Genomic DNA, 144,179 nt, shown 5'->3' with positions numbered 1-144,179 from the left:
ACCTCCTTCCGATGGATTTCTCTCACTGGTAAGGGCAAAATATTTTTTTTTGGGAAAAAAGACCCTAATTGTCTTATTAACAACTATTGTTATAATAACACACAAAACAGAAAATAAAGTCCTCCAAAATGGACCACAGTCTTACTCACTTGCTTACTTACTCACTCAATTAATTACTTACAACAGAAAGAGTTTTGTATAGAAGCCAAGTTCTTGACAAGTTCTTGCAAAGGTGCTAGGTGACCAAATAGTGTCATTTTTGTCATTACCAACACAAAGCTCCATCTTTAATGCCCCAGAGGGCTTGATTGCTGCACTTAAGCCACTCCAGCCTCGGGCTTTCCCCTTGCACCTGTCTCCAGATCCCTCTGGACTAATAGGTCATCATTGTTTGCAGAGAGCATTGACTCACTCTGGAAGGTCCCTGCAGAGTGCACTTGCCTGTTTGGAACACTCCATCTCTTATCTCATCGTTTCCAAAGTCATGAGTCTGCACACAAACAAGAGCATACATGAGCCAACTTTCAGACTCTTTGGCTCATCTCTTGCGAGCCCTGTCACCTTACCTCTGTGTATGCGAGCTTATAAAAGCGCCTCGTAACTGAGATGGATTAGCAAAAATCATAAATTATATTCCTTTTGTTTCAACAACAAATGAATTGGGAAAACATTGTCTGGCAAGCAGAATTGTATTCACTGTGTGTTTGGATCATGTGGAGCAAATTAAAAACAATCATAGAATGTTTCAAATGTCCAATTTCTGGAGAAGAAACAAAAAAAAAAATCAGAATTGCTCTCCTGGCAACTTTGTAAGAACCAGTGCATCTGGTTCTCACCCCCTTCTGAGATTGCTCCTTCTAAGTTGTCAATACGCCCTTGCTATTGATCAACTGTCTGAGAAAACACAGCGCAAATTGTCCAGTTGTCTTTCTTTAAACAGAAGAAAAGCAGGTAGTATGCAGCGAGGAGAGCATGTGAAATGTGAATTTAGCAGTTGACCTTGATCACAGCCTTCACATTACTTCTCTCCTTCAAATTGCTTCCCCCTGGTTCCCAATCTATGCTTCCTCTTGATCCTTCATCTCCTACCACATCCCTTACTGCAAGATTTCAATTCCCTTAGATACAGAACTAGAACCACTCACTGTCCATTTCTAAATTTCATTGTTTCTTACTTAAACTAAACAACTTAAACATGACTACCCAAGGCAATTGTCAAACTACACTTGCACTCACTTAGTGCAAGAAAATCTACTTCCCCCTTCAACACTGGAGATCCACACACACACACACACACACACACACACACACACACACACACACACACATATATATATATATATATATATATATATATGGAGAGAAGAGAGACAGCAGACACAACCCAATGAATAGAAAGTTTGGGCTCTGTGGTTTGCAGTAAACATGACCTCTACACTGGACATGTCTACTTTTACCTTCTACACATAGAAAAAAGAATCTGCCCAGAAAGGAGAAAAAGAATCTTGGTGCTGTGTCTGACATGACCCCCAGAGCATGAAGGTCCCCAGCAATCTAGGCATCTCCACATTAATAAATAGAACATGTCTAAGGGAAGGGCCATCCATTACATCATGGAATTATGGGGTTTGTGTGCGTGTGTGTGTGTGTGTGCATGTGTTTAAACCAAGGAGCTGTGGTTTGCAAGTCAGCATAATGCATTTCTTCTGTATCTATATGGGTACTTCTTGGAAAACAGAGGTCTCCCCTACCATGCACAGAGTGTATGTAGCATGTGGTTCCACACTGGACTGAGTATACTTTTTATGTGCTCCCCGATTTTCAGATTAATTTAATTAACAGTTTAGAATAGATGCTTTGGCTGGAATAAGCCCTGTTCTTCATCAATGGCCCCCAACCCTCTTATTTTGAAAATGTTTCCATCTGTTTGGCCTCGTAACTCCTTCCATTCCATGGGGCTATGAATATATGAGCTCAGATCCAATATTATCTGAGAAGATCTTGCATGAAATTTAAGAGCCAAAAGTTTCATCTTCTAAATGGTGATTATAATGATAAGGATAACTAGAATATTTGTTTTACAGAAATAAGGGGTCCCACACATCAAACCACACATCACATGGTTTTATATCAAAAACCATGATACACATGTAACACATACAGATACACACACACACACACACACACACACACACACTCACACAAAACACACCATAAAGTATGAAAAAGTGTAGCCTTTTGAGAGCACAGAGTCTCCAAGCTGGTCTGAATTGAAGGTCAAGAGCATGGAACAGAATGAGAATGGACCAGAAAATTTCACTGTGGCTTTATGGTTCACATTTCCTTCTATCTCCAAAAGAAGGATGACCTGATGTTTCTCCTCAGCCTACACAGATGAGAAGCAAACAGTAAAAAAGACAAAGCTTCAAGTGTCGGCAGTCAAATATTGGAAATGATTCAGTCGACAGCACCACAGCATATCCTACATTCATGACTCCCAAGGCTCTCATGTTGGAATCCCCCTTCAACCCTTTAAAGCAACACTTCTCATTCTGTGGGGCATGACCCCTTTTGAGATAGAAAAACCCTTTCACGGGGGTCATCTAAGACCATTGGAAAACACAGATATTTACATTATGATCCAAAACAGTAACAAAATTGCCATTATGAAGTAGCAACAAAAATTATTTTATGGTGGGGGTCACTGCACCATGAGGAACTGTATTAAACGGTCACAGCATTGGGAAGGTGGAGAACCACTGTTTTAAGGCAATTGAGTAGCCTTGGTCCACAGATGAACACGTTAATATCCAAACAGGAGTGCAGACAAACAGTGATTAGTACTAAACCAAAAATGTGGCCTAACATCTGTCTAGTATCAAAGCCCATCATTTGATTTGACCTTGACCGAGAAGCCAAGGCAATCTGATAATGCCACCAGACAGCCATCAGGGTGATAAAATTCCCAGTAAGTCAGTCTTATTTTGGATCGTCAAACTATGTTCTTATTAGTATACCTACAGAGTGTCACAATTATGTTTCCAGTCATGAATTTTGTGCAGTAAGATACAGAGCTCAGAGAGTGAACATATGGGGCAAAGAAAACAAGGCCACAGGATACCCGCTCACAAATAAGTTTCTTTCCTAATGAGGTTTTCATGTGTTTCCTGAACACTTCAGACACCAACTTGGGGGTGAGTAAAACAGCTGAGAGCACTTTGAGCTCTGTGCCCACAGGGCAGGGGGACATACAACCCCATAGACATGTGTTGCTTGGTAGCCCCGCATTTTCTAAGTAGATGCTTATAGTTTCTTCAAAGATCTGGGAGTACTGTTTTCTTTTCCTCAATGTTTGCAGAGCTGGTCACGTGCTACAGTCCTGGCTTGCAGTTTTATGGAAATGCACAAAATGGTTCTCATCCTCTCAAGAGCTGTTTCCTTCCTGACAGACTTAAGTGAATGAGCAACTGCCTCCCTGCTGTCCTCTCGAGGGGCTGAGTAAGTGCTGCAGCCAGCACTGGGATTTTGGGATGCTGTCTTCAGGAGATTCAATCTCAGAGGCAAAGCTTTACCCAGAACTCTGAAGTCAGTCACCACGCTATCCAGACCGGGGCTGAAAGCGTAATTGGATCTGGATGGATAAAGATGTTACCAAATTTATGGTGCCTAGATTTCAAGAAGTTATATATAGCCTATTAGGGAAGTGATGAGATTCCCTCAGGCATCTTCCCTCGGGAAATGGCAAGTTATGATGCTAACAGGGGCGGGGGCAGGAGGGACAAGTGGTGTTCTAGGGAACTCTCTTTAGTACTGAACCTTCTGCAGCAGGTCTGAGATGAGGCAGGTTATACCACACAGTGGCCCCTTTGAGCCAGTGGAGCACTGTTATCAATGAGCATGCTCACAACTGTGCTATATTGAGTTTGAGGAGGGACAGTGTCAGTAGGAGAGGTCCCCAGTAATAGCATGCATGTGTGCAGATGAAGTTCTGAGACCAGTTTCTCAGAAAAAAAAAAATCAGGACAGGGAGGAGGGACTGTGTGTGTGTGTGTGTGTGTGTGTGTGTGTGTGTGTGTGTGTGTGTGTCTGGCGTGTGCACTGAGAAAAAAGGGGAGGAAGGAAGGGAGAGAGAGGGAGGGGAGGAGGAGGAGAGAGAGAGAGAGAGAGAGAGAGAGAGAGAGAGAGAGAGAGATGGGTTGTAGCTTTGTCATTGGTGACAAGATTAACTTTCTCATGAGGCCTTTTATGGCAGCAATCTGGTATGAGCCCAACTTCATTGAAATGGAAACCTGAGGTTGAGGGAGCCAGTGCAGGCTGTCATGTATGACTGATGGCTTAGAAGGGATTTTCTATTATCCAGGTTAGCCTTGTAATTAAATAAGAGTAAAGGATGGAGATGACGTCATTCAGAGCCTTGAATTCCCATCAGCAAGTGAGTACCAAACAGAAGATTGAACTAGACATGTTTAGAGATTTCATAATGATTTAAACGCATAAAATATCATTGTGGTAATGATTCAGTGCCTAGACTAAGATCTTGTATCTGGCAGGTATGGTGTATTCATTATTTAAACAAAGACTTAGCAATATATTTTTTAAAATATTTTGGTCTCCCCAAACTACAGAATGTTTCCAATCTTAAACTAATTGATCTTTAGGAACATCCTGCAGGTGCTTGAGAGAATTGATGAAATACTCTCTCTTTAACAGCATAGGAAGCAAAGATAGGAAGAAGACCTTAAGTGATTTGGAAAGATAGCATTTAACCAATAAATCATGGGTGATGTGGAGAAGAAACTTATCTCCAGTTCTCTGCTTCCTTTCCAGGGAGTGCTCTTTTCTCAGTGATTCATCAGCCCCCTAAATGGAGACATGACCCAGCCTACCAACACCAGGGTGAACCCCAACTAATCTTTTGGGTTGCAGGTTAAAGATAGGATCCAGGATAACTTGCTTCTCACATGGCTAAATGTACCTTCTCTTCAGACTGTTGCTCTCTTGAGAAAATGCTCTCTTAAATAGGAATTTACAGTGAATTCTTGGCTTCGCAAATTCTTTTCATTCTGGGTAAATGCCAGAGCCCATCAGTCCATTCTAGAAATATGCATTTCTCTTTTTCTCTACAAGGAGAGTCCTAAACAATCACAGGGAAAGAGTCCTGGGCTCTGCAAAGAAAGTTACTGCGTGCTAGCATCCAACTGTCACCATCTTTGCCAGACAACTGAAGGGGGCCTCCAAGGAGGAAATGCGGCTGAAATCACACCCTCAAAGTGCTGCTGGATCCCCAAGGACCCTGAGCAACTTCAGACTCAGAAAGAGATTCTTCGGAGAGAGAGAGAGAGTGAGCATTACATCACGGGATGAGCTCTCCTGAACTATGTGCTGTTGTCCATTAGGAAGGAAATCACTTCCTCCCACCAGGATTTGAGATGAAATCAGTATCCAGATTAAGTGAAAAGTGGTAATTCATGATTTTTAAGAGTATTTAGCTCATGATGTATTTAGTTCCTCATAGTAATACCAAGACAGAAAAAGACACCAGAAGCACTGACTTGGTCATACTGTGAGGTGTCCCTAATTATAGCAAACACGATCTTAAGCCATTTGTCTCAAACCAAATAATTATTCCACGCTGGAAATTTAAGAGCCAGCCTCCTGATAACGCAGAGATTCTCAAAAATCTTTGCTTCAGATCTGTATTGACTGCTCAAGCCCAGGCAAATGAATCTAAGTCGACGCTGCTTTATCTGAAATGAGATCTTTAGCTCTTCTAGGCTTGAGAATGAAGGGAAACAGATATGCACAGGCCTCTGCAATGTTTGGCACATACAAAGGGCCCAAGAAAAGCTGCCTCTTTTTTTTCACTGCTGCTATGACTTGGATATGAAATGTCTCCCTAAAACCAAAGGGTCTGCACTAGCTGACTTGGTTCCTAGATAGTGGATCCTTTGAGCAGTTAGGAGATGAGGAAGCCATTGGTAGACTCATGAACAAATGGCATTATTGTAGAAAGGAAGTGGTGGGGTCGGAAGGAGTAGCTCATTTGGGGGGTGTGTCTTTGAAGGCATGTCGTGTCTCCTGTCCTTTCTATCTATTTCTGCAAAAAATAGCTCTCCTGCACCCTGCCCTTCCACCATGTTGCTTCTGCCTTGCCATCGCCTTAAGAACAATTCGGTTAACAGAGCCTGGACCACAGCCTCTGAAAGTACAAACTGAATTGAACTGTGTCCTCCTTTGAGTTCATTTTCTCAGCTGTCTTGTCCTGATGATGAGAGAGATGAATGATGGCTATGTACCAAAGCCATTTTCTCACACTGCTCTGAAGACTATGCCTCTTGTGAGGTATCTCAGTGGTCTGTGTGATGTCTAGAAGTCAGTTCTCTCCTCCATTAGCAGGTTGTAGAGAAGGATAACTTCTGCAGCCTCTATGAACCAAGCTGGTCTAACGCATTGGAAAGCACAAAAGCCACACTGAGGTCCTATAGAAACCACAGCTGGCAGAATGAAAAAGGGTCCCTGGTGCCACTGTCCACACCAGTCAGTCTTTAGTGCTGGCTGAATGGGAAAGGACCCCAGACGCTACATCACATGTCAGCTGGTTTTTAGCACTAGGGTCCTTCCTACAGAGGAAGGTATGCTGGTAGTGAGCCAAATATCCGAAGCCACACATTGGTTATTTCATTCACCATGACTGTCATGATACACATTTACTGTTTCCAGACTAGGTAGGATCACAAATCTGATCTATACTTTCTTGCATGTGGACTCGCACAAGTTTCCTAACAAAAATGTGTCTCAGTGTCTTACCATGTGAAATAGATGAACAAGAAATTGTCTCATGGCGTTTGTAATGACTATCATCAGCTTTGATGCTTATAACATGCATCTAAGGAAGCCTGGCACGTGGTGAGCATCCTCACTGCTGTGGTCGTTCTTTCAACTGTCTGTGAATTGCACTTTTCTAAGGCAGTTACATAAAATCATGGACTCTACTCTTGCACAAAGTTTAGCCTCACAAGAGATGGCCTGCATGCAGATTACATTGTTGGTAGATCTACTAGGCTGCTCTGGACTACACAACACATGGGTGATTATGAGTACTCAAGGAACAAAGAAAGGCATAGAATAGGCCCTAACTACATGGGGTCACAGCATCACTCGGAGATCCACCTGGCTGAAAGCACCTTCCTTTGACTCTAAATTGCCATCTGCTATATAACCTTGAGTACAAACTTGACACTGACCTTGGACAAATAGCACCCACCTTTCTGGGTTGGTGTGGGCCTTGGGTGAAAGACTATGCACAAAAGTTCTGGAAAAGGATACAACACAAATTGATATGCTGATGGCTCCATCTACATCCTTATACTGACTTGTAACAAATGGCTCAAGAGCAAGAGACCCAAGGTGATATAGACGTTGCGTGTACAGGTACCTAGCACACATACTTGAGGGTATCTAGGGTGCTTTCTGGACAAGGGTAAACAACTGTTGAAGGCTGGCTAGCTACAATTCTCAAGAACATTGTAAGGAGAAAAACCATGCTAGCCAAGAAATGTGCTATAGTGAGGTTTTCTAGAAAGTTTCTCCCCCAGGGGTACCTGCAGGCTAAAACTACTCTACACCCCAGGTCAGGTTAAAGGAAGTTCAATCACCTTGAAGTTCAAAAGTTGACTCGAGTTAATTGCCCACAAGAGAGCAGTCTAACTGCACACATGGAGTTAAAGGCACTGGAACTTCAGGGTAAGGGGGGAAGTTGTCCCTTGAGCATCATTCTCCCTTCCACCTGTATTTGATTTGCAATTTGACATGAAATAGTCCCCTACTTGGCAGAGCTGATCCTGAATGGTCCCAATTTGAATTATCCCATACAGCTCTATGCTGCCTCTCAAAACCAAACTAGCTTAGCTAGGACACACAGCAGAAAGGTCAGCAGAGACTCCGCCTAAGGAATTAACAACACACGTAAAAAATTCTGGCAGCCTTGCCCCAAGACCAAGAAAAGCCACAGTGCCAAAACCAGTTCCATTTCTCAGTCACCCACTACAGTGGATAGGCCAGTTCTTCTGCAATGTTTATGTCGCCACTAAAAACAACACAAAGTGTTCTGTAACTAATGACCCAGGAAACAACGTCAGTCCTCAGACTTCGGCCTCCACAGATTCAACCAAGTAGTCATATATCTCTGTAAACATTTCCTATCTCTCTGCTGAACACGGAGAGCGGCCCAAGACAAGCCCAAGTCTCTCAGGGGCAGATGTAAGAAAACATGGGGAGGAAGAGGAAAAGGCCAGATGACAGTTTTAATTATGTAATACAATAAGTTTCATTATAATATTCTCATACATCTATATAACGTATTTTAATCATATTTGCCTCCCCATTCCCCTCTCTGGTTCTCTCATTTCCTCTTCACTAGTGGTCCCAATTGAACTCTTTGTTCTTTTTCACTAGCTAAGTTTCATTTAGGTTGCTTACAGAAGCTTGATGAGAAGTTAGTTGCAGGAGGAAATTGTTTTCCTCTCCCAGCAACCATAAGATTAACTGTTTCAAGGCAGTGTACACTCGCCGGAGCCCAACCCCTCCCCACCACATTCCCATGGCTGTGGATGGGCCCAATCTTGTATAAGCAATCATACGCACTGTGGGTTTAAGAGTGCCTTGACTACAACACGATCAGCCATGGCTCTTGGTGATCTCCTTCTTTAAGCAGTTACCCTTCTCCAAGGATGTAGAGCCCTAAGTATTTTTACTTGTATGTGTATCTGTGGGAGCTCAGAAATGCTGCAATAACAATATCCACCCACCACCACCAAAACTCAACAGCTTGAAACAACAATGATTTCTTATCTCTCATACCAGCTGCACTGGGATCTGGATGACTGTCTGGGTTGACAACCCTCCATGTGATAACTCAATATTTCCCATTTGTGTCAAAGATGGACTTCCAACACGATTGAAGTAGTAGACAGAGAATCAGATGGAAGGATTTTATAGGGATGATTGCTCGGTTTGCCTCCCATCACCTTTAGCTGTCCAAAGTACATGGTTCTACACGCATCTGCCTTCCTAGCCTCACCTCAGACCCACTCCCTAATCTCTAAAGCTCCACTCAATTTCTCTTTCTGAAAAGGTTTCCAGGCTGTCTTTGGGTAAGAGTCTCCTGCTTTCTGACTATCTTTCCTTCTCTATCAGTCTGCCCCACCCCAGCTCCCACAGGTACACCTTGCTATAGAGATGGAGTCTCCTGGCCAGCAGTAGCTTCTCCATTAGTTTGTTTTTTTTTTTATCTTTTCTCCTTGTTAGAGGCCACAGCACTAGAAGAGAACAACTCGTAGAAGATCCTTTAGAAGACTGGATACAATGGAAGGTGAGAACCACCCAACTGAAAGGCAAGAAGCAGGTTTGAGCCAGAAATGACCCCATCAGGAATATGTTCATTGGACTAATGTCAAAAGTTCACGCTGGGGAATTATGAGTAGGAAAGCAAAGGTAGAGTCAAACAGAAACAACATCGAGTGATAGGCTGACAAGATCGGTCCTCGAGGAAGTGGGAAAACTCCATAGACTTTTCAAGTGATTCTGTGGGATATAGCGTGGTAGAGAGAATAGTCCTAAAGAGCATCAGATAAATTTCCCTAGCTTAAGGGAGCCTGCTACCAGGGTCTTGTAACCAGAACTAATGCAAGATGGAGAGATGTGGAAGAAATGAGAGTCTGGTCACAACACACAAGAACAAAGGGCCACGGTGTGACGACCATCAATTGACTTGTGCTCCATCGAGAGCCAAAAACGCGCCAACCTCTTTAATTGTGTTCTCACACTTAACTTCGTTAATCCTCACAGATGAAGGGTTTGTGAGTCAGAAATAACTGAAATCCTAGGCTCTGAAAGATTGCATGACTTGAGAGGGGTCACACAGCTGGTGATGAACAAAAATGAAGTTCAAGTCAGTACTCACTCTGTGGCACTTGGCTGCACAGGTTGTCTCGTGGCACAACAGCCACATGGTAACCACAATAGCAACAAGAGGACACCAGCAAGGGGCTCGGTTCTTTAGAGGGCCCCAGGCAGCCCCAACTTAGAGCTATTCTTCCTCCTCTGTCAGCTCAAAGGGAGGTCTGGCTTGGTTAGCCTCCCATCTGTAGTTGCATGTCAAATGAATTTTGTTTCCACATACTCTGTTTTTCTGTTTGTTTGGCTTTTGTTTTCCAATTTCACCCTCAATATTTGTCATTAGTTTTCCAATTTAAAGTTCCCCTTGCCAATGAGACTCCTCTTTTATTTGCATTTTGATTGATATGATTTACTAGCTGGGGGCTCCCTGCACTTGGTGAAAGGGTAGAGTTCCCTCTTTCTTTTTCTTTTCGGAGCTGAGGACCGAACCCAAGGCCTTGTGCTTGCTAGGCAAGCGTCTGCCACTGAGCTAAATCCCCAACCCCACAAGTTCCCCCGTTCTTGAACATATCTATTGAAACACAGTATTAAACTAAATAAGTGTGTCCCTCACGAGGTGTTTTCTCTCCTCTCACAACAATTTCCTTATCTTCTTCTGTGTAGTTTGTCATTCTGGTGCTCTACACCCCCATTTCTTCCATCCTGGGAAACCCAGCATCCTGACCCCTAGCTTAGCTTTTCTCACCATTCTGGACAGCTCCAAAAGACAGATGTTTGTGGTTGGTCTGATGTAATCAGGGGGTCCTAGAGAAGTATGTGGGAGAACCACTGGGGGTGAAGGAAGAGAGGGGTCACAGGCAGATGAGCTCTAGAAACCAGGAAAAGACAAAGGAGCCAGCTCACCAAGTGCCTGCAGAATAGACAATGCTCTGGGGACATCCTGATTTTCGTCCCACAGAGGCCAGTGTAAATGCTGACTACAGATATATAGAGCAGCTTTATGTTGTCTAAGCCACTGTGCTTAAGACAGCCCATTCACAGCAGCTATTTTTAGGCACATAGAGAGCTTATCAAATTTTTGGCATGTAACTCAGCACACACAGGTGACAGACTGTGACCTTTTCCTTACATTCTGGGACCACTCATTTCTTCTGACTCTAGAAAACCACTAAGGTCCCTCAGTACATATTCATAAAGATTTTAAAATTCAGCCTCGGTAAAATGGAATTCCTCAAAACCCAAACAAACAAAATAGACAAAAATAATGCAAGAGCTTCCTCGGTCTAGCTTCCTGAGGTAAGTATCTGTTTCTCTAACTCTGTGTTCCTGTAAGGTACAGTGTCTGCCCCCCATGGCTTTTCCAGCATCCAGGATCTCATTAGAAAAAGGAAGGAGAAGCCTGTTCACTTGCAATCTGCATGTTATTAAGTTCCACAGATGATTCCACTGCACACTTCAGTCTGATGTGCCATTCTCCACATCTAAAAGTGAGCCTAAAAATACTTGCATTGATTTGATTGCTTTCTGTCAGTCAGTCAACATCACATGGCTCTGGGAACAGAATTCCTTAAGCCAAGACTAGACAGCAACTTAAAATAATTTCACCTGGTAGCTTTCAAATTAGTTCACAGAGCGGAAGCTCGGAATATGGAAAGATGGAAATGGAGAAGGGAAGGTCCATACACTCCCCTCTCCCACCTCCTATTAGCCCTTTAAGGGTCTACCTTACCATTTGGAAGCAGATTTTTGACTAAATTCTTCTTGGTGTATGGAAAAGAAACTATAAGAAAAGAAATTTGTTCATATTTCTGGCACAATTATTCAGCAAAGGTGAGTCTAGAAGCCCAGACATTTCTCTTTGAGATTGTGTTCATAATTCACCAGGTTCATGCCAACCACATGTCTTTCCTCCTAAGAAGCAGCTTCTCCAGGAGGTTAGGACTCTCCTCCAGAGATCCTGCTGGTTCTGCAGAGTCCACTGAGAATGCCTCTGTAGCTACCAGTGCCCAGGATCTGCTGTTTGGTTCTTCCAAATTCATTTTTCTAGCTAACTGTTCCTAACAACCACAGAGACCAGTGGACTCCACAACCTGCTGGGTCTGAACATTCACAGGAGAGCTTACACATGGCAAGCAGAGGGGACAGACATTCACAGAAAAGCTTGGATTTGACAAGGGCAGAAAAGGCTTTGGAAGAAATGAAAACCATTCATTTACTGCTAAATACGGAGAACTTGGGTTGTTAACAGAATCTAATCCTCCAGTCTACTAAATATCAGGGGTAACCATTATCTCCAGAGATGAGCTGCTTTCTGGTGGGCTCGCTAACAAGATGGAGGTAGCCTTCACTGACAATGAGGTAATGAGTTTCTACTCTTGAGCTTTATCCACTCACAGTTCGTTTTGCTCCAAGAATGTTTTATGTATGTATGTGTGTGTGCAGTTCCCACAGAGGCAAGGAGAGGGAGTCAGATACCTAGGAGCTGAAGTTACAGGCAGTTGCGAACCCCATAAGCATACAGTATGAGCACTGCACACACATGCACATCCTATGCAGAAAACATACGTATAATTTAAAATAAAAGTACATTTTTGAAGAACTTAATTTTGGAATAAATATTTGATCCTACAGGATACAAACTATCTTCAGCATCTTCAGACTTAATCTATGTCTTTGTTCCAGATACTTAGTACAAAGTGGTAGGTATGTATTTGAGGCCCTTTCAGAAATAACCAGAAATTCTGTTCTAATCCCATGCCAAAATTCATTTAATGATGTTTATGAAGTTCAAGTCAAACAGGAATCTTTAAACCAAACATTCTAATGCAATGGGATCGGAGGAAATGGTAATTTGATACTTTATTCTGAAGAATGATGGCAGAAAAATATTATCTTTGTTCTAATTAAACCATTATGTTTCTATTAGAGCAGAAACTTGGTGTGTACAGTAAAAACACTGCAATCCAATAGACTTGAGTCTAAGATGAGGAAAGCCAGGCACGGTTCAACAGCATTCAGTGACACAAGAGCACGCATGGGTCAAAGTGCACAGAACTAAGGTTTCAGAGACACTATACTATGGCATTACAGGTACATAAGTCAGAAACATCTCAGATCTCTTATGCATTTGATTGTGAATTAATTTTTCATCATAGTATATTCAGAAACTCTTTCTGTTGCCAAATGTTTCACAATCCCAGCCATTCAGTTATGTGGGTGAATTTGAGGTCACGGTTCACAGTTTGAGATGTTTTGTGCAAGGCCGTGTTTATAACCTTTGTGTACTTGACCTTGACAGTAACCTAATGGAGAGTCCAGTTCCATTCATGTTCAGATATCATCTCTATTCCAGAGAATAAACAGAAGCCAAAGATCACGCAGGCAATAAATGTTAGCACAATCACACAATCTTCCTGGTCCCAAACCCTACTAAATCCTTTCCATTAAAACTTTTTCCTTTAATCTGATTATTAAAAACAAACAAGTGTGCTATCTCTTAGGAGCAGCCAGACCTTGGTTCTAAAGGCTCTTCAGTGAGGTATAAAGAGTTTCCGGTCACATTTATTACTGTGTTAGCAATAAACTGTCCAGTTGTCCTCTCAGGCCTGAGGGCCATTCTGCACCACCAAGGCTTAACACAGTTACCAGCACTGCATGAAAAGTGGACAGGATACTGTGTTCTGAGGGCTGCAGTCAGCCCAAAATTTATATCAATAAATTGAGTGAGGTTTCCAGGAAGTGATTTAGTCATAAGGGCTCTGCTTTGGAAGACGCATTCAGTGTCCTCGTGAAGGAGTTTGAGGGAGCATAGTCTGTGCTTCTGCTCTGGGAAGAAATGCTGCTTTCTAGCAGGACCAGAGGCTGCAGCAAGTTGCCATGACCAAAACGTGAGCTTTCCCCGCACGTTGGATTTGCTGCTGGCACTTTGAGCCTGCGCTTCTCTATCTCTCAGTCCACGGGAGATTTGTGTCATGTGTAAGCTACCTGGTCTCCATACTGATCGCAGTCTGAGTTCACCAAGACTTCAAATAAATGAAACAAAATGAGATCAAATGCTGATTATAGGTCTGGCTCTGCCATTTCACCCTCTGCTGTCCTCTAATCTCCTGCATTATAAAATACCAGATAAATGAATGGACAGGACCATGGTGGAAGGGCATGTGCCCATGAGTGAGGAGACGGGTGGGCAAAGTTTGCATGGGTGCTTTTGATAGAAGGGAGAGAATATATCTTAATGTCTACAATGTTTCTCACAAAAAAGAGGAAGACTCTGGTTACAATTTGCCCTCTTGTTGTATTGCAGATACAGTCAGCATAGTGAGCGTAAAAAAGCTTCCATGGGTGATTTGGACACCACCATTCTGGGAACGAATGGGCTCTTGCTCAGAACATGCTTTAAAACTACAGTCCTAAAATGAAGGTTATGAATTAGCAACTGAATTCCAGTGTGTGAAATCTACTGTGGTGTGTGAAGGTCACTCTGCTGAGGCTTTTGAGCATTTTTTTTTTATTAAAGGTTCAGCTTTTTTACAAGTAGATTTTTAAAAGTCTGTTACTGAGCTGTTTCCCACAGTAGCTCTAAACACACAGACTGCAAAGATAATATTTTAGCCTTCTCTTTATTGTACTGTGTGGCACAGAATCTACATCACAGACTGTTTGAGTTACTGTGGAGGAGGCGAATGAACTTGATTGCTACCAGAATACATGAATACTGAGAGCTTAGGAGTTTGCTGTCTCTCAGTAAAAGCTAGCAAAGACCCTAGTGTCCCTATGCCTTAACTTTATCACCGTGAAGGAAGCAAGAGGTGTGAGATAGTCACAATTTCACTTTGGCCATTTGGGGGGAACTGGGAGATCAGAAGTCTATTCACTCAGAGTAGCTAACGGCCAGTGACAAGGGGTTAGTGAGTTGTGGCTCCTGTGTGAAGATCTTTGAATAACTGTATATGACAGTTAGCATTCACTGTCAACTTCACTGAACTTAGAATCGCCAAGGAACCATGCCCCTGGGCATGCCTATGTGGGCATATGAGAGAAGTTTAACTGAAGAAGGAAGCCCCACCCAGAGTGGGAGGGGTACCATTCCTTGGGCTGGGCATCGAATGAAAAAGGACTCTAGCTAGGCACCAGAGTCCTCCACTCTCCAGCTTCCTGGCTATAGACACAGTGTGACAAGGTGCCTCACGCTCTTGCCAACATGCCTTCCTCATAATGATGGATTGTGCCTGATGACTGTGAGTCCAAATAAACCCTGCCCTCCTTAAGTCGCTTTTGTCACAGCAGTGAGAAAAACATGATGCTAAGAACTTCAGCCATTATTCTAGAGGTGAAGTCAGAGCTCAGTTCACAAAAACTCAGTTGCTGGGAGAGAGGGGGGAAGGGAGGGAGGGAGGGAGGGAGGGAGGGAGAGAGGGAGAGAGGGAGAGAGAGAGAGAGAGAGAGAGAGAGAGAGAGAGATTGCTATTAAATTGAAAAGTATCTACATAGTCTTTTTCTACAAATGCTTGGCTATGCTTGAGTTTGTTGAGTTCTGTTTGGGTTGAAATCTCAAATATAGGCGTGTTCATTAGTACAAGACAAGGAACATGAATGTTGACAATGCGCAGATACAATTTTGAGTGCTAGATGCACTCTGATTAGACAAGAAAAAATCTCTCTGGGTCTCTGCGTCCATATATGCAAAGCCAGATTCCCTATGTGTCCCTAGGGTTTCTATTGCTTTGACAAAACAGTAGGACCAAAAAGCAAGTTGGGAAGGAAAGGGTTTATTTGACTTATACTTTCAGATAATAGAAATCATTGGAGGAAATCAGGACAGGAACTCAAGCAGGGCAGGAACCTGGAGGCAGGAGCCAGTGCAGAGGCCATGGAGGGGTGCTGCTTACTGGCCTGTTTCCCATAACTTGTTTAGCTTTCTTACAGAGCCCAAGACTAACAGTCAGGGACAGCCTTGCATCTAGATCTCATGGAGACATTTTCTCAAGTTGACACACAAAACCAACCAGTACACCATGGTACTACTTGCACAGAACTGTAGTAAAGACTAAATGAATTAATAAATGTATAACATTCAGTTCTGTGCTTAGCATGATGTTACTTCAGTTGATTGCTCAGTGAGATGAACTTAGCATGGGATACATTGATGGGGCTAGCCAATGGTTTTCCATCTCATTTGAAGCAGGTGCTTTACTGGATACTGAAGCATGTATTTGCCCAATGATCTACACACTACTGTGTGGACTGACATTTATTCTTATCACTGAGAAGAACAAAAGTTATATTTAAAACCAAGCATTGAAGAAAACAGAATATGAACAAAAACTTGTGCTTTCGAGGATCTTCCATTTTAATGAATTTATTTAACTCTCATAATGTGCCTTGGTTTCCCTACCTGTAATAAAGTGATAAGAACTGTACAGGGATATAATAATAATAATAATAATAATAATAATAATAATAATAATAATGTCATCTATGAATCTTGGCAAAGGCTACCTGGCACAGAGAATGGAATACATAAGAACTTATTAAAAATAGATGTGTCATCACTCTATCATTATTATTAATGTTGTTACTATTAGTGTCATTTTAGGGTACAAACAACCTTCTGTTCTTATGGACATAGCTACAGAGCACACTATAAAGAACCTCAGACTTTTATAAAGAGGCTTGGGAGTTCTATTAAAATCACCTAGGAGAGTGCTTTTACACTTAATAAAGGCAGAGCAGAATTTAAACAAAATCTGTGCCCAAATTTGACACTCTAACTCTCTCCACATGTTCCCCAGTTCCCTCACTACATACCCTAGAGAAAAATTTATTTTCCGGGCACTGACTAGCATCAACAGTTATATGATAGGCTTGTTCTCTCAGACTCATCTAAGCTCTTAATAAATGGTTTTCCTGCATTTGCAGTGATGAATGGGTGAACTAGCAGTATCTCTGGAATTTTTACTCCCAGGATGACCTCATGAGCCCTGCATAGAGCCCAGAACAACGCTGAATAAAACAAAGGAAGACCTTCTATGGTAGGCAGTGTACTTTGATTACCCTACCAGGATTCAAGTCCTTAGCACTGACATTCACTGTATATTTTAATGCCAAACAATGAGACATTCGTTGTTCTGAAATGCACGTAGACATAGTTTTGTCTTGTTTTCTTAAAATGACTTTTGAAAGTCTACAAGTTTGCTTTGCATACTTCCTGCCAGTAATGAATTTCTAAACCATCTCCCTAAAGACTATTTGAAATCCCCTTTAATCTACAGATTAACACCTAGTGGGAAATTACATTCTTTACCCCAATAAAAGGGACAAGTAAGACGACGATCAATATTGTGTGTGGCGGAATTTCTCAAAGAGCTAAGTTCAAAGTAAAGGCTGAAAACTTCAGGGAGAAAATATGCAAAGTACACAAGAAGAAAGCTAAAAGATTACAAAGAGAAAAAAAATGGATTAATAAAGTCTATGCCAGGGCAGGAAATCAACCTCGACATATTTTATTTAAGCCTCTTGACTCTCTTGTTTGAGCTGAATTTCAATGGCTTCGGATTTTTTGTCTTTAGGACTTCTGAAGCTTTCTTACAGAAGGAGGGAGCAGGGAAAAACAGTGAGGTTGCAAGAGATTCATTAATTATTTCAGTTGTAGCCTGGTGGAAGTTTCTATGTTCTTCTCATGAATCTTTGCTGCACTTGGAAATCCACTCAGGAAGTTAATTAAAGCTGGAGGCACCTCACCATCTCATGCTCCTACTGAATTAGAAGTGGAGGTACAGATATGTATGGGGGAAAGCGTAGGTTTGCAAATAGACCGCAGGCACTCTGTAGCTGGCCAGAAGCCATAATTCCACCTTGCCTTGCTGATCTGCCAGTTCAGAGAAGGCCCCTGCTCTCACTTGGATGTGAAAGTGAAACATAGGGAAAGTGTCAAATTCAAGCCAGGAATTAGAATTTTTATTGTGAATATGCAACATAGAATGTCACTGTTTTCAACTATTCACGGACTAAGAGGTCAGTGTCCTTAGATGGATCAGGTAACTGTGTCACCATTCACTACCATCCGTCTCCAGAACTACTTGTCGTCCCTCCAGACTCCAGGTCTTCTCAACCATAACCTCATATTCCTGCCCCAGCTTCTGAAAGCCACTGTTCCACTTTCTGTCTCTGTAAAGGTGACTATCTTGAGTAACAAATAAAAAGGAACTCCATTCAGTATTCATTCTTTTGACTCAAGCTTTTTCATTTATCTTATCTTCAAGGTTCATGCATGCTGTAGCATGCAAAATGTCACTGGGTGTACATGACCATGCATGTCCATATTTTATAGAAATGGCAAACACACACACATACACACACGAAAAATACCATTTCCATATAAACATGCTATATACAGAATTTTAGATGTACTCAGACTAAAAATGATGGCTATCTGCTGGTCTGCTGGCCTTTAACTGGTGTCTTGTATTTTATTGGACTGCCCTAATGTTCACAGTCAGCAAATCACAAGTGAGAATATTCCTGTTTGGAACTCTGAGTTTCAGGGGTTTTGCCTTTGCACCATACCTTATTGAAGATGAACTTACAGCAGGCAAAGAACAGTATATCACAGACCCCACCCCCACCCCAGTTCAGGAACTTTGTTGCATCACATCCTCTCCTAACCCTACAACCACAGTGTTGTCTCCTCTCACAGAGCTCAGAGTTCCCAGTGTCATACCAGTGGGCTTAGGCAATAACTGGGCAGGTCAAAATGCAGAGCTTTGAAGAGAAATGTCTAAGAATTTTTGGGATGTGGTCTTGGTTCACGTCTTTCTGGCTTGTCTGCTCTATCTTCTGGAACATTCTCTGTAGGGAGGGGAGGAAGAGCAGGACTTTCTTATTTCTTGTCTCACTGAATCTACTGACTAGAATAGAGTCTTCTATAAAGTGCCGGGGTGATAACTTGCCAAATAACAGCAATGACAACAAAAGAAATAAACGACTAACCGACTAACCGTCCTGGTTGGACTGTTCAAAGGGTTCCTTATTTAGCAATGGTGCTAGGATGAGGCAAGCAAAGGATCCTAACTTCCGGTCAAACCTGAATTTAACGGACTGCTCTCTCCAATGTGTAAACAGAACTCTGTGTGAGGTCATTCAACATACAGGCTGCCTTCTCCCAACTCCCCTCTCAACCACCCTAGGCAGGCAAATCCAGGGAGTTTATGAACCCTGCCAAATCTCCAGTTCCTAGAGCAGTGGCTGGCATACAGTGGCCTCTTGATTAATGAAGGTGGGATTTCTCCTGGCAGATATAGAAATGGAGCCTACCTCCCTCTTGCATCAGCGCCCCACTCCACTAATCAACACTTTACACATAGTCATCCTCTCTTAATCACCACCCACATGACTTCAGGCAAATGGAAGAATGCTATTTTCGGAGGGGAAAGAAACAAGTGAAGAACTCAGTCACGAAAATCCAGTCAAAAATACTATTAAGAGCAAAACTTTCCAGTTCTCTCTTTGGAACAAAAGCTCAGTCCACTTCAGTCCCGCCACCCCACCATGCATTGGGCAAACTTTTATAACAATGAGCATCCGTAGAGTATTGCTGGCTTAGCTTCTTTCAACCAGACTCTACCTTACAACTTCCCTATATATGGGGGACATCAATCCCTGTCTTCTGACAGAGGAAGACATCACTACTTTGTCCGAAAATTAAGCGAATGAACTACTATCTTACAGAACTTGACTTACTGGTGCTTTGTTTGGCCACCAGCTGTCTAGCCTGTCATTGACTCTCCACCAATCTGTACACAGCAAGTGGGTTCGTCTATCTTATTGTTCGTTCTCCTGCCCCAAACACAATAATTTGATCTTTTCCTGGGTATGTTAATATATTTCACCATCAAGAGAATCGTTTCAAAAAACTCCTCTGATTTATATTAAAAAATGCATAATCTTCTTAACACAGTTGACTTCATTTTCAAAACACTAAGAACATCTCTTTTACAATGTGCTTACCAGTCTCTATCTTCCTCATCAAACCCACCCCTCTTTCTTGTTCTGATCAGATGCATCTGAAGACACTCCCACCATCCTACAAGTTTCTGTCCAATCGTTGCATCTCTCCCCACCTCAGAAAAGAAGATCAAAGAAAAGTCTCTGATACCTGCAGGTGCTAGTGATTTGGGCAACTCGATAGAGCTCACTGATAACCTGGCCATATGGCTGTGGCAAAGGAAAAGAGGCCATTCTCGAAGCCAGACAAAGTCAGGTTCTCTGTCTGTCATGCTGAGTAAACTTGCACAAAGAAGCCCAAAGCATTTCCACGTACTCGCGCACCAATGAAGACAGCCACGTTTTATTCATAGACGTTAGATGGAATGATGGGAATGAAATTATTCTGCAGAAACTATACAAATGCATGGATTGCTGCTGCTCTTCCACTGGACACTTGCACAGTGAAATGATTGTTCCTTCTTCATCCAGACTTCCACACAGTCCTTGGCCTCTTTGGTCTGGAAGCTGTTGACAGCACACTGGAAGGCAGGTGTGGACAGTGAGCAATAGTGACTTCAAAGGCAGAGCAGCAGCATCGCTATCATACTGCATGGTGGTATTTCAGGAAGAGCACATCCTTCCTGCCTACCCCCTCCAGCAATCGCCTTCAGGTTCAAGTCCAAAATGATCCCTTACTTGGCTGCTTGTATCAAAGATAATTCCCTCGGCCATCTGTAATTATTGAAACCTGATCAAACCCTACCACCACCACTCCTCTGATGGAAGGGGCTTGAGAATTGTGCAGCAGTTAAGAGTTCTTGCTGTTTTTCCAGTACACTCGCATGCTGGCTCACAACTAACTGGAACTACAGTTCCAAGGGATCTGACACCCCTTTCTGAGCTCCTCGGCTGCTCATATATCCAGGCAGGCACATTATACACATCAGAACTAAATCTTCAAAGTAAGAAAAGGAATAAAAGACACCAGGGCTTGGTAGATGGTTCAGTGGGTAGTGTTTACTGACTGTGAAAGCATGCGGACCTGAGCTCAGGCCTGCAGACCCCAAGGAAAAGCTGGACAAGGGGTTCTCCTGGAACTCCAGCATGGTAGTGCTCGAGGAAACACATGGCTACTCAGACTTTACTGGTCAGTTATTCTAGCTAAGTGTTCATGCCAATTTCAATGTTAGACCTTGTCCAGATAAATAAGCCAGAGACTAATAAAGGAAGATACCCAGTGTCCATCTCTAGATTCCACATATATCTGCAAGCAAGTCCTTGTACTACCACACACATTCATACACCCACATGAATATATACATACAAAACACATGGAAGAATGAAACACTTTGCTAGCTCATATTATCACACAGGGGGATAAAGGGCTAGGCTGCAAAAGGAATGCTTGCTTAATATATCTATTAATCCATTCTACTATGACAGAGGGCAACACTAAAATACAAAATGAGCATTTATTAACGCAAGATGAACATTCAAAACCCAAATATCCAAAAGCAAAAATGCTTAAAAGCTGGACACTTTTTGACACAGTCGTGATGTTTCAAGTGGAAAATTCCACACCTGGTCTGACCTCATGTGACAGACCACATTCCAAACAAAGGTCAACATGTGGGATGGGAGCTGGAGAGGTGGCTGCATGGGTAAGAAAGGCTTGCTGTGCAAGCATGAAACCTAGTGTGGATCCCAGCCACCCATGTGCAAGGGCCAGAAGGACCAAAGGCAGAACTTCAACTCGTATCCTGGAGATTGGTGCAGCTAGATTTAGAATAGTTGGGCCTTGCTGGCTAGCCAGTCTAGCCAAAATAGTCAGCTCTGGGGTCAGTAAGGGACCCTGTTTTGAGAAAATAAAATAGAAAATAATAAGGCAGGATACCTGACATCCTCCTCCTCTGGCTTCTACATGTAGCAGGTACATGAGCGCGTGCGTGTGTGCCCACGTGAGCACACACGCGTGCGCAGGCACACACACACACACACACACACACACACACACACACACACGGTGTTGTATAAAATTGCTTTCATAAGGTAAATAACAAATTATGTCTAGATATGGAGTTCATTCCAGGTTATTTCATTATATACACAAATATTCCATAATCAATATACTTCTGGTCATTCCAGGCCACTCAGTCTACACTTCCTTTTCACTGTTGTGTTCCAGTCAGAGTTCTCCAGAGAAACAGAACCAAATAAATGGAGGGAGGTGAGAAGAAAGAGACCATCAAATACTTATTTTAAGAGATTGGTTAATATAATTTGGACAAATGAGCTCAAATTTTGTTTGGCAGGCCTGTGGACTATCAGCTTGAGCAAGATTTCCTTCTTTTCCTGAGACAGACTTCCTTTTTTCCTGGGGAGATCTGTTTCTCCAGTCAAGGCCTTTAACTGATGGAGTAAAGGCTACTCATAAGGTTCACTGATATAGTGAACTTATATAAATGCTGATTCTGTCTATAAAGTACCTTACCAGAATTGAGATGGGGACTTAGTCAAATGAGAGGTACTGCAGCTCAGCCAGATTGATGTAGGAAGATTACCACGTCCTGTGGGTAAAGTCTTCATAGACCTACCAGTGTGTAAACTGAGTCTTTTGCCCCAAGGAGGGACACTGAAGGTGTTTTTAGCATTCTTGCTCACTATGCTATGGATAGACAGAATCTTTTGTTAAAGTAATAAAAGTAGACACACACACACACACACACACACACACACACACACACACACACAGAGTTCAGGGCAAGCCTGGTTAAAGAGAGTTCCCTTGTTTCTTAAATGCCGTATCATTGGTGGGTGTGATGAGAACTTGATGTATTAATTGGCTTTCATCACGCTAAAAAAATACTTGAGATGACTAATTTATAAAATACAGTGTTTCTTTTGGCTCTTGGCCTTGAAGCTTCTATTGCAGGATCCCATGGTTCCATTCTTTTGGAACTGTGGCGAGATAGGACACCATTGGGAGAAAGCTATGACGCCAAAACAAGACAACTCACCTTATGACTCAGGAAGCAAGAGAGAAATAAAAGGAAGGAGACCGGGGACCTAGTTCCTGTTAAGGATTTGCCTCCAATGATCTCAAGACCCTCCCCACCCTCATACTAAATTCCACCTCCTAAAGGTTCCATCACATCCCCAAATTCCCATCCTCTGGACCAAGATTTAAATCATAGCAACCGATTTCCTTGCAATGGACATGATTGGTCTTATTACAGAAAATGTAATCCTTAGCCATTAGTGCTGCCATTATTTGGGGTTTTATTAGAAAGGTAGGGCCCCAGATTCCACCTACAGTTGCTAAGTGGGAGTCATTCTAGTGGGAATCTCCAGTGAACTCCTTTTCTAAATCTGTGGAACAAGTTATCATAAACACACAAATCAAACCAAGTCCTGAGCTCACACCTCTGTAGGTAAGATCTGGAGGAAGGATAGAGTGGGGGACAGCTGGATTCTACACTCTAACAACTCTGACATGGTATGAAACCAGTGAGGCTCTTGTTTGAAGACCTGGTAGAAGAAGGCATTTCAAGCTCACCAGCGTGGCTGTCCGTTCAGCTTCTTTTCATTGACGTTGTTGAAATGAGATCTTTCTTTCTTCATCTATCGAAAGCTGACTTGCTCTTGGAGGCTGCCCATACTCCCTCTTAGGATGTTGTCTCCAGTCACAAATAGCAATTCAAATTTAGCACACTGCTGTAAACTTTCATCTGTTTCCGGTCTCTGCCACTACCTGGAGGAAGCGCTCTATTTTGAAGGACTTACATGATGAGATCATCCCCACCCCAGATCAGTTACCTTTGGAAACTGACTGTGTCAAACTGTAAGACACACACCATCTTCACAGGCTCCTATGATTAAAGCTGTGCATATTTGGGATTCCAGAAGATTATTGTATAAACACTTTACTAGTTGCTATGACAAAATACATTTAAGGGGAGGGAGAGGGGTTGGGGGATGTTGGCCCGGAAACCGGGAAAGGGAATAATAATTGAAATGTAAATAAGAAATACCCAAATTGATAAAGATGGAGGAAAAAAATACATTTAAAAGGTAACTTAAGGAAGGAAGGGTTTACTTTCCTATCTGGAAGTACTGTCCCAGGAGAGTCAAGATGTTAGGAGCTTGAGGTGGCTCCTCACCCAGGACTTTAGTCCATGGAAAGGTGTTGCCTACATTTAAGGTGGCTCTTTCCACCTCAGATAACCGAATCTCAAAGAATGTGCCCAGAGGCTTGTTTGTGTGGTGATTCTAAATCCTGTCAAGCTATCATTCAAGATCAGCCATCACTACCAATGGCAAATTCTCTGCACCTTACCAGTGGTTCCATTAAGCACATTTTACAGTATAATTGTGGGTTGGCACACAGTCAATGTAACACAAGTCATGTGACACAAGACGCTCTTCAAAGTTGGTTAATATAGTATATTTAGAACACAGTTTTATTTATTTGTTAGTTTGTTTTTCTCTCATCATAGCATCCTACCACAGTTTTCCCTCCCTCCTGTCCACCTATCCTCCCACTCCCCCAGATCCACTCCTCCTCTCTCTCACTTCAGAAAAGAGCAGCCCTCCAGGGGATATCAACCAAACGTGGCATAAGAAGTTACAATAAGATTAGGCATATACTCACATATCAAGGATGGATGAGACAAGTAGCAGGAAAGAGTCCCAAAAGCCAGCCAGAGTCAGAGAAAGTCTCAGCTCCCACTGTTAGGAGTCCCACAAGAAGCTACACAATCATAGCATATATGAGAGGACCTAGGTCAGACCATACAGGCCCCCTGATTGTTGGTTCAGTCTCTGTGAGCCCCTATGAGTCCTGATTAGTTGATTCTGTAGGCTGTGTTCTTGTGGTGTCCTTGACCTTTCAGGCTCCCACAATCCTCCCTCTCTCTCTTCCGTGGAGTTCCATGAGTTCCACCTTTTGCTTAGCTGTGGGTCTCTGAATTTGCTCCTTTCACTTGCTAGATGAAGCCTCTCTGATGACATTTTTTCTAGGCTCAGTCTAGAAGTATAGCAGAATGTCATCAGGAATAATTTCATTTGACTTTTTTTCCACTTCTGTGTACTTTGTCTCATTAAATTCTCCAAATTAGTGTTCGTAAAGGATGCAGCTGTCAGATAGAAAATGTACAAGCACCAAAACCAAAACAAACAAACAAAAACAAATTTAATATTCAATCCCAAACCTCTAATTAAAAGCAAACACACTTTCTCCTTCTCTTTCTGCTAAATGATCTGTCTAAGTATTTCTGAGAGACCAATCTTGGGTAGATTATTAGAAAAGCAACTCTGTCACTAAGTACATTTTTGCTGAAGTACAGGAGTCTAATAGAATGATTCATTAATTTATTCAGTAATTATTCAAGGGGGAACTCGCTGCTGCTCAGTGACAGGCTTGCTCTTCAGCGGCTGAGACCAAAGAAACTGCTCTCCCTGCTTGAGAGGCACGTCAGTAGTCAGATGCAGCTCAGTACCCAAACTCTGCCAGCACAGGGTGACAGTGTATGGTCTGAAGATTTAGGAAATCTCTGTAGAACTCTCTGCAATTTGCAGCCCAAATACAGCCAAGTAACTCTTAAATCACTTTTATGGAGAAAGTCGTAGATCAAGGGCCTTTTCTCTGAAATGTCTCAATCTAACCCTGGGAGTTCAACAGCAGGAAACACAGATTCTAGACCTAGCCACCACCGTCACAGGAAACATCACACACCAACCCTGAGCTTGGTTTTGGGAAGCCTCAACTGGAATACGGGACTTTCTAGATGCTTCTACTCAAGGATCAAGTAACATCAAGAAACCAGAAGGATGACCTCAGGAAAGGAGAAACCAGATACCTGCAAGCCATTGTGCAGAAATAATCTTAAATTCTCTCTCATGACCCCAGGTTCTGTTGTCAGCTCACTGAGAAAAATCTAGGAAAGCAGGTGACCTCAGAATGGGCCAAGAAGAGCTAGCCTGGAGGAATTCCATGCTGCCAACTTTTTGCTGAGTCCCACCTCATGCCTGGAGGCCAGTTGGGTTTGGTAATGGTGTGACCCATCCAAGCCACAGGACTTAGACCCTGAGCCAGATCTGAGTCTCTGGTGAGCCACTTTCTCTTGGACATTTTAACAGTTCAAATGGAAAATTCTTGGGGACCCAACTCCTAAAGCCTAGCAAGACAAGTCATCAAGCTAAGTGATGCCACCTGCATACTTCATTTCATCTGGAGCGCTTTTCAAGTCTTTTTTCTTTTTCTATTTTTTTTCTTTTTTTTGGAGTGTGAGCATCTGGCCACCAGATGCCAGTCTCCACTCTCTGAATCACATTGGCAGTTTAGCCTGGGGGTAATTTAATGACCAATCCTCACTGAAGTTGGCTCTTTGCAACTTCTAGGCTGAACTTGAACTGTTATGTGACATTTAAATGTAGGACAATGGAAGCCTTAAGGTAAAGGTGAGGCCAGAAACTTTCCTGAGGATCAAGTGATTGCCGTCAACAAAACTTTATAATTTTTTATTTAAAACACTGTTCCTAGAGTAAATAAATTAAAATAAGTATATAAAATAAGACCATCTTACAAGTAATAATTTATAACAACTACCAAATTGCAGCCCATTTTAAGACTTTTAGAATTTATCAGAAACATATTTGCATGCAATTGAGTTGAACTCATCCCAATTGATGCTTCTAAATCAATTGAGTTTGATATTTGCCAACTATTGCAGCATGCATTGTTTTGAACAGCACATATAAGCTGAATAAAAGAATCCAAATCCTAAAGCTAATTGCATAAATTGTTTTTGAGAGCATAACCATTTTAAATTAACTTTGTTTCACATTATATCTTCGTTAGGCTTTCCATTGTTGTGAAGAGATACCATGACCAAGGCAACTCTTATAAAGGATATTTAATTGGGGCAGGCTTACAGGTTCAGAGGTTCAGTCCATTATCATCATGGAAGAAAGCATGGCAGCCTCCAGGCAGTCATGGTGCTGGAGAAGCTGAGAGTTCTACATCTTGTTTCAAAGACAAATGAGAAGACTGGCTCCCACATGGCTAGGAGGAGGGTCAAAGCCCATTCTCACAGTGACACACTTCCTGCAACAAGGCCATGCCTATTCCAAAAAGGCCACACCTCCTAATAGTGCCAATCCCAGGGACAAGCATTCCTAACAGTGCCACTCCTTGGGCCGCCAAAAGCCATCAAGGAGAAGCTAAAATTTAGCACATGATCTTCCTGGGATCTTTCTGTCATGAACTAAAATCTACAATGAATTTGCTTCTCTAGGCAAGGCTGAAAAGATTAAATCTGAGGAAAGATTTCTGTTATTAATATGATTTTCCTGTTATTATTAAATGTATACAATTACTAAGTATTGACCCACCCTTTTGAGCAGATTTCTACAGTCCTGAGAAGATGTATTATCTTGTAGTGATGCTATATAGACAAAGTGATTTTATAGAATTCCTGACTTGATTCAAATAACTTTAGAAAGAAAGTTTTTAGCGATGGTCTTAGTTGCTAGAAAGGTGTAATAAAATTAGAATCAAGACTGGTATGTGTCCACTCCTCAGAATAGTAAATAAAGGCTGCATAATAAGAAATACAATGAGCTTTTATTTTTTTTTTGTTTTTTTTTTTTTTTTTTTATTAACTTGAGTATTTCTTATATACATTTCGAGTGTTATTCCCTTTCCCGGTTTCCGGACAAACATCCCCCCTCTCTCCCCCCTTTTTGGTTTTCTCTTATGTTCCTCCCATCCTCCCCCTTGCCCCCTCCCCCCAACAATCTAGTTCACTGGGGGTTCAGTCTTAGCAGGACCCAGGGCTTCCCCTTCCACTGGTGCTCTTACTAGGCTATTCATTGCTACCTATGAGGTTGGAGCCCAGGGTCAGTCCATGTATAGTCTTTGGGTAGTGGCTTAGTCCCTGGAAGCTCTGGTTGGTTGGCATTGTTGTTCAATTGGGGTCTCAAGCTCCTTCAGCTCTTTCAGTCCTTTCTCTGATTCTTTCAACGGGGGTCCCATTCTCAATTCAGTGGTTTGCTGCTGGCATTCGCCTCTGTGTTTGCTGTATTCTGGCTGTGTCTCTCGGGAGAGAGCTACATCCGGCTCCTGTCCGCACTTCTTTGCTTCATCCATCTTTTTTTTTTCTTTTTTTCGGAGCTGGGGACCGAACCCAGGGCCTTGCGGTTGCTAGGCAAGCGCTCTACCACTGAGCTAAATCCCCAACCCCTGCTTCATCCATCTTGTCTAATTGGATGGCTGAATATGCATGGGCCACATGTGGGGCAGGCTCTGAATGGGTGTTCCTTCTGTGTCTGTTTTAATCTTTGCCTCTCTATTCCCTGCCAAGGGTATTCTTGTTCCCCTTTTAAAGAAGGAGTGAAGCATTCACATTTTGATCATCCGTCTTGAGTTTCATTTGTTCTATGCATCTAGGGTAATTCAAGCATTTGGGCTAATAGCCACTTATCAATGAGTGCATACCATGTGTGTTTTTCTGTGATCGGGTTACCTCACTCAGGATGATATTTTCCAGTTCCAACCATTTGCCTATGAATTTCATAAAGTCATTGTTTTTTTTTTCTTTTTTCTTTTTTCTTTTTTTCGGAGCTGGGGAGCGAACCCAGGGCCTTGCACTTGCTAGGTAAGCGCTCTACCACTGAGCTAAATCCCCAACCCAAAAGTCATTGTTTTTGATAGCTGAGTAATATTCCATTGTGTAGATGTACCACATTTTCTGTATCTATTCCTCTGTTGAAGGGCATCTGGGTTCTTTCCAGCTTCTGGCTATTATAAATAAGGCTGCGATGAACATAGTGGAGCACGTGTCTTTTTTATATGTTGGAGCATCTTTTGGGTATATGCCCAAGAGAGGTATAGCTGGATCCTCAGGCAGTTTAATGTCCAATTTTCTGAGGAACCTCCAGACTGATTTCCAGAATGGTTGTACCAGTCTGCAATCCCACCAACAATGGAGGAGTGTTCCTCTTTCTCCACATCCTCGCCAGCATTTGCTGTCACCTGAGTTTTTGATCTTAGCCATTCTCACTGGTGTGAGGTGAAATCTCAGGGTTGTTTTGATTTGCATTTCCCTTATGACTAAAGATGTTGAACATTTCTTTAGGTGTTTCTCAGCCATTCGGCATTCCTCAGCTGTGAATTCTTTTGTTTAGCTCTGAACCCCATTTTTTAATAGGGTTATTTGTCTCCCAAGTCTAACATCTTGAGTTCTTTGTATATTTTGGATATAAGGCCTCTATCTGTTGTAGGATTGGTAAAGATCTTTTCCCAATCTGTTGGTTGCCGTTTTGTCCTAACCACAGTGTCCTTTGCCTTACAGAAGCTTTGCAGTTTTATGAGATCCCATTTGTCGATTCTTGATCTTAGAGCATAAGCCATACAATGAGCTTTTATAATTACACTAAAAAGATAAATGGATTTGTGACAATTTTGTGTTCAAGGAAAAACGTTTAGGTCCAAGGATAAAGTCTCAGGTGTGCCCTATGAGAAGGCAAAGCCATGTAAAAACTGTTGCTTTGATCTCACAATGAGAATGTCATAATGAAGCACTGCTTTGAACTTAATATCACCATCCTTCTGTAACTCCCATTCTATGTAACATTTTGTCTCTGAGGTAGTTTTCTAAAGAACTTTTTGTCTAAGAAGGTATACAAGACCACAGAAAAGAAATAACATTGTTGGTTGAATGGTTTGGCTTGGGGAGCTTTGCCCATCTATCCATCAATCCATCCATCCAAATGTGTATGTATGTTTGTGCATAGGTATAATATACATATATATGCATGCATGAATACTTGTGGAGTTGATTGTGACAGACAGGACAGTCAGGTCCAGCCAGAGTATGGGTGTATGAATGTTTGAATGTATATGTGCCTGTGAATATTTAACTATATAAAGCATCTTAATTCTTTTCCTTTCCTTCCTCTTTGGTTCACAAAGAGTTAACAAGCTTAGACAGGTCTTCTGCCTGATTTACCAGAGAAAGAAGCACTAGCAATAAATTCTTTCACTTAATTCCCTACTGTTAAACAGTATGTATTAATTACCAGATATTAGTGCTTATTAAAGCACAAATAAGAAAGAGTTAAGAAAGAGTTAAGTTTTTAGTGCATTATGAAGCACAGAACAGTAAGTTCTTAGCCCAGAACAATAAGAGTTAAGTTTCCTTAGTGCTTATTTAAGCATAAAGGGTTAAATAAAGCACAGAGAATTATAATGCTTAATAAAGTACAGAGTTTAAGAGACAAGAAGCCAGCATTTTTTACCCATAGAATAAGCAAGAAAGTTTTTAGAATCTTTTAGAAGTTATCAGCAAGCTTTCAGTATAGTTAGAGAACTAGCTGGCCAGAGACCATCAGTCTTCAATGCTGTGCCCCACTTCAAGCCCATTCCAGGCCAGGCAGGCTCCCAGCACTGGACCAATCATATTCAAACCAGCACACATTATAACAAAAGACACAATCCTGTCACATGGATGGATCAGGGTTGTGACAAGTCTCTATCATTGTAACCCTAACGACAATCAAAACATAGAATGTCCCAGGAGTTCCACACTTTCCCTGGAGGCTCTCAGCTTCTCCCCTACCCTAAGTCCAGTCAATCACTGATCCATTATGTAAGATTGACCAATCTTGCCTTTCCTAGGATTTCATGTCATTGGATCATTCCAGCAAAGTCTCCTTTGTATCTGTCTTCTTAGTGTTTTCATTTATCTGTGTAACATATGGCAGTTATCTGATTTCTTTCTGGAGTATTAATTGCAGAGACTTGACACAATTTCTTTATTCATTCATCCATTACTGAATTTGGGCTTTTGACAGTGTTCTAGCTGAATAGTTAACATAGATAGATATAATATAGTCTGTTGTGGATGGATATTATTTCAAGATTTTCCATTATTAATTGGGCTGTTAATTACATCTTTAGTTACTTTCTTAAATTCATATTCTTTCATGCATGTTTGGGGTAATGTTATGGTTTGGATATGAAGAACTTCTTCCTATGAGGGCACTAACCCTACCCGAAGGCCTATTCTCATGGCCCCATCTAAACCTAATTATCTTACAGAGAACCAATCTCTAAATTCTCTCCCATTGAGAATTAAGGCTTCAACATTAGAGTTTGAGATAAAATATAATTCAAAATATAATAGTTTCATCATAGCAAATCATATTGCTAATTAGTATATGTATGTATGTATGTATGTATGTATGTATGTATGTATGTATGTGTATACATAGTGTATGTATGTATAGCAATTCTCCTCTTTTGAGAAACACCAAGGTGTTACATAAAACTCCTTTAATCCACTTTCTGTTGAGTCAAAGCAGCCCATACTGCTGGAGCAATCTTTGTTGAGTGAAGGAGCTCTGAGAGAATCAGTCTCTTACATTTCTATCCCCTCCAAATGCTATCATCAGCCTGAGGAGAAAGCTTCCCATACATAGACACATAACTGAGACACAATCCATGTCCTTCCCAGAGCTCTCCGTGGTGTTCATCACCTCCATCTCCTCACAAAACCTTCTAGAAAGCTACCCCTCTCATCAGTGTTGGAGGCTGAATTTATGTTGACAAGTCCCAAGAGCAAAAGTTACCAGAGAAGGCTTCACAATACTCATGCTATTGTAAGTTTTGATGACATTCAAAATTATACATTATTGTATCCCTCATGTTTTGGGGCTGCTAACTTTTCTTCCAAATGCAGTTTAGTGCTTTGGATTAAAGAATCAAGCTTACCTCACAAAATATGATGTAAACTTAAAGAGCCACTGTTACCAATGAAAATGTATTATGTCAAGTTTTGGCTTATTCCAAAACAAATTTGGACATTTATCCTCTCACAGGTTTACATAACCTTATGTCTTGGCCCCTTATGAACTCAAGGATTCACACTTCATAATCAGGAATAATTTTGTTCGTGAGTGCAAAATAAGAGTTGAGCCAAAGATTCTGTCCATCCCTAAAACTAAATCCAAGGGAAAAAAATGTTTTCTTGGCTTTCTTCCCATTTCTGCCTTCACTCTGGCAGCAGGCTGCCATCAGAACACAAGCATCTCATTTTCTCATCATCTATCTCTTGCCTTGTCAGTATTCATAACCCACCAACTTCCTGTCCCAAACATCTTATCTGGTAGCACTTGGAAAGCGTCTGAAAAACATATAAAAACACGCCCTCATACATAAACTCTGTTTCCTAAGTTTGACCACATTTTTTGGAGCATAACCTTCCAAACACTCTCCTTTTGGGGGATACATGTAATCAGTAAATTCTAGATATTATGTGAGGCATCATAGATATCAGAAGTTATAAGAAAGTTTAAAACATGAGCCTAGTCCCTGAAAAACACATGCTTTAGCACTGCAAAAAAAAAAAAAAAGCACACATATGGAGAGCTATGACCTGAAGCAGGAAGTGGTAAGTTCCCTCTGTACGAGACAAATGACCGCAGCTTGAAAGAATGGAGTGTCCTTGTAAGCAATTGCTTATTCTGCCAAGAGAGCTATGCAAGCAAGAGTTAGTATCAAAGTAAGAAGGAAAGTCAGGTTTCTATTACTAACTGAGATGGTGCCCATTAATACCACCTTTGGGCTGGCGAGCAGAGCTGCTCTAGAGACAGAGTTGAAACACAGGACCTGTGCTTTGACTTAGAAATAAGCATTGTCTGTCCCTGGTACACATTCCAAAGTGTGTAAAGATGCCAAGCCTAGTTTCGTAATAAGCTAGGAACACCAGAGATATAAAACTGAATGAAAGGATGATGGGGTCCTCCTCTGCGGAGATGACTTTCTTGTACTAATAAGAAAATATAAAGTTAAAACCCACCAATTCTGGAATAAACATGACAAGAACAAATACACTGCTGCCTGGCATGCCCATACAGAAAGAGAGTTCCTCCAAAGGAACTATGGATTCCCCATTGTGATCACTCACAATGCTCCTCTGTTAGAGGACAACTGGACAAGAGCAAGAAGATAATGCAAAGAGAAGACAGTAGGACAGTAGGTAGCCTAGCTTCCTCTCAATGAGCTGAAGATGAGCTGTGAGAAGAGACACAAAACCGCCCTCCCTCTTCCTATAGCACAGCCTCTTTCTGAGTGTGCTTTTCACGGTCTTTCCGTAAAGAAGAGCTTCTCAGAACTGCCTTCTGTCAATCAAGGGTTTGTTGAAATACTTGGAGCATTTTACCCTGTAAGTAGATTGAACACATCCCTCCTGCATCTGAGTCATTTGAATGGAACCCCAGCAAAGGACGATGTGCTAGAACCTTGTTCCTGGTGTGATAATTCTGCAGGTACTGGAAGCTTTGTGAGGCCTAGTGGAAGAAGTGATAAATGACTCACTATTTCACTGACAATAGCACTATCTGGGAAGAGGATCTCCCATAAGATCCCAGTTATGTCTCATGATAATAATTTATTGGAAGTCAAGCCCACCCCACATAATTGATCGCTTTTGCATTTACCTGCCCGCTGTTGATTATCTACCATACTGTGGCAAGGAAAGATTATTAATATGTCATATGAGCCCTCTAGTCACCGGAATCACAAACCAGATAAATCTATTTATAAAGTACCCAACCTTCTTCACTGTGTTATTGCAACAACGACAATAAAAAAAAAAAAAAAAAAAAAAAAAAAAACAGACTCCTAGACCATGTCTTTAGTATCCTTTTTACATTGACTCTGAGCAGAAGAGTGATCTGAACCAGTCATCAACAATCTTACATAAGCAGTCTCACAGAGACATTTGTTTACTTCTACCTAGGAATCTTCTCAGACTTGTACATTTGCCCGGGGGCAAGGTACATGTAAGTGTCTGATGGCGGCAACAGATGAGGCAGAGTCAGTTGCCACAAAATTGTAAATTCAGTTACAGCAGAACAGCTATAAGTGGGACTCATCAAATTCCAGAGGAATCGCCTAAGCTGTGATAGACAAAATCACCAGACTAGCCCAGGTAATCTGCAGATTTATGAAGAATAATCCATAGGTAACCCCAAGTTACCTATGAGGCATTGTGACATAAGTTTTTGAAGAAGTTACTGTTAGGAATAGTTAATTGATGTACCCTCCTTGGAAATTCCTGTATTTATTTTACTATATATCCCTTATCATGGAACATTTCAAAGTTTGGTTTCACAGACAATAACCTGAGGAAACACTGGGATAATAAAAATTATGATAATGCAAGTCCCACAAGGACACGGGCTTTAGAAATACAACAAAGAAAGTACAACCAAGATTTGGTAGTGGGGTGTTTTGATAAAAAGGAAACAAAACCAGAAATGGATGTTAAAGACTTAAGCATTTGGGAGGATGTTATTAATGACATATCAGTGACATTCTGGAAGAGTCCCTTTTGGGGTGATAGTTCAGCCTTGAATATTAAACCCGAGGGATTGAACTATTTTCAGGAAGTGAGTGCCAATAGACAACAGAAAGGAGTCATGCCACACAGAGGGTAGGGTGGTCCTATCTATTCTAAATCACAGATAATTGACTGGAAAATGATTCGGCATATGGATGCCTCAGAGCGATGAATCTACATGACCACATACCCAGAGGGCAAGGATGAGAAGGTGCCTTCTCAGGGATGAGAACAGACTTGAACTGTAGCTCCAATGTTGACTCTTTGATCACTTTTCCATACTCCTCAAGAGACATTTAGCCATTAATTGGATATCGACTCACTGGAGTGCAGCCAACCAAACTGGCAGCCTAATTGAAATCATGTTTCTTGAAGAACAGATGCCAAAGCCAGACTCATTGGACTTGAGGAAAGATGTAGTTGGTCAGGAGAGACAGCAAAGAGTTACTTGTGAGTGTTTGAAAGTCATGTATATGTGGGGAAAGGGGCAGGCATATTTGATGTTGCTCAGAGATGTTTTGAGGCATTGTGACATTGTGTGCTCCCTCCACCGACTTCCCCTGAGAAACGTTAAGCAGAAATAGTATGGACACCTGCCAAGACTTTGCTAATGACCGTGAGATTAGTGAAGGGATAAATTAGAATATCCTCAAGATTTCTTCCAAATACGTAGTCTTGTAGGCTATAGTCAATTTTTTTTTAATCTTGCTCTATAGTTTTGATTCTACAATAAGTTAATCAGTTACCCTTGATCACCATGGTAGTGAAAAAGTTACCTTCATTAGTTCTCTGCCAGTCAGTTTTCCATTACTATAATAAAATACCCGAGTTAATAAACTTACAAAAAGAATAGGTTATTTTGAGTTATAGTTTAGAAAGTTTCATGCTATGCCTGATTGACAGAATGTAGGGGAGGCACATATAGTAGAGCAGAACTGTCCACTTCATAGCTAAGAAGTGGCATGAGAGAAGAATTTCTGGATTCCACAGTTCTCTTGGGGTAGCATGCATAAAGCTCTCACTTGAGTCTCCACTCCTTAAAGGCCCAGCCACCACCCTGTAATACTATTGTGAGGACAAAATTAGCTAATGAGATTTTGGAGGGATCATTCCAGATCCTAACTACAACACCCATCAAGATTAAAATCCATGATGGGAAAAGGAGAGTCCACAGACCTAGAAATGACTTTGGTCCCTCCGTGTCCTCGGTGGTCAAGCCTTACATCATCATCTGTGTCTAGACAGACATGAAGAAGAGGCTGCATCTCCTGAGTGCCCTCCCTTGACACTAGGACAAGTCTTTCTCTACCACAGATCATGTAGTTCATCTCTGATCTCCAAACTTAACAATGTCTTCCAAAGGGAAGTTGGGGTTTCTTGACAAGATATGTACCTCCTCCTAGCCTCTTTCTTCATGTCTGTGGGTAATTGATAGGACTTGGCAGAGATTTATTAGAAAATCCAGGTGAAGCCACCTGGGTTTCAAGACATAATTGGAAACTTGGCTGGCTGCAGCATGTGAGCCAAGGGTAATCAAAGTTAACCATGAGAGCTCAAAACTTAAGACATGAAAAATGTCTGAATGCTATAATCACATTCAGGGAAGGGCAGACGTGCTTTCTGAGTAAAAACAACCTTCAGTGTTTTATTAAAGCTTTCAAAAGGAACCAGAACTTATCTCAAATATCTTCCCAGCAACCAGGCTAAGGGAAACGAAGGCCCCACAAAGGTTCTCTTCACTTGCCCTGGAGAAACTTTTAGACAGCATTCAAGAGTTTGGATGGATTGGGGGAACCAGACAGTCTAGACACAAGTTGAAGCTCAACTTCTTACTAGCTCTGTGACCATGAACTAATTTCTTAACCTCTCTGGCTTCAAGTTGTCCATCCATACAAAGATTATGTTAGCATTTGCCTCACAAGACTGTCAAGAGAATAAACAAGTTAATGAAATTAAAGATGGGTAGATTATGGACATAATAAATAAGTAGACATCAATAAAGAGGCATAATAGAAAGCTAATAGATTGCTAGATAATAGATGGTAGATTAGACAAGAGAAAACTTTTGGAAAAGATGCTTAGTTATTATTGTTGTTGATGTTGCATAAATTGTGGTGATGGCTTCATGGTTCTATATTTTCTTCCAAACTTACTAAGGTGCATATCTTAAATATGCCTAGAATTCCTTCTGATCACTACATTTAGATCAAAGGCTTTACTTCCCGCACATACAGGTCCTAATCTAGTGATCTAGAAACTTAAACAGAAGTCTATAGGCAAAACTGTCTCTGTCTCTGCCTATCTCTGCCTCTCTGTCTCTTTGTCTCTGTCTCTTACACACACACACACACACACACACACACACACACACACACACACACACACACACACAAAACACAAAAGGTACAGGAGTAACTGTATAACCACTAGAAAAATTCTCACTCACAAAAGGGTGAGATCGAAGGCAACAGTGATACCCAGCTGACCAGTCAGCTAGTAAAGGCCCAGACTCTTCATGGACAAAAGACAGTTGTTTACCTGGCACTGGGACATTCAGAAGTCTATTGCTGCCTACATTGCTTTCTGCTGCTGACGTCACTTCCTTTTGTTAACACCCTCAATTGCCCCTTTTCTCTATAAGCCTGAATTTCATATCCAGCTTGTAGAAGTTGTTTTCTGACATGAAAGATATTGTGAATATAGAATTACGGAACTGACAGCAATGTAATTTGTAACATAGGCATGTTAGACCATCAAGATATTGGTAGGCTCCTTTAAACCATAAAATGGTGTTCCCTCCCTAGATTCCCTTTCCCCTTTCATTTGGGTTTATATCTTGAACATTTCTTCCCTGGCATGGTCTCATTCTCAAAACACTTTGCCCACTGCACCTAGCAGTGGCCAGTCACACAATATGTGTCTTCTCCCATCCCTTTCCTCTAGAGCTAAAAGGTTATTTACCACACGTTGCCTTCCAAGTTACTGTTCTTCAAGGTCACCAAAGGCTTTCCACTTTAAGTCATGGACTGTTGACTTTTCACCCCTGAATTCAGTCTGCCACATTCATCTATTGCCACCTAATGGCCCTGAGTTAAGAGTTTTGATAGAGCAGCCTCCGTGTCTATCGCCTATCTTGGCATTGGTCAGGATGCTCATGCTAGTTTCTGTGGTAAACACCATAAGATTACTTACTAAAGCCCTAATACATTTAAGGGCATCTAATTAGCATTTATTAAATAATTACTTGATGTACACATATATACAAAAAACCCACTGTTTGACACATTGGTACTTATACTTTCCTAATTTCATTTTTTTAACTAAAGCAACACATTTAGGATTACAAGAAACGTGGATCCAGCATGTGAGCTCAGTTCCCCACACTGTGCTCTGTGCCTGCAGATCACTCCCCAGCAGAAACACAAGCAAAGGAGGCCCTATCATTCCTCTGATTCTCAGTATAGAAAACTTAAAGCCTGTTCATTTCTCTGTAGGCTTAGATCATTTCTGTTTGTACTTATTATTTATATACTATGAAATACTTTAAATGCTAACTATTGTGTAATAGTTACTTGACAGGACTCTAAAACACAAGGGAGGAATCAATAGCTTTCGAATTAATGAGGTTCTATCCATGAACTAGTTTCCGTAATGCTGGGCAGTGAGCATACGTAATGGAATGTGTCTGCGTCAATGTTTCAGTTCATTCTTGAATGGTCTATTGGTCTAACAGATGCTTTCTCTTCATTGAGGGAGTTTTATCGCACAGATCGTCATTAAGTTTGTCAAAGTCACACATTGCCCTGTGTTGATTCCTACACGAATTATGAAATATCGATCATTTTGAAGGGGGGTGATTATGCAAATCAAAATGGAAAATTTGTTTATTGATATAAAGATAAACATCACTCCATTAGTATTTACCAAGCACAGGTTAGTTGGCAGACATTAAGCAGGACCTGTTTTGATATATACCATAAAATACTTTTAAATCAATATTTAAAAGTTTGTTATAGTTTTAATTCAGGTGTGTGTGTGTGCGTGTGTGTGTTTAGACAGTGGGAAGAACTGGATAGTAAAATGTAAAATATAGTCACCAAGCAAAATGCCAGAAGATTTATTCTGGTTACAGGCTAAAATATCAGAAGATTTATTCAATTATATACACATAATTTCCAAAGTATGTGTCCTTCCTAGATGTATAATACACATGTGGACTGACGCTTAAGTACAACTAATGCAAATTACATCACCTTAAGTATTTTTCTGTTTCGTGAAAACAGTGGTGATAGATGAAGGTGAAATGACATAAAAACAATCCTGCTGACACCACGGGTTTAGCCCCTTTCTTAACTTGCTGAATAAACTTTCCTAAGTGCTTCAGGAAATGATGCCCGTCAATCTCTATATACTACTTTAAAAGGCCACGGGGACTCAAATCCACACAGTGCACACAGCGATGGCTGCGGAGAGACGGAAAATCCTCCAGATACCTGAGGCTCTTGCTTTGCGTCTGCCTCTGTCTGGGGTTTGCAGAAGAACCTTGCCCACTCCTCCTCATTCGTAACGAGTGTATATAGTAAACTCTTTGAAATGTGAGTATTATGGGAAGGATCGCAGTTGCTTTAAATTATAGAAGTTGGCAAGTGCCTGGGAGAAGGAGTGGGAGGTTGTTTAAACTGAGAAAGACGGTTGCAGAACTTCGTACGACAGCATGAGCTCGCGCTCCACACACATCCTTCACTTCTCTTCAAGACACTTCTCTGCATTGTTGTGGAGCAGCTTGGGTAATAAACATATTTCTGCTCTGAATAATTTTTAATGGTTTCTAAATTCATGGGAGAACCAAAGCAAGGAAGTCTGATGTTTGGGGAGGACGTCTGAACCCAGCAATGCCCAGGAAAGGTAAGATATTGTTTTCACTACAGCCTTCCTGATTTCCCCCGCCTGTTTGAACTTTATCAAAATATTTGCAGGAAGAACTACAGACAGCTACTTGTAAGGAGATGGAGGGACGTGTGGATAGAATGTCAACAAATGATAAATCAGAGGGTGGACTCAGCAGCTGTCTCTCCTGCTTTCTGTTCCGCTTGATGTAGTAAATGTCTATGTATGGAAATGCTGTTTCTCTTAGGAAAGGTCGGAGGGCTCTCTAAAAAAAAACCCCAGTCTTTGAGCATAAACTGTCCAGTGGGCAGCGGGATGATGTATGGTCTACTTTCAGTATTTATTTTTTCCTACAAAACTTGACTTCCAAAGCTGAGAGTCTTAGAACTCTGAAAACTTTCTCATAGATTATATTAACATCCTAAAATGTCTCTCAGTTGTGGCTCCTGTGACTTACCGTTTTGTGGAATATGTTCTGTTATAGTTAAGTAAACGATTTGACTCTTTCTTGTAAGAGCCTATGAAAATGTTACTTATATTATTTTTATCTCCCTGGAGGGTAAAACAAAACAAAACAGTCGAACAGGACATTTTTAGCTGAAGTCAAAGTCGGCCGAGGGTGTCTTTATCTGAGTAGGGTGACTGCCTTGTCAGTTATGCCTTCAGATAGCTCTTGTGTTTTTTCTATGCATCGGTCATCTACATCTTGGGGTGGAGGGACATGTGAACATTCTGTGTTGCTTTCTATTTCCGGGAGAAACTCCGTTATCAGCGAGCTCCTATTTTTTCAAGGCAGAATTCCAGGTGCAAAAAAAGAAAAATCGCCAGATATTCACTGCGATCAGAAGATGGATCTTGCAGGCTAAAATTTTTAGCCGAGCCCTGCACCCATTGCTTTATGTGCACACATATGTGCTTGCAGGCAGAGGTTAAAGAAGTGTAGGTTCGATTGAGCTGGAGTGGTTGGGACATGGGGGTGACCTCAGTCTGCAAGGCCCATTGGTGTGGAAATATTAGCAATTAAGGCAGTTAGGTCTGGGAGGGAATGGGAGGTATTGCTACAGTCGCCGTCTCCAGCTAAGAAAGCACTTTACCGTCTTGTTATGTTTTTCTTTCTGCACCAAAGTCTAGTTACATAATGACGATGGCTGTAGCTTCCCTTGTGTTGAGATCTTGGTGATTAAGGTCAGAGTAAAGGTGAAACTGTATAAAAAGCAAGGAGGTGACTATTAGTTCCTGGTGAAGTAGTAAAGAGACAACATTTGTTAGCTCCCTCCCTCCACCCGTAACTAGTGGGATAAGTAGCCCACAATGGCTAATTCATAAACAACTCCCTTCCAGCTATTCCCTGCTTTCTTTTTCTGCCTCTATTCTACCCGCACCAGCCTACAGACCACTACGAGGGAGCAGGGGGTTGGACCGGGAAAACTATCACCATATCCTCTCTCCAAGTCCTTCTGGTCCACCCCTGGACTGTAGAGGAAGCCCCCACCCTATCTGGAGGGGGTCTCCAGTACCCCACCCATGACCTCATCGCAGGCAGCTTAGAGAGCTGGATGGCTAGGGCTTGCATGGCGCCTGAGTGGGCCCTGGGGATGGGTGTGGCCTAAAAATGCGCAGTATGGCATGACGTGGCTTCCCATCACGGGCTCCCATGGAGGCTGGCAGCGTTTCTAGAAGCCAAACTTGCCAGACCCCACCCCAGAGCCCAAGAAGCACACCCCCACCCTAGCGCACACCCCATGAAGATGAAAACAAAGGCAATCAGGGTTGCTAACAAAAGTCCCCCAAGCCAACTGACTCATCTGAGACTAGGCCACAGGGGCTTTGGAAGCAACCAGTCAGGGTTGTCTCCGAAAGGGTCTTGATGAGAGAAACCCAAGGTGACCTAACTGTGTCCTTGTTACAGAATCTGGGAGAGAGAAACAGCCTCTTCCAGGAACCGGGGTAGGGATGGGGATAAAGTTAACTACTGAACTGCCAGGAGAAGACCAGCTACCTGTCTGACCTGCTTTGGTGGGAAGCAGGCTTAGCAAGTTTGTGGGGATATAGAATTGGCCTCAAGTTAGTAGTCCAAACTTGACAAAACAGGCTTAGGTATCAGAGGCCGCCAAAGGGCTAGAAAAGTAACTCCATGTTCTTCGACAAGCCTTGTAGAGGCCCCACTGTGTGCCAGGCACTTTACCAATGCGCTTTTAAAGCAATCTTAACATCAGCAGCAGTGCAGATAATATGAGATAATATGTACAAGAAATGTCTTGTACAACAGTCCACTTGGGTCAAAGAGAGAATCGTTCAGCACGGCCTTTAGAACCTCCGGATGAGACTTCGGAGGCTGAGCCCTTTACCACGATAAAGCCAAAGGGTGCTGCACCCTGGCCCAGAGGTATAAAGGTCACCCCGGTTCTCCAATGGGGAAATATGTGGGTGGTGAATCTGTTCCAAGGCAACAGATTTTAGGGCCACTAGCGAGAGGACAGTCCAGAGTATTGCTTGGCCGAGCAACTTCCGGAATGCCGAAAGCTATGGACCACAGTGAAGCAGGGCATTTGGTTTAAACTTCCCAGATGTTGGATATCAAATCCCAGCATGCACCTGTGTATCAACGTGGATCCATTCAAATATGGGGGTCTTCACTTGTTAGATGAGAATAGCAAATATATTCATCTTCTCAGGGCATTCTGAGGATGGCCTTAGAGAGTTCACATGAGGGCCTAGGCGTGACAGCTTGCTAATATTAGCTATGATCAGCAATTCCGAGTTGGGTTTCCTGCAGGACCTCTCTATTTCAGCTGATTAGGATGTTATCTGGCTCTCCAGGAGTGGGATCATTAGAATCTAGTGTTGTCTGAACTTAAAAGATGCAACTGGAAACCTAATGAGCTGGGAACGCGTATGCATGAGTATGAGATTTCCCAAGGCTTACTAGAAATGTACTGATTTTCAATGGCCACTTCACAGGTTGCCCTCTTCAGAAGCCCACCTGAGATCCAACTCATGTCCTAGAGGACTGACTTAGAATATCCCTTTTTCAATTTTTAGATAGAAGGGGGGCAGAAAAGTAAAAATGCTGTCAGTGAGTGAAAACTGGGAGCTTCCGTCTCTACCTCCTGGCCAAGGACCCCACTGTGCAGCATGTCCACGCTAAGTTAGTGGAAACCTCTATCTAACATCCAGGGACTTCCCAACTAAAGGGAGAGAAGACAATGTGCTCTACAGATCTGAAATGCAAATTTCAATCGCTGTAATAGAGAATGTAGCAGAGATTCCAAGTAAATGAAACTTCAAAAGAGAAGATCCCAATAATCAGATGGGCCAGTCATGTTCCTTAATCCCGCTTGATCCTACACAACATGCATAACTTACACCCCTCGGATGGCAGAAGGAATTCATTCCACACATGAGAAAATTGAGAGAGACCCAGAGGAACTTAGAAAACTTCCTAATCTTTCAGAGTCTAAGTGCTAAAGGAGTGGGGGATGGGGTGTCTGCAAATGGAGTCCACAAGTCAGGTAACATGTAATATGATCCCTAAAGAACTTGTACAGACCGGTGGATGGGACACTGGACACCAACAGAGTGCAGGAGAGAACTGGGGAGTGTCAGAGAGCAGTCCTGACAGAATAGGAGTGCAGCCACAGAGAGTGGAGTACCAGGGAAGATAAACTGCGGACATCCATTGCAATCACAGCAAACCTTGAAGGCCAGAACACAAGGTTTGGGTATTGTTGTTTTGTTTTGTTTCATGAAATAACCATCAAATGTTTGCAAATAAGAAAATAATGTGATGGTAACAAAGGGATAACCTTGCTAGAAGCTAGACAGTGAGACACCAGTGGCTGAAGGAGGCTCTTGCAGACATTATGTGGAGAAGGGTACACTAGGCTCAGTCTACAGAGTCCAAATCATCACCGTGGCCTTTGAAATAGCAACCCTCAGGCCTCACTGATCCACATCCCCTGCGGTCCTTCTCAGATCCAGTGCAGTGAACTGGGGTAAAGAATGAGGAGTTGACCCAGGAGAGCCCCCCCCCCCAGTCCACATTCATGAAGATGACATTCTCAGCACTCATGGAAATCGTGAACTATATAGTTCCCTATTTCATCACTGGGTTCCAGACATTTACCTCATATCAAGCAGGCACAATTCCAAAACAACTTTTGACTCTACAAAAGTTTTAGGAGTTTACAGCTATAGCCATTACATAATAATAGTATTGGCATGCAGTGGTGGGGGTGCTTGTTTTAATATATCCCTTCAGGAAGGACTAAAGTCCCTCCTCCTGGCTGTCTGCCTTTTGCAAAAATAAACTCTCCCATGTCTGAGGATTTTGACAGCAGTTTGTGCCACACTCTCTGAGTTTTGAATGATATGCACTGGGCTGCTTTATGAGTGTCTACAATGTCCAATACCCAGGTGATGGCATTCAGAGATAAGGATTCAACTCCCCTTGATTTCCCAATGCCTTACAAATGGCACAGACCAGAATCTTAATTTACAAGTGGAGGTCTGCAAGAAATGTCACATTCCTGTACTGTCTTAATCAACTGAAATCTGATTCCAAAAATCCACACGAGCAGGGCCTGAACTCGGAGTATGACTGGTGCTGCCAGCTGCACGGTCTGCAGCACCAGGATCAGGCAATGACCTTGGGCAAACCTTGTTCACACCAGTTAAGACAGCTCTCATTGACCACATGTCCCTTGGGCCTTTGAATCGCACTTCCAAACCCTGGCTGGAGACTAGAATTCATTGAAAAGATGGGGAAGCCTAGTATCTGAGCATTACCAATCGGCCCTGTCCACTGAGCTATGACAAACGTGATGGATGACACATTGATTCCTCATAGACTCTTCAGCCCAAGTCTGGCACATCTGGGAAAACCTTTCATCTAAACCTATTCGCTTCCCCCTCCCCCATGCATACATTTTTTTAAAAAAATTTTGAGATTGTGGTTTAATTTCCTCCCTTCAAGCCCTCCCATATGCCCCTCCCTACTCTCCTTCAATGGCCTCTTTCTTTCATTAACTGTTACTGTATGCAACATCATGCATTTGTATATGCACACATATATATTCCTAAATAAAACCGGTTGACTTTTATATAATACTATTACTTGCATGTGTGTTTTCAAGGCTGACCACTTGACACTGGACAACTAATTGGTGTGCTCTTCCCTGGGGAGGCCCACCTCTCCTGCTCCCATCTTTCTCAGTTGCCTGGAGTTCTCTGTATAGGGTTAGAGCCCCACAGGGGCCCCTTTCCCTTAGTAGTTTAGAATGTTGCTTGGTGTTATCCTTGTGAAGCCGGAACTCTCTGAAAAGAAAGGCAAGTTTTTTCTCTTTCCTTGAAATAAGGAAGCGCAAATGGTCTGTCAGCACCCTTGACGTGTGGAGAACAGCACATAAGTGAACACTTTAGGATGTGATTCTGTCGTGCGACTTTTAGATATTAAATAACCACCAGGAAATGGGCACCTCACTAGTTAATAAAACAAATTCTTCAAAGTTACAAGCTTTCACCAAGGAAGTGTTTACTGTGTTCACATTAATAGTACTCTTTTCTTAAGTGCCTGCTACATAGCCAGCACTGCACCCATACTGTGTCAACACTAGCCTTGTTTTTAGGTAAGGGAAGGTGAGAGACTTGCCTAAGGACCTCTAGGTATGTATGTGTGTGCATGTGTTTGCATGCACATGTGCATATGCCTATGGAAGCCAGAGGACAACTTGGATATTGTTCCTCAGGAGACATCCACTTTTATTTTCTTTGAGAAAGGGTCTCTCATTGGCCTAAGTAGGCTAGAGAGACTGCCCACTGCGCTCCAAGGATCTGTGTCTGCCTCCCCAACACTGGGACTTCACGAGCACACTACCATGTTCACCGAGTGCTATTTCCAGATTTTTAAACATGAGCGGGCACTAGAGTTAGAACCCAGGTCCTCATGTCTGTATGGCAGACACATTATCAACTAAGCCATCTCTCCAGCCCATGAAGTAGGTATTTCCACTCAGGTCTATCTCAAAAAGCCAGCCACATACTTTCTACTCTGTCCCACAGAATTCCAGAAGAAATGCCTTGTTTTTTGTTCAGCAACGCAGAACTCTGATCTTGGCTAATCCCTCAGTAACTACCTCCAATTAAAATGAAATGTTTTATTATTTTGCTTTATGTATATAGATGTTTTGCCCATATGTATATCTGTGTACCAGGGGCATGCCTGGTGCCTCAGGAACCACTGAGTGCCCTGGTATTGGACTTTCAGATAGGTATAAGCAGCTATAAATGGAACACTGGTCCTCTAGAAGAGCAGTCAGTGTTCTTTACCACTGAGCCATCTCCATAGTTTCTGAAACACAATTTAAATGGAGGTCTTCTGTCGATATATAGTTTCTACTTGTTGTGGTAAGAAGCATCCAAAATGGCTTATTACCTTGCCTCCTAACTCACAGGAATGAAGGCAGATGGATGATGCATTCCTGTTGAAGAGAGTGTGATAAAATAAATGATATTGTTCCATGCAGAGTTGAAAAAGAGACCAAATTCTCATCCATTTTTCTGTCTTCTGCCTGCATACTCATGAGAAGAAAATACCTCCTAATTAATGAATGGCTAACTTACAGAAAAGCATCAGACTGGTTCAGCTTTGAGCCTCTGCATTCTATCAATAATGTAAAGCCAAGGCTGATACTGTCGCCCTGAAACACATTGCTACCAGATGGTCTCAGACAAAATTCGAGAGCAATCATTAAAACACTATTTGCTAGCTAATGGCCAACATCCTCCAAACAGCTTATCCCCTTAAATTTGAGATTTTTTTTTAGAGCATTGTGGCTTTTTTTTCTACATTAACCTATTTACATAAGACTTTATGAAGTAATTTCTATTTTGTACCATTCTAAACTCTAGTTTGGCATTAACCTGGTATTGACTTGTTTACCAAGGCATTCCATCAGTTTCCGGGATCACTGCCATTTCCTTGTACACTCTACAATAAAGATCATGTTTCTGTGTGTGAATTTAGGGGATGTTATGTTTTCAATGTGTTCCCCAAATGTGGGTATTGAAAGCAGAAGTCCCATTCAACAGTGCTGGGAGGCAGAGTTTAGTGGGAGGCATTTAGGTCATGTGGACTCCACTGTCTTGAGCATATCGATGCCCTCTGCACAGGGATTCCTTGTGATGAGTTCCATTGTACACTTGTGCTTGTGTCCTGTTGCTTTCTAACAAGATAAAACATCAAGGCCCTCCCTTATGAGATAAGAACTCTTTGATTCAGCCTCCAGAACTTTACCCCTAATTTTGAGTTAGAAGAAAGAGCATGACAATCAATTAATGGTCTCAAATGGAAAATCAGATGTTTCTCAGGGTATCCCTAACTACCACTCAGGATATTGTCTGGCACTCCCAGAACAGGGGAGCTGTTAATGTGACTCAAAGATCCAATTTCTATTAATTCTAAATTTGTACCCAAAATCCTATTACAAAAAAAAAAAAACAAAAAACCCAACTAAGATAGTCTGCATCTTAAAATGTTTCTAACAAAGCTTGTTTTCATGGATTTATTAGAGTTCTGGTTTTTCCTTTTCCTAGTTAACTAAAATTAATCATAAATTAAGAGCTTGTAATTAGGATCTTTTTATATGCCAGTCTCAGCCCTGACTTTTCCCTGCTTTGTGACAATGCATAACTCTATTTGACCTGTCGGAGTTTCTGTTCCTCCTTGAAAATGGGACAAACATCTACCTGTATTGCCCTGGCTCACTGGATGCATTGATACATTACATAAGGAAAAGTGTGGAGGCTGGGAGGTAAACCACAAACGAGTTCTTTCCTGGAGCCTCATCCTTAAGGCCAACTTGATAACCTCCCCCTTTTACTCCTTTACTATGTTGGATTTCTTCCCGCTGAACAAATGAACACCTAATTTAATGAATGCAAACAAAATACAAGTGAGAAACCCAAGCATGTCATGAAAGAGAAAGTTCCATAAGTAAATAACTCATGTTTTAAGTTATACATCATTCAGAGAACTATAGTAAACCTCACAGCATGCTGCACTCTTCTCCCAGGAACATGGATCTGTCCTCTGTCCCTTCTGTGTGTACCACCTATGTCCTAGTCACTTGGTAGCTTTTCCAGTGATCAAACTGAGTCTTCTCGGATGTATCAATTAAACACTATCGTATATATGTATTACAGATTTTAAAATCCATGGTAAACGGAAGTCAGTTCTATGTGAGGTTTTGGATATCCACTGGATTTTCGAATGTTATCTCTGTAGAGAAAAGAGCATATGAATGTCTGGTTTGGGATGACTTGTGCTTGCTACTTGCATACATAAATCAACTCCTTCCTGGTTTCTATCAATGAAAGAAAATATAACTGCTTCTCAAAAATACATATCAGTGGGACACCAGCAATACTCTGAGTTAGAGGCCACAGTTACATACCTACAGGCATAAGCAGGGGCTACACACAAATGCATATGTACAGGGAAGACCCCCCCAGGGCATCTTTAGCTGAAGCAGATGCTCTGGGGATGGTATCCAAGGAAAATGTGGCCTATCAGTACCAGATCTTCAGAATGTTTTAATGAAACCTTCATGTTTAGGTTTCTTAATGAAATTTTCCTGAGCAGGGAAAATGGCTCTTTCAGCAAAATGTTTGATAAAGAAGCATGAGTACCTCAATCCAACGCCACAACTCACAAAAACAAACAAAAGGAGATCCCTGGGGCTCCACTGGCCAGCCTGCCTAGTCTAATACATGTCTGAGTTTCAGGCCAGAGGGACACAGCTTCAAAAACAAGGTGAGTAGCTCCTGAGGACTAACAGTCATACTTCTGACCACACATACACACACACACACACACACACACACACACACACACACACACACACACACAAATACTTGTGATGTGTTTGACCTACAGAAACGGCACTTTCATATGGTTCAACTCATTATCATATAGAAATATTTTAAAGTCCTATTTTATTGTCATGTGAGAAATCTCAGGAGCACATGCCACTCAGCAAGTTTTTAGGGCTGGATTTACAAACACATGCTATGTGTCTGTTTCTGTTTTTGTTTGTTTGTTTGTTTTTGTGAGTTGTGGCGTTGGACTGAGTTTCTCATGCTTCTTTATCAAGCATTTTGCTGGAAGAGCCATTTTCCCTGCTCAGGAAAATTTCATTAAGAAATCTAAATATATGCAGATGTTCCCAGTAGCAGCGTATGTTGCAGCGAACACTCACCCTACAGAAGTTGCGACAGCCCATGAAGCCCCTTCATGTTCCACACCACTACAGCTCACACTGTACATCCGCCCCTGTAGGACCTAAAGCCTTATGACTATCAGAAGCAATATAAGTGATACATAATGTGTTGTCCAAGGGAGCTAGTATCTTCACATCTCAGTCAGAAGTCTCAGAGGGTTACATGTAAAATATGTTCTACTGCCCGTTCCCAAAAGGGTAGACAGTGGAGCCAACGATCAGATAATGCTGTCATCTGCTCTTGGCAGCGTCAGTCTCTATACTCCTTCGCTCCTCTGCATCGACTCAGCTTCCCCTTCATCCCCCTCTTTTCTGATCCTTAACCAGGTCCCTGTCTGACGGCTGCCTCCTCCATTGCTTTCTTCCTGCTCTCTTCTTTGAACCATGCCTGTCTTTCATTTTCTGCTTTCTGTTTATCCATTTTGTCATCCCTCAGTCTCTGCCCTTCCCATTCCTTTCTCTCCAAGTCCACTCCTCTTGCATTTCCTCACACCAGCTCTTGTCTGAAGTCTTTCTCTTCGTTTTTGTTTGTGCATCTGTCTCCTTCAGTTTCTATGTCCCTAGGTAACTGAGGTTTCTAGCACAGTACCCAGATTTTTAGCAAACATTCCATAAATGCCAGTCGGTCCTTTTGCGTGTGATTTTAAGTGAAGGGAAAGAAATATGCAAAATAAACAACTGAAGTGGAAACATAAAATCAGAGCCATGAAAAGGAGGAGAAATAAAATATGTGACCCGAAAGGCTCAGCCTGGTTAGAATGATTGACCATGAAATCCTGCTTCCTGGCAGCCCACCAGCGAATTTTTAGACCCATGAAATCTTTGGCGTATGGAGGTGAAGGGCCAAAGGAGAGGAAATGAATTCTCCTTTTGCCTTGACCCAGCCCTGCTTTTGGAGCACATATTATTCCCCATAACTCCATTTTGTTTTCAGCAATCCATTAATCTTTCACTGTACACCCAGAGCTCCGTCGTGTTAAAGCCTCATTCACATCCTGTTTGGAAGGATGTTCTATACGGTAAAATACAAGGCTTCTGATGAGGGCCATTTTTATAGATGCTGTCGCTATGGTCTTCTGAAAGGAGACCTGTAAGTCTTGCTTAATGAACTTCCTGGATGCAGGTTCCAGGTGCAGGGTGTTGGTTTAAGGGGTAAAGAAAAATATAAATGAAGGGACGACAGCATTTCAGATTCTTCCATTTTTCTTCAAAGGCACCCAGTGCTTCCCCCTTCCTTGCCTCTTGCCTATCACCCTCTCTCTGAGACCCATTTCAGGTTAAATATCTTATTCCAGTGAGAATCTCAAACTTTACTGCCAATGCCTTGTTATTTAATCCAAAAAGTCATCAAGGTGATGACTGGCTCCAGAGGTGAACTCAGTTCTTGCATTTTCTAGCTGGTATCATTGGTCACTTGGTTTTTCATCAGCATCTCTTTGTTTAAAAAAGCTAGGGGCATCCATTAGACTCACTATATGGTTGAAGCAAACAAACAACCCAGACCCCTGCTTGGTTCGAGCCATATGCACATCACTCTCCCAGCAATATTCTAGCCACATGGGACGGCACCCGCATTGAGTCTCATGCCTCCCTTCTCCAAAGCAATCTAGTCGTTTTATATTCCACCCCCAATGACTCTTAGTAAAACTAACTCCTTTAGAGGCCAAAACATATCCTGATACTAAGCCCAGATCGGTTTAGGCTGCATCTACAGGAAGGAAGACTCTATCCTCAACATAAACATTTGGAGAGGAAAAAAACCCTATTACCATCTCAAGCCTATGCATAATCAGCATGTGATTACATATGCATAATTACACAATATTAAAATCATATGCATCATAAGCAAAACATATCCCATGGCTTACATAACTCAAACCTATCAATTAAAATAGAAATCACCCATACTCTGCCCCTACCACTAACTCTTCCTCCCAAAGCCACACAAAGAAACTCCTGGCAGTAACCATGGGCATTGAGGAAGGACTTGTGCTTGAAGCTCTCTTGTTCTCTGTCTGTCTGTACTTCCACCTCACTTTGGAATAAACCACCCCCCCATCCTGTGCTACTTGTGTATGCTTCTTTGGTTCTTTAACAAGATGCCAAGGACCTGCTAACACCCAGTCCAGACAGAAACCATTGGTAACAGGGTTTCAATGAAATAGTAAGGTGCTATTTAAATAAACCACAGCTACTGTTAAAATCCTGTCCTCACTCTTGGGAATGGACTAGAATAGAAACTATTAGCAAGCAGGGTATGGACTGAATCTTGGTACATCGCGTTCTCTTCCTTCCCTTCCTTTGTCCTTCTCTTTTTTCCCTTTCCTTCTTTCCTCTCCTTTTAATGCCCCCAGTGTGAACACACAGTTAATGAGCATCCTAATTTAACACAATCTGTAGATTTCACGGCAACGGTTCCAACTGTAAACTGACTTCATTGTAAAACCTGCACTCTCTCCTAGATGAGGCAATATTCTGAGCCTGACTTAGGTTTGTTGACGTGCCTGGTGAGAGAAGAAAGCATGCGTGACGGTGTCATGTACCTTAAGAATGTGGGCATTACAGCCATAGCCTCAATCCTGGCTGCACCTTAACTATTAGTAAGGGAGCCTCAAAAAGTCCCTAAAGTGCAGGCTTTACCCACAGCCATTTACATCAGAGCTCTGGGGGGTGGAAGTGAGGCATGCATAATTTTTAGAGCTCCCCCAGTGACTGTAAAGTGCAATCCTTATGAAGAATCGCCAATTTAAGGACTGTGTTAACCAATGGTGTGGAAATCTGCTGAGTTCCCATGGCTTTGTGTCTCTCCCTTGATTTGAAGGCACTGATCATTCTTTAGCGCCTGCAAAACCCTTCTAGGAACTTTGAAGAAAGGGAAGCCAGGCTGTGGAAAGATGGCTACGAAATGTCTACAGCAAGTATACTGGTTTTTCAATAACAACAACAACAACAACAACAACAACAACAACAAAATGGTGGGCGGGAGGGAATGGGGCTAGAGGAATTAGCAAAAATAACACAATTCAGTTTCAGAATACAACTGATTTTTAGAATATGCAAGGCCTAAGCATTTTTTGGGCCAGGCTAAGTCTCACCAAATCACATTAAGTTTATCAGTTAAACTTTTTTTAAATAGTGAGACATCATTTGCCTTCATCTAACAGATTTATCAGAGAGTCTTGACCAAGTGGCTTCCCTCCACCACACCTCGTTGTATTTTCCTTCTAAATTGCTGCTTGTGGAACTGGCCAGATGTGTGTCACTTCATTACCTCTCTTATCTTCTCAATTACCTCACAAAGTGTCTACCCTCCATTTTACCCACAAGGAACAATCTTCACATGAGTAAACAGAACTCACGGAGCACAAGAGTTTGCCTAAAGGCAGTAAGGAGCCAAGCTAAGACTCAAGCCTGGGTCGTTATGACCCTCTAAAGCCCAATGACCCTGATAGTCTGGATGTAAAACACAGCCTCAACTCCTGCAAAACTGGGTGTCCATTTTATTACCTGAAGAAAAAAAAAGACAAGGGGCAAAGAGTCTCAGAATAAAAGGAAAAAAATATGCCCAAGGCTGTAACTCTCTTTTCAGGTCCAAATCATTTCAAAGAAAAGTGGAAGGGTGTGAGGTCTCCGCTTTCATTGACACAGATGCCCAGAATGTTGGTAGAGGAAAAGCCAGAATAGAAATTGCCCATAACTGCCACTAATCAGGAAACGTCGCTCCCTCAGCTCTAGACAGTCAGGGTTCGATAGGAATGATTGCTCCAAACACCATTCATCTCTACCATCTGCTCCTTCCTCCTCCCTGGACAAGGACTCCCTGCTGACTTCTGTCTGCCAAAGCATCATGTGTGCCAACTCATTTGGCCATCTCCTCTTGAGGAGACGGAGTCTCCACAGCCTTTGATTGCTCCAAAAACTGATTAGTGCCCATTTGTAAGCCACAGTCTCCTGCTCATGCCTCCAGGTGTCTGTGATCCACAGAGCTTTGATTTCTGGTCTATTAACTTAGAAGAGAATTAAACCTAATAAAAATATAGCATTAGCTCTAAATAGCCACGTAATGCAGGGCAGCGAGATGCTCTCCTTTGGTCTGCAGAATGCGGACGGAGATTTCTGTGAGTTCCCCTCTGCAATGAGGGGAATGAGCAAAATGTCACTTCCTCCTCATAAGAAAGGCTGATGCAATATCCCCTTGAAGGAGTAAATGGCACTTTATATTGCCTTAATAAAAACAAATACACTTTAATGATACATTTAAAGGGGGAAACTGGTTTGCAACTTCATTCCAGAACAAATTTAAGTTCCTCGAGAATAAATTTTAATAAGACTGTAGTTTGGCTTATTCAGTTTGGATAGAAAAAAAATGCCACAATGTCAATAAAGCAAAGATCAACTAACTAAGCATTTACTTCTTTTACAGCTTGCATTTTCAATTTTTTTCAAATATTATTCTAACAAGATTTTGAAAGAAGTCACGTTGTACATCCATAAATACAACCATCTCTGATAGAACACATGACTCAGACCAAATTGGTTCAGGGAGTTTATGGCAATTTGGTCATGGCTGCTGTCCAGGATATCCACAGTTTATTGCAACAGTTATAAGGAGAAGTGGAAAGTGGGTACTGGCTCAGCATTCTGCCTGCAGTGGGACTTCAGCTCTAACTGGGTGTGGGACTAGTATCATCCCCCACTATTGGCCTCCCATAGTCGTTTATCATCACTTCTTACCTAAAAAGAAGCTGAGGGAGATGAAATAGACAGCATGACCAATACGTGCTTGAGATTAGCATATGAGCTGCACTTCTCTAGTTTTGCAAACTGTGTTAGAATCCGTACCTAAATATGCCTTGGAAGGTAACAAAAACCAAGGAAGAGACAATCTCTAGGCTCCAAATCTGGAGGCAAACTTTCTGGAGTACAAAGCTTTCAGAAGGCACATCCTAGTGTTCGAAGCCAAGGTAATAGGTTTCAATGGCCTTGTCCACAGTTGGTTGTAAGTGAAGCTTTTGTGGAAGACTGATGTGTGTATTTAATCACCATCAAAGCCCAACTTGCAGCTAGAAAAAAAAATGAGGCAAAGCAGTCACAGGAGAAAAGGGTGCACAGGGTTCTAAAGGAATGTAAAAACCCACATACATTTTCAGGAACAGGAAAGGAGAGACTTGCCTATGGTATCTTCCCTGAAGGCCAACTAACTCTGTTCAGTCAGTAAGGAATGTTCTGGAAGAAAAATTGTAAGATGAAAGAAAGAGATTAGAAAAGGATTTGGACTGTGAAAGGATGGAAATGGAGGGGAGGTGATTCTGACTTTCTTCTGAAAGGAATTGGAAGCCATCAAAGGCTCTGGTGTGAGGGAGAGACATGTGGGAAGCAGAATTTGAGAAGATTAAGCCACTGCAGTGCGGGAGGGGAGGGATTGCAGTCTGAGGCCAGATGGGGGCCTTTCCTGTCACTCCAAGGCTCTCTGAAGGTCAAAGCTATGTGAGGCTCTGAGTTCTTTCAGCTCTGCTGATCCATGCCCTGGGCACAGGAAAGCCCAGAGAGGATGAGCCAGTGGCCCAGAGCTTGGCCTAATGTGCTTCATGCTGAAGGGTCTAAGTACCCTTGGCCTTTGATGTGGAAATATCATCGGGACATTGAGTGGATTCCAGAAGGTCTTCCGGGGGAGAAAATGCAATACAAGAGGCCACGCACAACACACATGTGGACCTCGACAAGCAGAGGGATGCTAATGAGAGAAAAACCAGACTGGGGAAAACGAGATCTCTCTCCCAATGCGGTAGGACATACATTTAAATTATGAGTCCCAGTGCAGAAACAATATGTATCTCACTTGAATACTGCTAGTGCTTGAGGAATGGTTTTCCGCAGACATTCTGCCTTACCCTCTGCGTACTCATACATGCACGTGAGGCTTTGTGAATTCTACAGAGCAATCCACAGAGCCCAGTGCACCAGGGGCATCCTAACTAGGACTCCAATTTGGAAGCAAAAGGTTCTTTCACATTGGGTAGAGCTTATAAAAATTCAAGAATGCTATGCTAGGGAACAAGAATTGAACCTGCGATCACTCTTAGCCATTTGACCTTGAACAAGTTTGCTCATCACTGAATAAGTGATAGCAAGACAAGGGTCCAGTGATGCTGCAATGATGACAACATCTCACTCAAAACAAGGAGGTGGCCTAGGAATGAGCAAAGTCATATATCAATGTAGGCAGAGCCAGGCAGGAAAAGCAAATGAATCTTGTAGGATTCCCAAGAATTCAGAGCTCATTATGTACTTGCCTTACTTGGTATTCTCATGAACAAGGTAGCCACATTGGATAATTCATAAACACCTAGACCAGCTGAGAGAGACCAGAGTATGAACAGAAGGAAGATTTACTGTGGCTTATCAAACAATGAACTCCATATTTTAATTATTCCCAGGGCCATATTATGTTGCTGATCCCTAGAAGTGACGCTGAGGAGGAATTTCTGCCAATATGATGGGTAGAAATGAGGCTCACAGAGAACTCCATAGGGCATTGTGAGGCACAGCTCCTTCCTGCCTCCCAACTAAATGGGACAATCTCAGAAACCTCTAAGAAAGTGCTTTACCACAAAGAATACTACATACAAAGAATACTAGACTGCTAAAAGAAATGTTAGTGGAAGAAACTGAATTGTGAAATTAAACAATAAAGTTCAGCATGGAAGATAAATTGCAGGTTGTCATTCAAACTTCAGAAAGCACTGACAGAATATCTGGCACCTCCTTGCGAATTCTTGGTGGCTCATCATCAAGTCTGCTACCTAAGTCCAGATATCCTGTTAATGCAGGCTTTCGTCCCTTCCAAAGAATGACTCTGCCCAGGAAAATCCTCAAAGGGCACAGCAAGGCCAAGCAAGAGGCAGTACCCACTCCCAGACGCTGAAGGCAAGAGAAAAGAACAAGATAGACACCCTACCCTACATGAAGCTGGGAGGCCAGGTGACAGTCCCACCTCTATTCAGGCAGGGGCAGATATAGGCTGGCATTATCCTCCCCCATTCTAGCAGCCCTAATATCCTCTGTTACAACAGGATATTGTCCTCAGGTTTGGCCTAATCTGTCAAAGTTCTGGCAGGCCTGATAATAATGGCCTGGCCATGGAAACAGGCCTGAGGAGGCTTCCACTTGGATAATCTGAGTAACCAAGGTTTTGAGGTGCAATGGAGAGTTAGGCACTGAGAGTTCCTTTCTGAGGGCAAGGGTAACCCATAAGTCTTTTAAACTGTTACGTGAATTTGCCGTTGTAGAATCTGTAAATAATGAGGACTATTCAGAAACAGTCAGTACTCCCGGCCCAATCTAGGTGTGTATCCAAAATTATCGGTGATGCTAAATTAGCCGCACTGAGCCACTGATGAACTACTGCTGGTGGGAAGTCTAGGGCTCTGTTCCTGAAAGTCTTCACAACGGTCTCGGTAATTGATCACTCTAAAACCTCATCTTGCCAGTGTTTATGTTTAGATCATTTTTATTAGATATTTTATTTATATATATTTATTAGATATTTTTATCTTTATTTATATATATTTATATATATATATATATTTCAAATGTTATCCCCTCTCCTGGTTTCCCATCCATTAACCCAGTATCTCATCACCCTCCCCCTTCTTCTATGATGGTGTTCCCCCACCCAACCACCCACCCCTTTCTGCCTCCCCACATTCCTGCCCTAACATTCCCTTATACTGGGGGTCCAGACTTGGCAGGACCAAGGGCTTCTCCTCCCATTGGTGCCCAAAAAGGCCATCATCTTCTGCTACATATGCAGCTGGAGCCATGGGTCTGTCCATGCATAGTCAGTCTTTGGGTGGTGGTTTAGTCACTGGGAGCTCTGGTTGGTTTGGTATTGTTGTTCTTATGGGGTTCCAAACATCTTCAGCTCCTTCAATCCTTTCTCTAACTCCTCCAATGGGGACCCTGTTCTAAGTTCCATGGTTGACTGCAAGCATCCACCTCTGTATTTCTCATGTTTTATCACAGTCTCTCAGGAAACAGCTATATCAGGCTCCTGTCAGCATGTACTTCTTGGCATCAGCAATAGTGTCTGGATTTGGTGGCTGCATGTATATGGGCCTGATCCATGGGGCAGATTCTGAATGACCATTTTTTCAGTCTCTGCACCAAACTTTGTCTCAATATTTCCTCCTATGAATGTTTTTGTTTGCCCTTCTAAGAAGGACTGAAGCATCCTCACTTTAGTCATCCTTTCTTCTTCAGCTTCATCTGGTCTTTTGATTGTATCTTGGGTAATTTGAGCTTTTGGGATAAGAACTACTTATCAGTGAGTGCATACCATGTGTGTTTATTTGTGATTGGGTTACCTCACTCAGGATGATATTTTCCAGTTCCATCCATTTGCCTATGAATTTCATGAAGTCGATGTTTTTAATAGCTGAGTAGTACTCAATTGTGTAAATGTTCCACATTTTCTGTATCCATTCTGTTGAGGGACATCTGGGTTATTTCCAGCTTCTGGCTATTATAAATAAGGCTGCTATGAACATAGTGGAGCATATGTCCTTGTTATATGTTGGAGCATCTTTTGGGTATATGCCCAGGAGTGGTATAGCTGAGTACTCACGTAGAACTATGTCCAATTTTCTGAGGAACCTCCAGACTTATTTCAAAAATGGTTGTACCAGCCTGCAATCCCATGTTGGAGTGTTCCTCTTTCTCCACATCCTGGCCAACATCTGTTGTCACCTCAGTTTTTTTAATCTAAGCCATTCTGACTGGTCTGACTCTCCTGATGACTAAGGACATTGAACATTTCTTTAGGTACTTCTCAGTCATTCAATATTCCTCAGCTGAAAATTCTTCGTTTAGATCTATACACCATTTTTAAACAGGATTATTTGATTCTCTGGAGTCAGCTTCTTGAGTTCTTCTTATATATTGGATATTAGCCCTGTAGGATTGGTTAAGATCTTTTCTCAATCTGTTGGTTTCCATTTTGTCTTATTGACAGTGTCCTTTGACTTACGGAAGCTTTGCAATTTCATGAAGTCCCATTTGTCAATTCTTGATCTTAGAGCATAAGCCATTGGTCTTTTGTTTAGGACATTTTCCCCAGTGCACATGTGTTCAAGGTTCTTCCCCACTTTTTCTTCTATAAATTTGAGTTTATCTGGTTTTATGTGGATGTAGAGGATGATAAGAATGGATTGATTTACATTCTTCTACAAGCTGACTTCCAGTTAAACCAGCACCATTTGTTGAAAATGCTGTCTTTCTTCCACTGGATGAATTTAGCTCCTTTGCCAATGATAAAGTGACCATAGGTGTGTGGGTTCATTTCTGGGTCTTCTATTCTATTCCATTGATCTACCTGCCTATCTCTGTACCAATACCATACAGTTTTTATCACTATTGCTCTGTAATACAGATGTTCTTTTTTTTTTTATTAACTTGAGATCAGGGATGGTGATTCCCCCAGATGTTCTTCTATTGTTGAGGAAAGTTTTTGCTATCCTGGATTTTTTGTTATTCCAAATGAATGTGCAAATTGTACTTCAAACTGTATGAAAAATTGAGTTGGAAATTTAATGAGGAATGCATTGAATCTGTAGATCGCTTTTGCCAAGATGGCAATTTTTACAATATTAATCTTGCCAATCCATGAGCATGGGAGGTCTTTCCATCTTCTGAGATCTTCTTCAATTTCTTTCTTCCAAGTCTTCAAGTTCTTGTCATACAGATCTTTCACTTCCTTGGTTAGAGTCACACCAAGGTATTTTATATTATTTGTGATGATTGTGAAGGGTGTCATTTCCCCAATTTCTTTCTCAGCCTGTTTATCTTTGGGTAGAGGAGGGCTATGATTTGTCTGAATTAATTTTATATCCAGACACTTTGCTGAAGTTGTTTATCAGGTTTAGAAATTCTCTGGTGGAAATTTTGGGGTCACTTAAGTATACTATCATATCATCTACAAATAGTGATATTTTGCCTTCTTCCTTTCCAATTTGTATCCCTTTGACCACCTTTTGTTGTCTGATTGTTCCGACTAGGACTTTGAGTACTATATTGAATGAGTAGGGAGAGAGTGGGCAGCCTTGTCTAGTCCCTGATTTTAGTGGGATTGCTTCAAGTTTCTGTCCATTTAGTTTGATGTTGGCTAGTGGTTTGCTGTATATTGCTTTTACTATGTTTAGGTATGGGCTTTGAATTCCTGATCTTTCCAAGACTTTTAACATGAAGGGATGTTGAATTTTGTCAAATGCTTTCTCAGCCTCTAATGAGATATGTGTTATTTGGGGGGGGGTTGTTTATATAGTGGATTTCATTGATGGATTTCAGTATATTGAACCATCCCTACTTCCCTGGGATGAAGCTGACTTGATCATGATGGATGATCATTTTGATGTGTTCTTGGATTCAGTTTGTGAGAATTTTATTGAGTATTTTTGCATCAGTACTCAAAAGGGAAATTGGTCTAAAGTTCTCTTTGTTTGTTAGGTCTTAGTGTGGTTTAGATATAAATGTAATTTTGGCTTCATAGAAGGAATTTAGTAGTTTTCCTTCTGTTTCTATTTTGTGGAATAGTTTGGACAGTATTGATATTGGGTCTTCTATGAAGGTCTGATAGAATTCTCCACTAAACCCATCTGGACCTGGGCTTTTTTGTTGTTGTTGTTGTTGTTGTTGTTGTTGTTGGGAGACTTTTAATAACTGCTTCTATTTCTTTAGAAGTTATGGGACTGTTTAGATGGTTTATCTGATCCTAACTTAATTTTAGTACCTGGTATCTCTCTAGAAAATTGTCCATTTCATCCAGATAATCCAGTTTTGTTGAATATAGGCTTTTGTAGTAGGAACTGATGATGTTTTTGAATTTCCTCAGATTCTGCTGTTATGTCTACCTTTTCATTTCTGATTTTGTTAATTTGGATACACTCTCTGTGTCCTCTGATTAGTCTGACTAAGGTTTTATCTATCTTGTTAATTTTCTTAAAGAATCATCTCCTGGTTTTGTTGATTGTTTGTATAGTTCTCTTTGTTTCTACTTTGTTAATTTCAGCCCTGAGTGATTATTTCCTGCCTTCTACTCCTCTTGGCTGTATTTGCTTCTTTTTGTTCTAGTGATTTCAGATGTGCTGTCAAGCTACTAATGCATGTTTTGTCCAGCTTCTTTTTGGAGGCACTCAGAACTTTAAGTTTTCCTCTTAGCACTGCTTTCATTGAATCCCATAAGTTTGGGTGTGTTGTGCCTTCATTTTCATTGTATTCTAAAAAGTCTTTCATTCCTTTATTTCTTCCTTGACCAAGTCATATTGAGTAGAGTGTTGTCCAACTTTCATGTGTATGCAGCTTTCTGTCATTTTTGTTGTTAGTGAAGACCAGCCTTAGTCCATGGTGATCTGATAGGATGCATGGGATTATGGCTGAGGCCTGTTTTGTGACCGATCATATGATCAGTTTTGGAGAAGATATCATGAAGTACTGAAAAGAAGGTATATTCTTTTGTTTTAGGATCAAATGTCCTATAGATATCTGTTAAATCCATTTGGTTCATAACTTCTCTTTGTTTGTCTGTGTCTCCTTTAGTTTCTGTTTCCATGATCTGTCCATTGCTGAGAGTAGAGTGTTGAAGTCTCTCACTATTATTGTGCGAGGTGCAATGTGTGCTTGGAGCTTTACTAAGGTTTCTTTTATGAATGTAAATCCCCTTGCATTTGGAGCATAGATATTCAGGATTGAGAGTTCATCTTGGTGAATTTTTCCTTTGTGAAGAAGTGTTCTTCCTTATCTTTTTTGATAACTTTTGGTTGAAAGTCAATTTTATTCGATATTAGAATGGCTATTCCAGCTTGTTTCTTGGGACCATTTGCTTGGAAAATTGTTTTCCAGCCTTTTACTCTGAGGTAGTTTCTGTCTTTGGCACTGAGGTGTGTTTTCTGTATGCAGCAAAATGGTGGGTCTCTTTTCATATCCAGTCCGCTAGGCTATGTCTTTTTATTGGGGAATTCATTTCATTGATGTTAAGAGATTTTAAGGAATAGTCATTGTTGTTTCCTGTTATTTTTGTTGTTAGAGGTGAAATCATGTTTGTATGGTGCTCTTCTTTTGGGTTTGCTGGAAGAACTTACTTTCTTGCTTTTTCTAGGGTGTAGTTTCTCTCGTGTTGGAATTTTCCATCTATTATCCTTTGTAGGGCTGGATTTGTGAAAAGATATTGTGTAAATTTGGTTTTGTCAAGGAATATCTTGGTTTCTCCATCTATGTTGAGAGTTTTTGCTGGATAGAGTAGCCTGGGCTGGAATTTGTGTTCTCTTTGGATCTGTATGACATCTGCTCAGGATCTTCTGGCTTTGATAGTCTCTGCTGAGAAGTCTGGTGTAATTCTGATAGGTCTGCCTTTATATGTTACTTGACCTTTTTCCCTTACTGCTTTTAATATTCTTTGTTTTGTGCATTTGCTGTTTTGACTATTATGTGATGGGAGGAATTTCTTTTCTGGTCCAATCTCTTTGGAGTTCTGTAGGATTCTTGTATGTTTATGGGCATCTCTTTCTGTGGGTTAGGGAAGTTTTTTTTCTATAATTTTGTTGAAGATATTTACTGGCCCTTTAAGTTGGGAGTCTTCACTCTCTTCTATACCTATTATCCTTAGGTTTGATCTTCTCATTGTGTCCTGGATTTTCTGGATGCTTTGGGTTAGGAGCTTTTTGCATTTTACATTATCTTTGATGGTTGTGTCGATGTTTTTTATGGAATCTTCTGCCCCTGAGATTCTCTCTTCTATCTCTTGTAGTCTGTTGATGATGCTTGTGTCTATGCCTCCTGATCTCTTTCCTAGGTTTGTATCTCCAGGGTTGTCTCCCTTTGTGCTTTCTTTATTGTTTCTATTTTGATTTTTAAATCCTGTATAGTTTTATTCAGTTCCTCCACCTGTTTGGTTGTGTTTCCCTTTAATTCTTTAAGTGATTTTTGTGTTTCCTCTTTAAGCAGTTCTACTTGTTTACCTGTGTTGTCCTATATTTCTTAAGGGAGTTATTTATGTCCTTCTTAAAGTCCTCTATCATCATCATAGATTTTAAATCCAAATCTTGATTTTCCATTGTGTTTGGATATCTAGTATTTGCTTTGGTGGGAGAACTGGGCTCTGATGATGCCAAGTTCCTGTTGCTTACATTCCTGTGCTTGCTTCTCACCATCTTGTTATCTCATGGTGTTAGCTGGTCTTGCTGTCTCTGACCATCCTGTAAGCCTGTGTGCCAGCACTTCTGGAGACTGGCCTTCTCCTAGCAGGGTCTGGGTTCAGAGCGATGTGGGACTGGGTCAGCTCCTGGCACAGGGAGAATCCAGAAGGATCTTGTCCCAGAATGCTCCTGGGTTCCTGTGTCCTGAGGGCTCCAGATGGGTCCCTTGGAGCAGAAGTGGTGGCTTTACCTCTTCTCTCGGGTGTGTCAGGGCTCCTGAAGTCTGGCTTTCAGCTCTGGGTGCAGGCAGAGATCGGAAGGATCCTGACTGTGACCACTCCTAGGTTCCTGTGTCTACAGGGTTCTAGGTTAGTTCCTCTTGGGCCAGGAATGTGACTAGAAGTGTTTGTCTCCCTTGAACTCTCAGGATTCAGATCGTCTTTTTCATGTACTGTTGAATCATTAACATTGAACTTCCTGCCAAAAACACTAAAGCTTGTGCATGAGCAAGGTTTTTCTGTCATACAACTTGCTCTGTAAAGCACAGCCTTCTGCAGCTAGAAATACTAGAGAGGAAGCTGGCCATGTTCATTATTGTGTTGATCCTATTTATTTTTATTTTAAGTGTATGAGGGTTTGCCTGCATGCATATATATATATATATATATGTATATATATGTATATATATGTATATATATGTATATATATACACACATACAGACACACACACACACACACACACACACACACACACACACACACACACACACTATGCATACAGTGTCATTGGAGGCCAGAAGAGATTATCTGATTCTTGGGACTGAAATTAGAGACAGTTGTGAGATATCATGTGAGTGCTGGGAATTGAACTCAGGTTCTCTGGAAGAGGAGCTTGTGCTCTTAATTGATGAGCAATCTCTCTAACCCCTCCATTTTCATTTTAAATAGTAGGACCATAAAATGAAAGAAATTTAACACTATATTAATAGACTCACAGAAGAAGAAGAAAAAGAGGAGGAAGGGCAGAAGCAGGGAAAATAGGCATTTCACAACAGAAGGGCTGAGAGGAGAAGGCAACATGTCGTCTTTAGCTTCAGCCATGCACACCTGCAAATAAGACAACTACAAGTGCTGAGAACATTCATGCGGGAATTACAGACTCGTTATCCAAGGGTGAATTCAGGCTACCAGAATCTGCAAATGATGAGGAGTGGTTATCTACATCTAAAAGTCATTCTCTTTAACTCACCTTAGCAGGTCTGCAGTGAACTCACAGGTAGGCTTCTACCTAAGGTGTACTACTAGCTAGCCTAAAGGGAAGCACAGCACTCCATTACAGCATACTATTTTGCTTTGAAAAGATGAAGACCTCAAGTCTTCAAACCTTTCCAATATACCACATAAACCATTTGTATACTTCAGCATTAAATTGAGAAATCATTTTTTTCCAGTGAAGGCAGACTCCTTTTCTAATTGAACTTTAACTTCTTTTTGTTTATTTTTATGTGCATTTGGGTGTTTTGCCTACATGTATGTCTGTGTGAAGGTGCCAAGTCTTGCAGTTACAGGTAGTCATGAGCTGACATGTAGGTGCTAGAATTTGAACCAGGGTTCTTTGGAAGAGTAGTCAGTGCTCTTTCTTAATGACCTTCTTTCTCTACAACCTTTTCTACAACTCTGAATGGCAATTTTTTGCTTGGTTTTGCTTTGGTTCATTTTGTTTTGAGAACTCCTCATGTAACCAAGGATGACTTTGAACTTCTGACCCTGCTGCTTCTATCGTCTTAATGGTGGAATTATAGGCACATGCCTCCACAGCCAGTTAATGCTCTACTCAGGATAGAACCCAGAGCTTCCTACATGCTTTGCAAGCATGCGTCCCTGAGTCACACACCAGCCCTGTTTTTTTTAATTGATACACAATAATCTGATAATTCTGCACACTGACCAGGGGACAGTAAGGAATGGTGTGTGTCAATTTGGTATTTTCAAATAGGTAGACAACACACACTGAAAACAACAGAGTCACAAGCAGGTATATTACTTCAAATACTTGCCATTTCTTTGTGTTAGGGACATTCAAAACTTTCTTTTTTAGCTTTTTTGAAATATAACTATTATTTACAGTTGCCCTAATGTAACTACAGACTCCTAGAATGTAACTCTCTAACCAGAATATGTTTTACCACATAGCCAGTGCCTCCTACTTCTGTCCTATCTCTTTACCCTTCCCAGCTTCCATAACCACCATTCCAATCTCTATCTCATTGGGCCAATGATTTATCTTCCACATGTGAGGAAGAACATGCCACAGTTGTCTTTCTGCTTTTGGCTTATTTTATATAGCATATTGTCCTCCAGAACATGTAAATCAGACAGTCTGGAGCTGTCTTCTAAGACAACAGCTTTCCACAGCCAGCATCCTACTATAATCTCTCCTCACAACCTCCCCAATTTCAACATCTTGGTCACTTTCTTCGGGCATGTTCTAATCCATCAAAATTAATGGTCATCTCATGACTGGGCTCTAGAATACCATTAGTAACATCAAACTCTCTGTGCAAGGCAAATTAATCCACAGGGCTTTCTTGAGGACAGATTTCTCAACATCTATGAGACTACTTTTTAAAAGGAGACTCTTTCCATGTCTCATGGTGAATCCTGAAGAGAAGTGATAAGATGATTCAGAAAGTAATGACACCTGCTCCCAAGCCTGACTACCTCAGTCCAGTCTTTAGGAACCACCTGGTGGAAAGAGAGACCTGACTCTCACAGCTTGTCTACTGACATTCACAAGCACACCATGGCATGTATGCATCTATGCAAACATATGTGCACGCGCACACACACACACACACACACACACACAGACACAGGCATGCTCAGATGCATGCATGCACGCTCACATTAACTAAAATAAATAAATATATCTGTGAAACAATAATACACATGCATGCACTAAAGTAATTTGTTACAAGAATGTTCGTTATAGAGATTTTTGCTGCTCCAACATGTGGATATACTTAAGACATCAAAAATTATAATACTAAAGAATTTATGCCACATCAATATAACCACTAATTACATTTTAGCCATGAAAGATGGTGTCAGAAATCCTGTATTGAGCTACATAGGTATCTGTAGAATCATGGAGAACTATATAGAAGAATGAGTACAAGCCGGTTATATTTTAATTAAAATAGCCAACTATTCATAATATACAGAGAAAAATATTCCCCACAGCCTAATAGTAGCTCTCTGTATTAGCCCCCTTTATTGCTGTGACAAATACTCAAAATAAAAATAAAACAGGTTCAAACAGTAGAGACTCATTTTAAATCACAGTATCAGAGGGTCAATTTAGTCCCTGGTAAATGAAGTGGTAAAGTTGAGTGACACAGTGGCAGGGTATGGCAGTACCAAGTGGCTCAGAGTGTCCAGAAACAGAGAGACAGAGAGAAGTTGGAGACATCTTTTGGGGATTGTCTCAGGGACCTACTTCCTCCAAGTAGGCTCCACCTCCTTTTATTTGTCATCTGCCAAATAGGTGCCAAAGTAGCACCACAATGGGTGCCACCCTCCAAACCATAAGCTGGTGAGGGACACTTCATATTCATATCATACATTCTCTATGGTTTATTTAATCTAAACTATTTCTCTTTGTTTCTTTTTTCTTCAATAAGCAACTTTATTCATAATAAGAAAAAGTAAACTGTGTTAGTTTTCTATTGCTCTAAGGATAGAGAGCAGAACCCTGACATGGAGCTTGGCACTGCCCATGACTTCACTTCTTCTTACACCACCACTTTGCATTTTATCCCAACACATCACCCCAAACCACCAACTCTCTATCCCTGCTGTTCACCTGGCACATGCTGATGAATTTGTCCTCTAGAACTAGGTTAAGAAGCTGGCTTGGAGACTGGGGAGATGGCCCACTAAATAAAGCTTTTGTCACACAGGCACAGGAACCCAAGTCTGATCCCAGCACCCACATTTAAAAAGTTGGCAGGCATGGCAAATATCTGCAACCTCAGCACTCTTCAGGCTGAGAAGGGAAAGCCCACGGCAAGCTATATAACCAGACCAGCCAACTCAGAGATCTCCAGGTTCAGTGGGAGAACCTGCCCCATTCATTGAAAGCAGGGAGCAATCAAGAAAGAAACCCAACATCAGCCATTTGCCCTTACATCAACACAAGAATACACACACACACACACACACACACACACACATATATATATATATATATATGCTAACATGTACAGCACACACATGCAAACAAAAACAAATTACACCAGAGAAACTGCTCTCAATCACATGACTAGCAAAAAGGCAATACCAATCCAAGGCTTTGCGTGTCTGATATAAGTCTCTGTCTCCCCAGGATCAGGATTGTACAATACAATGTTTCTATCTTTGTGCTATGACCATAGCAAAGGCAAATCACGTACATTGTTTACAACATTATCTGGGGGAAAATAGTCTGAACTATAGTCACTCCTGCCATGTCTACAAATAGTAAAAATGATTCCAGATATGTGTTCTTCCCTTTGAGAGAATGACCCTGGCTCTTCAGAGCAACAGTGTAGCCATATATTAAAGTCCAGTTTGCAAACATATGCCCAGCATAGTCAGAATCACGAATACAGTCTACTGTGTTTCATTATAAGAATTTAAAATTGAATTACAAAACCCAAATGGCATAAATAAATTCCAGATGTCCTCTCAAATCCCTAAATCTCACACTAGACTAGAAAGAGACATCGCTGTGTATGAATGGTTACGTTTAGTTCCCTGAAAAGCCCCAAAGATCCTCAGCCTTTCCTCAGGCTTCCCCCCCCCAAAAAAAATATTTGAACTCTTGAGCTCTTGAGATTCACAGCCCAGCTGTCTGACATGTGCGCTGCCTTTCTTTTTCCCCATGAGAGACAATCACCATGGCAAAGTACAGAGAGTAGAATCCAGGCTGCCTGGGTTCCCCTACAGTGGGGTAGCTTTGGGGAAGAGCTCTGCCTCCTCATTTGTCACGTGAGAATGAACACAGTGCCCACACTTCATGGCACTCCTTACCACAGTGCTGGCCACACAGCAAAGCAGCTGTACATACTACTAAGAAATACATGGCAAGGGAGGTCCTCCAGGGCAGGGAAAGTTCAGATGAACAGCCTTTAACTTTTGATTGCAGAGTCTGCTTTTGAGAAAGACTAATGAACTACCTTCTGATCATAGACAGTTCTAAACCTGGCCAACCCCTGAGTTCCCCTACTGGACATAGTATTCTTGATCTGTGCACTTGAACCATGTCATTCTACCCAATGTCAGATATGCAGAAACAACCCCACAAATGCTCTGTCTGCAGACGGTTTGTGGGGGTGACTTTCACCTCTGATTAACTTAAAGATCAAGTCTATGAACTTCCAAGATGCTTATGCTCAACAGTTGGTCATTGTCTTCCTTCTTAACCCTGTGACCTTATCAGTAATTGGCATCAGTGTTTACAAGGAACAATTACAACTATAAAAGGTCATCATTACTGACCCTTAACAGAGCATTTGCAGCCAGTAGATCCTTCAGCGGCTCAGTTCACACCTCCAGAGCATGAGTGGATGCCAGATGGCAATAGCACAAACCCCATGCTTGTTCATGCTTGGCTTGCCTTTCACCTCTGAATAGTAACAAAGTGTGCACAAACTCAGTTTACACACTGCTTTCACATGCAAGCCCTTGCTTACACCCACCAACTCTGTGTGAGTAGGTTTTGGCATCATCATCAACAACAACAACATCACTATTACCATCATCACTATCTCACCACATGGTAATATATAAAACAGAAATCTGGGAAGTTGAGAATCCTTGTCCCAAGTCAAAAGCCGGTAAGAAATTTAGTAGGAATGGAACCTGATTTCCTTGCCTTTAAATTTGTGCCTTTTCTCCCCTCCATTAAACCTCACTGATCAAATTATAGTACTAGCAACTGTAACACTTAAAGTAGTCTGAGGGACTCTTCCGCTGCACCTCATCTCTGCATGGTCTTTGTTTATTTGAGGTTCTAGTTTTTGTCTGATGTTACCATGATTGACAAGAGCAAGCGCAGGCGTAGCCTAGTCCTTCAGCCAGATGGAGCTGTCCCTGCAGGCTGTAAGTGTGACCTGGATAGAGAGAGAGAGAGAAAGAGAGAGAGAGAGAGAGAGAGAGAGAGAGAGAGAGAGAGAGAGACCGACCGACAGAGACAAGCAAAGACAGACAGAGAGACATGTTTGAGTGGGTGTTTTGTTAGAGCACAGTTTTGCTCTAATAGCCAAATGATGCCTCATCTAAAAAGAAAAATGAACTATTCCAGAGAATGTGTTCACAAAGGAGCCAAATCTTTTGCAACAATGAACTATTATACACAACTCTGAAAGTATTCTTTAATGAGTTTAGGATGGAGAAGGGAAGGAGCGATAAGTAGTGAGAGAGAGTGTCTGACTTTGTGCAAACAAAACCAACCTCCGTAGGCTGGCCAAATGGTTTTCCTGCTTAAAAAGAAATGTGTGGATATGTAGTCAAGAGTTGATGCAATGGTGTCTATCTTGGTTTGACCTCCTATAGCAACATAACATTGACTGGGTAGCCTAAGAGACATTTGACCATCAGCTTTGGAGACTTAGTTAATGACCGAAGAATAGGCAGATCTCACATCCATTGATGGCCACATCTACCCTTCATTCTTGAAATTCTCTTTTTTGGAAGGGAGGGAAAGATTGTTGCTCTCAGGTCTCTTTTTATAAAGGGCAGTAATCTCATTCATGACGGCTCCATCTTCATGACTTAATTGCATGCCAAAGTCCAATCTTCAATCATGAAACGGGAGGATAAGACTACAACACATGAACTGTGGGGAAAGGACCACAAATGTCTACCTTCCTACACTTCTATCTTAGCTAGCAGCTTCCTGTTACTCCAAACTACAAAGAAGCAAATCTGAACAGATAGTACAGGCTGAGCCTTGCTTCTTTCCCAGTAAACTCTATCTATGTGTCAAGCTCCCTAGTGGGAGGGTCAAATGGCCTCTGCTGGCCACAGGGCAGTGTGGGGAAGTATGTATGAGCTGTTTATACTGCCTCCCTAAACAAGATCTCTGTAGTGTGAAAGAAAGAGGAAGTAGACATTGAACAACACATAGGAACCTGGCATTCACTGAAGGTCTGCCATGTGATGGGTACAAGCCAAAATTGTCCCAAGAAGAAAGAATATTCTTCTTGCATTAGGTTTCCAGAAGTGAAATCCAGAGAGTTGTAAAATGTGAAGGAAGATGTACTTAGAAGATCTTAGAAGATCTTTCTGTGGATTTTATTTTATTTTATTGTAAGACAATGAGTGACTGACCCAGCACACATTTTCAAAACTGGTTGAGAATCTTCCTTCCTCTTTTGTCTCCTAAATGAAATTAGAGATGCCAGGATGATTTCCACTTGGAGTAGCTTTAAATGGTCTCCATCTAATTAATCTCTCGAGCTCTCGGTATGACTGCTATTCTGGTTGATGTTGTCCATAACCCCCAACCCACCAAGCACAGCACTGTTGATGCACTGAGGCAGTCAAATCTCTTTTGCCTCCTAGGTTGTGTCTTTCTGTTTATTCTAGAACTCTTGGGATATTGTATTCATGTTCAGTTAACCTATCATTGTTGGTTTATCAACCTATTCATTATGCTTAACACTTGTCTCTGAGTTCATGGTGGGAAAGGGAAAGATATCAACCCCTGTGGCCTGTCTAAATAGTGTTCTCCCTTAAAAATGTGTGGATATGAAGTGAACCAGTGAATCTCAGCTTTACCATTGTTTACCAGCAGTGCAATCCTAGACAAGTGTCACACCTCCAACAGGTGAGAAAGAAATGTTATGAGCTTGTAAATGTTTACAGTTGTCCATTCTGCCACAGAATGATAGCAGCAACTGCTGAAGATTGAACTGCCTACCATGTACTGGGGAAAAGAGATGTGCAGGAAATTATGTCAAGGCAGGGTGCACATGAGTGTGTGTGTGTGTGTGTGTGTGTGTGTGTGTGTGTGTGTGTGTGTGTGTGTGTAATGCTAAGGATTTAACCCAGGGTCACACACCGTCATGCTGGGCAAGAGGTCAACTACTGAACTATATATCCATAGCCCCCTTTTCACTGTCTAGAGATTCAGTCTCACTAAGTAGGCCAGGTTGGCCTTGAACATGTGATCCTCCTGCCTCACTCTTTTGAGTGGATGAAGTTACAGGCCTATCCCACCAAGACTGGTTCAAATGCATTTATTACAGAGTAATGTATACTATAAGAGATATGTTATTTTTCTGGTTTTTAATTATAATCAACAAACCATCCTGAATTGTAATAACCTCACACTTAAAAATACACTGAAAACAAAAATGATCCACGAACTTCCCAGAATCAGACTCTGACTTTTATAGTGTGCAGAAAATACCACCACAGAAAAGAAATACTTTCCAGGCAAGCATCTTTCAGGTGCATCAGTAGCCAAGCATACGGGAGGATGTGATAAAGGAAAATTCCCAGAATGCTTATCTCACTGACCCAGGGTGTTGTAAATATGTTAGGTTTGAGTTATGGAGAGCAGTTAAAGTGTCTCTGTGCTGTCAGTGGGGCTGGTGAAGAATCTCTCCTTTGTGAGGCTGCTTCTGATTGTCAGTGAACACCAAAGCGAGTTTGGCAACCTGACAGCATTGCCTGAAGCTTCCTCGCTGCAAAATGTAAATTTGCTACAAAGCAGGATATCACATTCTATCTTTACACTGATATATCTGTCTTCTTTCTATGAAGCATCCAGTGAAACGAGGATTTTGGAAGCAAACAGCAGGTGTTTGGCATCATCAATGCCTGCATATGGGATGTATGTCAAAATCTCATGCTAACTAGGATAACACAAGAGATTTCTCTTTCTTTTCTTTTTCCAGCACTATAAACATTAGAAATTTACTTGTGAGCCTAGAATTAGAAAATGGGTTTGGTACCCAGGTCTTCCAGTGGTAAGTGTGTAAGTGTCCATGTGTAAGTGCTTATTGCCCCAGATCTTTCTTTGTGTGTGAAATAAAAATACCAACACTTCCATTGAGCAAAATGTACATCCTATACTTAAAGGAAGTTAGTGATTTCATATGGTTCAGTCTGCAATGTCTCTTGCTGAATTGAGTCCAGGGGAAAATGACACATCTGTCTATCCGTTTCAACTCTTCTGTTTGCACACAACAGCTACCTAACTCAAAGTAGCTTAAGAAAAATGGGAGTGTGTTGTCTCCATGGAGTTGAATAGTCTTAACTTGAGGTGTGGCAGGATACGCATCCCGCATGTGTGTGTGCATGCGTGTATGTGTGTGTTTGTGTTTGTGTGTGTGTGTGTGTGTGTGTGTGTGTGTGTGACTAATAACTGAAAGGACATCTGTTTCCAAGGACTATGTCTCTTGAGTCATGCCTTTGAGGCCAGATGTGTCACCTGTGTTCTTCATGGCTCAACCTGTCTGACCTGCTCACCTAGGAGAAGACTGTAAAGAACACTGCATGAGACACATAGAAAAGGAGGACCTGCACAGGCAGAAAAAAATGTATTCCCTACAGTGAGGACAACACCATGCATGCCCAGCCACATGAAACATGGGCTCACATTACAGAGGATCCTGCACAAAGCTCAGAGGGAATGGTACACACAGTAGATTAACTGACTCAAAGATCAAATAACAAACTTTGCCTGAGAGTTCCCTGGTTTTTATCACTGAAAGTCCATGCTCTGGGAAACCCCTCAGTCCTGGGTAAATCATTTCTTGCATTTTCTTTTTTGGCACACATATTTACCTTTCAAGTAACATGTGATTTGAATTTTGTTTGGATTCTGCAAAGTAGTTCTTATGCGTTGTTTGTAAAACTAAGCCAGGTCTCAATAAACACAAGAATCCAAAATCATTTGAGAAATAAGTGGGATCTTAATTGTTGATTAAGGCAAAAAAATGCATGTGCTGGGCTTGCTGAGACAGTGTGAAAACAGTGTTGGATGTAACAAAGAAAAATAAGGAAGGAGAGGAAAGAGAAGATACTGCTGGTTTAGGATGAGGAGAAATAGAAGGACTTGAAATCAGATTTTTAAGGCATTCTTAGTTTTATTGTTGAAAAAGAAACAAATTATTAATAAAGTTAAATGTTGAGACTTGGGATCTTGTTCTTTTAAGTCATCATTTATAAAGTAAACCAGGAAATGTTTTTTGGTTACAAACTATGCTTTGAAGCTAAGCCTGTCTTTGAAATTTCTCGATCAAAATCTTAACATTAGAGAGAAAACAATTTATAGTCTATAAAAGAAGAGCTCTCAATGGAGAAAACAGCTTTCTAATTTATAATCTAAAGAATAATATGGGACCAGTGAGATGACTCAGCAGCTAAAGGCACTTGCCACCAAGCCTAAGGGCCTGGGTTCAAAACCCCCAAATCCATGTGGCAGAAAGAGAAAACTAACTGAATCAAGCTATAATTTAATCTGTGTACGTTCTCCATGGTACATGCACATGCACATACACACACACACACACACACACACACACACAGAGAGAGAGAGAGAAAGAGAGAGAGAGAGAGAGAGAGAGAGAGAGATACACATATAAGTAAAAGTTTAAGATAGTAGTAATATGAATGATATTGCTCTATTCAAATTAACTCCAGATTCTAATGACCCCTAGGACATAATTTTCAACAACTCTCATGATTTTTGTCCTTACCCAGCACCACTACACCACCCATTCACTCTCTCTTGGTGTACACATGTTTAAATAGGCAAGTTTAGTTGAGTCAGCTAGTGCAGCTTACTGAGGCACATTCCTAGCAGAGCCTAGATGGTCTGGGCTGATTTTTAGACTCTAAATTTTTGAACCTTAATTAAGAATAAATATAATGTAACCCCACAATGACAGCAGTGTTCTTGAGTGGCATTGAGGAAAGGCTTAGTCACACTGTGTGCTTTCCATCTTGTTTCTGCCTTTGATATACTTACGATTTTATAAAAAGTGACCTAAATTTTTTACTAGTACAACAGTAAAGAGTAATTAAAGTGATTCCAGAAGAATAAGTGAACTGAGCTAGCACATTCCAGCATTGGCCAAGATTTCCTTCTTAAGCCCACTGGCTACAAGAGAGATTTTCATAGTTCTTCAAGGAGGAGTCTATTTATCCTTGAAAAGCCAACCACATCATGAATGTGCATTCAAGGTCACCTTCTGAAATACATGATTTTAAGTGGTTATACTGCATTGATGAAAATAGTGTGAAAAAATTAAACCTGTCAGGAATGTGATTTCCTTTCTGGAGACTGGGATACTTGAAAGGAAATGTGTCCCAATTAGAAAGGGACAAAGGATTACTTGTGGCCAGAGACTTAGAGGGAAAATGAGAAAAGAAAATAATTGTTCATGAAGATTTTGTGAGTCTCTGCACGCAAGTTGAGCTGATTCAGCGTCAGTGGAAAAAATAGAAACAAAACAAAACAGAAAAACAGACAAGGAAATGTTAATGTCCCTCTTCAGAGAAAACAGAAGCATTTGGGACTTTAGATGTTACTTGTTATTTTTTAAGATTCTTTGTGTTGTTGTTTATGAGAAAATAACTTTTGTGTGTTTGTTTTGCAGAGCTAATTTGCAGAGCTAATAGGGTTTCACCCAATGGCAGTGAGATTGCTTTTGTTTCTTCTCAAAGATATACTATTTTTTTTAATTTGCTTATATTAGACTCCATGATAGTGTGCATCTGTAAGACCTTGGGTTTGATCCCCCCAAACAAATCTTGGATTAAAATATATATGTATAAATTTTTATTTTATAACAGTGATAATTTTGCCTTCTCTAACACAATAACAAGACCTGTTACTTTTGCTTCCTCCTTTGTCAACTGTAAATATTTGGTCTCCACTTCTTAAGAGTTATCTTTCTTCATTTCCCATTGCTGCAACAAAATATCTAAAACTAAGTCACTTATGAGAGAAATAATTACATTTTGATTAAAAGTTCTACAGAACAGTGAAAAATGGTCACATTTTGTTGGAAATTTAGCCTTCCTTATAATCCACAGAAGACACGGGAATGAGCCGGTTGATACAGGAAGAGCCGGACTAAAGGGGGTACCTATTATAATCCAGCAAGAAGTGGGCTGGCCCTTCTTTATTTTATAGCCACCTCATAAAAACTCCCCCTCCCAACCTTGCCACAACAGCTATAAAAGTTCAGCATGAACTTCGGAGAAAACAAACCATCTTTAAACCTTCACATAGGGCTTCAGGAATGGAGCAAGTAAAGCCGAACAAATGCTATACTCTACTGAAGCCATTTATATAGAATGCAACGGCAAAGAAAGGACTGGAGATGAAAAATACCAATGAGAAATATTTTACTTGAGAAAATTAACAAACACATTTGGATATAAGCAACAAAATGCCTAAAAGGCTTGAACTGTGAGATATGCCAAAAAACTATTAATCCTGTCTATTAGCATCCAATCAGAAAAAAATAAGTATCACTCTAGGAAGGGATTAAGACAAGGAATCAAAGTCTTAAAAAATACATTGAAAGAACAGCAAATCTATGCCTGTATTAAATTCTACTGACTAGAACAACACGCAAGTGAATCTATTCCAAATTCAATAAGGCCCACAGCCCGTTAATCCTTATACTCATAACCATTTTTGGTTTTGCAGATAATAAAGGATGTCATTGGTAGAGAAGTTAGCTTGGTTTATTTGTTAGTATTTAAAATTGTTACTCTAGCTTCTTAGGAGTGTGTAACTGGTTCTAAATAAAGCATTTTAATTGAAGGGGCTGTGAAAGAACAACTGAAAAAAAAAACTGGTGTTGTTTGGCTGTAATCCCAGAGGCACAAGTTAACTGAGCACCCACACTAACATGGTCCAAAAGAGAACCCCACATTGAAACTCCCCAAAGATCATATGAGATGACAGAAATTTCTGCGTTGGGGACTGCTATTAAAATATCATCTGCATCTCTTCTGTTCCCACATCTTTATGGGCCTCTTACTGGTTAGAGACTGGGAATTTGTTTCATGGCTCCAGGTTGCCAGTTCCTGGAGCAATAGGGAAGGAGAGGGAAAGGAGGGAGAGGAAGAAGGAGAAAGAAAAAGAGTAGAAAGCAATGAGGAAGCAGAAGAGCAGAAGGCAAAGAGGAAAAGAAATGGAGGAGGAGGAGGAAGGGAGAGAGGAAGAGAGGGAGGGAGGGAGGGAAGGCAGGAGGGAAGGCGGGAGGGAGGGAGGGAGAGAGAGAGAGAGGAAAGTACGAAAGGAGAGGGGGAACCAAGCAGGAGTAACATTCCAATTCACTGATATTTAATATCCTCAGAGTTTATGATATAAGCTTTGAAGAGCGATCAAAAGAAAATTAACCAATCTTTTCAGACTACAAATTAAAGAATCACATAAATAATTTGATTTCTAAGACTGATACCTTAGTCTAGTAATCTGGTTATCTTCATCCAAAAAGAATTTGTAATAAAAATATTTTTAAAAGATCTTTTCAGTTCATTAAACAGTCCAATATGTGCGTTCTCATTGGTTCTCTAGACACTAGAAATCAGATATTAATAAAACATTTCATACGTATGATACTTTCACTGCTATAATCTGTCTTCCCCGAAGCCAACCAAATAAAACTGTTCCTTAGCTCTCTGGGCCTGACATTGTGCAATCTAACTCTTTATATGTGTAGTCACTTGGGCTGGGAACATCTTTCCCTGTTAAAATTCCTTCTTTCATGCTCCTACACCTCTTCACATCTTGTTCCCTCAAAGTCCTAACCCCTCCCCTTCTAGAAAGAAACCTTTGGCAATGTTACACAGGTAGCCCCTTCCTCCCATGGAGTACCTGGACTAAACTACCCTCCCAGGAATCTGTAAGCTGCTGAGAATATTGAAAGAGGAAGCCAGAGGTCAGGTCCTTGGTTGCCTCTTTTGACTCTAAGGACTATCCTTGAATAGCCAAACTAACAGCTCTATGCAAAGCAAGATGGAAAAATGCATTAAGTAGTACACAGAGAACTTAAAGGGATCTATTAGATTGTTCTGACAGGTATATTTTTGGCTAGTCCCAGTGATGCAGTGAACCCTGTGGTACCTTTCTACTGTTTATCTTCTTTGTTAGCTAGCCCTCACGCAGCCCCTTACAGAGTCTCATGTGTCAGTATAGTGGATGGAGAGATCCTCAATAAGAGCACATCTCTCCTGTCAGGCAGGCAGACCGATGTCACAGGCCATCATTGGTTATTGGTGGCCACTTAACTATCTTCTTGACTCACTACCAACTTCAAAAAGTTGTTTCAAGGATATAATGGGAAGAACATAAGTCAGCATCCTCAAAATTATCTCTGTTCTGCCTCTCTCCAGCCTCACTCAGGCTCAGTTAAATACTGCCAACATTCCCATGTCAAGTCCAGCACACTGTGAGACGAGGTTTAATTAGAAAACTGCTCTTGCAAAAGATAAGGCATGAGTCTTAACTCAAATGACATTTTAAAAATGAGTTTGTAAAAGGGCGTTAGGAGCCAATGACATAATTACATATAAGTTAGGTCTGGGCTGTGTACATTTGCAAGAGGAAAACATGTCTCCTGTTATTTGGCATCTGTGCCTATTATAAGGATAAAGATAAATGGAAAGACAATTTGTACTTAACTGAAGGAAAAAACAGTAGCAATCATGGAGAGGTAATTACTAAGAGGTGGATGAGAAGATGGAGTAAGATGCACTCCTTAGAAGAGGAGGGGGCAGGACAGGAGTCCTGGCATCAGGACTTGATCCAGTGCCATGGATGAAGTGGGAAAACAGAAGCACTTCCAACTCATTAACAAGACTTTCTCTGTGTTTCATGCTGGAGACACGACTGTCTTAACTCAGTATTCAAGCTCTGGGAAAATGCCACAGACCAGGTAACTTATAAACAATTTATTCCTTACAGATCTGGAAATTTGGTAGGTCCAAGATCAAAATGAAAGGCAGTTTAGCATCTGGTAAGGACCCAACCTTTGTTTATGAGATGTCGTTGCATCCTCCAGAGAGGTCAATGGTTATATAGTCATATGGAAGAGGGGTAAAAAGGACTTTCCAGGTTATTTCATAGGGTCACTAATCTGATTAGTATGGACTCCATCCCAAGACTTACTCATCCCTTAAAATCATCACCACAGCAGAAAAAGGAATCATATCTCCAGTGAGGAAACTAGTTTGGAATATTTAAGTGACTCCCTAGACTGCCCTTTACTGATAAACATTCTAGGTAGTGGCTTCATCTTGAGTTTTCTCTTCCCATATCCAGTACTCTCTGAGCAAATGTCTAGACAGGCTATGCCTCTTTGTCTAGCATGGCATGTTTTCTCTACATCTTATCTGACTCTATGACCAAAACTCAACTTTTTTCCACATGAGAGTATCTCTGTGCCTCTTTCCAATAACACCATACAGAATGTGAGAGAGCACAGGAGAACATGCTGATACCTTCCATCCCATGGTGCAACTGTCTGTATCCTTGATGAAACATTTTTCTCAAGGATCAACACATTATACACCCAAGCAAAGGACACTAATATTACCATCCCATTTTAGAGCTTTCAGGAGCATAACTCAGAGACATAAAGAACCTTGTTCAGTGATATAATTCCTAAAGGTTTAATTCCAATTTCAAAATTATGCATCTGCTTCTGCCTCCCCTTATGGGCATAGTGCTAAAGATTAGTGGGTGCTGGGGAAGCCCTTGGTTCCAGATCTTCGACTGCCTATGTGGTCCTTGTGGAGTTTTGCAAACCCTGGCTTCACATCTTTCCACGGCCAACTGAAGGTGATGACATTGATGGCCATCACAAATATTCTCTCTAGCAGCAATTAAGAAACAATAGCAGCCGGTCTTGAAAGATCTGTCAGAGATCCCTGATTTCCCACATATGAAGCGTGAGACATTCAGCTGAACTTTAGATATTATGAAAACTTGGCACTCTTTCCTAAATGTGATTTAGGGAGCAAGTCATCAGATAGAGAAGGATATTTGTTTTATTTTTTGTTTGTGCTTGTGAAGCCCCTTCAAAAGAGTCAGTCACTCTGCAGAGACCCCTGCACAGGGGACACCCTGACCTTTTAGGTTCCCTCTATGTGCCACCCATGGAAGCCTAGGAGTATGCTTTTAAAAGCAAATCAGGAAAGTACATTTTAATCTGGAGCCAAGCGGGTGTGTGTGTGCGGGGGTTGGGAGGAGTGAGTGCTTCTTGCTGCCAGAGAAAAGGGGCTTTGAGCTAAAGTTCACATCTGTGCAAAGTTCCAAGCATCCAGCTGTTGGACATTCTTGCAAACACTGTAAGTAAACAGCCCTCTTCCTCATCCATGCAGACATCTTCAGGCTATTTCCACCCTGGAGAAGACTCTTGGCTTCTGTTGTCTTATACTCTCTGCTGCTTCTCTGGTGCTTCAGGGTGTTTACTGACTGGGGCTTAGTCAATTAAACATTTCTGCGAGACACTTGTTGCCAAACCGAAGAGAGAAAGTGAAAGTGGGGCTCAGCTTTGCCTGGGTTAGTTTTGAAAAGCCCCCGGCCTTCCCTTCCTCCTACTACAGATCAGTTCTTAGAGGGAGCATCACTCAGAAACCTTGGGAACAAGCAAAGCAGCCCTCTGGCCTCCCCTGAATGACAGGCTCGCCTGTGAGTCAGCTCCTGCTGAACCCAGGGTGAAAATGCTTCCTTTGATTTGCTGTTAGAATCTAATAGAGGAGAAAGAAAACCTCTGAGCCAACACTGCTCCATCTAGAGTACTTTGTAGTAGATAGATCGTGTGCTTGATTTATATTTTGTTAAGAGCGCTGATTTATTTATTGTCCATTTTATGATTAAACAAATGTGCCACTCCACGTGGCGAGGGGGTATAATTCAGGACAGGAGCATAAGCATCTGTAGGAGAAACGATGGATTCTTGTTAATAGCAATTCTGAGAATAGAATGTATGCTCTCATAAATGACATGCAGTGTCAGCATGCATTTCTTTTTACCAGTATTTTAAATTGGATTGTGGTTTGTGACTTTGGAAAAATGGAGAGAGAATAACAAACTTCAAAGGAATCATTTTGTTTCCAACAGATGGTTTTTGCCAGAAGACTATACAGCTTCGAGAATCAGTGTCCTTTTATAGGGTCCTCATCATGGTTTGGAGGCTATATGGGACTTTTGTCCCAAGATCTTACCACCTGCCCCATTACCAGAAGTATCCCACCATGTTTTTATTTAAATCTGTAAGGTACCCCACCCTTGTTTAAAGTATGTGCTCCAGACTCCCTGGAATGTTCCCAAATTCACAAGAATAAGCACTCTTAACGCTAGCTGATAAAATATGTCTTCCTTTTTCCCTTCGTCTAATTTGGGCTTAGCATCGAATGAGGATGATGGTGAGCGAGCGTGGTCTCACTGTTAGCAAACAGTAATTGTCAGCACACATTTAAGAGATTATAAAAGTTAATGAGATTCTAGAAGTTATCAAAACCTCCTAACAGTCCAGTCCATACTCAGCCCTCTAGTGAACAAACCATCTTGACTTTGAAAGTGAGGTGATCTTAAACCCCTCACCTAAATAGGTGTCATCTGTCTACTATATTGACTGAAAGACACAACAAATGTCAACCCAGTTAGGACAAGCACGTGAGTGGTCGTAACACAGCACGAGCTAGCTTTCATTTCACGGGCGGTAGCTAACCGTGCTGGATGCTTGCAGTCTGACATGTCTGCTGTGCTGTGTCATAAGACAGAGGAAGCTGAACTCAGAATGTAAAGGGAGATAATTCAGGGAGAAATATTACTGAGCACTTAGAATGGTTTTGGTTTATCTCCCTGCTCCTTAGAGAATGTTGGTGGCTGCCAAGGGTTACAGGATGTGAAGCTAGAAGGACCAGGGAAATGAACAAACGGGCTTCTGTGTGAATGTGTGTTTATGTAATGCCCCTGCACCTCAGCTTGCTGTCTGTAATATATCAGCAGCATTCAGATAAAGACTAGAGTTCATATTACAAATCCCCCCACCCATTCATTTATATAGAAGAAACTAGTGAGGTGGCCAGCCAGGGTCACATGGGCAGCAGGCCATGGGGTTAGAAAGAAAAAGATCTGCTTTCATTATTGCAAAAATTCTAGACTTTCATCTCTTCCTGTGGTTGGAATCCTTCACATAACTTCCCTCTGAGTACGGTGGTTCTCAAACTTCCGGATGCTGTGACATGTTAATATAGTTCCTCGTGTTGTGGTGACCCCAATCATAAAATCTCTTCATTGCTACTTCATCACTGTAATTTTGTTACTGTCATGAATTGTAATGCAAATATCTGATATTCAGGATATCCAATATGTGACACCGAAATGGATCACTATCCACAGGTTGAGAACCACTGCCTTAGTAATTCTGGTAGCGGCCTTCTGAGAAAGCACTGTTGACTTTGAATGCATGCAAAGGAACTGAAGCTCAAGAGAATGAAGAAACTTACCCAGCACTTGGCTCCATGTTAACAGGAATAGGAACCAGGAAACAGGTTTTCTAATTCCACATCCTGGGTACTTTCACGGCCCCACATTTGTCCTGCCCCCCAACATGTGCCAATCATTATGCTAGTCCAGTAGTTCTCTACTCTCCTAATGCTGTGGCCCTTTAAGCAGTTCCTCACCTTGTGGTGACTCTCCAACCATAAAATCTTCATTGCTACTTCATAACTGCAATTGTGCTCCCGTTATGAATTGTAATGTGAATATCTGTGTCTTCTGATAGTCTTAGATGACCCCTGTGAAAGCGTTGTCTAACCCCAAAGGGATAGTGACCCACAGGTTGAGAACTGCTCCACTAGACATGGCAGTAAGCAAGAACCAAAGTGCCTGCTATTCTGGACTCTGCTTTAGAGAAACTACAAACAAAAGAACCACAGACCCAAACATCCCTTCAGAGACTAAGTGAAGAACCAAGTAAGTTAATGGACCGGAAGAAGGAATGGAGAGACAGGAAAGGGGCACTTCTTGGCTAAGATGCTTGGGACTCCTTGCTAATAAAAGGATATTTAGCACAGACTTGGGTCATAAGGAAATACACAGAAGTAAATTCAGGATGAAGCAGAAGACACTGAAACCCTTTAAAAATATATTATCATGTTTATATTCATGTGCATATGGGTACCCATGTGTGCATGTCTGAAAGGCAAAAGACAAACTCAGATGTTCTGCAGCCTCTGTACAACTTTTCAATTTTTTTTTTGAGACGGGGTCTTTCATTAGCTTGGAGCTTGTCAACTATGCTAGGCAGGCTACCAGCGAGCCCCAGAAATCCACCTGTCTCTGCCTCTCCAATTTTACATGGGTCCTGGGGACTGAACTTGGGGCCTGCCTTTTTCCAGGCAGGTACCTTACTAATTGAACTATCTCTCCAGCCCCCGTGAAATACATTTTAGACCTGATTCATCTATCACTCATGAACTGCAGAGCTGTGATAAATCTGAAAGGTTTTCTTTTTAGCCTTGGAATCCTGTTTTGGAGTTTCCTTTTCTTGGTTACTATCATGCTAGGAGTAAGTATGTGAAGATTTAATAAAAAAAACAAACAAACACACAAAAACTAAACCAGTCTCTGCCACAGTGGTCATTTGCTTCCTCATTCTATGTCCCAGGTTTTTAAAATAATGTTCTCCCTCATCAGAGCTTCTTTGGAGGTTCTAAATGAAGATTAAATGATCACTTCTCTTTTTAAAGCTTTAATCATCACCATTTCTAGGGATTAAATCATTAGAGAACATAGAGCCAAGACATGGCAGACTTTGGAATGGGTGAATTGTGTGGCTTTATGGTGACTCCCTGTGTGGCTTCAAGTCTGAAAGCATACATATGTTCATAAAGCCAACAGTCAGCACTGCAGGCAATCAGCCAATCCAGTTCTACCGGCCAAGAGTCCTGTAACGGCTTTTAGAAACAACTAGTCTGGGATATTTCCTCATAGGTCTGAAACAGCACCTACCCAAAGGGAAGGTCCCCATGCAGGGAACATGCCCCAGAGGAGTCATTGTCTTTCAATTACCCAAACAATTGCAGCCAGAATAGGCTTAGCTGTAAGGATCCAGACAATTGTCTCTCTGCTGGGTTTTGCCTTTGTTTCGAGAATACAAATCTCAACTGTGGACCCACAGCCCAGATGAGTACAGATGAAGAATGAATGGTGGATTTTCAAGGGTTGATTTTGTTTTCTAATTTGGCTTCTACGTTACAACAATTGCAATCTTCCTGAAATGTAAACCATATTTCAAACTTTTGTTTTAGAAATGTTTCAAAGATAAGATTTTAGGGCAGAAAAAAAATCTAAGGAAAAAGGATGCGATTAGGGAGTTGTGGTTCATCAGCCCGCAGTACAGGAGACAGTACACACTTGGGTAGCTTTGCTGTGAAATGGATGTGGTGCTGCTGCAGAGTGGGAACAGACTTGGTACTGCTACGAAGCACGGTTTTAACCAATATCCCCAGCAGTGTATCCTATGCATTGTCTCTTCCCTATGACTTTCGGGGATGGAATGCAGCTATTGCACTATGAATGAAGCTTATGTGAATCGAGTCATAAGAAAGTTGATCAGATAGCGAGCTAGTAACAGAAGTCCAGCTTCACCGAGGACTTCCACCTTTTACAGCCCACTAACTCTTCACTCTGTCTTAGACAAATAGAGAGTGCTTTTTCTTCACATCTATTTACGTAAAACAAGAGTTACTGCAAGGTTTTCAGGGTTGATATGGTCTCCTGAGGGAGGAGGCTGAGGAAGTGTCTTCCTTGGAGGTCTATTAAAACCACATTGATTATCGTATATGTCTGCTGTGGCTTCAGTGTGGTCCTTCCCCGAGGTAAAAAATAGCGTAGAAGAAATGATCCCTCTGGATCCTTTCATGCTCTCCAAAGGTCACATCTGTATCCACACAAAGCAAAATGGTGTGTCACGTGGAGTCCAGTGCCCACTCCCTCATATTTCCTAGACCCAGAAAGGATGATAATCTCTTGGCTTGTGACTCTGGGGACTGTTTCCCCACAACCAGGAGGAGCACCCGCCCCCAACTCTGCTCTAGTCTGTACCCAACAAAATAAGCACCATCCCTAAAACTCTCTTGTTAAATTTCCAATATTTTGTAGACACTAATCTTGATTTAAAAGACTGGCATAGATAAAGCGCTATGTTAGAAAACTGGAATTCTCTTAAAACTCTATTATGAAGGATCACTTAACATTGGACTTCCTGTGGGTATCATAAACTCGGTTCCTTTAGCAACTAGGGAGTTTATTTCATCACATAACAAGATGTTCATATGTAGGTGGTCCAGGGTATGTGTCTGCTCAGGATGCCATCAGTAAACCAATCCCCCTGCAAGTTCTTGTCCCATCAATGTCACCGCGTGGCTTCCATATTCATAATGGCAATTGTAGACACTGCTCCTCCAGTGTTGAGTTCATATTCCATTCAGGAAAGTAAAAGTTATCTTCTTCGTCTGATTTTTAATTTGGGATAGGAACCCTCTTTCAAGACATGAATGTGCTAATTGTCTACCCAACAATGTATGGAATACGGGTACCCCTCCCCAGCTATACAATAATTCTGAAGTCTACAGGTTTTTACATTACAGTCCTTGATATGGAGGAAAGGCAAGTGAAATAGGCTTTGAAGTGGATTTTGAAAAACTATCAAAGCATGTTATAAATTCCTACTTCTGAAAATAGTAAATTCGGAATTTGACACAAAAATGAGACGTTATGTCAATATTTACTTTTTGGGTCTATTTTAACATTTAACAATTCTTCCAAGAATGAGAATAGTTTTAGAATAAGCAATAAAGGCAGACAGGGTCAGAATTTGACCTGGAATAGATAAGCTTGAAAGATCTGGGGTGTCAGGTCAAGGTCTGATGTCCACCTCACTCTGTATGGGGTACTTCCGGACCTCATTTTTTTAATACTTAAGATGAAGGCTGTGAGTCTGTGGCCCAGCTAATGACTGCTTGTCCAGAACAAAGAGGCCCTGGGTTCCATTCCCTGAGCCACACAAACTAGGAGTGGTGTGGTTCACACTGTACCTTCAGCGGGTCAGTGTTTCCTAAAGTCAGAGTCATTCTTAGCTACAAAGGGAGCAGAGGTCAGCCTAGACTGTATGAGACGCTATCTCAAAACAATAAAATAAGATTAAATAAGCCATATGATTGTCACAAGCCACATGAAATACACAGTAAGCATTCAGGAAATAGGACCTTTCCTCCCCACCCTCCTTGCTTTGTATCTTTTAGTCCGCAAATTTGTAAGCCTTCCGGAAAGCTAACTTACAGCTACAGTGAGTGCCTCAATGGTACCCAGGCTTCTGTGAGAGGGCATGCCAAGAGCCTTTCATCTGGGGCACCGCCACTCCATCTTAGCAAACAAGACAAAAATGCCTGAGCAATTTTGCTTTTCCAAGATCCATCAGTCACTTCAAAGTGCCATCTGCCTCTGACTTGTTACAAAACAGAGTTAACAGAGCCATTTGGTGACATTTTAAAAAGTGACTTCAATGTTTGTTACCAAGGGATCTAATTCCTTGCATTTGTGCAATTTGTTCCATGTTGTTGGGATGTGAAATGCAGCCTTCACAGAGGCACTGGGCTATTGCAATGCATTGTCCTCATCCCAGCCCAGGAAGCCAGCTTTTCAATTGGGTTTCTCTCCATTTTAATTATCTCCCTTGTCACTCGAATAGTTCCACTCAAAGATGGATGCTGAAAGCTTATCACCTCATGTCATGACTGAGGAGTCTAAAAGAAAAACAAACAAACCAATAAATAAATAAGAGCCCACAGGATTTACATACTCAAAATTCTACCTATCAGCTAAACTGTCATTTGTGAAAGATAGCAAGGTGAAGACGTTCGAGAGTACAGTTCAAAGTCACGAGGCGTTCTGAACTCTGCCTCCGGTGAGCTACCATTTGACCTTCCTGGCTCCTTTCCTATCTACAACAAAGAATTAACATTTCGTGTCTCACACACCTCTCCTGGTTGATATGAGAAAGTACTGATGTAATATGCCTGCCTATATGGAATTATTGACATAATTCCCGCCTACAAAACATGATTGTAGATATGACATGATTCAGTAGAACTTACATTGGCACGTCCCATCTATTGGCGTACAGTGCACACCAGCTGTCCCTCATAATCAATAGCATGCCCCTCTCCTGCTCTCCTCTGATTTCTCCACTAATACACATGAATACGTACGCATGCACAAGTTGTATGTGGAGACTCAAGCCATTACTGAAAGGTTTTTCTGAAAATATTGCTTGCACTGTCCGACTGAACAACTGCCCCCCTCCCCGGCCCTCAAGGCCCATCACTAGAGGACAACAGAAATACTTAGAGCCTCACTGGCAACTCCTCACTCAGGGCTTATGCACCCTGCACCCTCACAGGTCTCACTTTCAAAGACTATCTCTAGCCTGCTTTAAGTAGAATATTCCAGAAACCAAGAAAATCTGGAAATGGTTTAAAGCTTTATGCCTTTAAGTTGATATTGTTTAGAAATAAGCATTATAACCTACTTCATGGGAAGAAGGATATGAAAAATTATCTCAAAATCATATTACTTTGAAGGCAGAGATTGTTGAGCGAGGACATCTGAATGCTTTCTGGTACCAACTTTTGCAGCATCCTTAAAAAGAGATACCTTGCTTTCTTTACCCCGTACTATGCTAGAGGCTGCTTTTAACACGCCAATCCTATGTCTCTTTGGATAAATAGGAATGCGTGTGTGGGCTAGAGATGGATGAAGGAGCCAAGTCAGGCCTACTTCAGACACTCAAACATTTATATTAGCTGAAAACAATCACCCACAGTAGAATTTAAAGATATCAGAGACTGAGGGGTGATGGGTGTTCCAGGTGATCGTGGAGAGATGAAAGTTATGTCAGGGGCTGGGGAGATGGCTAAGTGGGTAAAGTCTTTGTTGTGCAAGCATGAGGACCTGAGTTCAGATCCTCAGCTTGCACTTAAAGCCAGGAACAGTGGTATACATGTGCTACTCCAGGGCTAGGGGCACAGAGACGGGAGAATTGCTGTGGCTAGTTGGACGGCCAGCCTAGCTTAAAAGGTGAGCTCTGGGTTTAGGAAGAGATCCTACTCCTTAACTACCCCCCAAAGCAGAGAACAATAGAGAATAGAAGAAAATACTAAGTGAAATTTCTGACCTCTGTATGCATACCTATAAGGGCACATACATATACAAAAGTGTGTTAAAATAGTCACCGAGAGAGAGAGAGAGAGAGAGAGAGAGAGAGAGAGAGAGAGGTTTAGTATTGAGTACCCAGGTTCTGCCGGATACCTGTGTCCCCTGGCCAGGAGAGAAGCAACTAAGGACAAAGTATAATTGCCGATGCAGGGAGCTATAGAGACAGAATGACAGAGTGTTTTCCTCAGGTTCCTCACATTACAATCATTGCTTGAGACTAGGCTAGTGAGCTGACTCTGTGCACGGAAGGAACTCACTGGGGTGTGCCACGGAGTCTGCAGGAGAACATCGCAACCCCACCTCCCTTGGAAGGCGGAGATTTATAACAAGTGTTTATCTACAAAATACTTCACATAAAAATAGCCCGGGACACCACCCACATGTTTTGTCTTCTAAGGGAAACACATGAGCCTTTCTTAAACGTTAGTTACAACTTCTCCAACTCATCTCAGTTCTGAAAATCACTTGGCTCAGATGCAGAGGCGCTTGGGGAAGCTCTCTGACCACACATACTCTTTGGTGACCCACAGGCCTAGAGAGAGTCCTGGATCCTTGCCAGCAAGAGGTGTGTGCAGAAAGAGAACTGAGATCTTGGGCTTTTGTATCGGCACTATAAAAATGGTTCCAGACATGACATGTGGGAGGGAGATAATCTAAAACAGGGGTGATTTTCATGTTTGGCCTTTGAAGATTTTAATAAGCATGAGCCAAATCAGGTCGTTGGCTTCAAATGTTTCAGATTTACACTGTCTTCCTTTGATTGTTTGAAATCATGGGGTTGTTTAGGAAGTTCCCAGGCAGCTGACAGACAGAACTCAGCAGGTAGTGACCTCAAGGAGAGTCTCCTACCCTTCTCCCCTTCACCTCTCAGCCATGGAGCAAAGGAAGAAACAAGACTGTACCTAGACTGAATGCAGGTTCAGCCAGTTTCTCAAGGATCCCAGGAGATTACAGTGGTTAAGAGCTTGGGGTTCCTAGAACTGATTTGTGTTCTCTCCCCTCCTCCCCAGCCTCTTCTTTTTATAAGCAAGCATGGCCTCTTTGGCTGGGCTTTCAGAAGTATTAGTGACCCACAAGATTAGAATATTCACCGGATTAAGTACTTAAGAAGTGCATGGCCCAGCATGCTTGTGGTTATCTAGGACAGAGCTGGGGTCACAACAGGATCATTTTTCTCCTGGGCCTTAGAGTCCAGCTGAAGAGTAGATTAAAAGGAACAAAACAACAAGCACAAAAATGAGAGGACCTTGAAGTAGGCAAGGGTTCTGTCAGATGGGCTTGAGAAGGCTAGTTACAGAAGGGTAACACTGGCTGGCAGCATGGAGTGATGTGAGAACAGCATCTGGGATAGTGCTCTGGGTCCCAGAGTCACCAGGCATCATGGGCTGTGCTTGTGCTTGACTGGGGACAGATGCAAGGGCATCAGAGAGTCCAGTTGCCTGAGGCAGAGACTTAAGGTCAGAAGGAGGTCATCTGTCATCTTGAATAACTTTGAGCCCTACCAGTGAGGAGATGGAAAGTTGTTGCAGGGTTGGAGGCACAGGAATGGCAGGTGGATATCAACTTGAGTCTAAAAGTCTAGTCTGACCGCTGTTTGGAAGCCAGGCAAGGTGGGTCCATCTTCCTCATACTCAGCAGATTGACTGGGCAATTCAACAGCACACTTCGAGATGAAAATTTCACAGGACCAAATCAAGTAATAATCCATTTAGAAAGGTGAAACCATAGAAATCACAGTCCTGTTTGAGGACTGACATACTGTGTCACAGTATGCTAATAAAATGAAACTAATGTGACCAAGGACCATTCTATTTGTGACATCTCATTTCAGCAGGAAAGTTCACATATCAGAAAGCCATTTCAAAAACAGAATTGGAAAGCAGACATTTGCCCTTTTTTTTCCCCCTTGGACATGCCCTTCCCCCAATCACAAAGCTTTTGCACAGAAAGCAGGGAGAGTGACCCATCCCAGTATTGCTCAACGATATTCTAAGGTCCCACTCAGGAGTTTATAGTCAAAGCAGAGACTTGGGGTCAAAAGAAGCAAAAGAAGGTCATCTGTCGCCTTGAAGGATGGTGAACTCTGTACATGGGCAGGGGTTAGGGGAGCAGCTTCTGTAGGATTTGGAACAGAAAGGTGACTGACTATTAAAAGATGTTCCCCTGTATGTATTTACTGATACTGAGCCTGTGGTATCTTATGATAATATGGAGGCCCTGACTTGAAACTACTAGGAAATTGAGTAGTGAAGACAAAAGCTCAAGTCAACCGTTGAAGAATAGTCATTCCCAGCCTTTAATTCATTGTTCTATTCAGCAAACACATGTCTCAGAAGACTCAATTCTATTCTCGACACTCGGAACTCAACAACGGAGAGAACAAAAATACTAGACTTTGAAGAGCTTCTTTCTTGGAAAAATACAAATGATGCAAAATAAATGAGTCAAATTTGAAGCATGATGGGTAATGACGTGTGTGCTAGGGAGATGGAGAAAGGAAGGGTGCTGAGTGGCTGGGCTTGCAACCAAATAAGGAGCAGTTAAGGAACTTCACTGGGAACCTAAACTTTGAATATATAGGTGAAGTGGCACATATAATATAGCATGTAGCATATGACACAGAACAAACTAGATACAGACATCAGGAAAACCTATGCCAGAAGAAGACCGCGTGGATAGCTGGTGGTAGGAAGGTACCTGGTGTGCTTGAGGAGCAGTGCAGACAGCATGCAGAGTTGAAGAATAGGAGAAGAGGAAAGTGGAGTAAGAGGACTCAAAAGGAAAAGAAGGTCCTCGGGCATCCTGTGGTTCATTCTAGTGGTGCAGTATTAGCTCAGGGAAGCCACTGGAGACCTTAATAGACTGCTGTCTTTTCAGTGGCTTCTTCAAGGACAGAAACAGAAAGATTTTGTTAGGTCAGTAACCTAAGCAGGAGACAACATTAAGAGAGATAAAGGTGGCGACAGCTGAGATGGTGGAAAATAAAATATTTGAGATCATGTTTAAGAAGAATAAAAGAAGATGGCTAACACCTGAACTTCAAAAAAGGGAATCAAAGGGATTCTGGAGAGCTTAGCCTAAGCATCTACAAGATTAGGGAATATGAGGTACAGGTGGAGGAAGATCGAGGGTCACACAGCATACATGTGGGGCGTGTGCTGACTGGAGGAGCACGTGGAGATGACTGGTGGGTGGGTAAATGTCAGTGTGGCATTTACAAGGGTGGGCTAGGCTGGAAATGAATCTTCCCAGCCCCATGACCGACTGAGGTTACAGGCACAAGAAGGGTGCAGACAGTGAAGTGAAGAGACTTAACAGCAGAGAAGAGAAAAAAAGTGAGAAAGGGACTAAGAAGGAGATTAGCTGCATAGGAAAGCTAAGAGATAGTGAGGAGAGAAAGAATGATTGTCGAGCCATAGGACTGAGAATGGAGCGCGAAGTTAAACTCAGGCATTCACTGGAGATCTAGTCAGCAGCAATGCTAATGGAGGGTGGAGTAGAAAGCAGATGGAAGAGAATTAAGAGAAAAATGGAAGAATGAAACTAAATCTATAAGGTCATATGTTCAAGGATTTTTTTTCCCTATACACTGGAACAACCAAATTAAATACCAAGGAAGAAATGATAATATGTGTATATATAGAGAGAAAATACAATGCATTACTACATATACATTTACACATTATCTTAAAATATTAATATATATGTTACTATAGGCACTGTTTACTATAAATAAATATATTGCTTATATAGTACATTACTCTCTACACTGTTGTATCTACACACATACATAAATGACCCTTTCAAGAAGAGGAAATTTGTGAAAGACAAAGAAGAAAACCTTGAACACGAACATATAAAGAGACTAGGTGTTGGTAAGGAAAAGGTCAAAGGAGTGATGACGTAACTGTACACGTGAAGCTGATGGAAGACATTCATTAGAAGAAAAATGGTGGAACTTTGAGACCAGGGCACATGGACATGTCTTCCAACTAGACACTAAAATCACAAAGAACTGTGCTAATGAGAGAATGTCAAGGCACAAAGAGCTGAATTCTACAAATAATCAGGGGTGGCAGGGATCAGTGGGTGACTCCCACCAGGGTGGGCAGTGAGTTGTATGTATGGGATTCAACACTAGGGGATGGGTGGTCTGACAATGGCAAGAAAGAAAAAGGAGGCTACCTACTTCGTGCAATAGAGAGGTGTGGATTAAAAAGCTACCATCTCAGTGGGCTTCACAATACAAAGACGCCATCAAAAGAAGAAAGGCAGACACTAGGCAAAACTGGGAGGCAGGGGATATTCAAAGTGAAGAGCAGAATGGAGACGACTTTTCTGGCGATTTACCTCATGGCCTAAAGTACATCAGTAAGAGGCCGGAAGTCAGGAAGGGTGCAGGATAGGTCAAGAAAATGGCCAAAAGAGATAATAGCCCATTTTCCCAGCAATAGCCTAGATGGGCATAAACGTCACAAAGTAGGGTCAAGGTGTGCCTAGATTCCCTTTTGGCCCATAGGTAAGCCTGCCAGGTAACCAGTACATAAAAGGAAGGAGTGAAGCCAGGCTCACAGGAGCCATGGAAGGTCCACAGCTTCTCTTCACTCCTGTCCGTGGAAGATTGGAAGCAGGGAAATGGTGTCTTGTTTGGAGCAACTATATAAATGACCAGAGTTCTCTCTGCTACCCTAGAACCTTGATAGGCACATTGGTAGCGTCTCATTGTAAAATATAAGAATGTTGAGGAGGGAGAAAGAGAAGCAGGAACAGGTGGTGGAGAAAACCATGTGTCATATCTTTGTATCCAGCATACTAGAACTTTAGTGATGTGCTATAATTCCTCTGTCACTATAAAGATTATGGACTTCCTTCCTCTGCCTATGTCTGCTCTGCTTACAATTTCTACATTATCTACAATAGCACTCAAGCAGAAACCTAAAACCCACAGGAGAGAGAGGTTGAGAGACCCACTGCAAAGACTTTGACTCTGTGAATGTGGCGCCTGCTTAGAGCACTGAAATTGAGAGAGAGGACCTCCATGAAGGAGGACTGACTAGAATTGTCAGGCAGAATCTGGTACCGAAGATAACCAGTAGAATTTCTCCTTTTGGGGAAGCCAGGCCACAGCTCTATTCTTAATGCCTTTCAACTGATTGAATGTTGAAACATTATGCAAACTGAGTGGATTATGGATGCAATCACAAGAACAAGTAATCTTCCCAGTAAAACTTAGATGAGGGTTTAATGAATGGCTGGGGACTGAAACCTACCAAAATGGGTCTATAAAACAAACTATGACATCAGAGATTTCTCTAAACCCTGTAGATGCTCTGCTGGAGACTCTCTTCACAGACAGAGAAGTATCCATGACACATGAGGGGAGAAGGAAGAGAAATTCCACCTTACAATGGGGAGCGATTACATCTGCATGCTTGCGTGTTGAGCATTCTTAGAAAAGGATAGAAGGAACTAGTAAAAATAAAATATGACCTTCTTTATCAGAGACCCATGTGAATTCGAGCTGATCTCAATGGGAAATAAAGCAAGTTGAGCAGAACCTCCAGAGAAAAGTCATTCTAAATTTCCCTGTGCATCTCAAAAAATTATTTGTCCAGCATGTCAGGATATTTAAGTAATGGATCAAGATCCCCTAGCTAATCTTCCACTTAAATTATGAATTAGGAGTTGGCAAACACTTATGAACACATAGTCAATGCCTCTTTTGAAAATAGGGAGAAAAAATGCTTATAATTATGACCCCATTCTTAGGGGTGGGTCTAGGAAATCCAGTTAGCATCTTTCTATTGGAAGAAGTAAGAGACCCAATTCAAAATTCTTCAGATCAAGACAAAAGTAGGACCTCTTAGTGGGTAGGTCTGTATGGTGGGGTAGGTCTGACTGAAGGCTCTGGTGAACCCAAGCATTCTATATACATGCTCTAAATACCATCTCTCCAGAACTCTTAGATCTGCTTGTCACTGGGCTGACATCATTATTATCCAGATCTCTCTCAGCGGTAAGAGAGGGGGAGAATCACCTACTGTTTCAGGTCTATATTCTTATCGTTCAGCCACCTCACTAAAGAAGACTATTGGTTCTCAGGGTTGAGTAGAGCCCCAGGACTGTGCCTCGGGCAGGGGGGGGGGTTGTCACGCTTTCCCCACTCCAAATTCACCAAGAATGGAGTATCCTGGAGCTGCTGGATATGAGACCCTAACAGAACTTAGAGTCTATGGAAAGGAGAAAGGAAAGTCAGTAGGAACAATAGGGTAGACTCTTCCAGAAATCGTGAAAGGAACTGACAAATGCCAATGCCTTTCATCCAGAAGCAACAGCTTGAGCCACATAGACCAAAGCATGGAAAAAGATAATCTCATGGGGCCATCTATCCTGGCTGTTCTTCCTCTCTGGGGAGGTATAATAGCATTTTATCATGTTCTCATATCCCTAAGTGTTATTTAAGATCAAATGAGATAACATATGTAAATATGCCCAATGAACAATAATGCTGACATTATGCCAAGACGGGCAATTCACTCATGCAGTGCATGCTTATTGAGAGCCTATTATGTTCTGAGACTTGTCTAGAAATGGAGACAGCACTAAGACCAAAACTCTGCTACGTTACCTTTCCCTCTGCTGAAGTGAGAGTCATCTGCACTACTGAAAAAGCAGAGTGGAGTAAAGGGACAAGTAGAGCCAAGACTGGATGAGTCATTTTGTACCAAATGCTAGGGAAGGGATGCTGGCAGATCCATGGGGCTCTGAAGGGCTTGAGAGAGCTCCCCTGAGAGGTTGTAGGTCATAAGCCTTGCAGGCAGAGGGAAGACCTTATGTTAAGGCCCCACGGCAGGAATGCTGCAGAGACCAAGTAAATTTGGAGATTTCCTCCAGCTGATGCAGCGGAGTCAGAGAATAAGCCAAGGTTGCAGAATACAGCTTCAAAAAATAAGAACTAAGCTAACATATGACAGGCACTGTGCCACATACTCTGCAGATTGAATCAGGAGGCTTAGAAGCTCAAGATTGGCTTAGGCAACCTAGAAATTCCCTGCTCAAAATGAATCAATGAATTTTTTAGAATTAAAGACAACCTAACCATCCTTTGGTTGAAAATATCTGGATAAACTCTTCCACTTTTACTAAAGAATCAGGGCAGAGATGACCAACAAGCATGTGTTTCTTAGCGCAGAAGCATTGTACAGAAAGAAGGTATGTGAGGACGCCATCTTGAAAATAAATGTTTGTGCAGGGTGGAAATAGTGTGGAAGAATGTGCACACGAGGCAGCTAATGGGTGTCAACAAATGACATTTACAGAGGAACATCTGACTTTCATGAGAAATAAATTCTATTACTTACAAAAGTATAAAATACAAGGTGGACCCATGAACCAGACTATTCACTCTTAACATCTGGGGATCATGGTAGAGACAATGAGAATCCCAGAGGATCTTGAACCATAAATCCTGGTTCTGGAACCATCTTACTAACAACATCAGCTAGGTCCCTTAGGTAACACCTCCCTATGCCAGAAGATTCTAGTCATTAATAGCAAGTTGAATCCCCCACCCCCAACCCCTGTGTTTTACAGAAGGACTGGAATGAAGCTATGTCCCAGGAGATTTTAGTGTATGGAGTGACCACTCTCACAGCATAATGCTGATGTAATGTTTTAGGTACTCTCACTCCTGGAATAGGGGATAGACACATGGTGCTACACTTAAACACACACTGTTTTGATGAGGGGACAGGACAAGGAGAGCAAAAGGATGTGGCAGAATTTTTATTGCTGAACACAGAGCCAAGTCGAGTGACCGGAATAATTGCAGCAGGCTCAGAGAATGAGAACTGCCCTGAGTTGACTCTGGCCTTGGACTAAGAGGAAACAAAATGAGTATTGGCTTACTTGTCCCAAGATCAGCAGAAGAGACAGCCAAAGGTAAACAGTGTTGGTAGATTTGCACAAAAAGGAAATGTTCCTGGGTAAGCCTTTTGTTATTTCTTATGCATGTCTAGCCCTGAGTGGGTGTCCTTGCCAGTCAGATGAGCAATATAGAAAATGAGGAAGTGCAAATCCCAGGTGACCCTATAGTACTTATTCCAGCTCTGTGGTCCTGTGTCTTGGGTTAGTTCCATCCTGGATCTGGGGCTTATTTCCGCCTTGCCTAGAATGGGGACAATAACAATGAAAGTAAAGTCTTTGTCATCAGCAGATAATAGCCCTGTGAAGTCACAGCAGCAGCTACATCCCAGAAGTAACACTCAAATTCTTCTCTTTGATAGTTTAGTTGAACTGACCACATCTTACCTTGTATAACTCTAAACCAAGCAGTCACACAAAAAGCCTGCTGTGTTGATACCAATGGCCTGAGAGAGAGAGAGAGCTGAGGTGTCACTCAGAATTTACAAGGCTCTTTCTAGCAGTGTTTACTGAGTGAGGCTCAAGACCAGGCCTAATCCCAGAACCTTCCCCTTCTGTTAGCTCATTTTTTCATGCCATTATCCCCATAGGAACAAAATGGCTAATGTTTCTTTCATATTTTGATAGTTGATAAAGTTCCAGTGATTTTATAAAGTCATGCCATTTATAAATGGCAGGACAAATATTTAAACCACCTTATATGGTTCTGAAAGGGACATCACTGTGGCTCTAACATATGGGCTACATTTGAGAAAAAAACAAGACCAACGCTAAAATGGCTTCCATTGTTACTCGGTCTGACAATCTCTCAGAGACACAAAGTGCCTTGGATTATAATCACATTTCAGTTAAAGATTTTTTTTAAACTTGACCGAGAAAAAGGGAAACATTTATAGACTATAAAATGCAACGGGGGGACAGAGCAGTTCCCATGACTCTTTGGGAGATATAGATGATCATTGTAATCTATCATAAAGCAGCCACATTTGCTCACGGTGCTAAATAACACTGTCAACAGCATTCAGCTCAGAGCTTGACAAGATGTATTTAAGGTCAAGGAAGCAGAGGAGAAGCAGAAAGGGATTGGTTTCTTTTCTGGTGAAGACAGAAAATCTGAAGTTCTCTGCAACCTGAAACCCTGTCTTTGGATCGTCTCCACTTCCCTCCAAACACTTGCAGAAACAACTGGAGTGTGTCCATCCTAGATACATAATGAACTGTCTCCTCTGAGTCCCATGGAGCCAGCTCTCAGGACTGACTACCTCTATTCTCTGGCTTCCTTGTGTTTGCTACAGAGACCACGCTTAACAGCAAAAAGCAACGCATTCCAAAATTCAGTGGGTTCCAACGGAATACATTTGTGTATTGATGTTACGTTCTCATGGAGAACCAGCGCCCTGTGTTTACCACTGGCAACCAGGGACTGACTTCCTTTAGTGTCACCGACTATTCTCTAGTGTCACTGGTGTGGCAATATGCTTCAAAAGCTCACTGGTAGAGGAGCAGAGTTCATGTGTGATTCAGGTTATTCCTGTTCACATTCCCCTACCTAAGCAGCTCCTCAATCCAGACTAGACCTGGCCTTCAGGGATAAGAGAAGGTGACCCTTCTGTGTACCTCCAAAGACTAGAAAATTGGATGCAATGGAGGGCATGCAGCCTGGACTGCAAAACATGTACAGAAGCAGTCAGACTGTTTCTATTAAAATCCATTCCCATATTGCAGACTAGTGATGGGGAAGGAAGTGACTGATGACTAAGGAAGAAGCAGGAAATTATGTGGGCTTATGCTATTTATGAAGTAACTCTTATTGGGTTACTTGGAATAGGAAGTGTTGAAGAGAATGGGGAGGCGGGATCCTAGCTACCATGGTGATGTAAGCTGTATCTCTGAGTGATGCCTTGTGATTTACACTGACTTCTGAATGCCAGAACCTGACATTTTACCCACATAGGTTAGGTAGAAAGGACAGAAGAAGACCACCAACCTCACAGGACTCTTGTTAGCCATTCCTTCAACACACATGTGCAAGCATGCACACACACACACACACACACACACACACACACACAAAACTGTAAAACAGGTAGATTCATCTGTTCATGTGTGAGCAATGCTACATAAAGGAATATAGCCAAGATATTGCAAGAAATAAATACAGAAGGCAAATGATTAATAATAATAATAATAATAATAATAAGTGGTTTCTCTTCAGTGACTAATCAGTGAGGAAAAGGGTTAGTTTTCAACAGTCTTTAATGAGTTACCAACAAAGGTTCTCAGAAAAAAATCCATTCATAAAAGAAACAGAAATGGTCAAAAGAAAAAAAGTAGATGACCAACCGAAAAGTGGCCTGGAGAGGCTCAGGAAATCAGTAGATAATGAAAGAAAAATAATTAGAGAAATGCTTCTTCACAACTCAGCAATAACAGAGCAGACACAGGCCACCCCGAGTCTGAGGCACACTGAAAACAATCACACAGTGAATCAGAGGAAACGAGAGCTGAAGAGAGCAGGCAGTGAAGACTGAGGACAGCAGGAGGAGGTGCAGAGCTCACATTAATATTCTGAACAGAAAGAAAGGAGAACAAGAAGAAAAAAATCCTTAATATCAAAAGTTTCTCGAGCCAAGAGAAACTGGGATTCCAGCAGCATACACCCTGTCCCAGTAAAAACAAGGCAAAGTGATAATGTCAAGATCAGGTGTGGAGAATGTTCCTCTGTGGCTAGCGTGCTTACCTAGCATTCGCAGGGCCCTGGGTTTCGTCTCTAACCTCATCACCCTGGGGTTGGTGGCTTATACCTGTGATCCCACTGTTCAGGAAGTACAAGCAGGAGACTCAAGTTCAAAGTCATCCTTAGGCTACACAGTGAGCTTGAGTCCAGCAGGAACTGTATGAAGCGCAGTCTGTAGAACTAATCTATTCCATGAGATTCTGACATTCAAAGAAGGTTGAAGCAACATGAGCCACAGAGGCACTGACCAGACCTCACCATCCCCCTACAACCCTCAACACTCAAACACAACAAACAGCATCCAAGAAGTCCCAAAAGGCAAGGAAACATAACCCAGGGTTTCCTTTTAGCCAACTGATACTACTAAAAGAAGCGGGCCAGCATTCTCAAACACACGAGAATCCAAGTACTGCACTACCAACGCCCTTTTGAAAGAATTTGATAATGAAATGCAACGTAACAAACATGAATCAAAATTAAACACTCGGCAACTGAGAAGCCACTGTAAAAAGGCAGGGGTGACTGCTGAGTCGTCCTAGACATGGAGTAATTACCAAAAAAAAAAAGGGGGAGGGAAGCTTCTGTAAAAGGACAGAAAGGGTGCATGATCTCCTTTCATGGAGGAGAGCAAATGTTAGCTAAAGATGAAATATATAATGTTTGAAGATGAAATTTGGGGGCTGGAGAGATGGCTTGATAGAACAACACTTGTTGCTCCCCCAAAAGATTCAGGATCCATTTCCCAGCACTCACACCGCTGTTCACAGCTGTCTCTAATTTCAGTTCCAGGGGATCCGATCTCTCTTCTGGTGTCGTTGGATACTAGGCACGTACATGGTGCACAAACCTACACCTAGGCAAACACTCAAACACATAAAATAATAAAATAAATGTAAAAACATATTGAAACTGCTTGAACCTGAGAACAGCCTTTTAGAAACCAATAACTCTTGTTATACCTAAATATTAACCTGAAGTTTAGCAATTTCTTATGTTTGATTCTTACTTCTTTTATTCTTCTGGTAAACTCTAGTAGACTTAGTGGAAATCCTTTTCATAGAAGCACCGTGTGCACAGTATGAACTTACTTATAAACTCATCTTCTCTAAAACTTGCCTAAAGAGAATCTATAACAAATGCCGGCAAAAGGATTTCCAAACTTGTTTTTTTCCTTTATGTTTGCATTTCTATGTTCTTTCCTGAAACTATGAAACTTTTATAAGCAGTCGAATTTCTACAAATGCAATCAACACAATCCCATTGATATAAACATGCTACTACATATAAGATCCAGTCCTGAAACTAACCATTGCCTGAGCTCCACCCTTTCATAAAATCCCAGACCGGGCCAGCACCCTGCATTTCCAAGAAAAAAGTATCTGTCCCCGCCCCATCTCTCCTACTGTGGTAAACAAGATATTCAGCTCTCTGCTTCTCATTCCAACCCTCAAATATTGTTCTCAATATATCTATCCTCTTACAAGTTCTTTATTAGTGCCCCATTGCTGCTGTAACATGATCACAACAAAAATTCTTGAAGCCAGAAGTCCAAACTCAAGGTTTGGGCAATGTTGGTTCCCTTTTAGACTCTTTGACTCACTGATTTCAGAGTGTAGAGTAGAGACAAAAAGCAGGAAAGAGACCAGAGTCTGACTTCAACTGATTATAGCTTACTATACATTTATTGTGCATACACTGAGGGACTGTGCAGTGAGGGGCAATCTCTTTCCTTCAGGAATGGAGGGGTCTTCAAGAAGGAAGAGAAATGCCTGAAGTTTATATAGGGGCCGGGGAATGAAAAAGTTGATATTTTCAGCTTCGGATGTCTTCAAGGGTCATCGAGTTCTTAGACTGTGGTTGTCTATTCCATTTTGCCTTCTTTCCTGTCTTTCCCCTTGTTCTGAAGACATATTTAGATCTAGGGTACGTACTAATACATGACTTTCTTATCTCAGTGTTCACAAAAGCCCTGCTTCCAAATAAGGTCAAGTGCACCATTTGGGGGATTGATGTTTCCATTGGAAGACCCAGTACAGGAGCTTCCAGGATGATGTAAACACAAACTGTGAGCTGCTTCCTTGAAGAAGTTCATGGAAGCAAAGAATCATTTAGTAACTGAAGGTTTCAGAGAACATCTGAGCCCAAGGATCTCAGGACAGCACAGATGAGTGTGGAACCAAACCTGCCTGGGACATGGTTTGGATGCAAAATTTACTCCACAGACTCATGTGTTTGAACCCTTGGGCTCCAGTGTATAGTTCTGTTTTAGGTGGTTGTGGAAGTTTTTACATGTGTGGCATAACTGGCAGATCCTGAGTTATATGAACCACGCCTGAGAGTTATAGCCAGCTTCAAATCCAACCTAAGCTGCCTGCTTCCTGCTCACCGAAACGTGGGTAATTGCATTACCCCATTCACTCTGCCTTGCTTTTTTCCATACTGTGAGGGCTATATTCTTTCAAACTATGAACCAAATTAAATATTCTCATCCCTTATATTGCTTCTATCAGCAATATGATCACAGTGATTAAAAATTAAATAACTAGTCCACGGGGTGTTAAATTCTTAATTAGATATAGTGAGCAAGTCACTTAACTTTTTTGAGTCTTGATTTTCATCAAGACAATAATTTCTAGCATGTACAACATGATGTAGATTAAAGGTGGGGTTTCATAAAGTCTCTGCAGCACAGCAGACATTCATCATGCTAGTACAGACTATATTTCAGAGAGGGTGTGCCAGAAAGAGTACGGTCAGTGAGCTCACCATGGGAAAGCAGAAGAGAAAATCTAAAGGTTTTTTCCGTGGTTCTATGACCAGGACCACTTAAATCACACATTCTTTGATCTTTTTACATGTGCTTGGGACTTTAAGGTGAGAAGGTTGCAGGAGGCTGGCTACAGTCGTTTCCATCTTAATGGGAACCAAGATCATGGGAAACCAAACTAAGAGAAAAAAGAAGTCCCAATTATCTGCACCAAAGCATGGCTCATCTCTGGCAAAGGATGTCTGTAGAAACCAGTCTGACGTTAGCTGCCATTTTAATGGCATGTCCCCAAAGCATCTGAGATCAAAAGTCCTAATTCCACAACACACGGTGCCTTAAATTGAGGTCACCAGACATGTCAATTTTAATACATATTGAGGTGTTCAGAACTCCAATGATTCACATGCTCTTCTGTAGAATTACCAAAGGACATTGCTGTGAATAGCAGACGCTGACACTATTTGGCATTGACATTTTTTTCATGACGCAGAGTGAGTGGTCACCACATGGGATCAGATACTCATTAAGGCCACTAAAGACGTAGGTTGCTTCTCTCTTCCATTGTCTGTCCTTCGAATGTCCTGTCTCATGTTCATGCTTATCATCAGATATTAGCAGGGTGACTCTTCTCCTCAAACAGCGTATCTGTGTCAAAGGCAGGCAGAGGAGGAGGCACGGGTCCTTTCATCAGGAAAACAAAGGCCTCCCAGAACCCCCTGTGGAGTGACTGATCCTATCCTTCAGACTGGACTTTGGTCTGAGAGATATCATCCAGTCTCCTAGAGAGGATTCTGCAAAGTAAGGATACAGACAGGCATATGCTGTGGCTCAACAAACTCAGGATTCAGGCAAAGATCGAAGAAGTGAATGTCAATTTAGTAGAGGCTATGCCACAAAAAGAAACCTTGACCAGCTAGGTAGAGTGACACATACCTTTAATTCCAGCTCTGGGGAGGACAGAGGCAGGTAGACCTCTATGAGTTCAAAGCCATCCTGGTCTACAAATCTGCTAATGGGTGTCTCCTGAAGAGTTGTTCTTTACCCGTTAAAGGTGGAAGACAAAAATTGGGCAGTTTTTTCTTCAAAATAAAACCCAGACCCAGGCCTCTCTTGCGTCACCCAAGCTGATCCCATCAAACATCTAATAAAATCTGAACTTCCCCAGAGCCTTGAAGATATATACAACTTTGTCCCCATCCAGTCCACTGTTTTCTTACAACCTCTCCCTGACTCTCTCTGATTTTCTCTCCTTCTTGCTGTGATCTTTCCTGCCCTGTGACCTTCAGTTGTAAGTTTCTCAGAGACTTCACACTCAGACGTTCATTGGTGACACCTTTGCCAGATGTAGATGTCCCCTCACAGATTCCCATCTCAAAGAAACTTGATTCTAACCCCATCCCACCATAGACACACTAGCTGCTCATCCTTTCTGCCCTGTGTAACCAAAGCAGCTATCTAGTCTTTGCAGAACTCTCTCATCTATATCTGTTATCACCGTGGAAGGCTATTCTCTAAAGGAGATGCTTTTATTTTACTTGTTGTATTTTCCACTATTTTCCGAGCACCTGGATACCTGCTTTCATATGCCAGATGCTCAGTTAAATGAGAGAGGGGGAGGGAGGGAAAGGAGCAGAGCTAAGATCCTAGATGCAAATTATCAGCCCAGAACCAGTAACAGCCATGCAAATGCACGGTAACAGAATGCAAACATACAGCTTTGCCCTCCACAGGCCTGGACATCACAAAGAAGGAAATGAAAAACAAACAAACAACCATGGATGCTCACTGTCATCAATCCTCTGAGCCTTCAGTCCATCTAGGAAAACAAATTTAGGGGCAAGGGAAGTTAGAAGAAAGAGGGTGGAGTTGAGCATGAGAGCTGCTAGCTTCCAGCTTCCTAACTGAAAATGGTACATTTCTCTAGAGGGATGCTCAGTGCAACGTTATTGGTAAAAAGTCAAAAATTAAAGACAGCTGAACATCCCCAAACAGGGATTAGTGAAAACAATTCCAATATGTTCATTTGATGTGATTTTAAAATTATGTTACAAACTATATCTTATTGCATAATTGATCAGATTTGTAAAGGGGACAGAACCCAGAAAAGTGATATGTGCAGGAGATAATATATCAATCTAGATGCAGATCCCCAAATGATAGTGAGGCCATTCAGGGGTGGTCTGGTGACAGCTGGCTTCTGTTATCTTCCTTTTGTTATCTATATAATTTTTCCCTGATTAATGCTTTAATTTGGGCAAGATTTCTTCAAATTTAAACAACTAAATTGGGGCTCACATGTTAAAGTCTATCTCTCTAGTGTGATCAAAATCCTACACATCAGAGTCTTTCCTTGTAAGTAGAGGGATGAGACTACATATTTGTCCAGGAATACACAAATATTTGAAAGGCTCAGTGGGGTATGGGCTAAAAATACTCTAAGGGTATCACCACAGTACAACAGTCATGAGGCCTAAACAGCATCTACTGTGAAGAACAAAGACACAGTGTAGATCTAGGAAGTATTATCCACAGTCAGAATGCCTCTTGGAGCAATACCCAGTACCCAACTCCCTATCTTCAAAAGGTGCTGCCAATTACATAGAATTTTTCTCTTTTAGCACCTTAATCTTGGACTCCTAGGTCCTGACTATGACAACTGACCCCAGCAGCCTAAGTCCAGTGAGATGTCATCTCTCTCCAGCATGCCTCCCAGACAGACTCCTCAGATCATGCTCAGAGTCACTCCAGTTAAAATGTACCTCTCTAAAACTATACATTTGGCAAAATCCAAGGGAAAATTCTCTCTTTTTACCAAACATATATATCCCTAAGTGGTTGTATACACCTAAAATACAGCTCATGGACATGGCATGACTGTTTCAGTCACTGGGACATCTGGCACAGTGGTTCTCAGCACCAGGCTCTGGGTCTAAATTATCTGGAAAACTTGCTTTAAAAAATAAAAATAAAACTCCCCTTGCTGGGAAGACTTAATAGAGTCCAAGTCTCTAACTCTTGTGCATGAGTTCCTGGTATCTACCTGTATCTATTTGGAGCCCCCATTTACACTAGTATTCTGTCAGTAAGTTTCAGTAAGAAAACAAGAGATGAGGTGAACAGACTGTGTATGCTTTTATGGCATAGATTTTGTTCAACAAAAATCATTGTGTATGTACACAGTCATGATAGCGAGCTATGACTCTGGCAAGACCTCTAGGTCCTCTCAATAACACAGCACCATACAAATTCCACATGGGACTTGGGGTGCTCTCATCATCTAGAGATCCTACATGAGACAGTGAGCTGCAGAACTGGACAACATGCCTTTTGAGCCTGCCCATGACCTTGCGCATGCTTTGTTCACTTTCATAAACATCTCATGCATGAGATCCATGAAATAAAATGCACCGTGGTCATCTCTTTTCTCATCCCCGTGACAGAGTACTTGACAGAAGCAACTTAAAGGATCAGAGGCTTATCTGACCTCAGTTCTAAAGGATGTAGCCCATCACCAGGAGGATGGAGGAGTGACTCCATCCACAGAAGCAGCAGAACACTGAGGTTACTGCAGATCACATTGTAGGAGCCAATCAGGGAGCAAAAAGTAAAGCAGGAAGGATCCAAGGATACTTCTGATAGAGTCCGTGGTACTGTCTGGAACCTGTGAGTACAGTCTGCCCATTCATCTACAGGCATTCTGCTATCCCAAGCTCTCATGAAGATGGCCCATTAAGCACTGCTTACAGCATACAAGGGCTTTCCTAGACTACATTATCAAATCTTCCACATTTCTGCCACAAAGTAGTTCCAAAGCCTTAAATACTGCTTGGTCATCTTTATCACATTGAGGATTTGCTCCCAAAGCACAATTTCTATATTGGTTCCTTTTGTCACCACAGGAGCTAGTTATGTCACAGCAGCCAACCAGGGTGTGAACAGTGAAACAGAAAGAAGCCAAAGCCAGCATACTTCCAGGGACAGTGACCAAGACCTAGTATCTCTTACAAGGTCTACCTCCCAAATTCTCCACAACCTTCAAAATTGGCTTCACCGGCTGCGGAGCAAACAATCAAAATGTTACCCTGTAGAGAACATTCTGGATTGAAACCATAATACCTAGGAAGCAATGTATGAACCATGGCCAATTGGGATGGTGTACGTGAGCATCACAGACAACATGACACATACCAAACACTCAGTAAGTCATTGACAGGATTTCTCCTCATCCCTCTACTGGAAAAGAGCATGACCAGAACAGAACTCTTTGGGGATGCTAAAATCTTCCGTGTCTTATGTAACCAAATCAGTCTACTGAAAGGCAGAAAGCTTATGCACCAGAACAGCATCCACATGCGACATTAGAGTGCTGAAGGCAGGCTTCCTCCCCTGGCCTTCCCATCACCACAATATATCAAGTAAGTTAGAGCAGGCATTTTAATTTAAAGTTACAAGTGGGCACATTTATAATTTTCCTGGATACTTTCCACATAGTTTTGAAGTTTTGACTTACAACTTTATGTTTTCATTTAGTTAATTTCCCCTCACAGATGTAAATAACCAGACTGCTAAATATTTGGCAGGCAAAGAAAAGGAAAACCAATGATTCATAACTCTGCTACCTTAACAAAGTGGATGTCAGTATTTTGGTATATTTTGTTTATATGTGAACTATAGGCATCAATATTACAACCTTGTGTCCCACCATTCCTCTTCACATTATATTTCAAATATTTTCCTAATTGTGGCAAAGTCATTTTAACCAACACTTTAGACTAGTTGCATAATACTCAACTGATCGACAACCAATGACCAATTATCTAGCAGTTCTCTATTTATTCCAATGTTTTTCTATTATTTTTCAATAATCCTGTAATCAACATTTGTGTGTATAGGTAATTAAGAATTAATCCCTTAGTCTAGATTTGTGTTTGATTTAAAAATTACATAAGGCAAACAGCAAATATTTCATGTGAAAGTGCTTTCTTCTTCAGAACTATCAGCCAAGTAATTTACATAGAGCAGTCACACACACTCTAAAATTTGCCAGAGACACACTGAACTGCAAGGGTTCAAAGGTCAGCACTTGATCTGGCTGCTAAAACTTCTCTACCTATGGTTAATTATAACCAACACACAAAGTTGGTTTTGGGAAACAATCTCTTCCTGTCATACAAATTGCATTTCTTATCCCATGTATAAACAGAAGGACAACACACTGTCATTGAATCTCACTGAAAGAAACTCTCCACAATGCAAATTGAATATGTATACATCTAAAATTCTCCCATGATGCCATTTGATGGCTATTCAGCAATTTCTACCCATGCTTTAGTAGCAATCATTTATTTGTCTTCCATTATTCAAGGGAAATGGTAAATTCATTTCCATAAGAACGTTCATACATTGATGACTATTGGTATTTGGTGAATACCTTGCCTTTAGGTGCAGTTAGTTCAGTGGTAGAATGTTTACCTAAAACCCTTGAGGACCTGAGTCCAGTCCCTTGCACCACACATAGACACATTTGCACAAAACAAAATTCTTAGTAAGCCCTAGCATGCTGCTGACTACAGCTCAGGCAAGATCTCCTGTTGGCTAAGTTTTACATGGCATATCAGTTTTTATCACCACTATACCGAATGTAGCTAGGTGTGGTGACTCACAAACATAATTTCAATACTGGAGAGGATATGGCAGGATGATTATAGCAAATTCAGTGCCAACCTGGGCTCCATAATGAGTTCTAACCCAGCCTAATTCCTACAAAGCTCAAAAAAAATTACAAATTTAGTAGCTTAAAGCACTACAGTCAATGTGCAATGCTTGATGGGTTTTCTGTGCTCCTGTTGGAAGCTCTAGAGAAGAAGGCAATGTCTGACCTACTCAGTCTGCCAGAGGCTGTCTGCACTCTTTTATGCATGGCTCTTCCCTCATCTTCAAAGTTCACAGTGCAGCATTTTTCCTCTCTTCTCTCCACATCCATCACACTCTCTTATCTACTCCCTCTTAGCAGGATCCCTGTGTCCACATCACTGGGCCAACTCAGACAGTCCATGTGAGGACCCTTTTGCCATAAGATCATATATTTACAAGGGCTGTGTTTTAGGATGAAGCCAGCTTTGTGCAGACAGCTTTGAGGCATCGTTACCTGGTCTTTCAGAGATGAGGAACAAGTATAGCTAAAAGAACAACCTGCAATTATAAGAGTGTCCCTGCAGGGCCACTTTCCCAAAGAATCAGTTCACAACAGAAACAGCAATGCAACAATTAGAATTCTGATTCTCACCTTAGCCAGAAGCAGGGGACAGAGGACTCATTTAAAGGACATGAGTTAATACCCTTAGCATTCAAACCCTTGATGGTTCCACATGCATAATTTACCTTAGCTCATTATTTATTGTCATGACAACACAAACAAGGTTACAACAGCCTTGTTCCCAAAACGGAGATGAGGAAGCCTGAGCTCCTATTCATTCAGTGACTCTCTGGGGTTGCATCAGGCCTGTGACTAGGACCCGCAAAGCTTTAACTCGAAAGTGCAGGCATTGTCCACCCTGCCAGGGAAACAGAAACCAAACTTGATCAAAATGAACACTTCTTGAAGACACTGAGGAGCCAGGTCAGGCCTGTAATCCAAACACTCAGGAGGTAGAAGCAGTAGGCTCATGGGAAACACACAAAGCCAAGGGAGCAGGAGATCCACAGTGTTTGAACTACAGCAAGTACCAGCTTGTCGGTCATCTCCAGACTACTTGTCTGGTCTGTCATGCTCCTTCCCACAAAGGAAAAGATTTCATCTGTTGCTATGCCAGCTGTGAGTATAGGAGAGGCACGGCAAAAGAACTAAATAAATGTTTATGTAAGAAATCAGAAACACTCCTTTGTCCCAGAAATAACCAATGCAAACAGACACAACCATTGCATCATGGGGAGGACTGATGCTAAAAATGAATAAATGCTTGGGAAAAGAAAAAACGCTTCCTCAACAGCCAAACCAAACAGCAACACGGCCAAGCGCATGCATAATTTTTGGAAAAGCCCTCCAGACATAATCCAGAGCCTGCATTTACTTTTTAAAAACTGGTTTCCAACCTGTGTGGTGAACTTTTTGCTGCTCCATTACTCTCTGATAAACGCACATCAGCCAAAGCCAAAAGGGTCTCGAGAGATTATTTATTTTAAATAGTGGCACAACATAACACTGGTCCATTTTAGCAGAATTCTAAGATGCACCTTCTTAGGAGCTCTGTGGATGGATATAAGGACACAAAGAAGATTGGTCATACTTCTCAGTATGACAAGCGGCAAAACCACAACCCTAATGTTATGTCCTCCCTACTTAGCCCCTGCAAAGTGGGCATCTCAATTCCCTTTCCTATTACTGTTATAAAAAATGCCTTGAGAAAAGCAACACAAGGGGTTAAGGACCTATTCCAGCTTACAGTTCAAAAGCAAAAAGATCAAGACACCAGGAGCTTCAAAAAGCTGGCCAACAGCCATGTTGCAGCACAGTTAGTTAGCAGAGTGAACCAATGATCCCCTTCTCTACTTACACAGGCTAGAAAATGGTGACACAGTGGGAAGATCTTCCCACCTCCGTTTACACAATTAAGACAATTCCCAATAGTCCAGAGACTCATCTTCCAGGTAACTCAAGACCTTAACAAACTGACAGTTGAGATTGACCTTCACAGTCAAGTTGTCTACATTTTAGGCCCATTCTCAAATACACATTTAATTATGAGAAATGACAGAGAGTCAGAAAGACACCATACTCTTTATGTGCAGGTAATGCTGTAAGTATAAGCATTCACTTGCTGTTCAGTTCTGACCGTCGGCCAACAATGTTGATCATCATTGCCTTTGCCCTTTGTACTTAGACCTCAGCTCCCTCATGGCACCAATTTACTTCTGTCCTGTGGGTCTCTCCTAGAGCACCGGGAGATTTTCAAGGCAGGCAAGTGCTCTAGCTATTTTTCAGCCTCTAAGTTGAGCTATTGGCACCCATGTGTTGAATGAGTGGGTGAATCCTTTAGAAGAAAAATCACAATCGAAACTAATTTCAGCAAACGGAGGAGAGAGCCCCAGCACATTTCCAGAATCATAACAAAATAATAAGTAATATTGCTATATTTCTTTCTACCCTGTGTTTTGTCTTCCATATACAGTTACATGCGTTCTTTTGTGTGTGTGTGTGTGTGTGTGTGTGTGTGTGTGGTTTCGTGCTGGACATTATACTATAATCTTTGGCCCATGACATCCCATACTCACGAAGCTTGATTAAAGCCAAAGAACATCTTAGCAGGCCTTCAGTGAGTGTAGTTTTAACTCTAGCTCTGGAGTGATTAGGAGAAAATTGTGCCCACATCCCAGCTGTTATAAATCAGCCTGAAGTTCCTCAACTTGACTGGAAAATCCTTTCGTTTTGCCTCCTTTAGATTTTTGTAACCTGTGCCCTAAATTTAGAACCGCTCTGTTTCCTCACTGTGATGAGCTGCGAGAGTCTTGTAGCCACCATTAAATTGCTCTACCAAGACTTCTTTAACAAAACACAGTCAGTCACTTTGTCTACTGTTCTGGTTGTTTTTTTCTACTAACATAAATATTTTTATGAACTCGCAAAATACTTTAGACATAACCATCCTGGAATTCCAGCTGATGATTAAAAAATAAACTGGGCTTGGGATAAAATTCAACATGTTTTCCATACTCCAGATTCCTAGTTGACAGAGAGCAGGGGTCAAAGCCTTGAAACCAAACATCATAAAACATGAACAAGAGAAACCTTACATCACTCCGGCCACTAAGATGAGTTGACATGTTGAAAGCATTGTTTCACACTTGCTCAACTGAACAAATACATCCTTTCACAAAGTAAGTCTAAATGCTCGACTATTCCAAGATGCCTATGATCCAAGACTCATTGCTTTCAAATTCCTCAATGAGAAAGTGTAGGAGGGAATTTGGTCTTGGACCAAATGCTTAACTGTGGCATCAGTCGGGAAAGGCACTAAAATTGTGCATTTAAGAATCAAAGCAGGGAGGAAGGTTAGGGGTAGGTCAAGAAGAGGGAAAGCACTAGGAAAATACTCTAAAGTCTTTAGTGTTATTAGTATTTACTTTTTTCTTCCTTCGGCGTATTGTCTACTGAGTGGGTACAATTGGTTCTCATTTTATAGAGCATTTATTGATGGTCTTCTAAGACTAAAAGGAGTGTGTTTAATATTCCTTGCAGGAAACAAGAAAAATACAATTGAAGTGAAACTAGAAATAGACATGACCCATCATATAGCAATAAAGAAACATTAACATTCTGACATTGGTTCCTCTCACCTTTATGTCTCAGACATGTATTATTTTTAGGCCAGAATGAATGCCCCCAATTCCTTGGGAACCAACACTTTTCCTTAAATGCTTATTATAATTACCTGCTTTTGTCATTAAATGTCCTGACAATATACTTTTCATAGATGCAAGATAACTCTTTTATTGACATTTCTTCGACTTAATCCTGAATTGCAGCAGAAATCATTTACAACAGTTAAAAAACAACCCAAACAGGGTTTCAGTGTGGTCAACACACTGGTACACACAGCATTTACCATGCCTCTTTAATGTGTTCTTAAAATGAAGTTCTAAGAGTATAAATAGTAGGCTTGTATGATTTTCAGACTCTTGGTTTTTACCAAAGCAAAAGTTGCTAAAATTACTTCTTTTGATCTAGGCATGGTGTTACTACCTCTAATTCTAGTACTTAGAAAGCCAGGCCACCCTGGACTCCATACCAAGAACTTTCCTCAAAAAATCAAAACAAAGAACAAAATAGAGCAGGGAAGAGAATAGGAAAGAAGAGGATCTGAAGAAAGAGGAGGGAGGGTGGGGAGAGAAGGGGAGGGGAGGGCAGAAGAAAGCAAAGGAGCCAGGAAGGGGAGATTGGCAGTTACAGGATTTGCTGAAAATGGTCCACCGTGTACTCTCTCCCTGATCTGAGGTAACCTTTAATCTGAAACTGAAATGTTTTGTTCCTATGCATTCTTAATGGTTTATTATTTTACTAGAACGGTCACATAATAGGAAAAGTTTTATCCACTGTTCAGCATATGTCAGTAGTCTGTTCCTTTCTGTGACTCAATCATATTCTACTACAAAAATGTATTAATTTTGGCTGAAGTTCACATACACCTACCTGCTGCCTATTGCCTCATGCACTGTCTCCAGTCCTGTGACACTACAAGCAACAACCTGGCTTCTATACTGTTCAAGCCTAGAGGAAGGTACGGGTGCTTACACAGGAGCTCGTCTTCAGCATACCTGGACCTGAGCCATGACTCTCCCATTGCATAGTACATTGAACACAGCTGACCTTGTTACGTTGTATTGTGTTGTGTTGTGTTCCACTGTGGTGTGATATGTTATGCAGTAGTGTTATATTATGTTAGCTTATATTGTGTAATGCTATATAATGTTGTATCATGTTACATATCATGTTGTGCTGTTATATAATATGTTGTGCAGTATTGTGTTGTATTGTGTTATATAATGTTATACTATGGCATGCGGTATGTTGTGTTCTGTCATGTTATACTATATTATGTAATGTAATGTTATATTATGGTTATGTTATGTAGTGTTGTGTTATGTCATGTTATGTAATATATTAATGTGTTTATGTTGTGCAGTGTTGTGTTGTTTTGTGTTTTGTTATGTTGTGTTTCTTCATCTTTACAAGGGAGATAGAGTGGAAATGATATGATATGGATTTACAGTATAATACAGTAGATGGCACCCACGCTGATAAACAAAACACAACTCTACACTGACTTGCTAAAATACTCTGATAAAACAACACGATGGACAAAGGGCTTATTTTTGCTTACAGTTCCAGAGAGGATATAGTCCATCATTGTGGGGAGCGCATGACATCAGATCATGAGCAGCCATGTGACTGCTGGACCACAAGGAATGGTGTGGGGTTATTACTTTGAAAGGTGGCTCAGCAGTTAAGAGCACATACTGCTCTCCCAGAGGACTATGGTTCACTCCCTAGCACCCATATCAGGCATCTCATAACCTCCTATAACTTCAACTCCACCAGAATCCATCACCTCTGGCCTCGATGGGAACCTGCACCCTCCCACCCTCACACACACTCACATGACTTTCATCTCAGTAAATAATTTTTATTTAAGGAAAAAAATAACATATAGGGGCTCGAGAGATTACTCAGTAGTTAAGAGCACTGGCTGTTCTTCCAGAGGACCCAGGTTCGATTCCCAGCACCCACGTGGCAGCTCACAACTACATGTAACTCCTGTTCCAGGGGATCCAACTCCTTCACACACGCAATCTGTGTGTATAAAATAAAGATAAATTAAAGAAAAACATGAAAACTCATGGGCTAAAGTGCATTGGTACTCTGTGACAGGACCTCTCTAGATATCTTCTGAGTTCCAACACAAAGTTGCATGGGTCCTGCCATAACCTAACATTACTACACAACACATCACAACACAATGCTACGCTATACAACACAACATAACACAATATAACATAACATAACATAACGTAACACAAGGCCAGCTGTGTTCAATGTACTATGTAACCATCAAGCTGTGGCTCAGATCCAAGAACAACACAGTAATATCCCCTAAGCCAGGAGTTCTCAATCTGTAGTTTGCATCCCTTTCAGGGTCAAATGATCACTTCACAGGGACCATCTAAGACCATCCAAAAACACAGATGTTTACAACACGATTCATAACAGCAGCAAAATTACAGTTATGAAGTAGCAACAAAAATAACTTTGTGGTTGGGGATTCCAGCATTAGAAATGTCAACAACCACTACCCTAAGTGGGGAGTCCCATCCTCACCTATGACCAATTCTTCCTACACACCTGCCAAGAGACAGGCACTGTATGAGCTGTGTGAGGTTACAGATGAACGGGGCCTGGCCGCTACTGAGGTTGTGTGGAATAGGAAACATGCAGGAGAAATGACTTGATGCTAACCCAGAGAGGGCACAATTGCCAGAGTCCTATGGAACAAGTCTAGATGCCCACCTCAGTCGGGATTAGTGTCACTGTGGTAGTGATTTCCTAATCATGCTACAGCTCTGTCAGCGCTTCAGGGCCAAGGGGACCTGATGTGGACAGACAATCTCCTGGGTTTGGGTTTTGTGCAGGAATGGGGCAGTGTGAATTCACAGAGCTATTTGCAACACCATTTGGCAGCATGTACCAAGACAGACATAAAACATGCGAACCTTTTGACCCAGTAATTCCACTTCTGGGAAACTATCCCAAAGAAACTATTCTAAATATGGATGAAGTCTTGTGCACAAAAACATTTACTGCAATCTCATTCAGACTAGGAAAGAAACAGCTTCACTGTGCAATCATAGAAAAGAATATTAAATAAATTATAAAATGACAATTGTATGGATATTGTTTGGCTCTGAAACTAATAGGAAAGAATCCTTATGATTTTTCCGATTAGGTTAAAGAGAAGGAAAACACAGTGTGCCAATGCTAGTAAAAGTTTGTGAATGAATGATACACACATTCACACCCATACATACATTCATACACACATACACACGCTGAGAGACACCTACAAAAATAGACAAAAAAAATACAAAATGACAATAGTGGTTATCTGAAAGATAAAACTATAAGTAGCTTTAAAGAGGGTGTCTTTAAAACGTGATTAGTTCCCTATGGCAATTATGCTGGATCTGCGTGCATATGAAATAAGCATTGAGATAAAAGGCAATATATGTATTTTTTATCAAAAGCTTTGTAAAATATTAATAAAAAGTTTTAGGAGTAAAACACACACACACAAACAAACACATCATCATCATCATCATCATCACCATCATCATCATCAAATTAGCACAGTCTGCAAAGCAGCCTGTCAGGCAGGATGCAGTTACTTTGGAAGCATGGCTGGTAGTTGTGTAGTTTTGTTGCCAATCCTTGCCCGAGTACTGCCTACCAAGAGCTCTGTCCCCTTCACCCCTTCTTCTTCTAATTCCTACAGCCGATACAGCCCCAGATGGTTCTAATGTATAGATATGCTCTTCTGTCTTTCAGGCATACTCTTTACTGGTCTCTTATAGTCCCTAAGATCGAATCCAGGACACCCTACAGCCTTTCAATACAAACAGACTGAGCTCCAGGAGAGACTGCCCATGCGCCACAGTCTCTCACTACCTGCATCCACTCTCTTCTAGCCGCCCCAGTTCCCCTCAGTCTTGCCAATGTGCCTGGTATCTGGGTGCCTTGACTGCCCCAGGCTCTTGAAGCTGTTAGTTCTACCTGGAAAGACCATGGGGCACATCCAGACACTATCCTTCAGGTCTGAAGAAATTAAGAGGTTATCTCTTGGGAAGTTTTATTTTTGAACACAGACATGAAAGTACACATTTAGCTTCTATACAGAATGTTCCAAAGCTATGCATGCCCTATTTCTACCAAGGGCATAGAGGGATGCCTCTGACTTAAAGTTTGAACAAGCTCAGAGGTAGATTGCTTGCCTAGCTTATCTAAGACCCTGGGTTGGATCCCCAGCATGGATTAAGATTTTTCTAAGTGGGGACTAAAGGGATGACTCAGTGATTGGGAACATATTCTTCCTGAGGGCTGGAATTCAGTTCCCAGCATTCGCATCTTCTGCTCACAAGCCAGCAGTAACTCCATTTTCTCTTTATCTGTATTAGCCACTTTTGTGCTCTGGGACAGGCTTATTTCTGCTTTCACGTCACAGATACCTGTGTGATTTTATTTATCTATATAGGACCTAGGATCAGAAAAGAGGGGAAAGTATTTGTCTTTCAGAAACTAGCTCAATTCAGTTAATATGATTATCTACAGTTGTATCAATTTTCTTACAAACAATGTATCTTTAATCTTCTATATGGCTGAACATCACACACACACACACACACACACACACACACACACACACACACACAAACCACTATGGTTTGGGTATTTTAAACATTTAATTTATGGGAAAGAATACTATTCCCAGAAGAGAGAGCCATAATGTGAATCCTTTGTGCTAGGTGTCATGGCTGATGATAATAACATTGGCCTAAGGCCAAGTGGTATTACTCCATTACCCATTGCCACAAAGAGATGTCCAGGAGCAAAGCACGAAGAGTCTGCTAAACCAGACTCTAAGAGAACATTCCTTGGTTTTGTCTCTGCCAGACTGTGATGTCCAGTCATCTTCCCTGGCATACTGTGAGTGCTTGTTGGGTTTCCCAGCTCTCCCCCATGATGACATAGTCTGTGAGGACATTGTTTTGGCTAAAAAGGTTGTTCATGCAAGAGATACCGCATGCTGCTAAATGTGCCTGTGTTGGGTCTAGGACAGCTTGGCTGCTATTCACAGGCCCATGTGCCAAGAGGCCTCACATGTTTTTAGCAAGAAGCCAAGCAGAGAACATGTGTCTCCCACTATGGGGACAAACATGTAGAAATACAAAAGCATTTGAATAGACCTGAGATTTATGGAAAGAAATGAGTTTAGTGAAATACTATTGTTGTTATTATTATTTATTAAAACAATACAATACATTTAAACCATCACCATTATTGTTACTCTCTTTATGCATACTGTCATGAATTGTCATCGTATAAGATCTAGACTCTAGGTATTATCATTGAGTAACTCTGCAGCGGAAGAGTGGCCTCTGAATGATTTTCAGAAGAGTGAGAGAGGCAGAGAGAACACAGACTGAAAATAGCACTTAGCCAAGGCTAGTAGCAAAGCTTTAGTACAAGTGGTAACACACTATGTGCTGTACATCATGTGAGCCACCTTTTATGAAGTGTCTTAAGTCATCACTGCCTTCATCTTGAACTAAAGAGCAGGTTTTGAAAAGATGAGGATTCCGTGTCACATCTATCCCTACAGAGCTTCAAGGCAGTGGGCTGCTTCTCTTATTTGGAACCCTCAGTTTCTAGACTGGTGGCAAAATGATAATAAAGCCTACTTCTTACTTCTCTGAGTGGTCAGGATTCACTGTGGCTAGGATAAATGAAGTGCTACATAAACGAGTGTTATGTGTCTTCATATTAGGAACCCCAATAAATATTCACTCATCCCCTTGAAAACTTCTGAGTTGTGGCTGAACCCCTTCAGATAGATCCTACTCTGGCCATAGACATATTTCTCTGGAAGCCACCTATGGGCAATGCAGTGACTACTATGTCTGCCTGAGTGCAGGAGCTGTCCCTCACCCACTGGAAGTGCAAGCCGACTTCTGGCTGCTGGAGTGTACTGGGAGGCCAAGCGCAAGGTGGGTCTAACATTCCGCCCAATGCCACCTCCACACTGGAAAGCAACCCTTCTTCCACTTGCACTTTTAGTTCTTTCCCTTTGCATTGGCCCCTTGGCCATATTTGCATAATGAGAGGCTCTTCAGCCAACTCTTTTTCATTCTTAACAAGCTGAAGGTTTTTGTTAGCTGGATGCCAGGAGCTGCTGGTTTCCTGGCCAGGCTTGAGGTGAGATCCCAGGTCCCTCATCCCTTTCAGTTTCTCTCATTTTTTTAATGGGAGACATTGCCCACAGATGCCATTCTGAAGCCAGATTTGTCCTGCTGGCCTGGGAGGTACCCCCTCCTCTTTGCCTCACCTTGAATCTAGCTACTGAGCCATGGCCGGAATGAAAATCCCAGAAGCATTTCTTGGCAGTCTGTGTCCCACCCACCATCTACTTGGACACTTAGGAGAAGTAATTATGATGGAAACTTGGGGCCGTAGGATGTTTCACTTGAAGCTCAACTCTTCATCTTGGCCCAACAGTCACCCTCCTGAAGCTGCAGCTTACGTGGATGTGCAATAGGAATAATAATATTCACTTGTGGGTTATCCCAGGCCAGCCTCCTCTCATCTGTGCACTAAACTGGTAAACAAGTCCTCTTTCCTTGTCCTCATGGAGGTGGAAATGGGCTACACTGACCTATCCAGCTTTTAGGAAAACAAGACGAAAAATCAGGCCCTGGTTCCCTACAAAGTCCTGGGTACAATGTCCAGTACACAACAAGCACTAAATGCAAGAGAGCTTTCGCCTTCATTATCAACACGTTACGGTTATCAGCATCATTGTGAAGTGCTTTATAGCCTTAGAATGTAACCAAAATTTCAGTCAAAATATTTTCAAATCACGTACCTAATTTCAACAGCAGTCCAACACAGCCACTGCCTACTGAATTCTATACCCACTTATGACGGAGACAGGTGCCTAGCAAATACTACCTTCTCAACGCCTCTGTTCACTGTGTAGTCTTCATCAAAATAGATTTGCATTTTCTTTGGATCAAAAAGTATAGTTAATGATTGGGACAGTTTTTAAGCAGGTAAGTGATGTTGCTAATTAATTCATCTAAAGACTGCTCGTGGTTTCAGTTTAGCCACAGACTGGAAGGCAAAATCTTGCCAAGACAGAAAAGACAGGGAAGAAGCATCAGGTGAAAGATAACAGGCAGTTGGCTATAGGAAGTAAAGTTATTTCCTTCATTCTTCATACATGTTCATCAGTGGTTTCCTAGAAACTGCAACCAGCATCAACAACTAATTTTTCTGTTTGTATTATCACATTTGGTTAGACTTAGAGATTAACTCAGCCAACATGTGCTGAGAATTTCTGAACTCCAGTCCTTGGGTAGAAATGAATTATGGGTTATGTAAGGATGAACAAACCAGGATTATTGTTCAAAGATAGGGCTGGAAACATGGCTCAGTACTTAAGAGTACTTGATGGTCTTACAGAAGACCAGAGTTCATTTTCTAGCACCCATGTCTGGATGGATACTCATCTGTAATTCCATCTAGGAATCCAATGTTCTAGCCTGGCCTCCCTTTGCACCTGCACACACACGCAGACATACACACACACACACGCACACACATACACACACACACACACACACACACACACACACACACAGAGAGGCAGGCACACACATACACAAATATTTTAAAAGGCTCCACTTTGTACAGTGTATATTCTTTTACCTGGATCTATACCAGCTTAAACCTATGCCCAAAAATCTGGCTTCCCATACTCAGCTTCAAATCCTTTCGAAGCAGAGGGTGGTTGTCTCACTTGTACTGAGGCTCCTCCCAATAAATCATTTTCAGCATCCCTGCTAGAGACTTACACAAGCTAAGAGACGAAGTAGAAGACACACTGACATCATGGGAAGACAAGTGAAGACAAAGGACTGAGGAAAAGTGGAGGGTCTTCAGAGCTTCGCTCGGATAGCTCAGTGTTACTTACGTCTTCTCTAAGGTGACAGCTGAGTGGAAAGGTGTCATGAAGAACAACCTAACTTCAAGGACTCCCTGGTGGGAGGCTGCGGTGAGGAGAAGCTGTGCAGTGTTTTGTGTGACTGGTTAGAGGGCAACTCTCATTTATTGCGAGCTGCCCTTCTAGGTTGGTTAATGTAGAGAAGGAGCCACGATCCTGAGAAGTTTGTAGGTCCAAATTCTGGATTTGCTTAGTTTTATGCAAGTGGTTTTCTTTGTTCTTTTAAATACTTACTATGTTTTGAAAGTTTTCATGCAATACATATTTTTGTCATATTCTTACTCTTCCCCAAGTCCTCCCAAATCCTCCCCACCACCCAACTTCATGTTCTTTCTCCCTCTCTCTTGCTCTCACTCTCTCTTTCTCAAAAAAAGAAAAGTCAAAAGTTAAAAAGCAACAAACAGGGCTGGAGAGATGGCTCAGTGGTTAAGAGCACTGACTGCTCTTCCAGAGGTCCTGAGTTCAAACCCCAGCAACCACATAGTGGCTCACAACCATCTGTAATGGGATCTGATGCCCTCTTCTGGTGTGTCTGAACAGCTACAGTGTACTTACATGTAATAAATATTTTTTTAAAAAAGCAGCAAACAAAAGCAATAACAAAGCATGAACACACACACACACACACACACACACACACACACACACACACACACCATTGAGTCCATTTTGTGTTAATCAGCTACTTCTGAGCATGGGTCCTGCCTGCAGTGTGGTTGATAAACTCAGTGTAACTGCACTGGAGAAAACTTGATTGTTTCTTTCTAAGAAGGTATCAATTGCCAGTACTTTCTTAGTTAGGAGTGGGACTGTGTCCTTTTCCCATTCTCCATGGTGGGGCGGGGCTGTTGTCTGGCTTGAATCTCTGCAGGTATTGTGTGCTGTCATAGTTTTGGTGAGTCCATATTAGCAGAGGCCCTACTGTGTCTGGAACACACTATTTCTTTGAGGTTATTCACAACCTCTGGGCCTTACAGTCTTTCTGCCTCCTCTTCTGCATAGATCCCCGAACTTTGGTGGAAGGGGACTGATGAAGACACCACAGTTAGGACTGAGTTCTACTTTCTGCAAATTTTCTAGTTGTAGGTCTCTGCATTAATTACTATCTACTTTCAGAAGAAATCTTCTGATGAGGGTTGAGCAATCTACTGGTCTATGTATACAACAATGATGTTAGGAAAGTACGTGATATGAAATTCACAAGAAATTAATAGAAATTCAAGGGAAAAGAAGAAAAAACGAGAGTCCTCAGGGGTTAAGAGTGCTTGCTGCTCATCCAGAGGACCTGAGTTTGATTCCCTACACCCACCCACACCCAGGGCATCTGTCACTTTCTTCTGGCCTCTGCACTCAGGTACATGTACCCTTTCACTGTCATAAATGAGCTCAATACATACAATTAAAATTAAAATTCAGTTTTTTACAAAAGCATTTAGTTACTTCCATAACATTGTACCTATAATCCTGTTTGATTTGGCTGAACATGTACCCTGCAATGTTTAATCTCTCAACAAATAGAAACTCAATCTCCACATCAGAATTTGACTTATAGACCTCAAGGTAAATATCCAAGTAAATAATGCCTAACACTGAGTTCCAAAGATTTCCTAGATGGGCTTATGTCCATAGAGAGAGGATAAGAAGCCTCTTTGTCCACCACCTTCAAGTGGAAGACTCTGGAAAGCCAGGGAGCTTGAATTACAAAGCTCTGGTGAGTTGATAGTGAAGATTCCAGACCAAGTTCCAACATTTGAAAGCCAGCAGAGCCTAGGGCAGAAGCAGATCAATGAGCCAATTCAATCAGACAGGCAATGTACAAATGTCTTCCTCCACTTCTCTGGCCCCTTCCAGCCCTCGGTGGAATGGCGGCAGACTGACAGCACCTCAGTGTGTGGGCTTTGGAAGCTGCCTTCCTTCCATGGCATTGCTCTTGTGCTCTATCACTCTATGGTTGAGTGGTACTTCATCAAGTGGTTCTATCACTTGCCTTACCCATCCTGGGGTTTGCCAGCCAGCTAGCCAATAGTACTCAGAAGCTCCAGGTTAATGAAAGATCCTGTATGCAAAAACAAGGTGGATGATGCCTGATAAACAATATCTAAGGCTGTTCCCATGTATACCTGCACACACATGCACATACACTTGAACATGGAAGTGCATACATGCACTAAAGGACACACTCCCAAACTGACATGCTCAAGTTTGTAGCTATCTACACCTGAGGCTCCCAGAGAGATGCTGCTTGCCCTGTTGGCTTTTACATTCCACAATTCTAGCGCAACTTGTTTTCCAGCGATTCCCAAATTCTCTTGAAACAATGTGACATCTTTTCTTAGTAAAGTACACACTTGGACACTTGTTTGAAGCCTAACCCACTGTCAACATGTCAAGTCACTGAAGGAAATCTGGGAGCCATTTTCCTTTCCAGAACCCACAGCCCATAATAAGGCCTGCAGTGAATCTAGGTTTTCCTGAAATTTCTGTAATAAGTCATCAGAGAGTTCCTTCTTCCAGCACACAGAAAATTTTATGGAAAAAATCTTGATAGCCACATAAAAATCACACTTCAGAATTTTCAGTGCACCAAATAGTGGGCTATAAGGGAAAAAGTGCCTTTAAGATGTTTTGAACCTAACTAGGACATGCTCGATTTTGGTTAAAGGGTTTCAAGAGCCAAGAGAGCTACGTGGTGTCAACCAGTCTACTGATATGCAAGATGATGAATGTTCCTGGGCTTCATATGAATAATTACAGGCAAAATACTATGATGTCAGACATTTGCTTGAAATAACTAAAAGACAGGAAGGGGGAAGGCAATTAGGAGTATAAGGGTGTCAAGCCAACAGCATCAACCTTCGAAACCACTGAAGACGGGTGGTGGAGGCATGAACTCACTGGACACACCCTTCATCTTTTGAGTGTGTTTGAATTTTTCTGTACTTTTTTTTTATAAAATCCTTATGTTTTGAATATGAAAAGTGATATTTTCCTAGTAAGAGCACCAGTGGAAGGGGAAGCCCTGGGTCCTGCTAAGACTGAACCCCCAGTGAACTAGATTGTTGGGGGGAGGCGGCAATGGGGGAGGGTGGGGAGGGGAACACCCATAAGGAAGGGGGAGGGGGGAGGGGATGTTTGCCTGAAACCAGGAAAGGGAATAACAATTTCTAAATGTATATAAGAAATATTCAAGTTAATTAAAAAAAGTGATATTTTGTACAAAGATAAACATTATAGCCCTAGATAGATGTTATATTTCCTATAATGAATGTTTGTATATCTCAAGAAAGAAAGAAAGAAAGAAAGAAAGAAAGAAAGAAAGAAAGAAAGAAAGAAAGAAAAAGGAAGAAAGAAAAGTGAGGAGTAGGGTCTTAGTGAGGCTTTACTTAGTGGATGGAGCTTGGCCATGAGGCAGAGACCCAAGCTGTCATTCTGGCTTAGAATAATAGCATAGCAAAAGTATGTAAAATTCACTTCTGTGGAAGCTGTTTATTTGTGTCTGGTCTAAGAAGAGCAGGGAGCTATCTTCTAAGGCAGGGGGAATGTAAAATCCCCACTGGGTTCAAACTGGGGCCTTGCTTTCTCCTCTGAAGGCTGTATGCCCAGGACCTAGAACAGTGCCTGACACATAGGAGGGGCCAATCATACTTGTTCCTTCAATGAGCCGACGTGTTCTCTTTTTAAAAAATATGTAACCCTTTTCTCATCTGAATCTACTTCTTCCCTATAATAAAAGTAGTTCCGGGTCAGAGGCCAAGCTTTCATTGTTTTATGCCACTTTGTAAAGGCAGAAAGAGGCAGCAGCTACCAGCTCTGCCTCCATCACCCTCAGCAGCAGCAGCAGCAGCAGCAGCAGCAGCAGCAGCAGCAGCAGCAGCAGCAGCAGGGGAAAAACTCAACCATCTGCCCAAAGTGACTGCTTGCTGCCCTCTGGGCTTTTATCTAACCCAAAATATAGAGCAGGACCTCCCATGATGAGCAGAGCCACACATGGTCCAGGCACACCATCACACTCACTACTGTTCAGTGCCCTCTATTCATTCTCTCCTACGTTGGTTGCTCTGATGTAGGGTTCTCTTAGTCTGGAAGTCTTTTCCTGGTCCTCTGCTGTTGACTCTTCCTCTTGCTTCATATTTAGGTCATATCATTCCTTTAGACAGACATACTCTGAACCATACATCAACTGTATTACCTATGAAACACCTACTAATCCCTTCTCTGTCTCTTTTGAACACTCTCCAAAATGTATTAAGTTGATTAAAGATCTGTTCTTCACATGAAATAAATAAGAAACAAGCTCATCTTTCTCCCACCAGCTATTTGATTCTCCCCTAGGTTTTCATGACTTAGCAAGCAAATTTTTCAGATTTCCGGTAGTACTAGACACACAAATACTTCGATCAGTCTATAGGATTCATCTTCAGGTTCTAAAGAAAATAATGTAAAAACATCTATTTCTCATGCAGTACAAAACCTGCCCCTTCTCCATGGCTTCAGCTCACGATGTGGAATACTCATCTACCATCACCTCATCCCCACCACAACTCTCACTCACTCACTGAGCTTACAGTCAGCTCAGAGAGTAAGAAAGTGAGAGAAAAACAATCAAGCTACCTAAGTGACACCTATACACCCCTTTCCCCCTGCTGTTAGCACCTGCTACCTGTCCCAAGTATTCAAATATCAACTCTATCAAGTAAAGTCATCAGGGTCCCTTGGGACCCTCATGCTTTACAACATCCTGGCATGGACAACTCACTCCCAAGCTGGTGTCTGGTGAGGCCCCCCAAACCAGATCAGCTTCTGTGTCCTGGAGGAAACTCCCTGTGACAACCAAAGGGCTGGTATAGATGGTCCAGTCCCCTCTAGTTTCCTAGTGATTCTATTTCCTAGAGTACTCATTGCTCCATAGCTGGCCCTGCTCTGCTCTCTTCTCTCAATTCAACATTTACCTTCCAAACTTTCAGACTGGGAGTCAAACTTCCTATGGCTATTTTATTACATTTCCATGATGAGACACCGAAAGCCTCTCACTCATGGCCTAGGTAACAGGACAAAGGAAAGAGCTCCCAGCAACGTTCTTCCCACTGGTACCCCTAACCTGTTCAGTGATTTCTTTTGGGTTCTTGTCAATTGTACATTGAAAATGAATGAGAGTGAATGTTAGAATATTCTCATTTTTAATCAGATCTCAGAAAGTAGTTTGACACTCACTGGTGGTCCATTCTACTCTGTCTTAATTCTTCAACTGAAATTCCAGGATAACAGGAATGCTTAACATCTCGCCAAGCACAGTTCTGGGACTACTTGAGGGATGCTGTCTTCTCCATTCAATTTTAACTCTATAAGCATTCTCTGTGTTTTTTATGAAATCAAGCATTCTGATCCTGGTACCTACCATATGGTACCAGAACAACAAGATGAGGTCATGAATAAAAGAAGATAAGTGACAGGCGACGGTTCTGAAAGCCTATATACTCATCAGAATCACCCAGGGAACTATGGGGAGGAAAACCACAAAGTTTATACATAGGTTTGCTAGTTCAGTAGACCTAGTTTAGAACCATTGGTGCATCGAAAGGTCCAAAAAGCATGTGAGGTGAGATCAAGGGAGAGTTTCATAAAGGTTTCAGAGTATCAGGGAGAGACTCTAGAGGAAGTAGTGATGCAGAACAAAGATAAACAGATGGAGAAAGGGGCTGGAGAGGACTTGAGTGATCAGGAAACTGTCCATGGGGAATATTTTGCACAAGACTGAGGCTAGAGTGATAAGATTGAGTTCTAAGATTGATTGATCTCAGTGCACCTGTGGAGAGAAAGTGGGGGATGTAACCACGAAGCCCACAAGTCTGCAAACTGTGTGCACAAAAACTTGGACTTCTAAAGTTAGCAGCACCCTAGGGAAAAAAATCTGTATCATGGTGGGCAGGGCATCTTAGTTACAGATCACACTCCCTTCCCCATGTACCTGTAAAAGTAGGGCAAGAGAATACAGTGAGGACTGAGGGCCCTGTAGCTTGTTATCAGCTCATTTAATATATTAATGAATATATAGAACCATATATTAAAAAGCCAGAACCATATATTAAAAGCAATTCTACTAATAAAATGCATGTATGTGTTTGTGTGTGTGTGTATGTGTGTGTGTCTGTGTGTGTGTCCGTGTGTGTGTGTGTGTGTGTGTGTGTGTGTGTGTGTGTGTGTGTGTCCAGTGTGGTAACGAACCCACCACTAAGGGCCAATTCTGCATACAGCTTCCCAATTTTGTATGTTGCAAATGTCATGTTGGTAGCTTCTAACTAGCTATACTGGACTGTGGATTGGAGAAAACTGTAGTAACTACAGTCTGTCCTGGACTTTAATGTTCTCTTTCTTGAGAGCTTGGGTTCCCAGAAATCTATTGTGTATTCTCAGAACATTGAGTGGACTTGAATGAGTTGAACTGAATTAAATTGAAAACCAAGTAAAAACTTCAGGAAAATAATAGCATGAGTTGAGAGGAAAACAAAATATATGCTTAGGAAAAAACAGAGTGAGACTTTAGCCTTGCAGCAAATAGCAGGCAAAATGGAATCTTAGGCATTAATCTAAGCCAAGGCTCCCTTCAGCCTGTTTTCTACCCATAAATTTTTTGCCAGTGCTTCTGAAATAAGTGCGACAATAACTGCATGAAATATTCCTAAAAAGTATTATCCACATCTGAGTTCTGAACATGCTAAGAGGGCATTTCAAAAGCTCATTCTCTCTGAAGAGAAAAGTAAGTGAAGAAAGATATAGAGTGTATTGAGTTACCTAAAATGAAAAGTGACTTTAGAAAGGGCAAAAATCAAATATGGGAAAGCATTAAAAATACTATGATCCTTCAATGATATGAAAAATATTTGCACATAAAATGTGGTAAATACTAGCTGGGTATAGTGGCACACTCCCTTAATCCCAGCACTTGGGAGGCAGAGCCAGCCAGATCTTTGTGAGTTCAAGACTAGCCTTGTCTACATACTGAGTTCTAGGACAGTCAGAACTACATAGTGACACTTTGTCTCAAATTAAGGCAAAACAAAAGAATGAAGAAAAAGAAAGAGAAAGGAAGAAAGGAAAGGAAGAAGAAATAAGTGAACAAAGGAACGAAATGGAAAAGAACACACAACGCCAGTTACTGGTCAACAGATTAGTTCAAGTTCCCCAGCAGAGATTACTCTACTTTATGGGCAGCAAAAAAAAAAGCCCATTAACTAGTAATTAATTAAGAAGCTGGGCTACCTAAAATTAAGCTTTCTGTGGCTGACACTCAATGCCCTTTATTACATATAAGGACTGTAAGAAAACTTGCAAATAATTAAGAACAACCATTTTTATTTGATGATGAGAAGCAAACATAGGGAAACTCTATGACTAGGATTCTATACTGATCTAGAAAAGTAAATAGCTGCCTTGAGGTTTAAGACTTTACACATGCTATGATGATGTTCCATTTCTGAAAGTCAACAAATTTAAAGAAACCTCCCCTTCGGCCTGGAGGATGGGCAGCTGAAGGTAATACAAATTGCACTTGAGTGAGAGTCACTCACGTTCTTGGTCAAATCCGTGATCCGAATCCACTACCAAGACTCTAGGGGGGGAAATTCCTTCATTTAGAATTGCTACTATTAAGAAGAAATAGGAGGAAAATGAGATTAAAAACAAGATTTTTTTTATCACACAATTTCCATAAATGACATCATGTATTCCTGTTGCCAAGGAGATATAAGAAATACATATCAAATGGTAACAAGGACATTGATTGCAGCAACGATGAACTAGTTGGGCTTTGGAGACACATTGTGCCTTTGGATGTGTTAGGAAATGTCTATAGGAACAAAGATATATCCATCTCGCAAAATATGCAATCATTCGTCTATTCAGCAAAGAACAAAGAACACGTCAATACAATCACATAGCCCTTCTCTTTTGCAGTAGAATGAAAGGCCAACATCCTACCATATTTACCAAGAATAGGGATGATAGTTTTTGGACCCCATCTAAAATCCCCCAAGCAGTAAATGCTTCGTTTTTCAACACTAACAACCAATTTCCAGTCAGTGAGTAATTTTTTTCCCGGAACCATCTTATTGGAAAATCAATGAAAAAAGGAAAAAAATTAAATAAGCAATCTTTAAAAGAGGCCACAGCAAGAGAGATGGTAATCTTCCAACCTCACCAGTCAAGGAAAGCCGGCACTTACAGCTTGTCCCAAACAAAACCATAATTTTAACTGATCCCTGAGTTGAGCTTCACTGGATAAATGACTTCCAGGGCCTCTGGCTCTTTGGGACTAAACGAGAAGATTATTTTTAGCTCAACTATTTGGAAATCTTTGAGAACTTGGACCCGCTATTCTGTCTGGTACCAAAGCAAGTTTTTCACCGAGCTCTCAGGAAAGATCCTGACTTTTGTACACTGGGAATCCTGCAGCAACCTACCCTCCCAGAGCACGGTATGGTGTTTATTCTCTTTTTCAGAACTTTGGCAAATGTCAATATCATGGCCCATCTTCATTATGATGGAGGTTTTAACTTAGTAAGCAGGTAGCTCTGTAGAAAGAATCCAGGAAGTGAAGACCTACCTCCGAATTTCTGACTGACACGAGCTTTCTTGGCCATGGACAATGGTTTGTAGCCATTTCTCTTCTTGCAGCCTATCACAAAGGAACCCTCGGGTGGGTGATATGGACTAGGGGTTAATCTGGAAATTATAAAAATATTTGCAAGTGTCCAAATTTCTTTTTTTCACTGTCCGGCCATCACAGCACTTTACACAGAGCAGCCAGAACTATAAATCATGAACTGATGTAGAAAACCCTGATGAATACATACTTTTTTCATTCAACTTTTGTTGAGTTTCTACTGTAGATTAGCTTGCTGTACATGTCAGGAATATGGAGTTTATGTTTTGTTAGGGAAATGAGCAAATAAATAGGTTTAAAACCAGCTATATGACCTTGAGGGGATCTGAATAGGTCCAGAAGAGGGGACCTCATCCAAATAGAAAATCAATCCTGGACAGGAAAATGGGAGGTACAAGGAGCTGAGGGGCTCACCAGAGAAGGAATTGCAGTGTAGAAAGTTCGGGTCTAATCCTAAACTCACTGCCACCTTCTAGTGAAGCTAAAACAGATCCTGATATTGAGCAATGTCCACCTCAGAAGCCAAGAAGAGGTCCTGTTTTGGCCCTCCTAAGTCACCTCTCATCGTCTAAATGAATTCCAGGCAAAGCGCAGTCTGAACTTGAATTAATCAAATCCAGTCTTCTGTCGTGAAGCAATAAAAGAACATTCATTGTTTCCAACAAGATGTCAGTTCAAATCCTGGCTGTGCCATTTTGTGAATTTTAAAAGTTTTGTCTCTGTGAATATGACTTGTTTAGGGAAGTCGAATAAAAGAAATGTTTTTAGTATCGGACCTTTTTCTGACTGGAGCATTTTATGAGCTTAATGCCTTGAAAGTCCATCCATGTTGTAGCATTCATCAAAGTGCATTCTGATTTTTACGGCTATTGCATTTGTGTGCTATAGTTTATGTAACTGTTAGTGAATTCTTGGGCTGCTCTTTTGGGCAGTTGGGAATGACGCTGTCTTAAACATGAGTGTGTAAATATCAGTTTACAACTCTGTGTTTAATTCCTTGTGATCTATCCCCAGAAGTGACCCTTGAACTGTTTTCCAGCATCTATGTTCTCATGAATAACATTCTCTACTCTTAGAACAAAAATATCACACTATTCATAAGTACATCTCAAGCTACATAGACACTTTCTGGAGGCTCAGTGTCTACATGGACTTGGTCTGTCTCTCCAGGTACTTCTTACAGATAGTTTGGCGAGAAAGAATTTTATAACTAAAAGAATCACATGCTACTATAAACCATATCCTGCCTTAAGGCATCAAAGTACATATTTACATGAAAATTTTGTTATATCCATGTTTTTAAATGCATGATTTAAAATCTAAAAGCCTGTCACTTCGTTATCTCTAAAGAAAAAGCTAAGATAGGAAATCGTTCACATTTAGCATTCAGGACCTGTGTGAGATTAGCATTATATGCAGAGCTTTGATTTTCTAAGACCAAAGAAGCATAAAAGCAGGAGGGAAAAAAAACCATGTCAGTACATATTCTGCATAAATTTGCATAATTCAAGCCAATGCATGAAAGCACCTTGCAGGAGAGGGGACTGCTAATGGAGATGTTTTCTCCTGAGGATTTAAAACATATTCTAAGGTTGGATTATAATGTGTATTGAGTTGTATACTTTGATTAGTTTTATGCTGTGCAAATTATGTCTTTTCAAGCTGTCCAAAATCATTATAATGTAAAGTTTTGACTCATGTGGTTTACTCTCAGTCAAAACAGCCAAATGCCTTTGCGATGCTTTAAACTGTGGCTTAGATGAAAATGGATTGTTCAGGAAATGGTGCTGGAACTGTGCATTTGTATCACTACCTCACAATTTTTTAATTAGAAAAAGACCAGTGGATCAATTTTTGTATGTGATAAAATGAGATGTGAGGATAAAAGTCATTGTTAAATTATTTTTAGTATCATAGAGTTGGAAAATTTTCCTAAACATAAAATATTAGACTTTAGAAAGTGCTTTAATGGTAAAAATATTTTAAATGTATGTAAAAAAAAATAGAAGGAAGCTGGAGAGGTATCTCAGTGTTTAAGAGTCTTTCTGATCTTTCAGAGAACCTGGGTTTAGTTTACAGCACACCCCTCCATGTTAAGCTCACAACTGTCTATAATTCTAGCTCCAGGGAATCTAACATCCCTAGCCTGTTCAGGCTCTTGTAGTCACACATGTGCACTTACACATAGACACACATAATTAAAAATAAAATAAGAAAACCTAGGAAATAGTTCCTGTATTTGTCATGAAGCATGTTGAGACCAGTAAATATAAATATTCATTATAGTAGCAATTATAATAACGAAGTAATGAAGGTTCCCAAGTGTCCATTGCTAGGACACTAGTTAATGTAACAAATACTTATGACAGACATCCTAGAGTTCCTGAAACAAAAGGATTGTGGTGCCTCTTTGTGAAGAGATGTCAATGTAGGCAGATGCCCAGACGCTCTCTCCAGAGGTTCCACATGACTGCAACCAATGAATCACAGATCAAGCATTAAGTAATGAGTGTTTAGTATCTATCTACTGCATGAGTGCAGGCTTTTTCTTACTATGTTGTGAACAGTACAATTCAAATTATGTTAGGCATCATAAATAATCTAGAGGTAAGTGACTCTATATGCAAAAACAACACAACTTATATCTTGGCCTTGAGCCTCTTTAAATCTTGGTACCTATGATGGGGTGATGGTCTTGGGATAAATCCCTCACACATGATGTTTGTGAACAAGCTGAGAATGCTGTATTCATAAAGCCAAGCTGGGGAAGAACACACAAGCAACAGGACTCATCACTAGGGAAGAAATCAGTATCTATGAGACAGACAAACAACACTAGATTTACCTATAACTTTGCACCCTTTTCCTTTCCATTTTTGGAAATACACTAGCTATATATGCAAAAGTATTTTACAGAATGAACCATCCGGAACAGTCAAGGAGGGCACTGTGCTGCTTGGTCTCCCCGTGCCTTCCCTACTTCCCCTTTTGGCACACCTAGCTGTCATGCTCACCCAGGATAATAATTTATGCTCTTCTTAAAAAAAAAAAGTATTTTAATACATTTAAGCACTGTAGGCTACATAAACTAAACCATTGAAGTTCTTAATGTGTAGTCTTAAACACTGCAAAAAGAGCCCATGGTTGCAGGGAAAACCTTTCACCCGTCTTTGTCTTATAATATTCTCATAACTTATCATAGTTTTTTTCACCACAGAAATCATGCCTCACTCTCCACAAAGTCTCTTCTCCCAAATTGGAAGTTTATGTTAAATGCTGTTTTAGACAATTGGACCCATCAACAAATGAAAGATCCCTGCCCTTGTGGAGTTTAGATGCTATGGGTCCTATCTGAAAAAAAAATGCATACCATAAAATAAAGATAGGCATCTCTAGTAAGTTGAGATGATAATGCAAGAGAGGGAAGAAAAATAGAGCAGGAAGAAGGGGTTGGAGATAATCAGTACACTTCCCAATATTAAATAAGATGACAGTGGTTGAACTGAACAAGATGGCAAGTGAGAAAAAACTCAAGAAAGAGGTGAGAAGTTAAGCCACGTGGATGTGTTGGTGCAGGAATTTTACCCAGAAGAAGGAAACCACAATGATCCTTGGACAGGTTGTACCAGGTGCCTTTGATGGACACCATTACAGCTAGAACTGGGACTGGGCAGGAAAATCAAAGATAATGTCACATGACATAGGAGAGCTGTGAGGATCACGTCGATCTTGTAGACATGCGATGTTGACTGGTAAAAGAAACTAAGGGTCATCCTGGTGAGAAACCACTGTGGTTTTCCATGGTAACTCACACTCTATCATCTTCATGCATGAACTGAGTCCCAAGACTTGACTCAACACTCATCATCATGCCATGTCATGCAGTGAGTATGACAAGACATTGTTCCTCCCTGCTGGTGACTGCTAGATAAGCATCTTGAGCAATGCTCAAAGGTTCTAACTGAATCTGCATGCCAGTATTTAGGCTCCTGTACTGGACAGTTCTCTAGTGCTTTTGACAGTGACAGTCAGTCCATTCATATGATGATAAAACTGTTTTAACTGCTTATTTTGTTCCTCCTTTGAGTACATACTGCTTGATAGTGGTGACTTCTTCTTTCTTCCAAACACACTCCAACCTACCAGATCCTCAACTGACTCTTCTTCCCTAATGTTCCCATGACAACTTCCACACCATCATTGGTGCCTGAGCTCCCTAAACTCCCTTTCTCCCAAGATCCTCAAGTCTTTCATAGAAATACCTCTTGGCCTCAGTCCACAGCCTTTGGCGCTCTGTGTGCTTAGTTAAAAACCTCCTCCTGAGCATCCTCCTATGAGGAAGAGGAACTGGTTTTTTAATCAATGCTCAATTCTATTATTTTTTATCTGAGTTTTCTTCAGATCAACTCATACTTGTTTTTGCAAAAAAAAAAATCATACATGAGCATAATGCATTCTGATCATAGGTATTCCAATTCCTGCCATGATCCCCCATATCTCCTTGTCCAAGTAATGCTGTTTGTATGTGTGTGTGTGCGCACACGCACATGTGTGCACATGAATGTGCACATGTGAGATATATATATACACATATATATACATATATACATATATACATATATATATATATATTTAGTGTTGGCTATACATACATGAGTTTAGGCTGACCACTAGGGCTTAGACAACCTATCATGGGGCTTGTCTCAAAAAAAAAAAAAAGACTCTGTCTCCCTCAGCAGCCATAGACTGCCTGTAGCTTCTCAACCAAGGAGGGGAAGGAAGCTGTCAGTTTTGCCCCTACTCACATTGGAATGTTGACTGGTGTGCTCTTGTGCAGGTCTTGGCAGGCAGCTATAGATGTTGAGAGTCTGTGGGAACAACATCCCTGCCTTGCCAGCAGAAACTCTTTTGTAGTAGTCCTCTGCCTTGAATTTCCCTGAGGAGCTCATGTTGCTATCAGAACCATAGCCTTAGGCCCATTTGAACACTAGGATCATTTGCTTGAGGGTTGGTATTTGCCCTGCTGGAGGTATGATTTAACATGAGGGTTCCAATGTTAGAAGCTTGGTCTCACTGTGATCTTTGTGAGAGGCAATGTGAGCTTTAAGGAACCGGCCCCAGAGCAAAGTTACATAATAGGCACTCTCCATTGTTCTAGCTTCCAATAGGCCTAGTCCTCCCGCCTCAATGTCATATACAATGCTGTGATGCAGCCAAGGCTTTTGGAGAGCCTGGGCCACAGCATTTTCAGTCTCCAGATTTTTCAGCCTCCAGACTGTTAACTAAATACACCTCTTTCCTTTGTGAACCCCTTGCCTCAGGTGTTTCATTTTAGTAGCAGAACACAGATTGATATAATATTGTATGGCAGGTCCAGTACACAAAACATGACAAAAGTGTTTTTATCCTTTCATGGGAGAGGAGTCTAGTAACACTGAATACATGATTTTAGCTAATTTTTTATGATGATGATAAGATTTCTAAGACCTGAAATGATTCTAAAATCTCACGTACATTCCTGAGCTGGGGCAAACTTCTGGGTATAATTCCAAGATGTTACAATCTTTGCATGAGCACCATAAAAAGTGGTATGGTATACGGTATACCTTTTAAATTTTCTGAGATGTCCGTCAAAACTAACATTTGATCACTCTTCCCTCTTTGTATTATTATTCCCCTTAAGAGAATGTTGTCCAGATCAAGCACTGTGAAGATTCTATATGACAACCCAGGTCTAGCTCTCCAGAAGCTCATTCACACAACCCAAAGAAACACCATGTGCATTCTCCCACTGAAGAAACTGCTCAGGCCTTCGGATGTCATAGCCTGAAAATTCAGGTCTCCCAAGTTTATGCTGCCTACATGCCAGGATTGTCATGCTAATATATCATTTGTTGCTCTCTGCATCCAGGGTCTGTGGAGTAAGAAGCCAAGTCCTATTAGGTTAGAGTCAAAGAGACCTGTATCGGCTTCACAGGGCACATGTGGCACTGTGCCTGGTTTAAGTTCACACAGCTCTTTAATTGACCCCCAGTGCTAACAGCTTAATGGGACACGGAGGCATTATAGCCTGTAGATTTTAGATTAAAGTTTCAGACTCCCCTAGGATACGAACAGTACTTCAATTAACACTAATTGGCATTATACATGATTAACAAGTGAAAAACATGGGTTTTCTAAAAATGTGTCTTTTCTCCCATGAATTCTGAGAAACGGATGGATTCCTGCAAAGATGAGGGGGATGAGACATAGTGTGTGTTACATTGGCACAACTCTGAAAGCAACTTATACACATAGGATAGGAGGGAGGGGGAGAGAGAGAGAGAGAGAGAGAGAGAGAGAGAGAGAGAGAGAGAGAAGTTAAATTTACAGTAACTGTTCCTATAAGAGCTTAAATCAATGTTAAGTGAAAAAAGCAAAATTTTAAATCACAGGATCGGCACAATATCACCTTTCTCCACAACACAGACACATACAAGAAGACTGAAAATAATTATATAGTAACCTGTCAAGGGCAATTAATTATCCCAGCAGAGCGGCAACTGTGCTGGTATTTATCTAAGTCATTTGAATATGTCATTTTCCTTTTATAATAAATTAGTCTTGCAAGAAGGAAAGTATGTTTTGCTAAGACCATCCATTCTTTCAGAATAAATGCAGCAAAGAAATGTGTTTAGAATGTTTTCCCCCTTCATCTACATTAGTCCGTGGGGAAGTCAGGATCCTGTCAACAGTGGATTGATGGATTCTTAAATCAAAAGAGGGCGCTGGGTTCTAAATGAGAGGAAAAGCAAATGCTGGAGGGCGGCTGAGCACAGCCCATTCTTCTGCTCACCCTAACTCCATTGCGCCAAAGCCCTTCCCAGGAGAGTACACTGATGTCTGTACTTCTCTTCTAGAGCCCAAGATGATTGTCCTGCTCTACGTGACAAGTCTTGCCATCTGTGCAAGTGGACAACCTCGGGGCAATCAGGCTAAGGGGGAGAGCTACTCTCCAAGGTACATCTGCAGCATCCCTGGCTTACCTGGGCCCCCAGGTCCTCCTGGAGCAAATGGCTCCCCTGGACCCCATGGTCGCATTGGCCTTCCTGGAAGGGATGGTAGAGATGGCAGAAAAGGAGAGAAGGGGGAAAAGGGCACTGCAGGTAAGGAATCGCCAGGAGGTTCTGCCAACACTCTCCTCCGCCCTCCTTAAACCGCTCCCTCTGTTGCTTCCTCTCAGTGGGAACTGTTCCTTCAATCACCTCTCCACTTCCATTCGCTCTACCATGACACTTATGCTTCAAATTCTTTCCAGCCTTAGCTGGCCACAATGACGACTTTCTCTCATGGATGTTTGTGACATTGGAAAAGTAAGAAAACTGGTCCTGGTTAAAGGCACTGTGGGAGATGAGCACAGATGGGCAGGTACTGGGCATGACTGCTAGAGCTGGACCCCCAACAACTGAGGACTGGGACTGCTGGACAACAGCTGGATGTGCAGAAGCTTAGGTAGACAAGCAGATGGGACAGAGAAGGGAACGAATTGCCATGCGGAAACTCAGCTGCCACCCTGCTCAGAGCTAATTTTCTACACAAGTATTCCTCAAGGGTTTCTAGATTTTTCTACGTGTACAGCTAGAAGGACAAGTGTGTCCTATGGGTGGCCTTTCCTCTCACAGCCCTCTCACGACTATCCTGTAACAGCCGCCATGTAGACTTTACCTAGCTCTTTGAGACAATACAATTGCTCTCTAGTCCTTCGCTGGTTTTTAGGCTTTCCCCTCTGCAGATAGATTACCCTGGGAAGCTTCACAGTCCTTCAGAGGAAACCAAATTGAAATTCTACAGAAGTTATGTGAACTCCACAAGCTGAAGGGGTTGGGAATCAATCTTTGAAAACAAGCTTCTGAGTGTACATGTGAAAAAGATAAGAAGGAAAAATACATAGATCTAAAACAATCTGCCGCTCCCCAATCACCAGACCTGATTTACTGGGGTTCTGTGAGTCACTGCCATGGTATATATCCAGATTATTGGCTAATGCATCATTTCCAAATATTCCATGCAGAAAACATTGGACAAATCAATATCTGTCAAATACAAGAGCATTGTTCAATATTAAAGGACATTACATAAAGATTCAATGTCAAAAAAGCAACCTTGAATTTGGAGCTTAAACACAGTTATTCAAAGGTGTCTGTCTATAAAATAGCTCATGTGGAATCAAATTATTACTGAGCCATGATTTTGAATACCCTTACATTTCTATGACACACAAATTATAGTTCTATATACTGACCCTTTCATCTTGCGCTGTCTGGAAGGAAGAGTGCAATGGCTAATCACACAAGAAGAAAAACAGATTCAAATCTTGGCTCAGCTAAGACTTAGTATCCCTGGGCAAATCTCAATAATAAGGGAAACTGTGAATTTTAAGGATAGTTATATACGTAGAATATCCCATACATTAATTGCCATGTGCTAAGTACTGGGAAACGTTAGGTATTATTCATTATTAAATTTTGATCCACAGATCAAAAAATAAATCTGTGACTATCCAAAGTCACAGAGTAAACAAACAAAAAAGATTAATATATCTATGAGGTAGTAATACCGTTATTTCATATCAGATGTAATATTCTTAAATGCTACAATTTTATCCCTATAGGGTTAGGGCTAGTCCTGTATACAATCTATTCATCTCTCTATGAATCTATTTCTGAGTAACTATTTACTTTTGTGTACCTATAACTACCTACTTCCATTTCTGGAGAGTGTTTCCCAGCCTCCACACCAATGTCATTTAGTGCTGAATAATTTTTAGGGTCAGGTATGGTATGTGCAGGGTAGTGTTTGGTGTGGTATTTGACAGCATCTCCCTGGATATCAGTGGCACACTTCCCCTAACTGTGACAAACAAGAACAGCTCTAGACATTGCAAACTGTCAAAAAGGACACGACTGCTAGATATGCTCTAGTCTCCAGGAACACAGGTATTTGTCAGAAGGTAAAGGAGAAAGATGATCTAAGCTCGTCATTGCTGGAGCTCCAAATGCTGACCATATATTAAGAAGAGCTCACTATGTGTCAGGAACTCATTTATGCTAACATTCACCATTATAATCTGCCATAACTGTAATATGCAATAAAATGATGCTACAAATGAAATTATTGGGATTAAAAAAATAAGTGACTTTTCCAATCTGAGGTTTTATCAATCCAACAGCCACACTGAAGGCTATACACAGCTCAGAAAGGAAAGATAAGCCTGACTGGTTGTGAAAAGACACACATATCCCTCAGAAACCATGTTTGTAGTGTGGCTGCAGATGAGTCCAAGGCTGCACAGGGTCTTTTTGTAGGTGCTCCCTTCTTAGATACCAGATTGCCTTGCCCTCAACCAAGTCCAGGCAGAACTAACAGTGTTCTTTTTCCAACTATCCTATTCTAATTTAGAAAGGAGGAGATTATACACCAAATCATAAATTCTTTGCAAAAATACATCTCACTGGTCTGTAACATTATCATAATATAGCATTCAATTAAATCTGAGAGTGTGCTCATTCGAATATTGCTAGAACTACCTCACAAAGCATTCTTAATATTTTTCGTTGTGAGACTGGCATTTAACAGTTGAGCCATCTCTCAAGCCCTCATGGAACAGTCTTTATTCCAGTTTGATATATGAATTACAGTATCCATAGCTTATCATACCAAGCTTCTATCGTGAAGGCTTACATATAGTGAATAGTCAGTCAATAATAAATGAAATAAACATAAGATATATGGTTGAATGAGTATATAAATGCATTGATGGAAGGAAGGAAGGAAAAGAGAAGGAAGGAAGGAAGGAAGGAAGGAAAAGAGAAGGAAGGAAGGAAGGAAAGTTTGTTAGATGGATAATGTATGGAAATGATTCTAAAGAGGAAACCTAGGTAGACCCCTTTGAGAGAGAACTACAAGAAACAAACCACTCTGTATGGCTAAGCTTCAGTAATACAAAGTTTAATCCTTAATGCATGATGATTCATCCTCTTTTATTTGTCTTCTGAGTATGTAGTCTTCTGATACATGGGAAAACTCTGCACATAAAAAGGAAGAATTCCTCTGTATTATTATTACATTTACTCCAGTGTATGCAGCAGCTCAGGGTATTACATGTGTATTGCAACAGAGAAAGAAAGCACTGAGGTTGTAAAGAGCTCCTCGTATTTATAACTTGCATTTCAGTACTTGTTCTCAACAAATTTTCAACTTAAATTTCTCAACTTAAGTTGTGCTCAACAAATTTGCAAGGAAATGAGCCCTCAAGCAACCTACTTCAAATCTTTTGTTCAATGCTTGGGAAGCCTAAGTCAGGAGGATCTTATCCCTTCAGATTCACTACCCTGTCCACAGCTGAAGTGGGTTTTATCTGAGACATGGTGAGTCACAATTAACTGTGTTAAGCTCAGAGTGGACAAATATCCAATGTCTCTAGGTTACAAATGGAGCCCTTGAAGCCAGAGAATGAAGGACTAATCCAGAATCTTCTAAGTAGCATGGTTTGTGTTTGTAACAAGATCCTGTAGTTAAAATTGTTACTGAGACAAGAACAGTTTTATTACAGTATCGAAGATCAATACAGAAAAGGCAGAGAAGGTTAAACTACTATTGAAGCTAAAATACAAATTCCAGACATGGTAGTCTTTGATTTCTTACCAGCAAAAGAAAGTTTATATGCCATTTCTACACCAATGAATCAAGCATTGAACATTAAGGTTTTTTATGACCTTGTTTCAAGAAACATCTATCATGTGTGTTTCACTTGGACCAATAGAATTTCAACTTAAAAGGATCAACCACATTAAGGGGACACAACTGTTGTTGATAAAAACACTGATCTCGTCTCATAAACAATGGTGATATTCATCGTCAGTAACCTCCCTGTGCTGTGAATTGTTAGACAGCCACTTTCACGATTAAAGGACATACTTGACATTTTGAGGGCAAAGCTTTAATTCTCCTAAAATTTACATTGCCAAGATATTTCCTTGTTAATTTTGCCAATTAACTGGAAAAAAGGAATCAAGTTATCACATGTATGCATTGAAGTATGTACAGCACTCCAATAATTGCTATCAAAGCACCAAGAGATAAAAGGCTTAGCCGAATAAAAATTACTGGGAAGAAAACCGCAGCTGCAAGTGAAACCATGCATTAACAATACATTTTCCCAGATGACATAAAGTATAATAATAACAATTTGGATACTTTGGGTGGAAATAGTATTATGTAAGTATATTTAAGACATGGATTAAGTCACAAAATTAATAATAATTGGTGTTTTTTTAAAAAGTCAATTTTATTGGTAGTTTCAGATCAAGATCATTTTGTCTATATATCTAACCTCTAGCTAACCTATGCATGTAAAGATTTGAACATACAGAAATAATGACTACTCAACACACAGTGGCTTAGAATTCATTGAAATTCTTTGACATCCATTGTTTTTTCTATATCTAAGGAGACTCAGAGAAATTAGGAGACAAATCTAAAGTGATACATTCAATGGCAGAGTCAACCAACCACAAAGAAAGAGGCATTTAGATGGAAGGGGAAAGCAATCATGAGGCTGGGAAGGCTTGGGATCCTTCTAATCCTGATACACGGTCAAGTGCTTTCACCCCCTTGGGCCTCAGTTTCCCCTTCCAAAAGTAAACCTATAGCATGGTGAAAGCAGCCATTATTTTTCAGTTATAGCAACATAAGAAGCCCAATGTTCCAGGTGTACTTACAATTTTCAGGATCGACCCAACATATTCTCCTAGAAAGTGGGGTACCCAGGCTACAGAGTTGGACAAGCTCAGGTTGAGATCGCTCACTAGCTCTGTTCTCTGCAATGGAGTTAATTTTTAGTTTGTAAAATTCTTGTGAGATTTAAAGAAGATAATGCATTTGAATAAAACATTTAATATTGGCCCTGGTATAGTTGACAAATAGCAGATTTGATTTTGATTAATTACGTTATCGTGAAGTCTAACAGGAATAGAGCAGGACAAAGACTAAGCCGTCTCCAAAGCATCATTGAGTTCTATCTGCCCTGGGACTCATTCTGTAGTGACAAGTACCAGGGTACAACTAATATGCACCAGCTAATCTGTCTTCAAAATAATATCTAATTAGTTTAATTGGTTAGGGTCTAATCAAGGTCTTCAATACTGGAGGAAATCTATGAGAACCTTTTAATTTTCATTTTTAGAATATCAATGATTTCCAAAGGCTTTTTAATTAGTAGAATGAAACAGTTGACTGTTTTCAGACATGGTTAAGGTGTGTTAGCAATGGATAGGTATGTTGTTTGTGACTCTCTGGAAGAACTATTAATTTAGCTACTGATTATTTTTGAAGGTCTCAAAGGTAAGACTGGACCCCTGGGCCTTGCTGGTGAGAAAGGAGACCAAGGAGAGACTGGGAAGAAAGGACCCATAGGACCAGAGGGTGAGAAAGGAGAAGTTGGTCCAGCTGGGCCTCCTGGGCCAAAGGGAGACCGAGGAGATCAAGGTGACCCAGGACTTCCTGGAGTGTGCAGATGTGGAAGCATCGTGCTCAAATCTGCCTTTTCAGTTGGCATCACAACCAGCTACCCAGAAGAAAGACTACCCATCATATTTAACAAAGTCCTCTTCAATGAGGGGGAGCACTACAACCCTGCAACGGGGAAGTTCATTTGTGCTTTCCCAGGGATCTATTACTTTTCTTATGATATCACGTTGGCCAATAAGCACCTAGCTATCGGGCTGGTGCACAATGGGCAGTACCGGATAAGGACCTTTGATGCCAACACAGGGAACCACGATGTGGCTTCAGGGTCCACAGTCATCTACCTGCAGCCAGAAGATGAGGTCTGGCTGGAGATTTTCTTCAATGACCAGAATGGCCTCTTCTCAGATCCAGGCTGGGCAGACAGCTTGTTCTCCGGGTTTCTCCTCTATGTTGATACAGATTACCTGGATTCTATATCAGAAGACGATGAGTTGTGATCCAGACTGCAGGCCTGAATGTTGCAACATGAGTACCACAGTGGCTTACACTCTGATCTAATCTGGAGTGCTGGAAGGTGGAGCAAGTGATACTTGTTCAGAAAACATTTTTTTACAGATGGCTCTGGCAGAGTTAACAAAATAAGACAAACCACCAACCAGTTGAAATCACACCAAAATGAACGGCATGCAATAGCCCCAGACATGGACCCCCTGAAGTAAAGATCCTAAATATTTAAGCAAATTAAAGATGATGTTAACAAATTTGAATGCCCTTGGCAATACAACCAGCAGGTAGTGACACTGCCTCATTAAATATTCATAAAACTCCAGTTTTGTTTGTTATTTAGAATAGTCATAACATTTTAGTGGAATTTGTTGACAATTCTCAGGAGTCAAAAAAAGGGCAAGAGATGCTAAGAGTTTCCTAACAAATTAAAATAGAGTGATAAATTTATTTATTTATCCCTTTATGCTCGTACTCTCTCTTTCTCTGTGTGTGTGTGTGTGTGTGTGTGTGTGTGTGTGTGTGTGTGTGTGTACGCAGCAGAAGACAGCAGCTATCCCTCCTCAGGTACCATCTATCTTGTTCTTTGAGCCAGAGAGTTCACTGAACATGCAGCTCACTTACCTGTGTAGCCTGGCTGACTAGTGAGCCCAGAAACTATCTATTCCCATCTCTCCAGCACAGTGATTCCAAGCATGTGCCACCATGCCTGGCTTGTGTTTATTGGGGTTCTGAATTATCAAACTCAGTTTCTCATGCTTACAAAGCACTGGACTATGCTACCAACCCAGCCATCCACAGCTATCTAATGGGACAGTGTGGAGCAGACACTGAGTTCTGAATCAGACAGAGAATGATGGCAGTAGCCTTATTTCATGCAGGCTAGAGTGTGGAGCGTACTCTGACACAGTGGCAAACCACTGTGTCACCATGGTAAACAGATCCATTCTATGCTAGAGACACATAGGCCATGACTCCTGGGGTTGGAAGCCAAAGACTTCTCACAGAGAAAAACCACTAGGCATGCCAAGATACAAATGTTTCTGTGAGTACAACAGTTGCGGAGGAAGAAGGGATCATATTCTGCAGTCCCCTCATGCCCCCTGACGTGTCAGTGTTATTTTCAATTGAGAAGAAGTGAAAGAGAGAAATAGGGAAGCCTGAGAAAGGAACTCGAGGTGTTGATTGAAGCAAAATAGTTTTCTAGCACAAATAGGTTTCTCCCCAAACAAGGATGCTACTTAAATTACTCAAAAACAAATGTTTCTAACAAATTACCCAGAGTTAGAATGCAGCGAAGCACATGAGTGAGCTGGAGAGAGGATGAACAGGGAGGAACCAAACATCAGGAAAAGCTACTACCCTTTCAAGCCTCTAACATCCTTCAGCCATTTTCATTAGCATTGGCATCTGCTGCCCACTGGGATTCCCTATTTAATCTCAGCCATTTAATCTCTGTCTTATGCACCACTGCTTTGGTCTGCAGTAATGGTATTCTCTATGTCTTTCCCTTCCTGGATCTTCTATGTGTCCTTCTCCGTGTCCATTAAGGATTTTAGTGCCTACGGTGCATGTCATAAGGAAGGAACACCAAGATGAACGGAGCCCAGTGTCTGCCGCTGGAGTCCTAAGAAGATAAGAAGTGTCATGCACACCCACACATCCATACACCAGTCCCTGTGCTCTGAAAGAGAAAATGCTAAGTTATGCAAAGTGTTGTGTTTACTTCCAAATTCCGAGATGATATAGGAAGGTCGGAGAAATTTCTACCCACTAGACCTTAAATGACACAAGGACTTGGGGTAGCCAAAATCAGGAAAGGGCACACAGACATGTCACAACAAGGAAGAATGAAAGTGAGAACTGAGCCCATGGAGAGAAATCACTGGGCCAGTCGCACAAGCGTGACTGTATTTATGGAGTGGGTCCCAAAGTGGGGCACTGCCATCATCAGAGGTGACACAGTGATCACACAGCCTATGTAAATAAAGTCAGTGTTCTATGCACACCTTGAGTTAACTATATTACTGTATTCTGCCTGCTGAACTGTCTACTCCTTGCTCTCTGAATCACTCCATAGGCACGGAGGTCAACAGCATCAAGAGTAGACAGAAAAAGAAGAAACAGTGGGTTTGAGATAGTCACCTAGCTATAGATAACAGCTACTGCTAGAATTCCAGCCTACCCAGTATAGCAAACAGCCAACAGAAATATGCAATAAAATATAGGCCATTTGAAACCATATGAATTTCCTGGAGAAACTATGAAGACTCTCTTGACCCACAAGATTGTCGTATAATTAAAACTTTCTTCTGACTGAGGTCTACTAATGCAATCTTGAGCAAGGTCTTGTTAAATAGCTGAAGATAAGGTTGAACTCTTGATCCTCTAGCTCGCAAGTGTTGGGATACAGGCATGCACAATTATGCCTGGGTCCATGGCGCTGGGGATCAAACCCAGGGCTTTATGAGTGCCAGGCTTGCACTCCACCAGCTGAGCTACAGTCCCTTCCTAACAAAGGCATTTTGTCTACATTATCTTGTAAATGATTCTTCATCACAAAATCTACTTCACGTAGATTTTTAAAATGGAGTCTCTTTCATTGGTTTTATGCCCAAGATGAATTTCATTTTAAGTTATTAGCAGGGTGATGATGAGAGTCAGACAGCTGCTGTGGGAAATGAAAAGCAGGTTTCATATGTAAATGATAAAAAAAAAACCCTTCCAGAAATGCTTGTGTCTTTTAGTCCTTAAAAACTATCTCGGGCATCATTTTTCTACATCTGTGAATGTTTTTGTAAAGAGGGAGGAGATTGGTTTGTTTCTAAAAATAATCCAAGTCTCATTCCTATCATTCTTGGTAAAGACTACCTTGCAATGAATATGTATCCAGTCATATTTCTGTATTATACACTTCCTTCTTCTAGAAGGTCATGAGCCCTATGCAGACAGTGAGTCTACCAGCAACTGACCTTGCACAACCAGCCTTCAGAAATATAATGCATATAAGTGGTTTATTGATACTTAGTTTGGGGTATTTTGTCATAGAAGCGAAGTTGGACTAAGACAATCCTGGCTATAATTATGCCCTAATTTTACAAGTACAGAAACAAGGGGAACAGAAAGGATAAGACATGCATGACGTCAATCATAAGTGCACAGTAGTCCCAGGCAGTCTAATCTCAAAGTCCACATTCCTCATCACCACTGTAGAACTCCAACTACATGTTTTCCCAAAGGTGACCCATTATATTGTTCACACATGCTCTCATTTGTCTATCTGATATAGAAGTATTTCTGTCCATCTTTCTATCTCAGAATTTTACCTGCCATAGTAGGTGCTCAATAAAACCATGCCAAAGTAATCATTGAAAAGTTCTTTTTAAGTGGAGTATTCGTGGAGATAAAGAGAAAGAGAAGTGAAGTGAAGGGAGAGGGAGGGAGAGAAAGAGAGGGCTATCAGACCTGAGAAGTACACATTAATCCAGACTCTTCAGATTACACCTACTAGAACCTGATAGAACTCACGAGAGACAGAAACAGACTAAGAGAAATTTGGAAATAGATCTGGTTACACAGGCTTTGCCACCAATGTTGTACATTTCCCACCTCAGGATCAATTCTTTTCAGTGCTAGCTTCAACTTTGGCAAGCTTTTATTTTGTGACAAAGATGGCCGCCTACAGCTGTGGTTGGCATTGCTTTGTGATTTGTTTGAATCTTGCTTGATGGGGCAAGGGACCTAGCATGAATTTGTGGTCCCAGGAGAGAATTCTAGCAGAAGGCACTAATTCTGGCAGAAGGCTCAGCTATGACAGACATCTGACTATGATTGGTCCCGAGTCTATCCCTTAACCAATAATTGGCCAAAGGGATGAACCTTGGTTGTGACTGCATCATATCCACCCCTGGAGCTGTTATGACTCCCACTTAAAACTTCTGGATCCAAGTTTGGAACAAGATCATTTCCCAATGGAAAATAAAGGCATCAAGTCTTAAAGATGAATTATTGGTTAATTGGCTATCAACTGTCTCCATGTTGAGCTTTTTTTCTGGATGATGCACAATACGGTGTCACTAGAGTTTCTTTTCTCTGAAATAATCTGACCATAACATTTGACAGAATAGACTGGGTAATTCATACTCTATGACATGGCATTCATGATGACCCAACCCTACATCTGTCATCAGCCTCCACTGATACTTTAAATGAAATAATGTTACTCTAAACAAGCTTCCTTCTTCTTTCCCATGCAAGCTCTGAATTTTTTTACCTTAGTTACTTAGAAGATTCAACAATTCTCTTTAATACTGATTTTTAAAAGCAGAATTAGGGAGGCATCCTTTAAGATTAATCTGTTTGTGGAATCACATGGCCAAGTAAATCTAATTTGTTCCTTGGAGAACATAACACCAGCACTGAAAAGCCACTCTATGTTAGGACCTTTCATTCTTGCAAAATTTCCTTAGAGAAATGGGGGTGGGGAGGAGATCAAATACCTACATATACTAGCAGCAACCATTTACTAAATGTACCCTTTGTGAATGGCCTCATGAAGGGTGTTTGTAATATGTACTTTATTTTATTTTAAAAGAAAGAAGTCATGTTAGTGACATAATGTTTTCTAACTTCTATAGAGTACCACACCCAACTCCTGCATAAAAAGAAGAAAGCTGGTATGGACATATTAGGGACCTGGTGCTTGAGAATGTATGAGGTCAATCTCTCTTGGGACCACAAACTAAGGTCTCTGACTTCTGAGCATATGCTACCTGGGGACACGGCAGGAAGTAGTGGAGCACAGTCTAAAATATTTCTCTATGGAGACTTAAATGAAGAAAATTGATTCAAAGGTACAAGTAGGGTACTAAGTATCAGGTAATGACCTTGAAGTATCTGAAACTCGAACAATGTCAGGCACCTCAGAAGTCTGGAGGGGACTGAGCATGCATAAAACTGAATGTGTAGGGAAGGGACTGTGCCACCAGAGGGATTATCACAACCACATAGAAGCAGGAAGCAAGATGCCTTCCAACTATTCTTCTACTCTGTCTCACTTGTGCCCCATTGGTCACACCAAACAACTCCAAGAGACAAAGGATTCTGAGTGGCATGGTGCCCAGCAATGGGTTTCTTCATAACGGTAGAACTAGGAGGAGCAGAAGATGGGCAGAAAAGTCAGGAAAGTGGGAGAGAACATAAGGCTCCCCTCTTAGATCACTTCCTATTCCAAAGTCCCTAAGATGCCCTGCAGGGCACACAGTGAACCTAGAAGGGCAGCAGATAGCCTCTCCACTGTTGCTCAAGGCTAACTACAAGATTCAGTTAGCAGCCCTCAGGCCCCCAAAGCAAGTCAGCTCTATTTACCAGGAATGCGCATGAACATTCTGTGTCACAGCCTTGTGGAGACAGAGGGCTTTGCCAGTATCCCCTCTGGAAGCCCTCTTTTATACTCACAGCAGCAGTAAGCACGAGAGGGAGCATTCAGGGATTCTGAATATCCCCCAAATTGCTTTCCAGTCCACATGAATTATATGACCGTCCGTATTCATCAGAGACAGGATACCCAAAGTAATGTGCCCACTGCCTTAGTGAATGAGGTTCTGCCTGCTGCCTATAGGCTTGCATGCTCAGGTGCCTCCACAGCCCATGTGAGCTACTTCCCAGGGCCTCTGCTTTACTGCATTTCCCAGGACATAGCACAAATATCTGTAAGGGAGCCACTCGAGCTCGCTTCTGTTTTTTCACCATAGTAAACTTCAGGATCCTCTGCTAGACTGGGAGACATGTCTGTCACCTTCAGGGCTGGC

The 144,179-nt window shown here is 41.4% G+C and overlaps 1 protein-coding gene across 1 annotated transcript; it reads left to right on the top strand.

The window, feature by feature from the left end:
* The first annotated feature begins 38,742 nt into the window (after positions 1-38,742).
* C1qtnf7 (C1q and TNF related 7) lies at positions 38,743-138,694 on the top strand. Its single transcript, XM_032916789.1, has 3 exons — positions 38,743-39,191; positions 132,258-132,503; positions 137,731-138,694. The coding sequence occupies exons 1-3, from the start codon at positions 39,179-39,181 to the stop codon at positions 138,360-138,362; spliced, it is 891 nt and encodes a 296-aa protein (XP_032772680.1). The 5' UTR covers positions 38,743-39,178; the 3' UTR covers positions 138,363-138,694.
* Positions 138,695-144,179: the final 5,485 nt, after the last annotated feature.

This window comes from Rattus rattus, chromosome 11 (assembly GCF_011064425.1).
Source record: "Rattus rattus isolate New Zealand chromosome 11, Rrattus_CSIRO_v1, whole genome shotgun sequence".
NCBI classification, from domain to species: Eukaryota; Metazoa; Chordata; class Mammalia; order Rodentia; family Muridae; genus Rattus; species Rattus rattus.
This window is presented reverse-complemented; position numbering and strand designations above follow the sequence as displayed.

What these genes read in the sequence shown, in the direction of transcription:
- C1qtnf7 (XM_032916789.1), top strand. An exon ending in GGGGGAAAAGGGCACTGCAG is followed by an intron (nt 132,504 to 137,730) that starts GTAAGGAATCGC and finishes TTATTTTTGAAG; the next exon opens with GTCTCAAAGGTAAGACTGGA.